The sequence below is a fragment of the Macrotis lagotis genome, chromosome 1, assembly GCF_037893015.1.
Source record: "Macrotis lagotis isolate mMagLag1 chromosome 1, bilby.v1.9.chrom.fasta, whole genome shotgun sequence".
NCBI classification, from domain to species: Eukaryota; Metazoa; Chordata; class Mammalia; order Peramelemorphia; family Peramelidae; genus Macrotis; species Macrotis lagotis.
In genome coordinates this window covers 359,567,573-359,689,468 of record NC_133658.1, presented here as the reverse complement: position 1 = coordinate 359,689,468, position 121,896 = coordinate 359,567,573, and the positions used below count along the sequence as shown (strand labels likewise).

The 121,896-nt window shown below is 38.6% G+C and overlaps 3 protein-coding genes and 1 pseudogene across 4 annotated transcripts; 2 read left to right on the top strand and 2 right to left on the bottom strand.

Moving 5' to 3' along the window:
* Positions 1-2,542: 2,542 nt before the first annotated feature.
* Positions 2,543-64,797, bottom strand: MAML1 (mastermind like transcriptional coactivator 1). The gene is made up of 5 exons (XM_074212176.1): positions 64,429-64,797; positions 14,289-15,692; positions 12,488-12,748; positions 10,916-11,021; positions 2,543-6,985 (listed from the first exon to the last, which is right to left on the bottom strand). The coding sequence occupies exons 1-5, from the start codon at positions 64,780-64,782 to the stop codon at positions 6,009-6,011; spliced, it is 3,102 nt and encodes a 1,033-aa protein (XP_074068277.1). The 5' UTR covers positions 64,783-64,797; the 3' UTR covers positions 2,543-6,008.
* On the top strand, positions 19,402-19,990 carry LOC141505899 (jupiter microtubule associated homolog 2 pseudogene; annotated as a pseudogene).
* Positions 64,798-66,503: 1,706 nt separating the features above from the next.
* CANX (calnexin) lies at positions 66,504-93,080 on the bottom strand. The gene is made up of 15 exons (XM_074212175.1): positions 92,974-93,080; positions 81,920-82,123; positions 81,526-81,599; positions 80,641-80,699; positions 79,943-80,084; positions 79,064-79,145; positions 78,393-78,585; positions 77,090-77,279; positions 75,010-75,123; positions 74,640-74,796; positions 73,174-73,389; positions 72,355-72,474; positions 72,026-72,152; positions 70,613-70,692; positions 66,504-69,645 (listed from the first exon to the last, which is right to left on the bottom strand). Exons 2-15 carry the CDS (start codon positions 82,118-82,120, stop codon positions 69,592-69,594), a joined length of 1,809 nt encoding a protein of 602 aa, XP_074068276.1. The 5' UTR covers positions 82,121-82,123; positions 92,974-93,080; the 3' UTR covers positions 66,504-69,591.
* Positions 93,081-107,032: 13,952 nt separating this feature from the next.
* CBY3 (chibby family member 3) lies at positions 107,033-111,902 on the top strand. 2 transcript variants are annotated; one of them, XM_074229280.1, is made up of 2 exons: positions 107,033-107,116; positions 111,143-111,902. In XM_074229280.1, the coding sequence occupies exon 2, from the start codon at positions 111,329-111,331 to the stop codon at positions 111,881-111,883; it is 555 nt and encodes a 184-aa protein (XP_074085381.1). In that variant the 5' UTR covers positions 107,033-107,116; positions 111,143-111,328; the 3' UTR covers positions 111,884-111,902. The 2 variants fall into 2 exon arrangements, with proteins under 2 accessions (XP_074085381.1, XP_074085374.1); XM_074229273.1 differs by lacking the exon at positions 107,033-107,116 and adding an exon at positions 107,123-107,632.
* Positions 111,903-121,896: the final 9,994 nt, after the last annotated feature.

Sequence of the window (121,896 nt, the reverse complement as noted above, 5' to 3'; positions counted from 1 at the left end):
AAGCTCAGGAAGCACACCAAAACAGGCTCAGGCTGGGAAAATGAGCAAGCAGAGAAACAAGAGGAAGGCCACTGAGAAATATTTGCTTGTCAGCCCAAGAAGGATCAAAACACTCAGTCTGAAGATGAGGAAGCACAAGCTCCTGCATCTAAAGACTCCAAGAAAAACAGAAATTGGGCTCAGGCTATCACAGAGCTCTAAAAAGACTTTGAAAATCAAATGACGGAGTTAGAAGAAAAACTGGAAAAAGAAAGGAGAGAGATGCAGGAAAAACATGAAAATGAAGTCAGCAGCTTAGTCAAGGAAATCCAAAAAAAATGCTGAAGAAAATAGCATGCTAAAAACCAGCTTAGGTCAAATGGATAAAACAGTTCAAAAAGTGATTGAGGAGAAGAATGCTTTAAAAAGCAGAATTGGCCAGATGGAAAGAGATAAGAACTCTCTGAGGAAAACAAATCCTTCAGACAAAGAACAGAACTCAGGGAGATTGATGAATTTACCAGAAATCAGGAAACAATACTTCAAAACCAAAAAAATGAAAAATTAGAAGAAAATGTGAAACAACTCATTGAAAAAATGACTGATATGGAAAACAGATTTAGGAAAGATAATTTAAAAATTATTGGAATACCTGAAAGTCATGATCAGGAAAAGAGCCTTGACATCATTTTCAAAGAATTACTACAGGAAAATTGCCCTGATATCCCAGAAGCAGAGGGCAAGAGATCCCAAAAAGAGACCCCCTAGGAATATTATAGCCAAGTTCCAGAACTCCCAAGTCGAAGAGAAAATATTACAAGCAGCCAGAAGGACACAGTTCAAATATCGTGGAGCTGCAGTCAGGATCACACAGGACTTAGCAGCAACTACATTGGAAGCTCGTAGGGCTTGCATATATATCGGATGGCAAAAGAACTTAGAATGCAACTGAGAATCAACTACCCAGCAAGGCTGAATGTCTTCTTCCAGGGAAAAAGATGGACTTTCAATGAACCAGGGGAATTTCAAATGTTCCTGTTGGAATGGCCAGAGCTGAGAAGGTTTCATCTTCAGATACAGGACTCAGGTGAAGCATAGAGAGTGGAAAAGGGGAAAATATGAGGGACTTAATGATGATGAACTGCATGTATTCCTGTATAGAAAAATGACACTGATAATACTCATATGAACCTTCTCAGTTAATAGAGCAGGTAGAGGGAGCTTTTATAGATGAAGCACAGGAGAAAGCTGAATTTGAAGATAAAATATGGTGTAAAAATGGAGCCAATAGAAAAAAAGGGAAATGGAATGGGAGAAAAGGAGAGGGGGGAATAGGCCAAGATATTTCATATAAGATTTTTCTTTATTACAATGAGCTATTGCAATGATATGGAAGGGGGGGAGGCAAGGGGGAATGAGGGAACCTTTGCTCTCATCAGAGGTTAGGAAACAGCATATATACTCAGTGGGGTATAGACATCTGGAGTAAGGAAGGGGGAGCAGGGGGAAGGGGGGTTGTGAGTGATGGAGGAGAGGATGGACCATAGGGGGAGAGTGGTCAGATATAACACATTTTCTTTTTTACTTCTTGCAAGGGGCTGGGATTGGATGGCCTGCCCAGGACCATAGGGCCAGGTGGATGCTGGGCCTAAGGGGTGGTATGAGGGCTCAGGGCTTCTTGGCCCCAGGACCAGGGATCTGTCTGCTGTGCCCTTCAGCTACCCTACAGCAGAGTCAGAGTGAAAGGAGAGAGAAAATATAGTACATGGTAGTAGAGAAATATGAAAGGAGGGAGTTGCCATCAGCAATGGCAATAGTGGAAAAATATGGAAATAACTTTTGTGATGGACTTATCATAAAGAATGTGATCCACCTGCGACAGAGTTGTTGGTGTTGGAACAAAGACTGAAGCACATTTTTTATTATTATTTTTTGGGGGGGGGTGCAGGGCAAATGGGGCTGGGTGGCCTGCCTGGGGCCGCATAGCAGGGTGATCTTTGGGTGTCTGTGGCTGGATTTGGACCCGGGTGCTCCTGGCTCAAGGGCCAGTGCTCTGTCCGCCCACCCAGCCATCCCTACTATTATTATTTTATTTTATTTTGGGTCTTTTTTCTTTCTTTTTTTGGTTTTTGCAGGGCAGTGCGGTTCAGGTGGCTTGCATGTCACACGGCTGGGTGATTGTTGGGTGTATGGGGCCGGATGTGGGCTCGGGTGCTTGTGGCTCCAGGGCTGGTGCTTCGTCCATTGTGCCACCTGGCCATACCTACAATTATTTTTTTAATTATTTTTTTTTCTCCCCCCTTTGTCACTCAAGCAAGTCTATTATTTATGGGGGAGAGGGGGTATTTTGTTTATTCTTAAACAAGAATATTTTATTAATGTAAAAAAACATTTGTACAAAATGAGAATAAATATTAAAAAAAAAGATTGTAATGGAAAAAAAAATCTCAATCATTAATTCAGTGGGTGTATATGTGGGTCAGCAAACACTCTGCAAATGCAAAATGCTTTGCTTTATAGATTTGCTTCCAGGCACCCTAACTTTGATCTGAAACCTTACCCTTAGAAGATGTACTCTCAAGCATAATAGAAAAACCCAATTCAGTTTGGCCTTGTTCCCAGCAGGCCCCAGGAGTGAGGCTGCACTTTCAGGTAAACATCAGAGTCAGTTTTTGTACTAGTAAAATACTTTTATTATTTCATATAATGATAAAACAGAAAAGTGAAGGTTCTCTTTTTGGTGTGTGCCAGAGTTAAGTGAAGTGGAAGGATCAGGGGATTAATGGGATCTTTATACAAAAACAGGGCATAAAAGGTTAGCATTGATTTCAACGGTTCTCATTTACAAGCATAAAACTTACCATAGTCCCTACCTCCCTCCCCCCACATATATAAAGAATTATACAGTTTTAAAATCTATAAAAAGTAAAAAATATACAGTCAAAAGATCTAACTCTTATTCCATCTTCAATATAAAACTGTAAACATTTATTTACACCAAGGAAATGTGTATAACAAAGTCTAAGCACCGTTTTATTCGAGTCTTGGTTTCTGGCAGGTAAGGAGCTTCCCTCTTCCTACCTGCTCCTGACAAGAGTTCATAAATAAAGCCATGGGCAGTTTCCTGGGAGTCCCAGGAGTTGCATCTTATTGCTATGAAGCTGCAGCAAACGGGAAGTCTGACTGCACATTTAAAAAGCCACGTATCTAAGAGCCAAGGGCAAAGAGCTGACTGGACAGCAGCGCCTCGCCCCTGACAGGGGTCCTTTGGCAAAAGGAGAGAGGGCAGGAGCTGTTCGGTTCTGCTCAATGCCAATACAGTCACAGACACAGACTGCTTTATTTTTGGTAGTAAGGGGGCCAAAGCAGCTAATCTAACCTTTCAGTTTATGGCAATAATAAACTGGGGGGCAGCCACTTGGCTGTTCTGGCTGATTTGGCATTTTGAAAGCCAAATGTACTTTCTGAAAAGCAGGAAGGACCTGGACCTTCCAATTCATTCCCAACTTAGGGCATTTCAAAGGGAAAATGGTGAATATTACCCCATGAAGGGTCATGGCTATTGCTGAATTTCTGAGGTCCCAAGCATCCCTAATGACAAAGGCACTGCTGGTGTGAAACCATTTCCACCACAATTTACATGCTACAATCTTTTCTTCCAAATCCTGTCCTGCAAAGTGACAGATAATTTTTTATGTGAAATTTTTCCTTTGAATGTGACCTTCAACCACATCTATTGGAGTTAACAACAACCACCATAAAAGATAATAATGCTAAGAGAGCCCAGAGAAACAAAGATTAGGCTTATATTTAGGATGACCTTTATAAATGTCGCCTTCCCTGGCTCCTTATTTTATAATCAACATTCCACTGCTGTTCCCTAATCCAATGGATGGGGGCACCCGGAACAGTTAACAGCTGGATGTGGTGGGAGGTGAGCATTCACTTTAATTTTATAAGGATAGCCCCCATCAGGCAACCACCAAAAAATCTGTTGAACAGGACCTGAAATCACAGAAATCTACCCAATGCATGTTTGTGGGACTTAAAAAGAAGAATTCATATGCATATATAGAAAGGATTAAAGAAAATATTAGTGTTAAAAAAGCAGGTTTTTTTTTTAAAGTGCAAGTTGTCTGATAAAAGAAACTGTAGATACAGCAATAAAATACAATTGGATTATCATGTCTGTGCCATTCCTTCCCCATAAACAGTTCCCAAACCAGCCTTTATTTGTATTTTCCCCTAGTCCCATGTCTTTGAGATATCTCTCCTCTACTTAATAGTTGTGTAGTTGGGTCAGGGCATTTTCAGGAGTTTTTATTTTAATTTGAATATTTATTCAAAGTTTTTTTTGCTTTTAGAGGGTGAGAGTTTATAGGTCTTATGATATCTAAAATAATTATACATTAAATTAAAAATATTTTCAAGGGGATTATTAAAGGAAGGAGGTTTTGAGAACACACGAGAACTTAGGAATCCCAGACACCCAATACTATCATTGTTTCTTTTACCCTGAATGAACCAAACCCTCACAGATCACTTTGGTGATTTCTGCTATGCTCAGGCCACTATGCTGGCAGCATATGTTACAAAGGAATTTAGACTTCTTGGGGACAGGTAAGTCCTCAGTCATTCCAGCCAAGAAATATTTAAGGGGAGACTTTTAAAGCCAAGAGAGGAGCAAAAAACAGACCCAAAAATCTATTTCTGAAGCACAGGCAGACACTATTCAGACTTTGCTTTGCTTTCATTACACTAGGTAAAGAGTTTTCTGGCTATCTCTTCTTGGGTCCAAAGCTTCCTTTCTTGAGTAGTCAAAAGAATAGGACCTAAACACGTCAACTAGTGAAGCACAGGAGCTCCTTTTGAGGAAGGTGACAACAATGGACTGAGGAGGCACAAATCTTAAAAAATAATGGGGGCGGCTAGGTGGCGCAGTGGGTAAAGCACCGGCCCTGGAGTCAGGAGTACCTGGGTTCAAATCCGGTCTCAGACACTTAATAATTACCTAGCTGTGTGGCCTTGGGCAAGCCACTTAACCCCATTTGCCTTGCAAAAAAACCTTAAAAAAAAAGACTAAAAAAAAAAAATAATGGCAACAACCAAAAAACCTCTCTCTCTCTCTCTCTCTCTCTCTCTCTCTCTCTCTCTCTCTCTCTCTCTCTCAACAAGAGGGAGAAAAGGCTCAGCATCCTTCAAGAGTGGTCCTTGACAACAACATGGAACTCCTGAAGCTGAGAGTCACAAGGAAGTCCAATGGTAACCAAGTAGTGGGTCGATGTTAACCCTTCCTTTTCATCTCAACAATGAGCAGAAACCTTCTCCTGTCAGTTAATCCAATGCATCATTCTTAGCTAAAAAAGAGGTGAATTCGGGGAGGCTGGTGGACTAAGGTAAAATGTTGCTTTTCTCTTATGTGCACCAATTCCCACTCCTTTTTAAAAATTAAAATAAAAGTTTGCCATAAATGACAGGATGACCTTGTCTCCGGATTTGCTAATATCACAAATGACTTAACCTAGAAATTTGACAAAATGTGTTTTGTCACCTTTATGAAACAAATTGCATAAAATCTGGCTACAAAACCATTTTTAAAAAAGCTTCTAAAAATATGGAAAATGAAGGGGGAAATTGGGTTTAGTCAATAAAATGGCACTGATTTTTTTCTCTAGTTCAATACTACATTTTTGGTCTTTCAATATAAATGTACATTTAAAAACCTTCTGTTTTTCTCCCCACCATGTAATATTCTCCCCCAATGCAATGGGCCCCACCTGTCTAAATGTGCAACCTAGCCCCACAGTGTCCCCATGATTTGTGGACTCCAGGTGCCATCAGAACAGGGCATTCAAGCTCAGTGGGAAGCAACAAGGGTCTATTTCCTGGCCATTTCCAATATATTTTAAAATATATTTGAAATATACAAAAATATAGCTCCTCAATGCCACAAATTTTTGGTCCAATAGTTCTTGATGTTAAGAACCAAAATGTGGTGCTAACAAAACCAGGATACCCTGAACTCCATGTTAATGTGTTCCTAACAACTCATCCAAGTCATTTATCCACTCTTCTGAAGTCCTGTTTTTCAGCAGAGAGTCTATCAGGTCGGTGTCACCGGTTATATTTGGCAGCCCACTGTTGCCTGGGGGAGCACTGTAGGTAAAAGGCAGCTCCTGATTTGCTGTCCTCACCTGGTAGCCCTGACCACAGTGCAGACCGGCTCGACTGGCCAGCTGCTGGTTTGGATTTTGGCTGAATGCAGTCAGGTCTGGCACAGTTGAGCTCATCCCAGGCAGGACTTGCTGAGAGGGTACTTGCTGCTGGGCAGATGCACTCGTCCTCTGCTGGGTGCTCATGGACGACATCATCTGCCCAGGGACAGCAGAGCTGATGGACGTCATAGGGCGGCTGCTGCCGAGGTTCACCTGAGGCCCTCCCTGGGGAAACTGCTGGCTGGTCATCTTAAGGTGAGGCTGCTGCATGTGGAAAGAGGAGGTGGCAGGAAAAGGGGTCCCGCCACTGCTTCCCTGCGGCTGGCTGTTCATGTTGGGCACGCCTTGGTGCTGCCATGAGGGATTCTGGGCTCCCACAGCAGCTGGCACTCTGGGCAATGAGGGCTTAGACAAAGAGGGATTCAGGGCCCCCTTACTGTGCTGGGGAGGAAGCCCTGTGTTCCCCAGAGCATTCTGACCGTAGTTGGCAGACACTGTGCTGCTTTGGCCAACACTGGGTTGCCGGGGCATGTGGGCATGCCCATTGGAGGCTTGAGGCGCGTGTTGAGAGACCATCTGAGTCATGCCAGGGGCCACGCTGTAAAGGCTTCCTCTCTGGAGGCTCTGTGCACCAGCATACTGAGCCACACCTCGATCCTGCTGGTTTGGATTTGAAGAAATGGAGGAAACAGAACCATGTCCGGGTCCAATTTGAATCTGAGGAAACATCCGTGGACTCCCAGAGTTGGATGGACCCAAGCTATTCACTCCAGCCATGGCAGCTGATGATCCTGAAAGGCAAAATTGATGATTTTCTTCATAACTTTTTTTTTTTTTAGTTTTTGCAAGGCAATGGGTTTAGGTGGCTTGCCCAAGGCCACACAGCTAGGTAATTATTAAGTGTCTGAGGCTGGACTTGAACTCAGGCACTCCTGACTCCAGGGCTATTGCTCTATTCACTGTGCCACCTAGCCACCCCATTCATAACTCTTTCAATCAAGAAACAAATCACTTGTTTGTCTAATATATGGCCTCTGCATTTTAAGGACTTCCTTTTTTTAAAAAATTAAAATATTTTCCCCACTTATATGTAAAGATAATTTTTAACATTCACTTTTTTTGTAGGTTTTTTGCAAGGCAATGAGGTTAAGTGACTTGCCCAAGGCCACACAGCTAGATAATTATTAAGTGTCTGAGGCTGGATTTGAACCCATGTACTCCTGATTCCAGGGCTGGTGCTCTATACACTACACCACCTAGCCGCCCAAAATTCACTTTTGTGAAGTTTTTTCCTCCTCCCTTTACCTCCCTGATCTCTAAGATAGCAAGTAATCTGACATATAGGTTATTCACGTATAATCATGTGTTTGATAAATTTCCACATTAGTCATGCTATTAAAGAAGAATCAGAATAAAAGGGCAAAAGAATTTTAAAAAGTGAAAACAGAATGCTTTGATCTGCATTCAGACTTCATAGTTCTTTCTCTGGATGTGGTGAGTATTTATCATCACAAGCAGAATTGCCTTTGATCACTGTATTGCTGAGAAGAGCTACATCTAAGTCTAATAGTGTTGTTGTTCATGTGCACAATGTTCTCTCAGTTCATATAAGTCTTTCTAGGTTTTTCTGAAATCTGCCTGCTCATCATTTCTTACTGCATCACAGTATTCCATTATATTTACATACCAAAATTTGTTCAGCCATTCCCCAAGTAGGGGCATCACCACAATTTTCAATTTTTTGCCAGCACAAAAAGAGCTGCTATAAATATTTTTGTACATGTGAATCTTTGCCCCTTTTTAATAATCTCCTTATTGCATCAAAGAATATGCATGGTTTTATAGCCATTTGGGCGTAAGAGCTTACTCTTTATTTAGCTGGGGAAAGATGATTAAAAAAACCCACAAAGCAACCTGTATGAGGTAAACATCTTCTCCAGAGGTCAAGGACTCCTAAGTACTTAAAGCAAGAAGAGAATGTTCCATGATTCTTTGGGGACTGATTTTTTACAAATAATTTATATCTTTTTTCCCCTCTCCTCCACATCTGAATCAAATTTCCCCACTAGCTATGTTGCTTCTGGACTTTTCTGGACTATCCCATCATGCCTTCCTTCCCTGGAAACTCATCATTGAGGAAATCTACTGCAAAATTATCCTGCAAGACTGAATCTGCCAGGACTAAGAAAAAAATATATTTTGCATGATTGCACATGTATGACCTACATTAAACTGCTTGTTGAATTAGGAAGGAGACAGAGGAAGAGAATTCTAGAATTCAGTTAAAAACTCTTTATATGTAATTGGAAAAAAATAGAATTCAAAATAAAAAAAGATGGAATCTGCCTAGTACTCATCATCCATTAGTACCCTCTGCCCCTGACAGAAGGGCAGGGCCAGGGGCTTTTCTAAGGAGAAGGTTCAGCATAAGACTTTTCCCCATTTCCCAGAAGTCCCACTTGTGTTTGGACTTTTCTGAACTTCTCTACCATGTGGGGTACTTCCCCCTCTCCTTTTCAGTTTCTATCTTTCCTCATCAGATTGTGAGTTCCTACTGGGCAAGAAATAAACAAATATGAATGAATAAACAAATCAATAACTGTATGTCTGTTCCTTGAGGGAACATAATTGGATTTGTATCCTCAGAACCTAGCACAAGACCTGACCCAGAGTAGGAACTTAATAAGCCTTTCCTGACTGATTGACAGAATATAAAACTAAACTGATTTTGTTGTTTGGCATCTTTGAGAAAAGTTTTAATAAAATTTTAGTAAGAAAATAAAGCTTCAGGGGTGGCTAGAGCACCAGCCCTGGAGTCAGGACAACCTGAGTTCAAATCTGACCTCAGACACTTAATAATTACCTAGCTGTGTGGCCTTGGGCAAGCCACTTAACCCCATTTGCCTTGCAAAAAAAAAAAACTTAAAAAAAAGAAAGTAAAGCTTCAATAGAGGCTTCATAATCATCTGCTGTTTTATGAGGTTCCTTATATACCATTAATATGAATTATATAGGGCTGTTCACATAAATTCCCCAATGGAGCTCTGCAGTAGAGTACATATAGGAAGATAGAAAAAGACTATAAATATCAATATAAACTGTCACCCCATTGTAAAATTTACCAAGTTCAGTACCTTGGATGAGATGAGATGAGAAGCAAATATTTACCCTCTACTAGGTGCAAGAAACCACTAGGTATTAGGAATATATCCTTGCCTTCAAGGAGCTTACACTTTATAGGTGAGACATGTTCCACATGTAAACATATTAAGTATATAGAAATTAAATTCAATAAATATAATTTTCAGGGAGCATCATAAGTGGTTAGAGGAGATCAAGAAAGATTACATCTAGGAGATGCGAATGTGACCTGAGCTTGGAAGAAAATTTTATTCTAAGAGGTCAAAGTAAGAAGGAAAGGCATCCCAGGAATGAGGACAGCTTGTGCAGAGATAGGAGATGGAATGCTGTGTGTGAGGTATAGCAACAATTAAATAACAAGACTACAGGAAGTAATCTGTCAATAATTTCATTATTAACAACATCTTTTATATAAGAAGTTGCCTCTCTGGGGTTGGCTAAATAGAGAGAAAGGATGTAAAGCAAAATTTATTGGGAACATACTTTCCTAAATCTCTTCTCATCTCAGCAACAGAAAAAGACCCAGTTATTAACATGTAGCTAATAGAAGCAAAGCAAATTTTCTCAGATAAATAGAGCAGGGGGCTAGAAAAGCAGAATGCAGACCGTAAGATGGGGTCATGACTTCCATAGGGAAGGCTTTATAGAGATCAGCTATGAACAGAGCCTTGAAGGGAAGGAGGGACTTAAGCAGATGGAAAATAAGGGTATGGGAGGCTGGACATTGCTTTTCTTAGGTTCCTTCTGGATCTCAACTTATCTTCTTAGGGTCCTCTAAACCCCAAGCCAAAACATGTTGGGATGGCAATTTTTGTTTAGTTGTTTGATGTCTGAGTTAAATATAAAGGAATAGAATAAAGGAAAGTTAGGTTAGGCCCTTAATACCTGATCTAGTTAGCTGTGGCACTGAAAGTTTTTGTCAGGTGAAATGAACCTAGTGGTGTCCTAGGTGGTGTCCACAGAAAGTTCTGACAAAGGAAATGTGCTGGCTTGGGGTTTAGAGGACCCTAAGAAGATAAGCTGAGATCCAGAAGGAACCTAAGAAGCCATCTAGTCCAATTTTCTCATTTTATAGATGAAGAAACTGAGGCTCACAAAGCTGAAGTGACTTGTCCAGGGTCACATCTGGACCTAGGAGCTCCAACTCCAGTCAGTGCTCCTTCCACTGTGCCATGGCACAAACTGGGGTCTGGGTTCAAACGCTACATCCGACACTTCCTATTTATGTGATTTTAACCAAGTCACTTAATATCCTTGGGTCTCAATTTCCTCATCTGTAAATAAACTAAATATAACCCTCTTGAGATTTCTGCCAGCTCTAGATTAATGATCCTATGAAAAAATGAATATATTGGGGCAGCTTGGTAACACAGTGGATAGTGCAACTGGTCTTGGAGTTAGGAGGACCTGAGTTCAAATCTGGCCTCAGACATTTGATACCTACTTAGCTGTGTGACCTTGGGCAAATCACTTAATCTCATTGCAAAAAACGAAAGAAATGAACATATCTGGAAAATTCTAGTTTATACTACATCCAACAGCACAACTATGTTTTGTTAACAATATTAAGTCTCTTTTACCTGCAAATTGTCCAACCTGCTGGTAAGTAGTCTGGTTTTGCTCTTGATACTGAGGTGGTGGTCGAGTCAGGTGTCTTTGAAACTGCTGTTCCTGACGCTGCTTTTCCTAGGAAAAGAAAAACAACAATTAGCAGAATTAGGCAGGGAAAAACCAATAAAAAGGAAATATCCCCGTGTTCTTCCAGCCTATATGCAGTAGTTATATGCAACAGCTTCTAGCCTATGCAATAGCTTCCTTTTAAAAGTAGAAAGGGGAAAAATTGTAAAACTCAAAATAAGTAACATCTTTAAAACTAGAAAGGAAGGAATAGTTGGGGAGCTGTGAGCTGCAGGACAGCCAGACAGAGCTCTAAAAATAAAAGCAAACTAAAGCAGTTAAAATCTTGGAAAACCCAGTCTGGAATTGCTGCAGTCTCTCTAGGTTCCTAAATCACTGCTATAGGACTATGTAATGTCGATATTTAATTAACTCCAGTCTACCTATCACTTCTAGGTTAAAAAATAAATTCTCTCCAACCTGATGCCAACCTCACTTTCTTGCCTCATCAGACATTGTCACCCATCCAGAATTCTTTGACTCAATTCAACTGGTCTTTTCTAGGATCATTCCATTCAATCTTCCATCTCTTGCTCTATTCTATGCCTTTTCAATGGCTCCCTCTCATATTTGGGATTCACTGTCTCCTCCCTTCCATATCATAAGGTCCCTCTCTTCCCTTAAGACACCTTTCCACATTAAACTGTTCCTGGTCCCACCCAATGCCCTCCCCTTCTCAAACTGCCCTGTATTTAATTACTTTGCATATATTTGTATTTATGCACTTTATATTTGTGATATGTACTTGTGGCTCCTCACCTAAGGATTATTTCATTCTTTAGTTTTCGTTTTGTTTTGTTTTTTTGGCAAGATAAGGGGTTAAGTGACTTGCCCAAGGTCACACAGCTAGTGTCTGAGGCTACATTTGAACTCAGGTCCTCCTGACTCCAGGGCCGGTGCTCTATCCCACTGCACTGTATTTCTCCACCCCTACCCCCATCCCCAGGCACAATGCTTTGTGGCTGAATGACTGAATAATTAGAAAAGTTGAACTCTTCTAAATCAAGAACATTTAACTCCACTTAAATATCTCAGTGATATAGAAGGAACCTTGAAAAACATCCTTTTTACACAACATGAATATAGCAGATTGAACTATAAGGACTATCAAAATAGCTGGGGTGGGAAGTGGAAGGACACTTAACCTCAGGTTCAAATGGCTTGTTTTTACTCCATTCTGAGTGTCAAGGACTAACAAAACTATTAAAAGATCTATTGTACCAGGTGACCGATTGTGTATAGTGCTACACAAGCCACCACTTCCATAAAGAGTCCACGTGGTGCACCTTGAGAATAAGGGCAGGAAATTCAATTAAGGAAATGACAGATTTGACCACCACAAAATATAATTTCTCAGCAATACAAAGCTGCCCAAGTCTACCAAACTTATCTTGGATGATAACTATTTGGGCCTGGCTCTGAAAGTGAATCCGGGAGACCTAAATCAGACAGTTTGAATATAATCTCTCATTTACCTGCTCGGCCAGAAGCTGCTGCTGTCTTTGCCCTATCAGAAAATGCTGCTGCTGTTGTTGCAACTGCTTCTGTTGCTGTTCCCTCTGCTTCTGCTGGTCCAGCAACAGCTGGTGCTGCTTCATTGCTGCTGCTTGTTGCTGGGTGTTGAGATAGGCAGCAGTGCCATGGGTACTTGCCATGGATACAGCTGGTGGCTGGGTGCCAACATTTGATGCTGGCACTGATACTGGGACACGAGGAACATTAGAAGGGTTCTGGTCCTGCCAAACAGATGTCACTTACAAGTTAGATACCGCAGAATTTAGAAATTGTGTTCCCAAGAGACTGAAGGAAAAACTGGTTCCCAAGTTGCTCAATAACTAAGTTTAAAGACTTTTTAAAAGGCTAAAAAATTAGTGAGCAATGCACTAGAGAGATGCAATACAGTGTGGCAGCAGGTGAGGTTCAATGGGGAAGCTCAATTTTTAAAAAGTCAACTCTCCTAGTCTGTTTGCTTTTTAAGGTCTTTCAATTGCCAGGGAGAAGGGGAAAGGGAAAAAGCGTTTACACAGTGCCTACTAGGGGCTAGGTATAGTTATACCAAGTGCTATTTACAAATATTATCTTATTTGATCCTCAAATCCTTACAACACTGCTAGGTAAATGCTGTTATTATCTTCATTTAAGAGTTAAGCAAAGAAAGGTTAAGGTAACTTGCTCAGAGAAGTATCTCAGACTATTCCTGACTCCTAGCTCAGATTGTGCTTCAATTGTCTAATCAAGTTATGGCTATTGATCTAATTAATTAAATTTTATCAATTCATTAATTTAATTTTATTTTCTTGTAAAATACCCCATTTACAAGTTTCTAAATGCTGAATAATATTACATTCTTTTTTTCCCCTTAGAATCTTATATTTAGGCTAAGGCATACTGGAAAAAATAATTTAAAAATTAAAACCAGTGAACAGAAAGGGAAATAAAACATAAGTTTATTAAAAATGAATGTGTTAGTATGTTCACTTTTTAAAAACTTCTCTTTATGTCTTTCTTCCTTTCTCATGTTTTTTTCCCCTTAGTTCTAATACCTCTTTTACAAAATGACTAATATATAAATATCTTAAACATGAAGGTACATGTACAATTTTGGATTGTTTGCCACCATGGAGAGGGAGGAAAGAAGGGAGGGTAGTAGAAAAATGTAGACTGCTAAATTTGCAAATGGATGGATGTTGAAAAACTACCATTGCATGTAACTGGTAAATAAAATAAAATTTCAACTATAAAAAAATGAACACAAACATCTTAGTGTCTGAGACACTAGGACAAGTCATGGATGGTACAAATGAACACATTTCACATGTGCCAGAGAAAAGGCTCCTCAGGGAGAAAAAAGATGAAATTGTTTGCGGTTACTAAAAAAGTCAGGGATTGTCTGCCTAGAGACACAGAACTGCTAGATAAAAATTGCGGCATTGAAGAAGTTGTGTTAACATTTTTCTCATAATGACTTAGGTAAAAACCACAGAACACGTGAAACACCAATGATGTAGCACAACAGTTATTCTAAGCTTTCTATTTAAAGAAGTTGTAACTTTAAAAGCTCAGGTACCATTCCCTAATTTGTCTGTTTGGCAAGTTGGAATTTTCACATACTGCATTTTCTTTAAGTCAGACATGCTTTTCAGTGTGTAATACACTAACAGCAATTGCTCCCCCCCACCTTTTTAAATTCCCACTTCCTTAGAAGCCCTCATTTTCCCACTATTCACTTCAACAGTTTATCCTATTACAAAGGAACAGAAATCCAAATCTGTTTACCTGGCTGTGGGGAACCAGTGGTCTGTAGGGAATATTTCCAGGCTTCGGTTTCAACATATACAATGCATTTTGTTCTTCATTCATATGAGGCAGTTGCTGTGGCAGATAAGCTAACATGGGTGCCTTATTCTGGCCAGATACTTGTCCACAATCAGCTTTGTAATGGGAAAGAGGTTTGGTGTTGCCATAGTCAAGCATGGACCCTTGGCCAGCCACAGAGTTCTGGTTTAAGGTGTTTGGCTGGTGAGTCAGCAGGCCTACGTGGCTTGGTTGGAGGTAATTACCTCCGGTTCTAGGAGAATTCTTATTGGTCATGCTGGACATCATGAGTTTCTGGTTATTGAAATCTTGTTGGTAAACCGAAGGGCTAGTTGGGTTCTCCACAGAGTAGGGGACAGCTAATGGACTATGAGAAGGACCAGATGGAGGCCAGTTGCTCATTTGTCCAGGCTGGTGAACTTGCTGAGTCTGCTGTTGGCTTTGAAGCATTTGATCTCTCTTCTGCTTGGCAGCTATCTGCTGAAGCTGGTGTGCAGAGGACATTTCTTTGCTCCCTCCAGAGCCTTGACCAGACAATAACACATTGGCTAGAGGCCTCTGTACATTCTGAGACTGGTTTGATGCCTGCATCATGGTCTGGTTGGGATTTTCAGCCCCTGACTGACTAGCAGCCTGGAACCCAGTCTGAGAGCCACCTATACCTGGTGAGGCTGTACTCACAGCTATGGAGGATGATCCGATAAAGGGCTGCCCTGAAGTTGTGGATCTTACTTGTGGAGAGCCTAATTGCTCCTGTTCAAAAGTTGCTGGCGAAAATTCAGTCTTAATATTGATATCTTGTGGCAATGGGGTTTGAGTAGTTGAACTTGAAGTCTCTGTATCCTTTTTCTCCTCAAAATCTTCATTAAATAGATCCTTCATGTCTTCATCAGGCACTGATCTATTAAGTTCATCAATAAGCTCCTTCCACTCCTGCTCATTAAGGTTTAGGTCAGGCATTAAGTTATTTTGAGACATAGAACCACCTGTTCCAGAGATCATACAGGGAAGGTCATCTACAGGCTCTTGTTTCAGTTCTTTATTCAAACTTATTTGAAATGAATCATTTGCATTACTGCTTCCATTTGAATGGAGGTTAGAATCTGGAAGACATTTTTTGTTGATGGCATCTAGTCCCAGTGAATGTTTTCCATTGGGCTGTAAAGCGTCTCCTCCAGATGACTTGTCCAGAGAATGCAGTGGGGACAATGGGGGCATCCCATTAGAAGAGACATTAACCCCAAGAGGATCTTCATGGCGTGGTTTCTTGTGCACAGAAAACATTTCTCCATACCCATTCTGTTGATCTCCATTCTGAGGGGAGCCAGCACTATCTCGATTCCTCTTCACCGATTCATGGAGTTGCTGAAAGAGATTTTAAATGTTTAACAACTTGTACTAAAGTCCCTCCTGTTTTTGTAGGTAATTCAAAAGAGTGACTACATTTTTTTTCTCATTAATGAACATCAATATTAATATGACTGATTACCTAGGGTGCTGATCTTAAGTTTCAACTCAAAACATTTACATTTTTGCACTGCTCTAATCTCCTTTCTTTCCTCTGGCTGGGGCCTTTGCACTCCATTTAGGCTAATCTGTTCACTATCCCTCTTCTCCTACATTACATTTATTCCTTCTCTTGTTCAAATTCTACTGTCATCTTTTATAGCCTAGATCAAGTCCTAAATATTTTCTTTTAATCATCCTCACTGCCAAAACCTCAGCTCATTAGGATCTTTCTTTCCTTTAAAATACCACATCTGTCCAACAAATATAATACTTTGTCACATTGTCCTGTCAACTGCTTTTTTCTTTTTAGGTTTTTGCAAGGCAATGGGGTTAAATGGCTTGCCCAAGGCCACACAGCTAGGTAGTTAAATGTCTGAGGCTGGATTTGAACTCAGGCACTCCTGACTCCAGGGCTAGTGCTCTCTCCACTGTGCCACCTAGCCACCCCTACTCAATTGCTTCTTAAGTAGATATGCTGTTTTCCCAATTGGCTGTTCTCACAATAATTCTTTTTTTTTTCGCAAGGCAAATGGGGTTAAGTGGCTTGCCCAAGGCCACATAACTAGGTAATTATTAAGTGTCTGAGACCGGATTTGAACCCAGGTACTCCTGACTCCAGGGCCGGTGCTTTATCCACTACGCCACCTAGCTGCCCCTTCCTCACAATAATTCTTTATGGAGTTCCTACTATCAAGGTGGAGAGAAAGCTATCCCACTCAAGTTGAGGCAATTTCCACTAGAGGAAACAGCAGTAGAGATCTGAATAAGGGTTACAGTGAACATAGACTATTGGAGAACCCAGAATAAAGTCCAATGTCATCTAAATACAAAGGATTTATAAGGAAGCAGGAAGTCATATTAGAAATAGAAATTCAAGGGTAAAGTTGCTATCAGATCAAGAGGCAAGATACAATGAGTATGGTGTAAATATTTGTCTTACTCAAACAAATGCTGAAGTTTCAGCCTATTATGAAAGTGGGGTAGATAAATTTCTTTCTCTGTGTCAAGGTACTTACATGGTCATGGGGCAGTCAATCTGTTGTTATCACCTCATGACTCAGCTATGCCATAGGAAGTTATGGGTTTTATTAACAAGTTCAGGTTAAATGCCATGTGAGTGAGTACTAATATAAGCTAAGTACTATTTAGGAAAAGGATGGGAGAAAAAAATTGGTAAAGAGATATACTGAAAATGGAAATAATAATCCTTGTCTTCAATCTGACTACCTCACCCCTATCAGACTGGCCAATATAAGAAAAAAGGAAAATGATCAATTTTGGAGGGGATGTGGGAAAATTGGGACACCAATGTGCTGCTAGTGGAGTTATGAACTGGTCCAACCTTTCTGGAAAATAAATTTGGAACTATGCTCAAAGGGCAATAAAACTGGGCATACCCTTTGATTCAGTCATACCACTACTGGGTGATTTCCCAAAGAGATCATGAAAAAAGGGTAAAAAACTCACATATACAAAAATATTTAAAGCAGCTTTTTTTTTGTAGTGGCAAAGAATTAAAAAGTGAGGGGATGCTCATTAATTGGGGAATGGCTGAACATTTGTTTGTGGCATATGAATGTGATAGAGTATTATTGTTCCATAAGAAATCATGAGGGACAGGACTTCAGAAAAACCTGGAAAGACTTGTATGAACTGATGCAGAGTGAAGTAAGCAGAATCAGAAGAACATTGTACATATTAACAGCAACATCATGTGATGGTCAATTATGATGGTCTTGCTATCTAAGCAGTTACAAAAATCAAAGACAATTCTAAAGGACCTATAAGGGAAAATATTATCCACACTCAGAGAAGGAATTATGGAGTCTGAATGCAGACCAAAACTTAATCTTTTCAATTTTTAAACTTTGTTTTATGTATTATGACTTTTTTCCCCTCTCTCATGTTTCCTCCCCCTTTTTGATTCTTCTTTCACAGTAAGATTAATATGGATATATGCTTAACATAGACATACATCCATAACCTATATTAGATTACTTTCTATCAAGGGAAGGGGGGAGAGAGAAGGGAGAAAAATGTGAAAATCAAAAATTTATAAAAAAAGATTATTGAAAACTATCTTTGCATATAATTAGAAAAATAAAATATTTAAGATTAAATGATGTGAAGATTGAGAGAGGCAGATACAAAAGACCTTGAAAATCCCTATTAAAATGTATGAGGGGGTGGCTAGGTGGCGCAGTGGATAGAGCACCCGCCCTGAAGTCAGGAGTACATGGATTCAAATCCGGTCTCAGACACTTAATAATTACCCAGCTGTGTGGCCTTGGGCAAGCCACTTAACCCCACTGCCTTGCAAAAAAAAAAGCCCTTGATATAAGGAATATGCCACAACCCACAGATGGTAAGAGAGAGGTAGGGCAACTGGTCAGAAGAGACTCTTTGATGACTCTGGGTACAGGACTCTGTTGCCCTGCCTATACTTGGCTCTGGGTGGCAATCTCAGGATGAGGAGGAGCACCAACATAGCAGAACTTGTGCAGGGGCAAGGAATCCTGGTCACCATTCTTACCACAGTGCTTATCACTCACAAACCAGAGCACAGGGTAGGAAAGTAGTAACCAAACCTCTCCTTAGAGCATCTTACCTTGGAAGAAATGAAAGCTTACAGATCCTTGGAACTAGCTATGAAAATAGTTGCACAAAAAACCTGAAGCCCTGTACTTCCACCACGAAGAAACAAAGTTCAATTTCAACATAAAGTTAAAAGTCAAGAAATAGGCTGAGCAAATGAACAAACACTAAAAACAGAACATGGACATAGTGATAGGGAAGCTCAAAACAAAAACTCAGAAGACAACTAAGTCAAAACATGTAGATGGAAAGCCTCAAAGAAAAATGTAAATTGGCCTCAGGTTTCTCCCCCTAAGTCCCCAAAAAGAATTCCTGGAAGAGTTCCAAAGGGATTTTTTTAAAATCAAAAAAGAGCTCAGCAGAGGAAAAATTGGGAAGAGAAAAGAGTGATGCAATAAAAGTATGAAAATGGTCAATAGGTAAACGAGGCACAAAAATACTGAAGAAAATAATACCTCAAAAAACAGAATAGGTCAAATGGTTAAAAGAGACACAAAAACCTTTTGTAAAAAGGTAGAACCGAACAAATGAAAAAATATATACAAAAGTTCACTGAAGAGAAAAATTCTGCTTTTTAATTTTTTTTTTAGATTTTTTTTGCAAGGCAATGGAGTTAAGTGGCTTGCCCAAGGCCACACAGCTAGGCAATTATTAAGGGTTTGAGGCTGGATTTGAACTCAGGTCTTCCTGACTCCAGGGCCAGTGCTCTATCCACTGTGCCACCTAGCTGCCCCAGAAGAGAAAAATTCTGAAATAGAATTGGGGGGGTGGGGTGGCTAGGTGGTGCAGTGGATAGAGCAATGGCTCTGGATTCAGGAGGACCTGAGTTCAAATCCAGTCTCAGACACTTAATAATTGCCTAGCTGTGTGGCCTTGGGCAAGCCACTTAACTCCATTGCCTTGCAAAAAAACAAACTAAAAAAAGTAGTATTGGTGAGAAGGATGCTGCCGCTGCTCTGGCCACTCCAGCTGCAGCCGCTGCCAGCATGTTCCAGGAGCGGGAGACCGAGGGTGGCAAGCCAAGCTCCAGGGTAATGAAACCCCCTGGAGGAAACTCAAGCAATCTCTTTGGAACTCCAGAAGAAGTTACTCCTTCAAATAGACCAAATAGAATGGCATCTAATATCTTTGGAGCACCTGAGGAACCTCAGAATACACCCAAAAGGTCAAATCCTCCAGGAGGCAAAGGAAGTGGTATCTTTGAAGAACCTACTCCTGTACAGGCTTGATCTCATTTGAATCCCCCTGGTGGGAAGACCAGTGATATCTTTGGGTCTCCAGTCACCATTACTGCACCCTTAGCACACCCAAACAAGCTCAAGGATCATATTGTTTTACGTGAAGGTGAAGACACAAAATTGCAACTTAGAGCTACAGAGAATACACCATCTTCCAAAGACCATGATGAGAAATGTGACAAAGGAAAGGAGGACCAAGCCAAGGAAACTGAATCTAAACTCATGATTGACAACCATGAGCCCAGGTTGTGCCCCAGGCCTCGTTCTCACAACAAAGTCCTCAACCCACCAGGTGGCAAATCCAGTATCTCTTTCTACTAAAGGAAGCTAATACCATCATCTTCAGACTAGAAACTCTTAGGGTGTCAAGATTTATAGTTTCTAATTAGTACAACTTGGGATGGGGTGGGGAGGGAAGGAATTGATGATTTATGTGAAGACTTTCATGTAGCTCGCTGCTCAAACTTGTCTTTTAGAAACATCAAGGGCTACATAGGACCAGGGGTCACAGAGCCTTTCAGGAAATAGAGAAAACAAATGTTGTCGGAGCAAGGAATTCTCTGGGTTTGCAACCAAGAATTAGTTTCAGATATGAGAAAATCTTTAATGAAAGAAAATGGGGAAAGAGTAAAATCTTCATAGGTACCAGGAACATCTGTGTTTTGGTGGGCAAATGTTCATCTAGGGATGGTCCTGTAGCAGAAATCATTGACAGTGTCACTGGGGAACTAAAAACCCATGTGAATGATGTGTTGAATAGCTGCCTGAGGGAATGCTCCCCTCCTTTGTCTGGTAAAAGGGATACAACTTGTGTTTCAGAAGGGTAATTAATCATTTACCTCAGAATCCTTAAATTATAGTGCTACAGGACCATTACCTTTTATGGGAACACTACTAATATTTGAGAAAACGGGTGTTAAATCTATTTGTGTCCTTTTAAGTTTGCCTTCATGATGCATTGTTCTTCAGACATCCTATGAGGTTTTTTGATCTCTTTCCCACAACAGTCTGGGAAAGACTCACTAAGATGCATCTTGAAATGTTATTGCACTTGATTTGACCTCTGCAAGTGCTTATTAGTTAATTTTCGTTTTCTCTTGTTTATGGATCTATTCTCCATGGCAGATTTTTGCTACCAGATCATCCGGGGCATCTGTAGCTTGTCATTTGGAAAGCTCTTGGCCTGATTTTAAATCCAAAGGTCTGTCATATATATGAGAGAAAGTTGGATCCGTTATTAACTGATTTTTAAAGTGAATAATATCTCCCTGCCATTCTCTCATAAGCCTTAAATGCCTTTGACTGCCTCTGAAGTTCACTAATTGTGAACAAACTACTTTCACAAACCACAATTCTTTCCTAACCGAGAGGAATGGGGCCTTATAGTCTTTTTTTAAAGGCCTTATTAACCTATTTCTTTTTGATAATTTGATTATTCATATTTTTCATTTTTTTAGATTTTTTATTTTTTTATTCATATTTTTCTAAGACTTTTTTTTTTACTGTAAACAGTTGATGGGGAGACCAAATCACTGAGAACCTTTAATTTTTTGAAATAAACATTTTGGACAATATTTAAAAAAGTCAATTTTAATACTGTTCAAATACCAGCTTGATGAACTGCTGATGATTTTGAAACCATATGTGAAACCTTAGTTATAGAGGTACACTGAAGAATAAATGGAGTCACAAATCTCTACAATATTCTGTCTAGTGAAACTGGAATCATTAGATCTAGAAATTAACTAGATTGGCAGCATAATATCAAGTGGATAAATAGGAGTTTTTCAAGTGGAAATAATGGCCTACAATTTTCTTGAAATTTTTTTCAGTCTGACTAAATAACAATAAAATTTATAATTCCATACAAAAAAAAAGTAGTATTGGCCACATGGAAAATGAGTTACAAAAGCACTGAAGAAAATAATTCCTTAAAAATTAGAATTGGACATGCAAAAAGTAATGACTTCATGAAACATCAAAAAGCAATCAAACAAAATCAAAAGAACTTTTTAAAATGTTAAATATTTCTTTGGAAAAAATTATCTGGAAAATAGATGGAAAGATACATTAAGAATTATGTACCACTAAGAGATCTTATCCCAAAGAAATCATAAAAAAAAGTAAAAGGACACGTACAAAACTATAACAATTCTTTTTGTGGTGGCAAAGTTGGAAATTGAGGAATGTCTGGACAAATTGTGGTATATAACTGTAATACACTTAATAACCTAGCTGAGGGGTGGCTGGTGGAGCAGTGGATAGGGTACCGGCCCTGGAGTCAGGAGGACCTAAGTTCAAATCTGGCCTCAGACACTTAATAATTACCCAGCTATGTGGCCTTGGGCAAGTCACTAAACCCCACTGCCTTTCAAAAAAAATAATAATAATTACTTAGCTGTGTGACCTTGGGCATGTCACTTAATCCCATTGCCTTGCCAAAAACCAAAAAAGAAAAAAAAAAAGGGAAAAGAGAGAAATGATAGACAGAATTCAGAAAAACCTGGAAAGGCTTGTACACATTAACAGCAATACTGTGTAAAAATCAACTATAAGAAACTTAGCTCTTCTAAGCAGTACAGTGATTAAAGACAATGCCAAGATTTGTGATAGAAAATACCATCCACATCCAAAGAAAGAACTATAGAATTGGGATGCAGACCAAAACATGCTATTTTCACTTTTTTAAAAAAAATTTGGTTTTTGAGGGGAGGACCCAAGATGGCGGCATGAGAACAGCCTTTCCTAGATATTCCAAAAACCTTAAAATTATGGCTCTAACTAAATTTTTGAGAGACAGAACCCACAGAAAGATTCAGTGAGGCAATTCTCCATCCCAAGGTGACCTGGAAGATCTTGGGAAAGCTCTGTTCCATGGGGGTGGGGGCAGCAGCACAATCAGGAGTATCATACTTGTGCAAAGGAGCTCCATTCTTCCAGGAAAAGCCCCAGGGTGCCTGGGTCTCAGGCAGTACCAGCTCTTAGCAGCAGAACCAGTTTCCTGACCTGCAACCCAGGTAACACCAAATGCAACTTGGAAGATCAGTCGGGAAACCTCTGCCAGAGCAAGCATGAAGCCCAGGCCAGCGTGGCCCTCCTCAGCCAGCCACAACCATTAGCGCTGCCCAGATTCCAGGAAATAGAAGCAGGTACACAGAGTCGCCCAGCAGCTGCTTCCAGAGCACTCAGGTCACGGAAGGTAAGGGGTAGCAGTCTCTCCTCTGGCCCTGGGACAGGACTGCTGTGCTTTGTCCATATTCAGACCCTGCTCATAGTCTGGTACCCCCATTGCCATAGAGCAGGGACCCTCTTCACAGCTCCACGACAGGGGGTGCACTTGTGGCTATCCACAGAACAAAGCACAGGCCAGGAGAGTGGTCAGAGCCTCAAATAGGACCTCGAAGGAAGTGAGGTCCTTGCGGGGGTGACCCAACAATACTCAAAAGCTCAGGAACTCCCCAAACCAGGGCACAGGTTGGGGAAATGAGTAAACAGAAAAAAAAAAAGTAACCTGACCACAGACAATTACTTTGGTCCTATGGACAACCAATACACACACTCAGAAGATGTAAAAGCTTCCGCATCTAAAGACTCCAAGAAATATAGAAGTTGGGCTCAGGCTATTTCAGAGCTCAATAAAGATTTTGAAAATCAAGTTAGGAAGAGAGAAGAAAAATTGAGAAGAGATGAGAGATATGCAGGAAAAACATGAAAACCAAGTCAACAGCTTAATTAAGGAGATCCAAAAAAATACTTAAGAAAATAACATACTAAATACAAGTTTAGGTCAAATGGAAAAAATAGTTTGTAAAGTTAATGAGGAGAAAAATACCTTAAACAGCAGAATTGGCCAAATGGAAAAGGAGATAAGAAAGCGCTCTGAAGAAAACAAATCCTTCAAATGTAGAATGGAGCTAAAGGAAGTTGATGACTTTGCAAGGAATCAAGACACAATAAAACTATCAAAAGAATGAAAAACTTTATGAAAATGTGAAACATCTTATTGAAAAACAATGGATTTGGAAACCAGAACAAGGAGAGACAGTTTAAAAATTATTGGGCTGCCTGAAAGTCATTATCAGGAAGAGACTTGACCTCATTTTTAAAGAATTTCTAGAACTATGGGGGGGGGGGGGGTGGAGCCAAGATGGGGACAAGAGAGGATCCTCTCATAAAACTTCTAAACTAAGGACTCTAACTAAATGTTCGAGACACAGAACCCACAGAGGGACCCAGTGCAGCAGTTCTCCTACTCAAGGTAACCTGGAAAGGAGCAGAAAGGCTCTGCTCCCCGGGTTGGAGGGGCGGCCAGCCAGAGCAAAAGAACTTCAGCCTCCTGGAGGCAGCCCCAGGGCTCTGGGAGCCCCAGCTCACAGCAGCTGGGGAGTCTCCTGAGCTATACCCCGGGGAACACCAGGCACAAAGTGGGGGAACAGCGTGGGACCTCTGCCAGAGCGAGCACATGGAGCCCAGCCCTCAGGGTACACAGCAGGAAACAGAAGCAGGCAGAGCCCATAAGCAGGAGCCCCCAGGGCATGAGTCCATTGAACTTAGGGAGGGGAGTGAAGAGAGAGAGAGAGAGAGAGAGAGAGAGAGAGACTGTCGAGCTCTGTCCTCTGCCCCTGGAACAGGAATCTGGGGTTCTGACCACATTCAGATCCTGATTGCAGTCTATGCCCCCCCCATAGAACAGCAGGGCCCCCCCCCACCTCAGCCCCATGGCAGAGGGGGGCACATATGGTCATTCACAGACCAGGAGGGAGGACAGAGCCTCACACACTGAGACCCTTGTGGGAGTGTCCCAAAAGCTCAGGAAGCACCTCAAAACAGGATAAGTCTGGGAAAATGACCAAGCAGAGAAACAAGAGGCACACCATTGAGAAATATTTTGTCTGTGAGCCCAAGAAGGATCAAAACACTCAGTCTGAAGATGAGGAAGCACAAGCTACTTCATCTAAAGACTCCAAGAAAAACAGAAATTGGGCTCAGGCTATGACAGAGCTCAAAAAAGACTTTGAAAATCAAATGAGGGAGTTAGAAGAAAAACTGGGAAAGAAAGGAGAGAGATGCAGGAAAAACATGAAAATGAAGTCAGCAGCCTAGTCAAGGAAATCCAAAAAAATGCTGAAGAAAATAGCATGCTAAAAACCAGCTTAGGTCAAATGGATAAAAAAGTTCAAAAAGTTATTGAGGAGAAGAATGTTTTAAAAAGCAGAATTGGCCAGATGGAAAAAGAGATAAGAAAACTCTCTGAGGAAAACAAATCCTTCAGACAAAGAATAGAACTTAGGGAGATTGATGAAATTACCAGAAATCAGGAATCAATACTTCAAAACCAAAAAAATGAAAAATTAGAAGAAAATGTGAAACATCTCATTGAAAAAACAACTGATATGGAAAACAGATTTAGTAAAGATAATTTAAAAATTATTGGAATACCTGTAAGTCATGATCAGGAAAAGAGCCTTGACATCATTTTCAAAGAATTACTACAGGAAAATTGTCCTGATGTCCTAGAAGCAGAGGGCAAAAATAGAAATGGAGAGAATCTACAGGTCCCCTGGAGAAAGAGGTCCCAAAAAAACAACCCCCAGGAATATTATAGCCAAGTTCCAGAACTCCCAAGTCAAAGAGAAAATATTACAAGCAGCCAGAAGGACACAATTCAAATACTGTGGAGCTGCAGTCAGGATCACACAGCACTTAGCAGCAACTACATTGGAAACCTGTAGGGCTTGGAATATAATATACCAGAAGGCAAAAGAGCTTAGAATGCAGCCAAGAATCAACTACCCAGCAAGGCTGAATGTCCTCTTCCAGGAAAAAAGATGGACTTTCAATGAACCAGGGGAATTTCAAATGTTCCTGTTGGAATGGCCAGAGCTGAACAGAAGGTTTGATCTTCAGATACAGGACTCAGGTGAAGCATGGAGATTGGAGGAGAGGGGGAAAATATGAAGGACTTAACGAGAATGAACTGCATGTATTCCTGTATAGAAAAATGACACTGATAATACTCATATGGACCTTCTTAATTAACAGAGTAGGTAGAAAGAGCTTTTATAGTTGAAGCACAGGAGAAAGCTGAATTTGAAGATAAAATATGGTGTAAAAATGGAGTCAATAGAAAAAAGGGAAATGTGATGAGAGAAAGAAAAAGGAGAGGGGGCATAGACCAAGATATTTCATATAATAAGATTTTTCTTTATTACAATGAGCTATTGCAATGATATGGAAGGAGGGGGAAGGCAAAGGGGAATGAGGGAATCTTCACTCTCATCAGAGGTGGCTAGGAGAGGAAACAGCATATATACTCAATGGGGTATAGACATCTGGAGTAAGAAGGAGAGGAGGGGGGACAGGGGGAAGGGGAGGTGATGTGAATGATAGAGGAGAGGATGGACCATGGGGGGAGAGTGGTCAGATATAACACATTTTTTTTTTTACGTCTTACAAGGGGCTGGGATTGGATGGACTGTCGGAGACCATAGGGCCAGGTGGATGCTGGGCTTAAGGGGTGGTATGGGGGCTCGGGGCATCTTGGCCCCAGGGCCAGGGATCTGTCTGCTGCCCTACTTGGTTACCCTACAGCAAGTTAGTGAAAGGAGGGAGTTGCAATCAGCAATGGCAACGGTAGAAAAATATGGAAGTAACTTTTGTGATGGACTTATCATAAAGAATGTGATAGGAGTGGCTAGGTGGTGTAGTGGATAAAGCACCAGCCCTGGAGTCAGAAGTACCTGGGTTCAAATCCGGTCTCAGACACTTAATAATTACCTAGCTGTGTGGCCTTGAGCAAACCACTTAACCCCATTTGCCCTGCAAAAATACCTTAAAAAAAAAAAAAGAATGTGATCCACCCGTGACAGAGTTGGTGGCATTGGAACACAAACTGAAGCACATTTTTTATTATTATTATTATTTTTTGGGGGGTGCAGGGTAAATGGGGCTGGGTGGCCTGCCTGGGGCTGCATAGCAGGGTGATCGTTGGGTGTCTGAGGCCAGATTTGGACCCAGGTACTCCCGGCTCAAGGGCCAGTCCTCTGTCCGCCACCCAGCCACCCTTACTGTTATTACTATTTTATTTTATTTTATGTTGGGTCTTTTTTTCTTCTTTTTTTGGTTTTTGCAGGGTAGTCGGGTTGGAGTGGCTTGCATGTCACACAGCTGCGTGATTGTTGGGTGTATGGGGCTGGATATGGGCTTGTGTGTCCTGGCTCCAGGGCTGGTGCTCCATCCACTGCGCCGCCTGGCCATACCTACAATTATTGCTATTATTTACTTTTTAATTTTAACTTTTTTCTCTCCCCTTTACTTTATCGCTCAAGTGAGGCTATATTTTTTTTGGGGAGGGGGTATTTTGTTTACTCTTAAACAAGAATATTTTATTAATGTATAAAAAAACATTTGTACAAAATGAGAATGAATAAATATTAAATTAAAAAAAAATTTCTACAGGAAAATTGCCCTGAAATCCTAGAAGCAGAGGGTAAAATAGAAATTGAGAGAATCCACTGAACTCCTACTGAAAGAGATTAAAAAAAAACTATATAATAACCCCTAGGAATATTATAGCCAAGTTCCAGAACTCCAAAGTCAAAGAGAAAATACTACAAGCAGTCAGAACAAAACAATCCAAATATTATAGTGCTGCAGTCAGGATCACATTGGATTTAGCAGCATCTACAATAAGGGCTCACAGGGATTGGAATATAATATTTCAGAAGGCAAAAGAGCTTGGGATGCAACCAAGAATCAACTACTCAGAAAAACTGAATATCCTCTTCCAGAGGAAAAGATAGACTTTCAATGAAACAGGACTTTTTGCAAGGTGGTGAGATTGGATGGCCTGTCTAGGACCATGGGGCCAGGTAGCTGCTGGGTCTCTGGGGTGGGATGTAGGATTGGGACCTCTTGGCCCCAGGGCTGGTACTCTGTTCACTGTGCCACTAGGCTGTCCCACAATACACTTTGAAGAGGGACAGAGTGAAAGGAAAGAGAAAATATAATAGCTGGTAGTAGGGAGAAATGGATGGCGCGAATTACAGGTAGCAAGGGCAAAAATATGTGGAAAAGTATGGAAGTATGGAATTATGATAAAGAATGTGATCCACCCCAGCGACAGCTGATGGTATTTGAACACAGAATGAAGCACATTTTTTATCCTGTTTCACTTTATTTCTCATAAGACTTTTTATTTTTGTGGGGGAGATTCTGTTTATTCTTACAAGACTATTTTAGTAATGTGTAAATAAAAAAAGAATGGAAAAAATTGGTTTTTGTTTTTTCTTTATGGATATTTATGTATATAAATATGTATAGCAGCTCTCTTTGTGGTAGCACCAAACTGGAAACAGAGTGGTTTCACACACTCCACTGCACCCTCCCTCCCCCCACCCCCAATTGTTCTGATTCTTCTTTGTAGTTATTGTTTTTTTTGCAAGGGTTAAGTGGCTTGCCCAAGGCCACACTGCTAAGTAATTATTAAGTGTCTGAGGCTGAATTTGAACCTGAGTACTCTTGACTCCAGGGCTGGTGCTCTGTCCACTGTGCCACCTTAGCCACCTCCTGATTCTTCTTTCACAACATAACTAATATGGAAATATGTTTAATTTGTACCCTGTATAATCTATATCAGATTACCTGGGGAGGAAAGGAGAAAAATTTGTAACTCAAATTCTTATCAAAATGGGGGCAGCTAGGTGGTGTAGAGGACAGAGCACCGGCCCTGGAGTCAGGAGGACCTAAATTCAAATCCAGCCTCAGACACTTAATAATTGCCTAGCTGTGTGACCTTGAGCAAGTCACTCTTAACCCTTAAATAACAAAAAAACCTTAAAAAAAATCTTATCAAAATGAATGTTGAAAATTACATGTAATTGAAAAGACTAGCAGCTCTTGACCTTGGGCAAGTCACTCTTAACCTTTAAATTTAAAAAAAGATTTTTAAATTTTATTCAAAAATACTACTACTGGACCACCAGAATGACAATATCAAAAAAGAGCCTAGAAATCATCAAGAAAACTGTCCTAATATTCTAATCCTGAAGGTAAAATATAAATGAAAAGTAGGAGAAGAAAAAAAAACAAGGTGGAGAGCTAAGAGAAGGGAGGGTTGGGGGAAAATAGAAATCAGAAGCAAAAGAAATTTAAGGGGGCATCCAGGTAGCAGTGGATACAGCACTGGTCCTGGAGTCAGGAAGACCTGAGTTCGAATTCAGTATCAGATATCTACTAGCTGTATGACCTTGGGCAAATCACTTAACCCCATGGCCTTGCAAAAAAAACAAAACAAAAATACATTTAAGAACTGGCAGGGTAAAAGTACATGATAGACAAACAAGACAGGAAAAAATAGGATGGGGGAATATATAATATTCATTCATTTTTAAAAATCATCTAAATTTTTAGAACAAGTCTTCATTTCTCAAATATATAGAGAACTGAGTCAAATTTATAAGCACATATGTCATTTCCCAATTGATAAATGGTAAAAATATGAAAAAGCAGTTTTCAGAGGAAGAAATAAAAGCTATCTATAGTCATATTAAAAATGTTTTATTGATTAGAGAAATGAAAATTAAAGCAACTCTGAGGTACCACCTCATACCTATCAGATGGGTTAATATGACAGAAAAGGAAAGGGATCAATGTTGGAAAGGATATAGGAAAACTGGGAAACTAATACAAAGTTGTGAAATGACCCAACCATTCTGGAGAATAATCTGGAACTATGCCCAAAGGGCTATAAAATTGTTCCATAGCCTTTGACCCAGCAATACCACTACCAGATCTGTACCTGAAAGAAATCAAAGAAAAAGAAAAAGGATCTTTATGTATATAAATATATATAGTAGCTCTCTTTGTGGGAGCACCAAACTGGAAACGGAGGGAGATGCCCACCAATTGGGGAATGTAATAGAATACTATTGTGCTATATGAAATGACAACAGGTTGATTTGAGAAAAACTTGGAAAGAATTACATGAACTGATGCAAAGAGCAATGAGCAGAACCAGAAAACACTGCCCACAGTAACAGCAATATTATATGATCAACTATGAATAACCCAACTATCATCAGTAATACAGTGACCTAAAATAATTCTGAAGGATTTATGATGAGAAATGCTATCCATTTCCAGATAAATAAGTGATGGGATCTAAATAAATATTGAAGCACAGTATTTTCACTTTTATGTGTGGGTGGGGTGGGGTGGAGGTTGGTCAATGGATTTTTTTTTTTAATAACATGACTAATGTAGAAATGTTTTATGACTGCACATATATAATCTAAATCAAATTGTCTTCTTAAAGAGGAAATAGGGAAGGCAAGGAGGTAGAGAATTTGGAATTCAAAACGTTAAAAAGTGAATGTTAAGAAATAATTTTTATGTGTAAATGTGAAATAATAAAATATTTTTAAAAATATACTATAAAGGGGGTGGCAGCAAGATGACTGTGTGAAGGCAGGAATTCTAAGAAACTCATTCACCCAAAAAACTCCCAAAGCCACCAAATTATGACTCTAGTCAAAATTTAGAGGGGCAGAACCCACAGAAAGACTGAGTGATGCAATTTCCCAGTCCAAGATAACTTAGAAGTTCTACAGGAAAGGTCTGTTTCACCAAGGACTAGGGATTGAAAAGAGCTGCAGAACAACTGCAGTGCAGCACAGTTGGGCTGGAGAAAACTAACTCCAGCCTTCCAGGAACAGCCTGTGGGACATCTAGGTCCCTGGAGGTGCCCGGGTACATGGTAGATGGGGTGTTTTCCAGATCTTTTGGCCCAGGGATCACTGGGGACAGATTGAAGGGGTGGTGAGAGAACTCTGCCATACCAGAGTGAGTTCAGAGCAGCCCTGCAAGTGAGTATCTGCAGCAGGAATCAGTGGAGCCACCTAGCACTTCCAGACCTCCCAGCCCACAGATGGTAAAGGAGGTTAGGGGAGATTGCAGAGGTCTTCATGTTCTTCCTGGGGCAGGATTCTGCTGTATGCCCACACTCAGCCCCAGGTTGCGGCCTGAGTCCCCACCACAGCTGAACAGGGACTCCCCTTACAGCTCCAGGGAAGAGGGGAGTGCTTGTGGTCACAGACCAGAGCAGAGGCAAGAGAGCAGTCAGAGCCTCTCATAAGACCATGGAGGAATTTAGGTCCCTGTAGATTGTTTCCAAAACCTCCAAAGCCTTGGAAGTGCAATAAATCAGTTACAGGCTGAGGAAATAAGAAATCAACAGAAAAAGAAGAATGTGACCATAGAAAATTACTTTGGTCCTATGGAGGACCAAAATATATACTCAGATGATGACAAAATTGAAGCTTCTGTATATAAAACCTACAAGAGAAATAGAAAATGGATTCAGGCTATGGATGAGCTCAAAAAAGACTTTGAAAAGCAATTAAGGGAAGTAGAGGAAAAATTGAGGAGAAATGAAAGCAATGCAGATAAATCACAAAACCAAATCAGCAGCTTGATGAAGGAAATACAGGAAAATAATGAAGAAAGTAACATGTTAAAAACCAGTTTAGGCCAAATAGGAAGAGTAGCCCAAAAGGCAAATGAGTAAAGAATGCCTTAAAAAGTAGAACTGGCCAGCTGGAAAAGGAGATAAAAAAGCTCTCTGAAGAAAATAACTCCTTCAAATATAGAGTGGAACTAAAGGAAGCCAATGACTTTGTGAGAAATCAGGAAGAAATAAAACAATACCAAAAGAACCAAAAATGTTAAATATCTCATTGGAAAAACAACAAACCCCGAAAAACAGATTCAGGAGAGATAATTTAAAAATTACTGGGCTACCTGAAAAGTTACAACCAGGAAAAGAACCTAGACTTCATTTTTTCAAGAAATTATACAGCAAAATTGCCTGAGACCCTAGAAGCAGAAAGTAAAACAGAAATTGAGGGAATTCACTGATCACCTCCCAAAAGAGATCCCAAAAGAAAAACTCCCAGGAATATTATAGCCAAATTCCCAAACTCCCAAAGTCAAAGAGAAAATACTAAAAGCTGCCAGAAAAAAAACAACACAACAATTCAACTATCATGGCTCTATAGTCAGGATTCACAGGATCCGGCAGCATCTACATTAAGGGCTCATAGGGCTTGGAATATGATAGTCCGGAAGGTAAAAAACTTTGGTTTACAGCTGAGAATCAACTACCCAGCAAACATCCTCTTTCAAGGGAAAAGATGGACTTTCAATGAAACGGGACTTTCAAACTTTCCTACTGAAACAACTAGAGCTGAACAGAAAGTTTGATCTCCAAGTGCAGGACTCAGGTGAAGCATAGAGGAGGTAAAGGAAAAGGACTAATTATGAGGAACTTAATGATATTCAACTGTTTGTATTCCTGCATGGGAAGAAGATACTGATAACTCATATGAACCTTCTCATTTATAACAGCAGTTAGAAGGAGCATATATAGACAAGGCCAGGAGGGAGCTGAATATAATGGTATAATATAGTAAAAAGATAAGAGTCAGTGGGTAATAAAGGAAAAGCACTTGGAGGAAGGGAAAGGAGAGGGAGAAGGGGCTAAGATATTTCACTTAAGAATCAAGAAAAAGCTTTTGCAATGGAGTAGAATGGAGGAAAGTGAGGGGGAATGAATGAGCCTTCATTCTCATCAGAAACGACTCAGTGAGGAAATAACATATACACTTAGTAAGGTATAGAAATCTATCTTACCCTAGAGACAAATGAGAGGAAAGGGATGGGATAAGGGGGAATGGGGAGAAGGGGGGAGTAGATGATAGAAGAGAGGGAAGATCATGGGAGAGGGTACTCAGATTCTGAACAGGGACAGGGTGAAAAGAGAGAGAGAGAGAGAGAGAGAGAGAGAATAGAATAAATGGGAGAGGGGAGGAATAGAGTGAAGGGAAATACAATTAGTAATAGCAACTATGGGGAAAAATATTGAAGCAATTTCTCTGGTGGACTTATGATAAAGAAGGCAACGCATCCCAGAGACAGATCCATTGGAATCTTATCTCTCAGTATTCTTGAGGTTTCTCTATCTTTTTTGAGGTGGAGGAGGTTTACTCTCAAAGATTATTGTAATAATATAAAATAAATAAACCAAGAAAGTGAAAAAAAAATTATTAAAAACGAAAACATGATGGCTGGTTTCCCAACTTTAAAAGTCAATTTTCGTTTCAGTTTCCTTCCTTCAGTCACTTGTGTTACAAAATACCAAAAAATCTACACCACTAGAGGGATTTCCCTGTCCTTATAAAATCACGTATCTGGACTAAAAAATAAAATCCCAAGAAAAATTCAAACTTATTTGCCTGGTATAATCTAGTACCTTTTTATCTCATATTCTCCTATGTAAAGTGTAGAGTTAAATTGGATGACTCAAAACTCTGACTCTGCTTAATGGGTTCTGTACTTGGTTCACTCAGTCTTTCTTTCTTCCACAACTCCTATCCTCATATCAGAGAACTTCAGGACACATCTTGATTATTTCCTTAAATATTTTAATGACACAGTCCCTCAACTTCCCATGGCCTACTCTTCCATCCTACTCAGTCAGACACAGAGAAGTCATACCCTTGATCTTATTATCTATCTCACTTTCATATTTGTAAATTTTGAAATTCTGATCACAATCTCTTGTCATTCTACTTCTATCTTTGCTTTGCAGCTCCAAATCCTTCTTAGTTCATATCACACATATCATCCCTGAACTAATGACCCTTCCCTTTCTACATCCCTTTTTACCTGCTATTAAGGATAAAATGAGGTAATATTTTTAAAGTGCCTAGAGTAGTAGATGGTATACAGTAGGTGTTTAATTAAGGTTGCATTCCTCCTCATCCTCTTCCCCATTTTGACCCTCAACTAATTCTTTTGAGTCTTGAACCCCCTCATCTTATAATGAATTTGCCTTGAAAAAGAAAGCCTCAATGTTGGATCGCTCCCACAATTCACTAATTCCCATAATATTGAACAAAATGGAGAAAATCACAATTACAAAATCAAAATCATAAAACTGTCCTGGCTAGGTCTTCCTCAAATTTAATGTATTTGTAAACTCAAGTGAGTCCTTAATGCTGCAAGGAGATCCTCTTATACTTTTCTCATTAACTCACATCCTACTCATCACAGCTCTTCCAAACCTTATCTATCCTTATTTAATTTCCCCTGGCTTTCCTCACCCCCCCCCAATCTTAGCTGAGAACTTTGCCTTTATATTTTATTGGACAAAGTGAGGCCATTCACCAAGAACTCCCTCTTTTCATCTCCTCCTTCATCCTGCCTTGCTTAATGAAGTGGCCCTTCTCCTGGCCAAGGCAAATCCCTCTATATAGACAAATGATCCTATTCTATCTTGTCTTTTCTCCTCCCCCTCCTAGTGGCTCCTATCACCCTCCTGAGCTGAAGAGCTAGTGTTCACATCCACGCCTAAATTAAGGAGAAAAGGCTCATACTCTGGAGTCAGCTCACATGGGGATTGCTTTGTTCAATTCAGGGTCACAGTTTTGTAAGAATGTTAATAAACCTAAGAATGTCCCGAGGAAGGCAACCATTCATTTATTCATTCATTCAGTAAATATCGATTAAACACCTGCCTTGTGCCAGTGGTAGTGGTGGTGGTCAGGTGAAGAGTCTCAGTGGATAGACCGCTGGGCCTGAGATTTGGAAGACCTGCGTTCAAATCCAGTCTCAGACACTTCCCTGGGTAAGTCATCTAGTATTACTGTTTGTCTTAATTCACTGGAGAAGGAAATGGTAAACCATTCCAGACTCTGCCTGAGAAAGGCCCATGGATAGTACTGGTCTCCTAGGATCCATGGGTCACAAAAAACTGGACATGACTGAACTGGGGAAGACAAAGAGGATAAACAGGAAAGGATTAAAAGAGGGAAAGCATCAGCATGAAAAGGAATTGAGGAAGGCTTCCTGTAGAAAATGGATTTTAGTTGGAACTTGAAGAGGTAGGCAGAGAATGTGCAGAGCTGAGAAATGGAGGAATGAAGATGAGTAACCTAGAAGGACTGACTGCCTCCTGAAAAAAGATTTGCTCTGCTAGATGTCTCCTACATAGTCCAATCTATACCTGAACAAAGTAGAAGTTACAAGGCAAATTTAATTTCAGTTAAGTTATTAGAGTTATTCATTGATTTTTTCAGTCGTATCTGAGCCTGGGGTTTTCTTGGCAAAAATACTGGAGTGGTTTGCCATTATCTCCTCAAGCTCATTCGACAGATGAGGAAACTGAGGCACATAAGGTTAAGGGACCTACCCAAGGTCAAACAGCTAGCTGGTTAGTGTCTGATTTGAATTCGGAAAAAAATGAATTTTCTTGACTCCAGGCCAGATTCTATGCACTGTGCCACTTAGTTGCCTAAAAATTATCTAGTTAGAATTTTTGGTATTGCATTAGTATCAGTTGTGTCCAATTCTCTGTGACCTAATTTGGGTCAAAGATACTGGTGTGGTTTGCCATTTCCTTCTCTGATTCATTTTACAGATGAGGAAATTAGGGGCAAACACGGTGAAGTGACTAGCCCAGGGTCACAAAATTAGAGCTACCCAAAGGTCAGGTGAGCATTTTCAGGTATATTACTGAGTAGATTTTTATTCAGGGATAGGCTGAACTATTCTGATATGCAATTCCAGAAGACTAAGCAAGTATAGTTCTACTGAACATAGAAAAAAGTTGCATTATTTCAAATTTGGATTCTCTTGGTTACTACTGCCACCTAGTGGAGAGGAGACATATGGGCTAGAATTTTGAATACTGTCACCTTTTCAAGGGTTCCAAAACTGGAAACTTCTTTTTTTTCAACTCATTGTCTAAGAAGTCTAAGGGCAGGCAAAACTTCACCAATTTGATTGGTTATATAGAAATACATGAACATACCTTCTTATTTCTAAATTTTTCTTATTTTGAAGTTCTTTTCCTTTACCTTTTTTTGAAGTAAACATTCACCTAAGAAAACCTGACTTAATAATAACCCTCGCTAATTGTCAACAGTCTATAGCTGTGTATTACAATTTCCAAGAGATGACTGAAACCTAAGGAACATGCCTGGAGTAACATAATGAGTCAGCTGCTAGGTCCAGATTAGTAACAGGATCCTCCTTTGCCCGATCCATTATAAGGCACCACTCCCTCAATAAGCACAAGCAAATGTATTTAGATAGACTTTGGAAAGTTCCAAAGCAAACAACTACCTCCTAAATAGGAATGCTCCCATCCACTCCAATCCCACTTGCCCTGAAAATCTCTATGATATAAATTAAAATGGGTATTTACTGAACCTTAAGTAACATCTTTCAAACAACAAATACTTATGGTGTCTGTTGTAGACAAGGGAGTTTGAGGAAGTACAAAGGACGGGGAAGGATGAAGGGTGGTAATGTCAAAGAACCAAGCTCTCCCATGTCATAATTCAGAAAGGCTACAGTTAAAAGACAAGGGGAGATTAGCTTCTGTGTACAAATAAGGAAGGCACTGGGCAGGACTGGTATTTTTTCTTTTTATTGCCTAAGGCATCTATTATATTCTGAATGATTTCATTTTGAGCTTCTAACTTCAAGATTCTACAACTCAAACGCTGATATTCCTATTTCTGTGCTATCCTATAACCTATTCCCAACAAATATATAGGTAAGACTTCTCAATGGAACACATTTCAAATGTCTTTTACATAGAAAATAGAATTGCAGCTCCGATCCCAGATGGATGTGATCCCAAGCATGGCCCAGGCCAATCTGGGCAAAGTCTGCCAGTGGTGGAGCAAAAGAATCCTGACCCAGGATCATTTTTATTCTCAGAGTTCTGAATTTTACTCCTCACCTCCCTCTAAAACTCATATTTATATATCATTTCAAGATTTGGAGAAAGTTTTTGTAACAATTTGATGGTTTTACAGATAGGAAAACTATGGTTCTAAGAGCTGTGTCTTACTCATGGTCACAATGAGGGAATATTTCTCAAATAAGGTACTTGAGGTAGGATTTGACCTGCCACTCTATGCCAGAATCCCCTAAATCCCTCTACTTTTCTAAGTTATCATTCCATTTTTCTCCAGGTAACTGAAATTGGTACCTAAGAAGCTTGAATGCCCAGAGAACTCTGTGTGGTGTGTTGAAATTTAAACTATTGTCAATGCTATTGGGATTTAGAATAGATTAGAAAGACTGTGGGAGGCTTATTTGGAAATATTAAAAATATTTTTATGAGACAGTACATTCTATGTTTCAAACAAATCACTTACAAACTTTCAGAACAACACAAACTGTAATTGACTATAAGATGTCTGCTGTGTTTGGTACCCTGTGCTAAGGGGGAAGAAGAGAAACAATTGCATGAAGAAAACTCACAAAACTGCAGAGGAAATACTCAAATTTCTAATAGGTCACATGTGCACTTTCTTTATAATTTATAAACTAGCTTAAGAAAAAACTACTTTCAATTTTTTTTCAACATAGCTATCTGGTGGGAGGAATAGCATGGGAAAGGTGAGAAGGCAGATTTTTGCCAATTAAAACAAATAAAAAATTTTTTTTCCTAAACTAATGCTATCCCCCCCCAAAAGAAAATCCAGAAAAAAAATCAATTAATTATCTGTGTGTGTCTAGTACTGACAAATGTGAAGAGACAGAAGAGAATAAAAACAAAAAAATAGTGTCTTTGCTTTCAAAAATTTCATAGTCTAGCTGAGAAGACAAGACTAAAATAAGAAAAAAAAAAAAACCAAAGCAAACTTGAGAAGACTCATATGAACTAGTCCAAATGAGGTGAAGAGAATTAGAAGATCATGGTACAAAGTAAAACAACATCAAAAAAAAAAAAAAACAACCAACCAACTGTGACAGACTTAGTTACTTTGATCAATAATGATCCACCTCCAGAAAGAGAACTGATGGGCTCTGAAAACAGATTAAGTATAGTCTCTTAATTTTTCTTGCTTTTTTTTACACCATGGCTACTATAGAAATGTTTTGCATGACTTCACATGTATAATTTATATCACACTACTTATCCTTTCAATGGGTGGGGGAGAGAATGTGGAACTCAATTTTTCAAAAATGTATGTTAATAAACAATAAATTTATTTCTTTTTATTATTTGTTTTGTTTAGGAGGCAATGAGGTTAAGTGACTTGCCCAAGGTCATACAGTTAGTACCTGTTAAATGTCCGATGCTGGCTTTGAACTTGGGTCCTCCTGACTCCAGGGGCAGTGCTGTGCCACTTGGCTGTCCCAGGAAATTTATTAATTTTTTGAAGTAAAAGAACAATTGTTAAATTGTTGGAGGTGCATACTGGGAATCGGCTAAACAAATTATAATATAATAATGGAATGGAATATTACTGTGTGATAAGAAGTGATGATATATTGAGAAACATGGGAAGGTATTCTAACTGGTAGAAAACTAACAGAAGAAAGTATAATTAGGAAAACAAAATGACTACAACAATGTAAATGAAATAACAAAACAGATAAATGAATTTGTATAAAATTATAGGTAACCAAGCTTGGCCCCCGAAAATAAGTATGAAAAAAATACCTTCTGCATTCCTTTGCATAGATGGAGGCTATCATTATGGAATACTGCATATAAAAATGTCAGATTTATTTGATGTGGTGGTTAGTTGTGCAGAACTCTTTTTTCTCTCTTTTAAAATTCTTTATTACAGAGGATGTTTCTTTGGGAAGGTAAAGGGGGAGGGATACATTGTGAACATAGGTGATGTAAAAACTAAACCTATCAGCACAGGAGGTAGCAGGTTTCTCTCCCTCACCAGAAGTTTTTCAAGTAAAGTCAGGGCTGTTGCAAGAAGAAATATTACATTAAGAACTGGGATACTTGGTGGCATCGGAGGTCCCTTCCAACCAGGAGGAAAAATCCTCCAGGTTTTAAGACTGGGTGAATGTGGTAGTATAGTGAAAACACTGTAAAAGACAGGGAAGTTGGAAAGGGGGGAGCTGTTTCACACAACTTGTCTTTTTTTTTTTAAAGTTTTTGCAAGGCAATGGGGTTAAGTGGCTTGCCCAAGGCCACACATCTAGGTAATTAAGTGTCTGAGGCCAGATTTGAATTCAGATACTTCTGACTCCAGGGCCAGTGCTCTATCCACTATGCCACCATCCCTCACACAACTTGTCTTTGAGACAAAAACAGAACTTCCAAAAGGAAATGTCCAGCTGGTAATCAGCAATAGGAAAATACACGAGTATGATGTATGAGTATGCCAAATATTATTGAAGAACATGATTAAAAACATCAATAACAAAACCCCAGATTGTGTCAGTCTTCAAGAATCCACTAATGCTATACATAGTTTTTAAAATTTTGACCATCTCGTTTATTCCGATCTAATATTTCCTGAATAACTGTAAGATATGAGAGAATAAACTATTTTTTGACCTTTTAGAAAATAAAAAGTAGGATTTTTTGCTTTACTAAACTCAAAAGGATTCTTTATAATTATTAACACAAAAATTCTCATACAGTGGACAAATGAATAATGTAAATTTTTCCTATGCTGACATGTGAGGTTTTAAAAGCAATTACAACATAACTGATACATAGAGAGATCTGTGACATGGATAGTTAAGAGCTGGGTAAAACAGGTTAACTTTCTGGATTCAGCCAAGATGAGAGAAATGCACTAAGGTCACCCACTCAGCTAGGAGAGACCAACCTGTTTCCAGTTGCCCCTGCAAGGAGGCATTTTCTTTTCTTTCTTTTTCTTTTTTATTTAACGTTTTGTTTTCCAATTGTATACGATAGTAGTATCTACCTATCATTTTTTTTTTAGGTTTTTGCAAGGCAAATGGGGTTAAGTGACTTGCCCAAGGCCACATAGCTAGGTAATTATTAAGTGTCTGAGACCAGATTTGAACCCAGGTACTCCTGACTCCAGGGCCGATGCTCTATCCACTGTGCCACCTAGCCGCCCCCAAGGGGGCATTTTCAAGAAGTTATATAGTTCAATCTTTAGTCTCTCCACAGATGACCAAAAAATGTTCCAAAATTAACTGTTCTTCTCAAGTGTGAAGTTAAAAGAAAAGCTCACTTATGAAATCTGTGCAGCTCAAAGTCATGAGTCAGAGTTACAAATTTTGGGAAGAGACAGCCCTTCAACCAAGCACAGACACCCCCCCCCCCAAAGTGGCAGTACAAGAAAAACTGGCTTAGTTAAAATGGCATCTCAAAGTGCATGCTCAGGTTGGGCAGATCTTATTAAAAGATCCAAATGTCTTGAAGCTTGCTCTCTTTCCAATCTGCTAAAACAGCTCTAATATTTAAGAAATTTCCTAAAGTAGCTACTAATGGAATAAAATCTGGGCATACTGATCATATAATTACACTTACTGGAAAGTCTTTTGGATTTTGAGTTAAACACTATTTGTTAAAAGTTTAGCAATGTCTTGTTTATTCAAGTACCTGGGATTCATTAAGGAAGGAAAGAAGGGTCATATGTAAATATATATGTATATCATTTCCCCAAATAACTGAAACTCAATTGCCAAAAATTTGTTTTATTTTAACCACTAGAGATGTAAATGTTTATAAAACATTACATATTGCCGTGACCACTTAAAGAGAAGATACTAGACATAATTGAATCTTGATCATGTTTGTTTCCTACCATGAGTTATTACTGTTCATTGCTGCTCACTGCCTCCCTCTGGCAGACTTCTCATAGTTGGGGATTACTACAGGGATGAGAAGTCTGAACCAATTATATGACAGTTATGTGCTAAATAATAAACATTTTTTAGGTTTTTTTTTTTTTGCAAGGCAAATGGGGTTAAAGTGGCTTGCCCAAGGCCACACAGCTAGGTAATTATTAAATGTCTGAGGCCAGATTTGAACCCAGATACTCCTGACTCCAAGGCTGGTGCTTTATCCACTACGCCACCTAGCTGCCCCTAAATAATAAACTTTTAAGAGAGATCCCTGGACACTCTCCTATGAGTAAAGTGCATTAGGTTTAATGAGTGGACTGTGCCACAAATTTGTCAGCTGAGAGTCCTATTTTAATGTCATCCTAGTTCTTAGCAAGATCTATGGTGATGGGGTTGGTCAGATAAGATATATTCATTTCTTTAGTACTTTAGGAATAAAGAAAACAGGTTCTTCTATTAGAATGGAGGGGTTCTTAATCTTTTTGCTGTCAGGGACCACTCTAGCAAGTCTAATGAAATCAATTAACATCTAATTCTCAAAGTAATATTTTTAAATGGATAAAATAAAAGGCATAAGATTACAAGTGAAATTAATTTTATTGAAATAGTTAGCAAGATATTTTTAAAACAAACTTATTAATTCTCTAGTTAAGAACCCATGATTTAAAGAAAAATAAATCTACTGGTGTAAGTGCCAAAGGCTTTCTGTTCTTTGCTGCTTATAAATGTATCCAGTTCTCCCTCCTCATCTTAAAAAACAAACAAAAAACTTCACTTGATCCTGCCATTCCTTAAAATTATCTTCTTTTTATTTTTACTGCCAAGATCTCAGAAAGACTGGCTTTCACTTCTTCAGTGCTCATATATTAATAACTCATTAGGTTATCCAAGGTCTTAATTATTAAATTCAATTCCTTTTTTCAGTTCTCATCCTTCTAGACCTGTCCGTAAATGAGATAATATACAGTAGGCACTTAATAACTGCTTTTCCATTCAATTTTCTTCACTTCAACAGTTTTTGAAGCTGTTGATCTTTCAGTCTATTCTCCAAGATTTGCTGTGCTGGTTCTCCTACCTGTCTGTTTTCATTTGACTCTTTTTTTGTTGTTTTTGGTACCTAATCTATTTTTCATTACTTAAGTGTGGATCTCTCATTAAGGTACTGTACTTAGTCTTCTTCTGACTTTACATTCTTTGCTTTGGTGATTTTATCAGAAGTGGAAACAAATGGATTAAGTGCTCATCTTTACAGGGATGACTCCCAATCTATATATACTTTCTCTCTTCTGAATTAATTACCATAGTGTCAACTGCTTCTATAATCCCACCTGCAGGTTCCATTGGCATCTCAAACTCATATTCAAAACTCGATTTCATCTTGCTAAAACTGCCCTTTTTCCTTTTAAACTTCAGGTACTTTCTCAAACAAGACACCCCAGTTCCCAACTTCCTACCCATGAGTCTTAACCTTTCTCTCACCACATTTTTTTGTCAAATCTTGTTAGTAACTCATCAATAACATTTTCCACACATATTCCTTTCTCTGCACTCATATGGTCAACAGCCTTCATTATTTCTTCCTAGACCATATAAAAAGACTTTTAAGTAGTCACCTTGTGTTCAGTCTACCAAGCTGCCTAAATAATCTTTCAGAAGCAAAGTCTGACCACATCACTCCATCCGCTCAAAAAGACTTCACTGGCTTGACACTACTTCTAGGACAAAATACAAATTCCTCCGAGGCTGGAGTTTAAGGTCCCTTACAATCAAGCTCCAATTAATTTTGCCACTTTATCTCATACTGTTTCTCCCTAGAAGATTCTACTTTCTAGTTGGGCTGCATTACTAGCTATATACCATAAACTTAGCATTCTACCTCCCATCTCCAACAAGAGCCATCATACAAAGTCTGGAATTTGACTTATTCCTCATACTACATCACCAACCCCTTTTAGAGCTCAGTTCAAATGTCACTTCCTTCATGAAGCCCTTCCTGGTCAACACTCCATTCCCTTCCAAGTTACCTTTTATGGTACATCTCCAGTCTCCCACTCTTTCCCTTCTTTTCTCCAAAAGACTGTTTTGATTTTGGTCTAGTACAGTGCTTCTTCCATTCAAGGCATTTAATAAATAAAACATTTGAACTGATAACAATAAGCTTGAATTCCTGTAGAATGGTATGCTAAGTTGTCTTTGAAAGGTACCGGACAACACTTACCTGTAAATTACCATGTCATTACATTTTTCTGATTTTATTGGTGATCTAAAATAAGTTTAAGAGTACAACAAGGTTGTTAAAAGTAAAAATTAAAGCCAAATCATCATTACCACCACACTCAACTATAAAATGAAATTGATTTTCTTGTGTAGGCAGAACAAAGAGTGAGCAAAACAGGAACACGTTTGAACTTGTGGCAACAGTATTTTCAGGGTTAGCAAGTCAGTCTTACACTAGCTGTTGTGGTGAACAGAAAAGTTCATTTTTGTTTTTCAGAGTAAAGGATATCAAATTTTGTGTGACATTGTTTAACATGGCAAAAGGAATTCATGGAGATGAATTAAGAAGACCAAGTATCTGTGAATGGCACAGAAGGTTAAAAGAAGGTAGCAAAGTATCCTCAAAGATCAACAAAATAGCGGGTCAATGAAAACACCAACTGAATACTGGAGTCACAAGTGAAGATACTGATTTATTTTTGATATAAATGAAATCAACTAGAGGTTATTCAGATTTATTATTTGTATATTCAGAAGTACCTAAGATTCTGTGGGACAAACAGAAATGTTCAATAATTGACTTATTCGCAATGGCAATGCTCTGGTTTACACTGTCAAAGGATATCCCAAATAAAATTATCAGATTGATAACTATAGTGGCAACAAGACCAACTAATCTTCCTTTGAAAAGGAATTCATCAATATCAATCCTTTTAGCTTTGTTATCTGTGCTTGTCTACTGTGAAGCCACATCTTTCACTTCCTTTAATTTGTAAAATGGGAATAAAAGCCACTAATATGTATACAGCATTTTATAGAACACTTTCTTCCTAATAGCCCTATTAGGTGAGAATGAAAATATTACCATCTTCTTTCCAGTTATTTCTCTTTTCTGAGTATTTCTGAAACTGTCTTGAATCATTTTCTGCCTATGACCTTAAATCTCCTTTGCTTGATCATCCTTTCCTCTGTGAGTATACTTCAATGTAATGTCCTGAATTCTCTTTCTACATCTTCTTCTTCAGTGATCCTATCACCCTTGTGTTCAATTATCATTTCTTTACAGAGGACTCCCAGATCTAGGTATTTTAGTCCTAGTTTTTCTTCTGTTTTACCAACATCCCTATACAACATTTCCCACTGGATGCTCAACTGATATACAGTTTAGCTAGGAAAAGCATCCAGCATTTATAAAGAACTTCCTACGTAGCAACAACTATGCATTTCAAACATATCTAAAAATGGAGTTCCAGATCTTTCCTGTCAAAACCCACTCCTTTTCTTAAGGTGTTGATTTCTAATTGGGGCCATCACTATTCCCTCAGTCACCATTCTACTTCCTGGAATTTCAGATATTCTTAACTTTTCACCTCCCTCACCAAGAACAGATTCCCATTATCCAATAATCAGGGGATGGGTCTTGTGATTTCTAATTTCACAACTTCTCCTAAAATTCTTCCCTTTCTATTTATAGTCATCATTTTAGGTCAGGTCATCTATCAATCTTTACCTGGGTTATTACATAGCCTCCTAATCTGTCTTCCTGCTTTCTGGTTCTTCCCTCTGCTATGTATCCTCTACAGCTGTTAAAGTGATATTCCTTTATGCCACTCATCAGGAGAAGATCAAGAAAGACTTCGTGTAGATAGGGTGTTTGAGGTACGTCTTAAAGGAAACTACCAATTTCTAAAGGCAGAATTGAGTTGAGAGCATATTACATAACCAGGTAACAGTCAGTACAAAATTGTGTATGAGAAAAACAAACAAAAACTTCACTTAATCCTGCCATTCCTTAAAACCAGCTTTTCATTTTGGCAAGATTGTAGAATGTGGGAAGTGAAATAAATGTATATTAAGGCTGGAAAGATGAGGTAGAATTGGGTTATGACCTTCATAAATCTAGTTCATTTTTTATTGTTGATACAAAAAAAGTTATTAGAGTATAATTGAGGAGTAAAAATGGTCAAGTGTGTATTTCAGAAAAAGTATTTGTTAAGTTGTACTTTTATTGAGGATGGAGGGGGAAGAGACTTGAAGCAGAAAAATTAATTATTGCAACAGACCAGGTGAGAGGTGATCAGAGTCTAAATTAGGGTTGTGGCTGCAATGAGTAGAGAGAACGGGTTTGGGTATAAGAGATATTTAAGATGTATAAATAATGTGTAGCAAGTGAATGCATATATGAGGTGAAGGAGAGTCCTGGATAATGCCTAGGCTGTGAACCTGGCAGCCTAGAAGAACGGTGGTGATTAGCAACAGAAATAGGGAACTTCATACAAGAAGTAGTTCTTGAGGTTCTGGGTTTGAAATGTCTATGACAGAACAATTTCTTATAAACAATTTTTTTTACTGTTATTTTCTGTTTCTTACATCACCAAAGTATCCCTCCCTTCCATGAACTCCTTCCCCATCGCAGTCATTCCATATGATAAAAATTATTTTTCATAGAGAAAAAGTCAGCATAACTAAGTAATACATTGAAAATGTCCAAAAACATGTGTAATGTATTAGATTTGTGGACTTATCATCTCCACAAAGCTGTGAGTCGGAAGTATCTTTTTATACCATTTCATTTGATGGTAATCTTGCTACATTTACTACTGATTTTTTGAGAATGCTATTCTTTACATTTACAGTGCTATAATTACTGTGCATACTTCCTTCTTGGCTCTGCTTACTTCACTCTGCATCAGATCATAGAATTCTTTCCACGCTTTCCATACTTTTCATATAAACTCTTACAGTATAGTAGTCCTAGAGTATAGTAGTATTCTACTATATTTATGTACTACAATTTGTTTAGCCATTCCCCAACTGATACCCATCTAATGTTTCCAACTCTTAGCTATCACAAAAAAGTGCTATTCCAAGTATTTTGGAACACATGGGAACTTTTTTCTTATCAATGGTTTCCTTGTATAAGTTCAATAACAGGGTCTCTGGTTCAAAGGGAATGGTAATTCCAGTTACTTGTTTTTATTATTTCAAATTGCTTTCCAAAATTGTACCATTTCACAATTCCACCAACAATGTATCAGTACATTTGTACTTCCAAAACTCTGTCAATATTGACTGTTGTCATTTTTGTCAATTTGTAAAATGTGTAATCTCAGTGTCATTTTGATTTGCAGTTCTTTAGAGAACTGTTTGTATCCTTTGACTATATATTGGAAAATGGCTATTGGTTTCATATGTATTTATTGTTTATATATCTTAGATACTAAACCCTTATCAGAGACATTTGTTACAAAAATCACCCCCCCCATTCAATTTCTTCCCTTCTCATCCTAGATACATTAATGTTGTCTGTGTAGACCCTTTCAGTTTCAAGTTCCATTTTCTGGGGGAGGAAAACACAGTATTATGTTCCTTTAGTTATTTTAATTTTCTTTCTTTTCCCACTGGTTCTTTCTCTCTCACCCCTGATTCCCTCTTCTCATTTGATAGTCCCTTTCCTTTCCCATTTTTCAGTTAATCCTGTTCTTTAGTTTTTAAATTTTCATTTTTTTGTATAACTTGCCAAAAAGGGTTTCTCTCACTTTCTTCTCTGATTCATGGCCCCAATAATTACACAAACTCTTTCTTTTTTCTATGTTCTTTAAACAATCAAAGTTTCCAAGGCGTCTATTCTAGTCATTTTCTGCCACTGCTATGTAGGACTTGTCCCTTGGATTCCCCTTTTCTATCTTGTCTCACTTCCAGAAACATGTCAATTATTACAATGGTCACAGGAGTGAGTGTGGTAGAGCCCCTCCCCCACCATAATTCTGATAATATAGCTCACTTCTAAAATCTATATCCTGTCCCATTACCTTTTTATTTTTTTCTACATTTGTCTCAGAATCTTCTCCATATAATTATGTTCTCCCACTCCTCCAGTGCCAGTTGCCTATAGGGGTCCTAACCTCCCCTCCCCTCCCCTCCATTTTCCCTTCTCCTTCTTCCTCCTAGGAAAGTAAGACTTTCCAAGCAATAAATCCTCCAGGTCTCATCCAGTGTAAGATTCTCATCTCCTTTCAATGACCATCTGTAGTCAGAGGAGCATTCATTAGTGGAACTTCTTCCCACCTCTTCTTTTTCAATCTTTCTTCTATCCTCTTCACCCACCTTCTTCTCTTTCTGAGACCATAGATGACACCTTCCCCTCATTGTTAGCCCTTGATTTTATTGACTTATCACTCACTCCTTTCTTTATTTTTTATTTTGGGATTTTTTTTTTTAAGTTTTTGCAAGGCAATGGGGTTAAGTGGCTTGCCCAAGGCCACACAGCTAGGTAGGTAATTATTAAGTGTCTGAGGCCAGATTTGAACTCAGGTACTCCTGACTCCAGGGCTGGTGCTCTATCCACTGCGCCACCTAGCTGCCCCACTCACTCCTTTCTAATCTGTTCCCCTCCTTGACTTTATGTGCACTCCCATGTTGTAAGGTAGTCCCACAAAAATACATTGATTCATCAAAGGTAGGGTGTTGCCAAGATCTATTCATAACACCCACTGCTATCTCTACAGTGGATAGATTTCCACTTTCTCCCCTGCCTCCTTCTTTACATTTCTTTGTCATCACTATTACTGTTACTGTACTTGCCTACTATAGGGCAGTTAGATAGCACAGTGGATAGAGCCCTGGCTTCAGAGTCAGGAGAATGAGAGCTCGAATTCAGCCTCAGACACTTGACTCTCAGTAGCTGTGTGACCCTGGACAAGTCACTTAATCCTGATTGCCTCACATCCAGGGCCATCTCCAGTTGTCCTGTTTCTTATCTGGTCACTGGGCCCAGATAGCTCTGGAGGAGAAAGTGAGACTGGTGACTTAGCACAGCACCACCCCCTCACTCAAATCCAATTCATGTGCTTGCCATGGCATCACCTTCCTGATGACACTATCATACGTCCTGGAATTTGTAGTCTTGGGTTTTTTCCTGGAACTGATGGGTGAATTCTTTCATTTGAAATTTCATTTGATGTTTGGAAGATCTGGGCAGTTTTCTTCTATTATGTCCTTCATTACAGTATTGAGATTTTTGTCCTGTTGTATTCTTCTGGGAGACCTAAGATCTTTAGGCTATCTCTGTATATCCTGCATTCAAGTTCATTATATTTTGTTTGCTAAGTGAGTATATTCTCTTTTTTTGATTTTTGATTCTCTTCTTCCAGAGTGTCCTATACTTTGGTGCATTATATTCCCAATATATTCTCTTTTGATCCTTTAGAGAGAGACATAAGATCTATATCTGGTCACTGGCTCCAGAGAAAATAAGGCTACTGACTTTTGCATAGCTCCCTCATTTAAATCCAAGTCATTTACACACTATGGCATCATCTCCCTGTTGTCATGATCCTCTTCAAGAAGAAAGGACAAGCAACAATAATAACAATTTTGCTATGTAGGATGTAAATCCTAATTTCATAATTGCATTTCTCTTTTAACAATTCAGGAATAATGCATTATGGATCCATGCTCTCAAAATTCCATAGGATTTTCTGTCTCATCAAGCATTGGATCATTTCTTTTATTTCGAAGTTTTAGATTTTTTTTTCAAGGCAATGGGTTTAAGTGGCTTGCCCAAGGCCACATGCCTAGGTAATTATTAAGTGTCTGAGGTCGGAACCCAGGTACTCCTGACTCCAAGGCCGGTACTCTATTCACTGCGCCACCTAGCCGCCCCTATTTTGAAGTTTTTATTCATAAATGCTTTAACTTGTTTACTAGTTTTAGAGGCAATGGTTTCTTCTACTGTCGTTGTCTTTTCTGTTGATTTATCTGTGTTCAAAGATTATGATTTTTTTCCCCTAAAATCTTGGTTATTTTCAGTCTTTTTTTCCCTTATCACTCATTTTCTGACTCTTTCCCCTTTGATTGTGGTTTCACTGAATTTCAAAGAATCTCAAGTCTTCAATATGTAATGTTGTTCCTGGGTTTGCTTTTTCTTTTTTAACCTTTTTGAATTCTAGTATCCTAGATTATAGTGATAATTTAAGTTGCTTTAACTCTGACACATAATTTCCATTTTGGAGAGTGTTAAAAGGTTGGAGGATTTGGTAAAATTATCTAGTTCATGATCATGTTGATCACATGATGACGTTTTATGTTACATAACCTCAACTGGGCCTTCACTGCTTTAAGGCAGAGAAAGAGCATGCCAAAGGAGTCTAAGGACTATAGAAAATAAAGAGCACCAAATGTTAACTCTTTTTTCAGTAAAATATGAGGTGAGGCCCTCAAGTGAGAGAGGAGGGGAGAAGCAATGATTTGATAAGCTTGAGAGAAGAGAAGGTTTGTACAGTTTCTGTGGAGAGTGGAATAGGAAATCAATTTTGGAGAAGTAAAAAAATTGCCTTTCTGTAAGAGTTCGTTTGAGATTATATCACATAAATCTGTACCTGGTTGGTCCAACTGCATGACTTTTTCCAAAGCTGATCAACACCACATATGAACAGAAGTTGGAATAATTCAACCAATTAATTAAATTTCAAGGCTGAAAATGAAGATGTAATTATTCCTCATTCAAATTCATGGCCCCTTCTCAAATCTATCCCAAGTCAAATCCTGAGTTAAAGGAGTTACCCCACTAAAAATTTTCAAGTAGAGATAAGAAATTATTTGTCTAATTGTCCCCTGTTGTCTGGCATGCAATAGGTAATAATGTTTAATAATAATAATAATAATAATGGCTTGCGAATTAGATATTTCCAATTATAGAAGGTGTTCTCTGTTAGGTATAGATTGGTCTACATACATAGCCTTTGAGGTTCTTTTCAGCTATTAAAATTGTGAGCATGGTGTGGCTAGGTGGCTCAGTGGATAGAGCACCGGCCCTGGAGTCAAGAGTACCCGAGTTCAAATCCAGCCTCAGACACTTAATAATCACCTAGTTGTGTGGCCTTGGGCAAGCCACTTAACCCCATTGCCTTGTAAAAAAAAAAAAATGTGAGCAGAGCTCAACAATGAGGAGACAATTTTGTGACTCTTGTATAACATTACTACAAATGGATTATAATGTTGCTCCAGAGTTAGATGGAGCCACCTGATGATGCCCCCCCACACACACACTGGGGAACAAATTGGAATATTTAGTTACTTGTGCTGTTTCCCTTTTGTTACCTCTTCCTCTTCAAAATGCACATAAGGGCAACATTCCTATTTTATATAAAGCACTTTATACTTTTTTAAAGTGCATGTATCTTTTTTTTTGATTTGTGAAACTATTTGCATGCAGAGCTGGTTTTTTAATATATTTCCTAACAATATAATTCTATTCTGCAACATCTTACATATCAAAAAATAAGTAAGAGACTTAATTAGTTAAGAAATATTTATTAAGTGTCTATCTTGTAGTATCTCTCTGGGGAAGGGATGAAGGTAAAGAAAATACATATATATATATGTATATATATATATATATATCAGTATATTTTTTACAATATACATATTAAATGCAAAGGAACTTGGGAGGGGGTAGATCAAGAAGATCCTTTGGAGGAGGCACTTGAATTGAAGCTTTAAGGAAGCTAGAGATTCTAAAACCTGGAGATGAAGTGGGAGTACATTCCAGGCAAGGAGAGGCAAGATCTGGAAAGAGAGTAATGCTATAAAGAAATGTGTAAATCTGGAAAGTTGATGAGGTTACATAAAGCTTTAAATCCCAAACAGAAATGTTTGTATTTGATTCTATAGCCCCTAGAACTCACCTGTCAAAAGGATAATATGGACAGATCTGTGACTCAGGAAGATAATATCGATAGCTGTGCATTAGATGGACTGATGGGTTTCTTAGAAGATCAAGTTGAAGGCTTCTGAAAGGGTCAGCTAAGTAGCACTGTGGATAGAGCACCAGCCCTGGAGTCAGGAAGACCCAAATTCAAATCCAGCCTTACACACTTAATAATTACCTAGCTGTGTAACCTTGGGCAAGTCACTTAATCCCACTGCCTCACAAAAACAAAAACAAACAAAACAAAACTGGAATAGTCCAGGTAAAAGGTGATGAAAGACTGACCTAGGCCCTAGGATTCAGTGAGGAACCTTTACCCAAGGCAAGGAAATCTTTTCATAGATTTTTGTGGTAATATACTTTGTTCTTTCCATCTCGAGATGAAAGAAAAAAAGAACTCTAAGGAAATTGTTTCTAATTAAAACACAAATGGAGAATTTATTAGCTCCACATCTAAATCACTAGCCAAAGCAATCCAAATAACAAAGATTTAAAATCAAGAAAGGAAAGATGAATTCTGTTTGCTCACCTTTTACTTAAAACTGTCATATATGATTTTAAATCAAACTTCCTTTTCAAAAAGCTATGCAGGAGGCTAGAATAGCAAAGAAGATCTGGGATCATTATGTGGGTGAATGAATAAAGGATTCCAGAACTACTTAACTTCCATTTTTTTGTTTTCTCTCCCAAAGATACAGATTTTTAAGCTGGTAACATTAGAGTTATGATTAACAGAGATTGGAAAGCCAAGTGAAGATAGGAGGGCTATCCACCTACCTATCCTCAATGAATCCAAGGTCCCAAAAAACTACATCCTAGGATACTGAAAGAATTGACATATATTATTGTTGAGCCTTTGGTCTTTGGAAAATCATGGAGGAGAAAAATGTTACAGAAATGGAAGTGGCTATCTAATTATCAAAGATAGGAAAAAAGATTCTTCAAACTACAGGGTAGTGATTTCGATTTCAATTCCAGATAAAAACATAAATGTATCAGTAACAGGATGGTTTTCAAGTGTCTAGCACGGGACATGATGATGATGACGACCAAGAAGTAGTGTGATTATCAACAGAAGCAGAAAAAATTGCCCACATAGAACATTCATAAATGTGAAAGATGAAATAAAGAGTAGGCAAAGAAAAGTCATTTATATTATGACAAAAAGAATATAACTAAAAGTTAGTATTACTTTTCTTGCTCCCCTACCACATATTCTTCCATTCCGTGACAATGGTCTCCTGATTCCTGTTCCACAAATGAGACACTTCACCTTTTGTCTCTGGGCACTATCTCTGTTTGTCCCCCATGCCTGAAATAGTCTTCTTCCTTAACTCTACCTACTGGCTTCCTGTAAGTCCCAACCAACTTCCCATCTTCTATAGGAAACCTCTTCTAATTCCTCCTAGTTCTCAATTATTTCCTATTTCTCTTGTATACAAGAAACAAGTTTGTTTGTACATAGCACAGTGCCTTACACAATGCAGACAATTAATAATTGCTTACTGATTGACTGCAGTGGGAAACCATGAAAATTGTTCCCAAGAAATGCAATAGGCATGTCCCCATTCTCGCCATTATTTGGCCCAGTTTTAAAAATGATACCAAAATAATGAGAAAAGAGAAGGAAATGAAAAGAATAAACAGGAGAAGAGAAATCAAAGAATTTCAGATACAAGTGAACTGCAAAGTTACTATACTGCCAAAAGAAGACATAGCGATGAAAAAAGCTAAGAAAAGAAGAAACCAAAGCAAAGAAGTTAGTGCCCTGGCCAAGAATGTGGAATTTGGAAATAGGAAAACCTGAGTGAAAATTCTACCTGGGGGGAACCAGAGTAAGTCACCCAATCTCACTGTCTTGGTGTCCTCATCTGTAATTTAGGGTTATTGTGAAGTTCAAATGAGTTAATAGATGGAAAGTTCTTATAAAACCTGAAGCATTATGCAAATGCTTGCTATTCTATTCATAACAGAATCATAGCTATACATTCTGACAAGACCTCAAAAGGCCATTCTGATCAATTCTCTTCTTTTGATCAATGAAGCCAAGGAAGGTTAAGGGACTTGCCTGAGGTCACAACAGGCAGTAAGCTAACAGAGAAAGGATCAGGGAGGGCACAGTCCACTGGTCTGTATTCTCTTGTCAGAGATTATCTGTGTTGTTTTTTGTTTTTTTGTGAGGCAATGGAGTTGTGACTTGGTCACAACAGTTAGTGTGTTGAGGCCACAATTGAACTCAGGTCCTCTTGTCTCCAGGGCAGGTGCTCTATCCCCTCTACCACCTATCTGGAGTTTTCTGTTCAGCTCTGGGTGATACATTTTTTTTTTTTAGGTTTTTGCAAGGCAAAGGTAGGTAATTATTAAGTGTCTGAGACCGGATTTGAACCCAGGTACTCCTGACTCCAAGGCCGGTGCTTTATCCACTATGCCACCTAGCCACCCCATGGGTGATACATTTTAGGAAGGAGATTAAAAAGCTGGAGTGGAGTCAGAAATGAGTCTAGAATTGTGTCACATGCAGCTTACCTGAAGAAACTAGATATGTTTAGCTTGGAAAATCAAAAACTAAGTGGAAACATGAAAATTGTCTTCAAATATCTGAGGACCCGTGTTACAGAAAAAATCTTAGACTTGTTTTAATTTGGGTGGAAGAGTCGAACTCGGGGTGTTTCAGAGACAGATTTTGTACCAGCATAAGAAAAAACTTTCAAACAATTGAGCTGTTTAGTGGAATAGGTCATTATGACAGGTAGACATGGATGCTCCCTCCTTAATCACTTCATATCATGTTATGAGAGGTTTCAGGCAGGGGCTGGACAGCTGCCTTCCAGCTACACTGGAGAGACGAATCTGGAAATGATTAGAACTAGATGGTCTGTCAACTCTCCTCCAGCTATAAGAATTTGTCTTATTATATTATTAACTGAAATCATCTTTTTGATCATTGGAAGTAATTTAAATATTAAAAACACAGCCGACATGTAATTGATAGATAGCTCTGTAGTACAAAGAATTAAAAATTGAGGAGATACTCATCAATTGGGGAATGACTGAACAACAAATTGTGGTATATAAGTATTATGGAGCACTATTGTTCAATAAGAAGTCATGAGGGACATTGATGTTGAGTGAAATAAGCAGAACTAGAAGAACACTGTATAACACACACCTGTAACAACAACATGGGGTGATGAACAACCTTGATGGACCTGCTCACCCATCACTGCAATAATCAAGGTAAATTTTAAGGGATCTGTGATGGAGAAAACCATCCGTATTCAGAGAAGGAACTGTGGAATTTAAATGAAGAACCAAAGTTTATTATCTTCATTTTTTAAAATTGTCTTACATATTACATAATTTTGTCATCACAAATGTTTTCCTTCTTCCTTCTGGAGCTATTTCTTCTCTCACAGTACATTCAATTTTGATCTATGAATATCATGGATGTAAATGTAAAGACTATATCAGATTGCCTTCTGTTTGGAGGAGGGAAGAATGGAAGGGGGGTTGAAAAAACTGCAAAACTCAAAACCTTGCAGAAGTTAGATGCAAAAAATGATTATAGAAATTACCATTCTATGTAATGGGAAAACAAAATATTTATATAATAAAAAAAACAACAGTTACCACACTGTCCTCAAATGGTAATAGATTTTACTGTACCTGACATTCTTTAAGCCAGGGTTTCTTAACCCTGTGAATTCCTCTGGCAGCATGTTGAACACTATGGAGTCCATTTCAAATTCAAGCTTTTAAATGCGTAAACACATAGGATTACAAAGGAAACCAATCTTACTGAAAAATAAAGATGTAGATTTGTTTTCCCCCCATCCAAGTTGGGTAAATTGAGAGGAAACTGATGCTGGGGAGTGATGCTTTTAGGTAGAGAGACCCTGAGTTGTGTATGGAGAAAGGAGGAAGGTCAGAAGTCTGCAGCAGTTGTGGTGGGCCTCAGATCTCACACTCACAGCATTCTCACTTCCAGCATCTAGTCCATCTGTAGGGAAATAACTAGGGCAGGAATTCTAGGCCTGAGGGAAGCCTATGATGTTCTCAACGACTCAACAGTTTTTCAGCTAGCTAACAGAGGCTAACAGTAGCCTACTTTTGCACAGACCCAAACCTAGATGAGGAAATATATAGGGTTCAAATTGGGGAGCAACAACAGACTTTGCCCTGTATCAGACTTGGGAGAACTGAAAGTTTTCAGGTCCTCAGCCTGTCCCTGAAATTCTGGAATAACACAACATAATACCCAACACTCCAAGAAAGCAAAACTCAACCTTCTGTAAAGAAATGTGATAGAGGCTTATTCTAACATCAAGAAGGAAGCTGAAAAATGGGCAAACAAAAAAAAAAAAGGAATTCCACCATAAAGACCTATTGGGGCAGCAAAGAGACTCAGGACACATAAAAATATCTACAAGCAATGCCTCAGAGAAAAACATAGGTGGGACACAAACGCAAGCAGAATCCTTGGAAAACATTAAGCAAGAGTTAAAAGATGTTTTTTATAAATGGAATAAGAGTATCTGAGGAAAAAAATCTGACAAGAAATGAGTTATGGAAGAAAGAATTGAAAGAGAATGATCAACTTATCACAAGAGATACAATACTTTGCCCAAAGCTCAAACTCCCTGAAAATCTGAACTGATCAATTAGAAGTCAATAATTACAAGAAGCAATAAGAAATATTAAAACAAAATCAAGACTTTAACATTTGAGCACTTAAGAGCACAGTTAGGAACATATATGATTTACTAGCCATTAATATAAAGATGTGGAAAATTTGGAATATGATTATTTCAGAAGACAAAAGATATGGACAATAGGTTTATGAACAAGAATAACTTAGCCAGAAAAACTGAATATAATGCTACAGGGGGAAAAATGGACCTCTGATGAAAGCAAGGACTTTTAAGCATTTCTGATTTAAAGATCAGAGTGGTGAAGAAACTTTGAAATTCAGATGATCAGAAACTTTTATAAAAAGGTAAACAATAATGAAAGACACTAAAGAACCCAACAAAGATAAATTTCTTACATTCAAAAATGAGATGACACAGGTGTTCCTCAGAATCCTATCAGTATCAGAATTCTTAATTCACAGTTCAATTAGATAAGGTCTGGAAGTGGTTCTGTTATGTCTTGATCTTCAAAAAAATGGAAAGAGGAAGAGGAATAAACTGGTGGGAAAGAGAAGGAAAAGAAGTATAAGAAAAATTCTCTCACATAATCAGTTAGACAGATGTCCATACAAATACGGAGGAGTGGGGGAGGGGGGAAACTGTCATTCTAACCTCATTTTCACCTGAACTACGTAAAAGAAGGAACAGATAAGCATAACATATACACATAGGTTTCACTCATCAAGGAAAGAGGAGAAAAGGGGGGGAGCAAAACAAACTCTAAAAATATACAAAAATATTCATAGTTCTTTTGTGAGGCAGCAAAGAATGAGAATTTCAGGATGTCATGAATTAGGGAATAGATGAACAAATTATGGTATATATCGTTGTGCTAAACTCTTATCAGCAAATGACCAATAAGGATTTCAGGGAACTAATAATGAAACATGTTACCTACCTCATGAAAAGTGAAGGAATAAGAAAAATTTTTTTGGGGGGGGGCAGCTAGGTGGCGCAGTAAATAGAGCACCAGCCCTGGAGTCAGGAATACCTGACTTTAAATCTGCCTCAGACAATAATTACTTAGCTGTGTGGCCTTGGGCAAGCCACTTAACCCCATTCTTGCCTTGCAAAAACTAAAACTAAAAAAAAAAAAAAAAAAAAAAAAAAAAAAATTGGGGCTGAGGGAAGAGAACATGGCCAATGTGAAAATTTATTTTCATTAACTAATCAGATAATAGGTTTTGTTTTTCTTGTGTTTTCAATTTAGAGGGTGATGAAAGTGGATCCTGATTGATTAAAACAAATCTTAAAAAAAGAAATTGGGGCTCTGCCCTATTTCAATGATAAATCAGAAAGTAGTACAAGATTTCTACAATCACCAAAGTGATAGTCTTTCTCAAAAATAAAAGACTAATCTGTATTTGATCAACAGTTCTTGGACTGGAATGATATGTATATACATCAAATGTTAATTCTTTTAAAAAAGTATTTCACATATATTCTCTCATTTTTATCTTTACATCTTTACAACAAGATTGAGAGTTGAGAGGTGTCCCATTCAAAAGAAAGGAAATATGTTGTAAGGTTAACTATTTAATGCAAAAGTTCTAAGTGAACCCATGACTAGTGATTACCAATACAGGGCTCATTCCACTAAATCATAGATGGGATTAGTCCTACCACACTAGCTGTACGAGAACAGGGCATAACTAAACTAAAGCTCATCAAGCCCCCCCAAAAAAGATGATTTCTAAATACTGGAATTTCTCATCTGTTCAGTGAGGAAACACTTTGTTTAACCCAATCAATGCAGATATGTCATACAGAAATACCCAGAATAGGTATTAGTCATATCCACAGAAAGTGGATTTTTAAAGTGCTTTTTAAAGTGAATATATTATTTCTCCTAATAAAAGTAATGCTTAAACAGTGAATAAGATAGAAAATCCTCCATTGTGATGCCTCATTGATCTCAAAGCTTATTCCAACAGAATACAAGCTTAGTAGGTCTGCCATCTGAAGACTAGCCTTAAACATGGAGTCACTCAACACAAAACTGGCCATGAAGTGATCCAATGAAACCACAGATCTTTGGTATAAGATAGAATTGTTGCCTTCTGTTGGTTCTGTTACCATGTTAAGTTATCAGAGTATGGAAGAAAGAAACTAGACAAGAACAGATGTAGATAGTTTAATATAGTTCAAATATAGTAAAAATTCTCATAGGAAAAAACTGCAAAAATAGAGCTTAAAAATCTATGGGTTTGCTTTCAGTCAAAAAAACTCAAAAATTAGGGATTAGAATAAAGTACATAGAATATGAGTTAGGAGAGAACCATAGGTTCATAGGAAGTTGGAAGAGACCTCAAGTCATACAATGCAATATCCAAATTTTACAGATAAGGAAAGACCAGAGAAGTTAGAAGCCATGCCCAACATGCCACGGAGAGCAAGGAGCAGAGAGAGAGAGAGAGAGAGAGAGAGAGAGAGAGAGAGCGAGCTAGAATTTGCACTGGGGTCCTCAGACTCTAATTCCTGGGCTCTTTCTACTTCAATAGGATGTCTTTTATTATTAAGGGGAAACAGGCTGATAATCCATGAAGACAGACAAACAGCTTATGGGAGAAAAAGGGAAAGAAATGAAATAGATCCATGGTTCTATACTCTTGGATATTAGGTTCAAAAGAGAACAGAAGGAATTTTCTTTGTTTATTTAACATATAACTGCCATGTATTAATTATTTGTGTAGTTCTCTTCTCTAAGTTCCTAGAATCCAGAAACCAGACCATGCATCTTCATACTAGTTCAATACCTGCTAACTACCTTGCACTTAATGGATAACTCGACAAATATTTATACATTTATTTGTCGACTAATTCCTACCATTGACGTCCTTCACTTGAACTACTGTCAAGCATTAATTTACTTCTCGTTACTTCTTGACTATCACAGATCTGCTGGTAGTTTTCATTGTGAATTTAACTAATAAACAATTTTCCAGTCTTCTGAATATACTGAATCTTTGCCCTTTTTAAGAACAGTATGCGAGTCTGTCTATGAATATCTCTCTACAATTAGCATCCTTTATCTCAACTACAGGTCACCTGATACCTTCAAAAAAAGCATAAACTAAATTTTTAGTTTGTACTCAGGTTTAACAGAGAGAGATTTTTGAGGGGGAAGCCCAGTTTCATATTTAGACCAATATGTGATCCATCTCTCTCTGAAGGTATTTGGAAATGAATTCTAAGTAATGGTGATTTGGATTCTTTGAAGTTCTTTAGTCCATTCCATTTTTACTTAATTCCTGGGATATCACATATTCGAGATTGGGTGAAAGTATCACGGAAAGCAGAAATATACAGTTAGCTCATTTCAGAGTAAATGTTACTAAGGTACTTTGGACCAGAAAACTGAAAATCTGTTGTAAGGCTGAAAATATCCTGGAGTCAAAAGACCTTCAATCTAATTCTGGTTCTATCACTAACTCACTGGATAGCACTGATCAAATGATTGTAAGCTTCAGTTTGCAAAATGATCACCAAGCACTTAATTGTGAAATACTCTTAATTTCTATGACTATTATGTTTTAACAGGAAACGAATTAGAAAAACCTCCACCTACCCCAGTTCATTCATAAAAAGAAGTTCAACACTGAGCAATCAGAATATATCTAGAATTTTTCATTTAAATTTTTAAAGTCCATCTAACTTTAGAATTTCTTCCTTTCATTTCAATGTTTTCACCAGAAGGATGCATGTGGTTCCATGTTGATTTATGGTTTTTTTTAAAAAGATCAAAGTCAAATCACTGAAAGTATGTCATCACTGTGGAAAGGTAAATACTCTGATGCTTCTGAAGGCCAGAACTATTAAAACTATTCCATTTAAAGAAGAAAGGAGAAGAAAGGTCATAACAGAAGCTAAATCATGTAACTTTTAATATAGTAGAAAAGGTTTTTATGGAAAATAAAACTGAATACTGTTTTTATCTTATGTTTTTTAATGTAGAAAAGTAAGTTTTCTCTTGACATAACTCTTTCAAAATATATTTCTAAAGCATTATGGTAAAAAAGAATTTCCCTAACCACCAAATCAAGGATAATCTTTTCCATTGTGGCCTTTTTGGTTAAACTCCAGTTCCAAGAAATAAATAGCAAAAGGCCTTGACATTTGACTTAATAGTTTATAATACTTCTTTAGTAGATGGTTTCATGTGTTGCTGTCAAGTAGGGGTCACATTCTGTGAAGAGCTTCCCCAACACTTAATAGTTTCTTAAATGACTGCTGACTCATTAACAAACATTACTGAAGTCCTACAACCCTCTCATTTTGTTATTTTACATAAAGAAGACTTAATAGTTGTGGAACATTTTAGAATGTTCTTCCCACTGAAGAAACCAAGTAATCTTATTTGCATATTGTTTATTTAAAATGTTTTCCTCCAGTGAGGCTCTTATGAGACATGTGTGAGAGAAAGATGCTGAAATTCATTTTCCTCTTCTATGCATTATCAGGCTTTGTTTCTTTTCTTTTTTTTTTCAAAGGGGAGGGGAAGAAAATGATATTTTCATTAGTTCAAAAATTTTAATTAAAATAATAAAATGTTTCCTCTCCACAGAATCAAATTTTGTAAAATGAAAACTAAGAAATGACACTATCTTCCTAAGAAAATTTCCATCGAATCCCTTTGCCCATTCAGTAAATTCCACAGAATTGCAGTAAGAGTTATTGAAGAAACCATTTCAAGACTTTTTTTTAACATTTTACTAAAAGGAAGTGCTTAAGATATTTTGAATTATTATTTTTTTGTTTACAGAGTGAAGGTTGGTGAACATTCCAGGGCAAAATTCCATAATCTACTAAGACCCACTATAAAAAACTCAACTTTAAATCTCAGTAAGCTACTTCTGACTTTTTTTTCTTTAAGGGAAATATAGACATAATACACTCCAAACACTTTAAAAGAAAAAACAAACAAACCTGAAATGGTACTAACTTAGGATTTGCTAGTAAATTAAGCAAACAGTAGCCTCTATCTCCTCATTTTAGTGATAGAAGGAAGTAAAAGCTCCACAGGGAAAGAATTTTTCATAAGCTAAACTCCTTTTCTGTTTTGTAAAACGGTTTGCTTATTAGAGTTAATATTGAGGGAGTCAGTCCAAAAAAAAAAAACCCACAGTGAGATCCCATTAAACACATGAATTTGCTAAAAAAATAAAAGCAATCAAAAGATACCTTCAGTTTTCAGTCTTAAAGCAGAAACAGGCTGGAAGTGCTAATTACACTTAAATGACTGATGAAAAACAGAAACATCTCTGTGAAATATTCTATCATTAACAACGGTTCACATTTAAAGTGCTTTGATTTTCCAGGAGAGCATTATACACACTAACAACATTGGGTGATGATCAACTATGATGGACGTGTTCATTTCAACAGTACAATAATCAAATAAAATTCTAAAAGACTTTTGATGGAAAATGCTATCAATATCCAGAGCAGAAATTGTAAAAGTTAAATGCAGACCAAAGCTTACTTTCTTCAATTTTTAAAAGCTGTCTTGTGTATTGTCATTTTTTTCTCTGTTTTTCTTCTTCCATTTGGATTTGATTTTTCTTTCACAAAATGATTAATATGGATCTATATTTAGGATAATTACACGTGTAGAATCTACGTTAGATTGCTGTCTTGTCAGGGATAGGAGAAAGAGAAGGGAGAAAAATGTAAAACTCAAAATCTTGCAAAAAAAAGTGACTGGTGAAAACTATTATTGCATGTTATTGGAAAAACAAATATATAAAAATATTTTTAAAAAGTACTTTGATTTTCTTTATAACACTTAAATGAGGTCTATAGTACAAAGTATTATATTTTCCCATTTCTACAAGAGGCAAATGAAGATTAAAGGACATTCTAGTGTCTTCCCAGTTTCAATGTCCTTTAATGATATCCCATCATTCTCCTTTGGGTTTGAAAAACAAGGAATTTTGGAATTTCAGAACCTGAAACCTAATTCATCCTCTCATTACAGATATTTTTAGGGCCTCATCAGAAAGGTTCTTACCTAGGATCCATGGCTCAGGATCCAGGCAAATGAAACAGCCAATGCAACATAGCACAGACCTTCTCAGGTATGACATCTAAATCTAAAATTGAATGACTAGATAATAATTAATAAAAATTCTCCAAATGCATCACCTTCAAAAAACAGCCACATGCTGGCTTCTAAGTTTCCATGGGTTTAACAATCGCCTCTGGGCAGGTAACTCACAGACATGCACACATCTCACTCTAGTACCTTCCTGAGCTTTACTCAACAATGACCTACTGGACATTTCAAACTGGAAATGTCCTGATATCTCAAACTAAACATGTTCAAAACAGAACTCACTATCTTTCCTTTCAAAATTTCACCCTTCCAAATATTCCTATTTTTGTGAAAGGCATTATTTCAGTCTCCCAGGTTTTAACTGCCACATTAATCTTGACTACTAACCCTTTTTTTGTCCATGAATCAAATTAGTTACCAGACTTTGTTGCTTGTACCAATCAGAACTCTTCTCTTTTTCCATACAGTCATTATCTTAGTTTGGGTTCTCATCACCTTTCACCTAGATTACTGCAACCTCCACCTAAATGGTCTCCAGGTCTCTCAAGTCCCTTCCCACTCCAGTCCACCCTACACACTTCAGTTAAAGTAATCTTCCTTAAGCACAGATCGGATCATATAACTCCTCTACTCAATAAACAGCAGGGACTTCCTAATACCACTATGCTAAAATAAAAATTTTTTTGCTTAGTTTTTTAAAGACATACCTATCTTTCTTTGAATCCAGTCAAATTCAGGCCTTCTTTTTTGTTCTCTCATGACATTCCATGTCTCCTTTCTTAATGCCTTTGTACAGCCTGGAATAAATTCCCCACCTTGCCCCCTCCATCCTTGAGCCTACCTCAGAAAGTCTGGCTCTGGCTTTAAGATGTAGTTTTCTACCTGAAACCTTTCCTGATTCTCCCAACAGTTAGTATCCCCCTTCTCATACCATTTTGTATTTTAACTACTTTGTAGATATTTCTATTTATTTACTTTATATCATACACACACACACACACACACACACACTCTTCTTGCACCCCCACCTTCCTTAGAATATAAGCTGTTTGTAGTCTATGAATTCAGACAATAACATTAACAAAAGAATTCTGTATTTAAGAATCTGCTAAATCTATTAAATGCCATTATTGTTTAAATAAAGTCTATAAGGTGTACAAGGTCAAAACCATCTGCTCATAATTAACTAGAGGAAAATATTAATCAATTTTTAATAATAGCACATTAAGTTTGCAAAAGTTCCTTCCTAATAACATTGTGAGGTGGGTGGTATAAATAGCATTATCTCTGTTTTGAGTGCCCAAAATCACACTGAGGGTACTTGACTGTCAGAATTCCTATGCTAGTCTCCTGCCCAGCTTGTTGTCCTACAAGTTTTTGACTGCAGTGTACAATATAAAGGGTCACAAAACATAATACACAGATTTGTTCTTAAAGGTGAGCTACTTAATGAGAAAAATCAATTTCAGAGGGTGGGATAGGGAGCCTTTGTCCAAGAAAGTTTTTCTTGGATAAAAGGAAAATCCTTAATAGCAACAGTTATAAAAGTCAACCAAAATATGGTTCTGTAAAGGGATACAAATGGTTTCTGCCTTCAAAAATGTTTGCAATCTAGCTAGGATGACAAAAGACATTATCAAAAAGATAAAGCAGCTATGTGATTGGTGCCAATAATTAGTGCAGGAGACTTGACAACCACAGGAACAGAAAGGGGGGAGGCTGGATGGTGAGGGGAAGGCTTCAAAGCTGGGTAGGAAGTGAGCTAAACTTTGTAGGAGAGTAAGCTTCAGAGAGGCAGAAATAAGGAGAGGAGAATATGTGCAAAGACTGATGTGGGGAACAGGAAAGGCATGATGGGGGGCGTGTTTCAGTATAGCTGGGGGTGGATTGATAGAGACAAGTGGTAGAAACAAAGACTGGAAAGATAAGATTGTGGCCAGATTACATTTACATTTTGCAGGTTAAGTATTTTGAACATTATCATGTCAGCAAGTTTTCTTGGTTTATGAAGATGATTCTGCCTTTAGTGGAATGTAAGGGAGAAATAACAGTAGGAGAATGATTAAGCAATTCATCAATCAATTTACTAAGTGTCAAATGCTTCCCAGGCACTGTGGTATGTTTTAATCCAGGTGTGAGGTGATGAGAACTTGAATGAGGGTGAACAAATGTCACATTTGGTTAAAATATCCTTATTTTATAAACTGTGAAGTTAATTTTTAACATCAATAAAATTAATTAAACTTATATTACAACTTCCCACATCTAAACAGGTACTTTCATTTTCCTTCCTCGAAATTATTATATTCTTTTTAAAAAAAATCAACCAACCAAAAAAACCCTTTCTGGGCTTTTCTCTTTGTTTTATTTCTTCCTGAGAGGAAATAAAACTCTACATCAACAACAGTCACCAATATGTACTGCTTGCCCAAAGGACATGGCTATAAATTCCCTTTGTACACTAGGCTATAAATGTGACTACAAATTACCTTTCACACTAGGGATTCTAACTGTACTGTACCTATAGATGTTCCATTGTCACTACTGAATCATGGTGGGAATCACATTCTACACAAAGTTTAACACTGACATCCATTCTAAAAAGGTGAATTATTGCTATTGAGGACTTTCCTTGACAACTGCTCTAGAACAATCATACTAATGTACGCACAAACAGCAGAAAAACCAGTTAAGGAAAAGATCGTAGCAGTGGTTCTCTAGGTCGCTGAAACGCTACAACCATATGGAGAATGTCCCCAACGTCCCGGGAGGCCTGTCCTCTAGCTTTTCAGCAGGCCCAGAACCGAGACAAGCGTCACATTCCACCGAGACTCAGAACCCAAGCTTCCTAAGAGGTTTCGGTGCCGCTGCAACAAAGTTACCTTCAGGCAGCAACTTAGTTTCAGGCCGTGCCACACTGTCCCTGTCAGGTGTCCTGGCCCTGCGGCCTTCCCAGGTCTGTCCGGGACGCAGCTCATTCAGGAGTCCCTCACGGGGGCACTCTCTTAGCTAAGTGTTTGGAACTGTTCTCTGAACCTCTCGGCGGCCCCGACTCTCCTTCGGCGCGAGTCTGTGGGGACCACCCTCGAGTCTGGGCTAAAGGTGCCCGGGCCTGGCCCTGGGCCTCGACTCTCCCTCGGTAAGACGGGGCTGACACTTGCACAGCGCCCGGACGCCGCGGTACCTCGGGCTACCAGCTTACCCGCTGCCGGGCCCCGGTGCGGGGAAGGAGGAAGCCGGGGTCAGTGGCTGCGGCCCCGCGGGTGTCACCCCCAGCTTTGGGCAGGGGCCGCCTCGCGGCGTGGCGCTTCCCCGGCCCCGCCGGGCCCCGCTCGCCCGAAGCGGGGGAGGAGGGCAGGCTTGGCCGGGAAGCGGCCGGGGCCCCGCTACGAGGCCGGGTCCACCCTCCCGCGCGCCCCGGCTCACTCACCGCGATCAGGGCGCTGCTGCTGCGGCTCTGCTCCGCCGCGGCGCCGTCCGATCCCTCCACGGCGGCCGCCGGGGCCGGGGCCGGGGGCGCGGCGGCCGGGGCCGGGGCGGGCGGCGCGGGCTGCCGGTGCTTGCCGGCGCGCTTGGCCTTGGCCTGCAGGCAGCGTTGGTGCAGGGCGAACGTGTGCTGCCGCTCCAGCTCCAGGCGCTCGGGCGACACGGCCTCGTAGCGGGCCTCGCAGGTGCTGTGGTGCCGCCGGCACAGCTCGATGCGGCGGCGGAGGCGCTCCATGACCGCGCTGTGCCGCGGGATCGCGAACTCCGCCATGGGGCAGGGGGGCGGCAGCAGCACCATGGGCCGCCGCGGGCGCCGGGCCGCGCCGCCTCCTGCGCCGTCCCACCCGAGCGGCCCGAGCCGGGCCCGGGCCCCTGTGCTCGCTTCCTTCCCCTTCCCTCTCCCGGCGGCGGCGGCGGCGGCGGCTGTGCTTACAGTCGGGCCATCACCCCGAGGCCGGCGGCGCGCAGGGAGGAGGAAGCGGCGGCCCGGCGGGCCCGGGAGCCGAGCGTGTCCCCGGGGGAGGCCGCGATCCCCAGCCTTAGGGCCTGGCCGACCCCCGCGGCCCTATTTCCATTGTTTTCCGCGCCGCCTCCGCCACCGCCATCTTGAAATTGTTCGGGACGCTCTCGGAAGGGGGCGGCCCCTCTGCCGGCGGCGACGGGGCTTACGTTTGACGTCACGGCGTGACAGCCAGCCCGCCGACCAATGGCAGGGAAGCAGGACGACGACGCACAGGGAACTGCGTGCGCGAGGTGGGGCCTCGACTTGGAAAAATAGCATTTAAAAGGAACTGGAGAGAAGGGGAAAAGCGGCCGCCAATGAGAAGGCGAAGATCTGGGACGGAAGTAGCGTTTAAAAGGAACCGAAAAGGGAAGCGGAGGCGGCCAATGAGGTGACGGGGAGCTGCGACGGAAATGGTGTTTAAAAGGAACTGCAGCGAGAAAGCAGTCGGGCCGCCAATGAGGCCAGTGTGGGGCTGGCGGGGCGAGGGCGTCATCGACAGGGCCGCCCGCGCAAGCGCTTGGCTTATCAGAGCCCCGGCGGGCCTTGCCTCCATGTCGGGGCTCCCTTCCGCCCGTGCGAGCGCCAGCCTGCCGCGGCCAAAGGCCCGGGGTCCGCCGGGCCCAGGCGAGCTGTTCGGTCCCGGGGTCCAATCCACTTCCAACCGGGATGTTTGGTTTCCGCCTTTTCCGGGTATGACAGCGTTGGGGATGGGGGTAGAAAGTCCATTTTCACTCCTCTGGAAACCTTAGTTTTTTGCCTTAAACGAGTGACAGTGCCCACGAGGCCAGTACGTACTTGATTTCCCAACTCAAGTCGCAGGTGGCGAGTATTGCTGCTACTTATCAACAGGCAATGGGGATTCTCCTGCCTCTCAGAGCTCCAAACCAGGTATAGAAAAGGGGGACCGTGTAGAGGCATATTCTTAAGACAGAGCAGCCGAAATGAAGACTATATTAGAGTATAAAACAGCTGCTGCTGCTTCTATGTGGAAACGAAAGGAACGTCAATTTACGATAGCTGATTAGTATAAGATTACCTCGCATTAAATTGTTAGACAGTTAATTTATTCCGTAAAACTAAAAACTTGTTCCTCTGTCTACAAGGACGGTGCCCCTCTTGGGGTCATTAGGCACACCTCCATTGCTCAGGTATGGTGCCGATTCGCAATAAAAAGGGAAAAGCTGAACGGATTTTAATTTTCTTTATTAGAGTAAACTGTTACATTATAACTTATCCAATATATTTATATATGCATATTGCATCTATAATTATCCTTCCACAACAGACACAGGAGTGGTTGCTGAGAAGACAGTTCCCGTTTAGCAATACAAGGAAACTGCCCTCAAGGACTTATGGAGGCAATACTGGCTTGAGACTGTGTGGGCCCAAATCAAGTCAAAAGAAAGTCACTGGCTAAGAGCACCCTATTTACTGCCCTGCACGGAGGCTTAAGCATATACATTTGCATGACCATCACCTTTATCAATAACACCATTCCTGTTCACCAACCTTTCTTCCTACATCTCAGGGCAGATTTCCTATTAATTTTTAAGGAAATGTTCTCCATTTCCTTCATTTGAAAAAAATCAAATGAGCCAGTAATGAGAATCATTTTGCTACTTCTATTAAGTACCCTCTCCTCCCCCACCCTCCCTTAGTACAGCAACATAAAAAAACCTTCCATTCATAGAAAAGTTTCCTTTTGGCATAGTTTCCAGATTTACTCCTAACATCAGAAAGTAAAACTGGAGTCTAATATCTGGTTTGAAATAACAATGGTTACTTTTTGAGCAAAACGATAAGTGGCCCCCCCCAAATCCTTACCACCTAACAAATTAACAGCTGAAAAATACTTTGAATGCTATGATCTAACAAGACTAAAACAAGCATATTTTTCTTTGTTTTGCTGCTCAGGCTCCCAGCTTCCTTTCCTGAACCCAAACTTCAATTGTATAAAAATCAAAACTTTACTAAGACAGTTCCTAATACCTTTCTGTTGAGTAAAAAATCTCTATTAACTTTCCCAAAGTGTGTTGGAAATTAAGGGGAAGACTAAATATCCTTTTCCCCTCAAAAATCAAAGTAGTGCACACTAAAGGAGAAAACATGCACAATGAAGATAAAGAAGCTTAGTCAAAAGCAGAAGAGATTAACATGTAGCTTTAATGCAACACCATTTAGTAACTTGACAAATGGAAAAGAAAAGCACTTTTTCTGTGAATGGGAGAAAACTGAGGGCACATCTGTTGGAGACAGGAATTTGCACATTAATGAACCAGACAACTGGAGTGTAAAATAACTAAATTGTTGCCTCTTGGTGAGCTGTGCAAAAGTGTTGCTGGTCATCCATGACAAAGCTGTCAGACACTGAAGCAGGAGGCCTTGCCTTACACTAGGAAAGAGAATGAACCAGGAAGAGTCATTGTTTGTAAAAATACTTGCGATAAGTAATATGGAGTCTATGGAACAATTTCTGAACACTTCCTAGTCGTGTAGAGTGTACAAAGATACCAATTTTAAAGAAATCAAAATAATGCAGGGTCAGCTTAAGTTTCCATAGCCCAGGCAGAAGAAAATTACCAAAACTCAACCAGAGGCACATAATATGTTCTGAAGGTACAGTTGGAAGTGCAGTGGTCCCATACTTTTGCTTCAAGTAGATACCTGTAAACATGCTTTCAGGTCCTTACTAAACAAAGTTTTATTTGCACTGGACTTCATTGCTACATTTATAGCCATTCTGACCTAGCAAGATAACATAAAAGGTGATAGCATTTAAAAGGCAGAAAAATTATTCTATACTCTACCTGTTGTCTCTCAACCTTTAATGAAAGGTGCCAGTCATGAAGTAGTATACAAAATAAACTGACACCACAATTCCTTTTGAGAATTATCTCTAATATCACCTCCTGCTGTTCCCAACAAGAACACTGGAGTGTTTACATATTCAGTGCAAGGACAGTGAATCAGTACATTTCAAGCCATTCTAAACAAATAGAACAAAAATATCAACATCCAGCTTCCAATATATTTCAGTAGAGTCTGATGTCATTATAAAGCACTAACTTTGGAGTAAATAAATGCTCAGATATCCCTCACCTGCATTTTAATTCTCCCCGCCCCAAAAAAAGACTTAAGACCAGCAACACACTAAGTCACTTAGCAAACTTTTTGTTTGAATTGGAACCCCCTACATTCAGTGTACTTTAAGATGCAATTGTTACATGAAGAGCAAATAAAGACTTGAAAAATTCAACATTTATGTATGCCACGTAGCTCATGCTACAAGCCCAACAACCCCATCGTCCAGTCAAATACTTTGAACAATTAACTGCATTCTCTTTGAAATCAGCTTGACTGTGCTAACCTCTATAATCTCTAAAGACAGAAATGGAAAAATGAGGATTGACTATGCTCTACTCTGTATTTGGACATTGAAGACATTTGGGTATTTTTTTTTAAAACACTCTCTCTCTCTCTCTCTCTCTCTCTCTATATATATATATATATATGTATATATATATATATATAACCACTCAAGTTAACACTGTGCTGAGCATATAATCATTTCCAGCATGGAGGGCAAGCTGCACTCTGAAGAAACTGCATAGCAGCAGGGAAAAGCCTGGGACAGGGGAAACATTATCAACAGAGTGGAAGAAGAAATTGTTAAAACGTCACACATACACACTCGCACGCCCCAACAGCCCCAATGAGTAGTGCTCAAAGTCTAGAGAATCCACATAAGATTAGAGCCCAGACAACCAGTCTGGGAAGCCTGAATACCTAAGTACCAATGGTAAGTCTCCCCACCTATTTATTCTTGGAACCAATAATGGAATACTGGGAACTTAGCAATAACCAAAGGCAACACAACACACATATATTGTGGCCTAATCGTGCTCCTTCCAACATGGAGTGGAAAAAGGATGGCCTTTTTTTTAGCTCTGTTTTTAATACAGCTTAATCAAACAAGTATCTATTATGGTTTGGAATTCTCCCCCAATCTGAAATCTCCCAAAGAGGTAGAATGAAAGAGTGGGAGAGAGTAATCAGTGTTATCCACACAAATGACTTCACTTTGAACATGATTATCAATTTTAAGGGACATAGACACTTCAATGTTTTGGAATATCGAAGTTTATAAAAAAAACTACGTTATAAAAACTGCAATTTATCACCTAGCATTTTCTAAACTTTGCTGTTATTTTTCCAAGGATAGATTAATACATTAAATTAAGCCAAGGATCTTGAAGATTGGCAATATTCTAACATTCTATTGTTTAAAAGTGTTTTAAAACCAAAAAACAAAACAAAACCAAAAAACCCAACAGGTTAGTTGCTTCATGTTACATCCAGAATCCATAGCCCATACATTAAATGCTTTCTTTCTATAGGAATGGTGTTCTTTCTATCACAATTGCAATTAATTACTGCTAGATGCTCAAAATTTCATTGGATAGTATTTGACTGGAATCTGTTGATAGTGAAGTCTTGAGGTTTTTCTGGGTTTCAACATATAAGGTGTATCCCAGGTCCTCTCCTAGGATCACATCGAGGGTAGGGGGAAAAGGGAATCACAGATCAAGTTCTTAAATTCTTTCAATCTCTTCGTGGCTTTCTGTTTCTGGGTGATCTGTTCAAAATTTCATCTTCCTGTTGGTTGAAAAAAGTTTCATAAGAAATCCATCATTATCATCAACAAATACTTAGTGAAATGCTTGCTAGAGTACTTATGTGACCAAGATGTATTTGCTAACCTTAAGGGTCATGCAGCAGTCTAGTTAAGAAGACAAAACAAAATGTATTAATCAGAATATAAGACACTGTATTCCTCCTAAGTCCGACTTGAATAAAATCTAACAGGTGAATAACTGTGACCAGATAATGACCAAATTTTTAATGATTAATTGTATTTAAGGGTGATTTACCCTGGAACTAATACTAGGAAACCACTGGGTTCATATTTGAACAAAACCTTTCCAGATTGCAGTCTTATCATCTAGGACTTCAATGGGTATCTGGGACTGATGAAATATAAAATGAAAGAAGCCATAGAAGGGGCTTCATATGCCAAGTGTGTAAGAGACAATGAAAAACTAGAAATTTAAAGGGAAAAAAATCACTGAGGACTAGGGTGATTAGTAAGGATTTCGTGGAAGAGATGAGAATTTGACTGGGTTTTGACATAAAGGTAGAATTTAGACATGTTCAAGGAGGGGTAGTAGTATAAATAAAGGTATAAAGGTAAATTTGTAGGATTGGATTTACTTTGTGTAAGGCTACAGTGATAATGAATAATGAATAGGCTAGAATTTCAGACCAAGGAGTTTAGATGGAAAGAAACATAGTGGAAGGAATTGGACTTTTAGTTTAAAAATTTGTAAATCTTAGGAAAACTTAAGTTATCTTTTATATCATTCCTTATGAAAATTAGTTTTGACATTTGTGCTGTAACTTGCATCTCAAAACAAGTAAAACTTCCCTTCCACTAGTCTAGTTTCTTTATCACCTTTAGAATTCAATAGTTTCTAAGTGCAACTTATGATACAACTGTAATTGTTTTAATATGTATTTAACAGAAATGATAATTACTATTGTTCAAAAACTGATCTTTTCTTACCTCTGCTTTAGGTTTTCTATCTTCATCCTCTTGACTAACAGTACCTGCATCCTCTTCAGCATCACTTTTTTGCTTCTCTTCTATGAAGTTAAAGAAATTAAGAAAATTTTTTAAATAAATCAAATTCAGTAAACATTAAGTTAATGCTTTGCTATTAAGACTGCCCTGTGCCAAGTGCTTGAAACATAAGAAATTAAAATCAGACACAGTCCCTGCCTTCTTGGAGTTTATAGTAAAGAAGATGGTAAAAAAAAAAATAATAATAATGACATCACATGGCAAATGCATTAAAAGGTTGTAGAATAAAGGGGTGGGGTAGAGTGTGTGTATGTATGTGTGTGTGTGAAGAGTATTAGTCAGAAATGGTGACATTTGAGTCTTAGAAGAATAAGACTACAACAGGGAGGGAGAACATAATAAAGGCAAGGAGGCGAGCAATGAGAAGAGGGCAAAAAGGGAGAGTGGTATCAGACTGTATGAGACCAGAAATGCTATCTGGTAGACAAAATAGGCAACTATGGAAGACATTTGAGCAGGAGGGAGATTCATTCATTTAAAAAAAAAATTAAATTTGTGTTGTGTTGACTTTGGTTATTGCTAAGTTCCTAGTATTCCATTACTGGTTCCAAGAATAAATTGTAGTTTCAATGACAGAAAAGAATACCTAATGAGTTCAGGCTAGTAATGAAAACCTCTTAAGAAGTTGGTGGCACATGGAATGCAGAATACAGCTGAGGGCTACTTTGGAAATTTAACTGGATTAAGTAAGAGATAAAAAAAAAAACCCCAAAAGGTTTAATTCTAAGAAATGATAGGCAGGGTGAGTTTAGAAAAATCCTTGAGGACTTATGAGCTGAACTGTAGTAGTAGACAGTAATGGCAATATTGTAAAATGACAAACTGAAAAATGACTTAAGTTATTCTGACCAATACAATGATCCACAATTCCAAAGGACTTGTGAAATGAACTTTTTGAGTGAAAATTGAAACAAACTTTTTTAAACTTTATTTTTTCTTGGTTTTTTTTGGGGGGGGTGTTCTTTGGTAGCATGGCTAATAAATTAATGTTTGCATGACTTCACGTGTAAAATCAATTTGTTATTTGCCTTTTCAAGGGGATGAGAGGGGCAGGAAAGAGAATCTGGGACATTTTGTAAAAGTGAGAATTAAAATAAAAATAAATTTCAAAAAGTTTTTTAAAGGCTTGGTTAATGCCACAGATTAATAGCAGAAGCAGGCACAGCTTTAAAGGGAAATAATGAGTACACTTTAGACCCCTAAGGGGAAATGGACATGGAGTTATGAGCAAAAACTCAGCAAAATCAAATCATTTGGCTTTTATTAGCTCTGAATTCTGAGTTTCAACAGAAACCATTCAGTGCTACAGATTTGAAATACTTAATGTGTCCTCACCCATTTTCTCTTCAGTTTCTTCTTCATCTCTCTTTTCCTTTTCCTCCTCTTTCTCCTCCTCCTCCTCTTCCTTCACATCTGGTTGAGGAGCATCAGTCTTCTTATACTCTGCAGCACTGGGTTGTTTCTGAAACAATAAAATTCTCACAAAATTGACTTAAGGCTTACACATTTCCAATGTGTTACTAGGACAAAATCATTTAAATTAGGAAAGTATTTGTGAACTGCCGAGCCAATTCATGCTATTATTTCTCATAAGTTGTTCAACTTATTTTTAAGTCACCAAATTTAATGTCTTTCCAAGTAATTTTCTCCAAGAAAACCCATACCTTTCCAGAACAGCAGAAGAGGATCACAAGGAATAATGGCAAAGCCACAGTAAGGATATAGACCACCCAAAGCCATGGACGTTCCTCAGCTGCTTCAAGCATTTGCCCCATGACACCAGGCTGAAATATAAGCAAGTCTTAAATTTGAATTTTGGCTATACCACACTCTATAATTTTCATTAGCTTTCCCTTCTTTTTGAATTAAACTGTCCACACTTTTATGTCACAGCATTTATTAGCTCCTTCAAGATATAGTTCAAGCATCATCTTCTTTGGAAGCCTTTTCTAATCCCCAATTCTATGTGTCATCCCACCTTTCCCCAAACTACCTTGGAAATACTTTTTATTTATAAAAAATGTGTTTCTCTAGTCTCCTTGAAAGCAGGGCTTTGTATCCTCATCACTAAGCACAGTGCTTAGTGGTTCTTAACAAATGCTTGTTGACTGAGAAGTAACACTCAATTCCCCTAATCTTACAATGTCTATAGTCTTAAAAACAAAGTCTCTGTTAAAAGGAGCCAATGTACAACTTGAACCACTTTTCAAAGTGTAATTCACAAGATAGCAAAATCAAAAAACTAAGTGTTCCAATCAATTTAGTTAATGGGAAATCTCATATTGATTCTTAAGTTCTAGAAGATCCAGATCAATTCGACTTCATTCACCCCCTCAGCTCCCCCCACCCCCCATCTTGGGAACTTCCGCTTTCTGCAAAAGATAGCAAATTGCAAATTTTCTAGTCCATGTAAATATTTTGGTGAGTCAAGCAAATAACATTTCTGTGAATTCCTCATATCTTCTCAAAACCATATCACCAACCTCAGCAGCCCCATCAGCAGCTTTCTTCAGACCCCAACCATCATTGGCCCAATTGTCTGCAACAACTCTATCAGTGCAAACAATAAAGTTGTCAAAAAAGATATCTGAAGTCATGGACCACAGTTCCAGGCCCACAGCACTGAAAGGAGTCATTTTGAAAGGCTCCAGATCTTCAAAGAAATCTGGATTTGGAATCTTCCTGGGTTTCCAGATTCCCTATAAATAACAAGGGTATCAAATTAAATTAAATCAAAATCCTTTCTTGATATTTCTTGTAAAAATAACCAAGGAGCTGACTATAACTGCAAATTATCTATCATCATGAAAACAAAAATTTTTTTAGTATTTTTTTTAAAAAGGAACAAACAGGTTTAAGATAATTTCTGAAGGAAATTGCATTTAAAGATCACTAGAACAGTAACTATTAAATTAGGAGGTAATGAATTTCAATTAACTTTTAAATTCCTACCCAATTAGATTCAAATAACTCAAAACATATCACAAAAAAGTTAAGTACATTAAAAAGCTTAATATCTAATACTTATATAATCACCCATCTTTCAAAGGAAAATGCCCTTATTCTGTGGTTTAAATTTTAAAAAGTCTTTGTCCCAAAGGAGAAGTCAAGGTTACACTCTTTAAATTCAAATCCTATTCATTAAATCAGAATGTACCTAAAGAGTTGAGATTTTTATTTTCCTTACTCAAAGATTCCTGGCTTTTCAAATATTTCTACTCTCATCCTTCCAAAATCATTCTAAATCTTTCTCTTTATGTATTGCAATGAAACTTTTATTCAAGACAATCTCTCTTGCATAAGGAACAGGACAATTAATCAAAGGTCTTTTAGGTTAATAAAAGACTATGTGAGAATGAATCTGAATAGATATTTGCCTAAAAACTGCTCAAAAGGTATGTATATAATAATCAATCTATTATTTGATGTTTACATTTAGCTATTTTAAAAGAAGTTACTTTGAAATGATTAATTTAAAGCAACTTCATATAGCAGCATCATTTGTTCCTCATATCCTACCCTATGATATATCCTGGGGTAGGTATCTCCCTGATTTTTAAGTAGGAAAGGGAAACAAAGGCTAGGAGATGTCACATGACTTGTCCTGATCAAATGACTAGCTGGCTCAAGCAAACAATGATCTAAGGTTTACTCCAGAGCTCAGACACAGGATTGCAGGATTACTGCCCCCTGGTGGTAGCAATCCTAAACTAGCAGTTAGGGTTTCAAAGGGAAAAGACAGATCTGTAAATTGTCAAAGTGACATGTAATGTTTGCTATTATCCAAGTTAATAACATAAATCTACTCAACTATCTCCACATTAACATGAAATTATGTTTCAATTTGAATACTCTCGAAATCAATGAAAGACATCAGGCAATCACTTCTCAAAATGACCGCCCTCAAAGTCCCCAGAGTCAAGAGATCAAACCAATATTAGTCACCAACCTGGTAGTTAGGATTGTCGATCATAGGGGCTTTCCATTTGCCCTTATAATTGGGATTGTCGATGGTAGGTCTTTGCCAAACACCACAACCGGGGGCTGACTCACATTTTGGGTTGGCAATCTGAGGAGCTTCCCATTCTCCATCCATATCTTCATCCCTAGAAACAAAAACTGGGGATTTAAAATGTACTCTGCTACATAAGAAATAGTCTTTTGCCCAAGATACTGTTTAAAAATCAACTCAGCTTTATAATGCTGCACTGTTTCAAAAACTTAAAATGTTCTGCAAATGACAGATCCTTAATCCTAATGAAATCTAAGAATCCCTTAAAAAACACAAGGGTAGGAGATAGGGAGAGGCTTAGACCTACCAATCCTCTGGCTTCTCTGCATCTGGGTCAGATACGTATTCGGGTTCATCATCCAACCAGCCGTCAGGCTTTGTAGCATCCTCATCTGGAATCTTAGCAGGAGCCGACTCATCCCTTAAGACCAAGAATAAAATAGATATAAGGTTATGTAAAGAACTGTTGGCACCCTTGCTCCACCAAATCTACTGATACCATTTATATAAAGTTTGAAAAGCATCTTCCTCATAAGCCCCTTTTAAATAAGATAATGTAAGTATATTATCATTTTTAAAGATGAGGAAACGAAGACAATGAGAGGTTAAGTGACTGGCCAACAATTACATTAAGTTTTCAAGAGGAGCATTTGAACTCAGCTTTTCTGATTCTAAACTGAGCAATCCTTCCAGGATACCAAGTAGCTTTACAGCTCTATTCAAATTCTTGGAAATATGACAGGAGAGAACCAGGTGTGTTTTGTGTAAGCTATTCTGTTCTGAACCCCTCCCAACTCAAAGTCTTAATCTCCACACAATATATTTGTCTACAGAGCTTTTTATATTTTTTTTAGTTCATCTATTTCATTTGTTTGGTTGACTTCAATAGTTTTCTTCTTGTTTTCAGATTCAATTCTCTTCTTAATCCTTTACATGCCTCCCCAAAGTGACTTTCTTAAAGTGTTCATCTGACCATGTTATTAACTCAACAATTCCATTTACTCCCCCTATTGCTTCTGTTTGATCTTTTAAAGTCTTTCACAAACTGGCCTCAATTTACTTTTTCAGTCTCACTATATGCATTATCCATTTCAAAACTAAACTGCCTTTTTATCTGTTATTCATATACTACTCCACCATACTCTTACAGTTCTGTCTTCAAATCCTTCAGGATTTAATCTAAGCACTACTTTCTTCATAGAAACTTTTATTCTACCCAAAACAAGTATCCTCCCTTTCCTTAACAGCCTGTATTCATATGAACTGTATTTAGCTGTTAATGTGTGTACACACATGCTGGCATATAGAAATCACTCGTAATTTGATATCATATTACTCTTCTGAATATATACTGTTTTAGAGAAGTCAAACTTATCTTTTGCATCTTTCTATCCTCAGGCACCTAGAAGAACCTGAACAACACAAATTAATAATAATGATGATGATGTTTTGTCCTTCATTTTCAAAAAAGACTACAATAACAGGGAAGTGATACCATGACAAACACGTGAAAATTGTATTTGAGTGAGGAGTTGCTGTGCTGAGTCACTGGCCTCACTTTCTCCACCAGGGCCATCTGGGTCCAGTAGCTGAATCAGGACAACTGGAGACAGTTCTACTGTATGTGGGGCAATCAAGGTTGAATGACTTGCCTAAAGTCACACAGCTAATAAATGGCAAGTGTCTGAGGCCAAATTTGAACTCCCATCCTCCTGAATCCAAGGCCAATGCTCTATCCACTGCACCACCAAGCTGCCTTTATCACGAATAAATACATTTGCTAAATGACCCAAGGTACTGAGTATATAATTATGTGACACACACACACACACACACACACACACACACACACACACACACACACACACACACTCTTTATAAAGTTTATCCGTTAAAAAGCTTTACTGCTGTAATCTAGCTTTGCTTAGTTTCTCTAAAATGTAATTCCAAGTCAGTAAGGTATGATTGTGGCCATTTACCAAGAGCTACAAGCTTAAAAAGGAAAGTAATTAAATCAATACTAAAAGCAGTAGGAGGTTTACGATTGTTCCTATATTGCTTTACACTTGAATTATTTAATATAAATATCAATCAGCCCTGGTACAGTAGAAAGAACATTAGATTAGGAGAATTGAAGCCTGGGGTCTCTTCCTACTTTGCTACTGAACCAGCTAAGTGTCCTTAAATAACTCCATCTTTCTGGGAGCCAGTTTCCCAATGCGAAAAATAAAATGGAGATGTTGAAAGATTTCTTAAATTTCAACCATAATTTTTTTAATTCTGAATTTATTTAATAACAGCTCCCATTCTATATTCACGTTATTTACTATAATCAAGACTCTCCTAGGAGAAAACAAAACTCTTAAAGTCACTCAGGCTTCACTTACCAATCATCTGGTTTGACAGCATCAGGATCTGGTATCTTGGGTCTCTCATCCCAGTCCTCAGGCTTCTGGTCATTTGGGTCCTCAATTTCCCGGGGAGGGTTCACAGGAGGAGTCATATCATTCAGCAGGTTCCCACTATTCACAACTGTTTGGTCAACTAATATTTCAAAGCTATTATCTGGATTTAAGACTGAAAAATTACAGGAAAATATTACAGAGTAAGAGAATTTTGTCTTTTCTAATATTGTTCCTTCCACCCACTGCCCAAAAGATGATAATCCTCATTGCTATTGGTTCCCTTCTAGTAAGAAGGGCTTTATCACACAAGCATTTATTAAACATTTATATTCTGTGCAAGACTTGATCAATAGAATACTCATTCAAAAGTGTTCATCCAACATAAAAGCTAAAGGATAATGAGAGATGACATATTCTACCTCACATCTGAGGTGTCACAAAATGTCATTCTCCCTAGCTATATAACTCTAGAGCAGGGATGTCCAACCCATTAGCTGAGTCACATGCCCAACAAAAGAATTACAATACCCATTCATGAATACAATGCAATCGAAATCACCAATGAGTGACCAAAAATGCAATGTGGGCAGCATGCTCAAATTATATATTTTACACTTGCATATTTCTACCACTTAAATATTTACTTCAATTTACCACATTATTTGAACAAAGTAAACAAAACCTAAGAGAAATTAAGGTGAGTTTAAGAAATTAAGAAGTCAGTTCAAATCTGGCCTCAAGACACTTGCTAGCTGTGTGACCCTGGGCAGGTCATTTAGCCCTGTTTGCCTCAGTTTCCTCATCTACAAAGTAAGTTGAAGAAGAAAAGGGCAAACCACTTCAATACTTTTGTCAAGAAAGCCCGGTGTAGGATTACAAAAGAGTCAAATCCAATTGAAAAAACAACTGAAGGACAATAAAGGATTTAAGAAAGGTTACAGAGTGCTCTCTTTTCGGAAAACATTTCTCTTTAAAACATTTGTTTACTAGTTGCGTGGCCTTGGGCAAGCCACTTAACCCCATTGCCTTGCAAAAAAAAAAAAAAAAACCCAAAAAACCCCATCCTAAAACATTTGTTTGGGACAAAAGTTTTCTCTTAAAATATTCAAAACACTTGTCTGAACTTGCCATTTTGAACTTTCAATGCTGTTGCTTTTAACTAAAAAAATTGTCAATGTAGACTTCTTTTACTAAACTTAAATTCCCTATCTTATTTCTTATTCTTATTATCCAATTAAGAGAGAAATTCTGATACTCCCACCAGATTCAGCCTCATGGCTGTTACCTAATGTATACAGATGTGTTTTTTTATCAGTAAAATAGGTCTTCAGATCCGTGTCTGGTCTCTTAGCATGTTTCTCCTCATAGATGCCTGTCTTTGGATTTTTATGCCGGAAGATGAAATGCAGCTTATAGTCCTCTCCACATTTGTCTGGACCAAACATAATCGTGTAAGGGGTCTTGTCATGGAACTGATCCTTTGGAGTCAAAAATAAATTAATTAAGATTTACATTGGGATTCAAGGGTCTATCCCTATCTTTCTTCTTAACTTTTATTTAATTCTTTAAATTCTAATTTCTAATGAGTTAAAGATATAAACAAAGGGAGCTGAGGACAAGCCCCAAAGATCAGTGAGTGAGTCTTTGAACACATTTCCAAAGTCACCTCCAAATCAAAGATGAAAAGTAATCAGCACTGATTGTACCAGGAATTGTATGACAGCAACATATTATCAAGCTGTTTTAACTGGAAAGGGAGAGAGAAAAACCCTTTAGGTATTTGTATCAGAGGGTCACCATCTCTTTACTCCTAATTCTTAAAACACTAGCTTCACTCAAAGAGGGCAAGAAGCTCTACAAGTTTTTTAAAAAATATTTATGAAATATTCATTCTCATATGACTTAAATACTTCCTAACCCTAGAGATTCTAGTTACAGGAAATGAAAAATACCTACCAGATTCAATTCCGGGGTTCTTGAAAGCAATTTCACATAGGCACCACCACACTCTATTCCATTCTGGAAATTCACCTCATACCTAATTTTAAGCAGAAAGTCAGAAGGCATAAAAAACATTCAATTTTTTTTTAAATGGGGGAAGGAAATAAATGGACTTTTTTCCCCTCCATAATGTTAGCATTCTACAAAAACTCCTTTTGCTGACAATGAATCAAAAACAAATCACACAAAATATATGCTGCTGGTTATGGGATATATGTCAAACAGCACAATCCTAGCCCCATACTGAGAGGAAAATCTCAAAAGTTCATAGGGACAAATTTTAAACACATAGTACCCCAAAGCAGAAAACTCACTCAAACTTTAGTACTACTAAAATAATTTTGGAAAGGCATGTAGGAAGGAGAATAGAGAGTCAGCTATAGTGTAATCAAGACTTGGGAGTTCAAGTCTAGTCCCCAATATCTTCAGTTGTTTAACTGCTCAGTGGCCCAGAAAGCCAAAATTAGGTCAGAGACCAGATAATCATCTGTTATCAGTAGAAGGAATTTCTTACATTAATAGGTACCCCTCAAAATAAAAAGCAATCCATTACTATTCAATGTATCAATCTTATTTTTATCTCTTTCCAGCACTTATTTTAGTGCTCTTTATCAGATAATGAAATGATTAAAAAGTTCACATATTCACTCATCTTTGGGAGGAAGAGTATTCCCTTTTATTTTTATGGGAAAGGCCAATTAAAGTTGAAATATGAAAGCCCAGAATCATAGAATGAGTATTTCTAGAATTGACAAAACTTTTCAACAAAAATGTTAAAAATATCTCCCTTCCCACTATGCACTTGTAACGTCAATCAAGCTAATTTTTACTTACTGAACGATGAGGGGTTTAGAGGCAAATATAAAGGGCTTGTTCAACCTTGAAGATATGGCATGGTGTTTGGCTCGTGACAATAACACAAGCCCTTTATCTCCTGGAAGTTTAGATTCCTTCATTTCTTCTACTTCCCATTTACCTGCATGACAACACATATACTTCCTTGAATTTGAGGGCTCATATATCATTTGTACTAAACATCAGAATCTCAAATACAAGAAAATTTTGGAAGATCATCTAGCCCAATTTAGTTTAGGGGATAGGCATGAAGCAGTACAAAGAGTCACGGGGGTCTGGATTCAAATGTCTCCTCAACTACTTTTCTGTGACAGACAAGTCATGTGACTTGGGCCTCAGTTTCCTCATCTGTAAAATAGACAACTGGACTAGATGCCTCATAAGATCCCTTTCCAATTCTTAAATCCTTGAACCTTCTCATTTTATACTCTACTGGGAGATCATAGATGTTTGACAAACCATATATGTAGACATCACATGTAAGCTTTGAATTTTATGTTTTTAAACTAACAAAGGCTTATACTAATAATTCATATAAAAGACAGGAACTATTGCCTAAGAGGATCAACTTCTTTGTCCATACCACTTGTCCTGCAAATGGCAGTTAAGCAAAGGCAAGGAGTTATTTTTTTCTAAGTTATAAATTTCTAATCTGTTAAGTTAGATGGAATTCTCACCATCATATTTGGCAATCTCATCATCAGTATCATCCTTCTTGGCTTTGGATAAAACCCATCTGCAAAAAACCAAACCCAAACAGAAGATATAGCTAAAAGTTAATCTTTGAAGATAATTTTTGTAACATTTGCCAACAACATTACTGGTAAAGTGCAGAAATTCACATTTCTGCTATTGCCATTCTTAGAAATATTTTCTGACTCCGTAATCTCTCTACTAGAAATGTATTCTAAGAAGTTTAAAAGAAACTCCAGAAGTCCAGTTTTGGTCCCTCATCAACCAAAATAATTTAAAGTAGAAATTTTACATGATAGCAAATATATAATATAGATTCCCATAAATTGGGAAATGGAAACAAATTGTGGTACAGGTAATTGTAGAAACAATAAATATTAAGAATTCAGAGTCCCTTAGGGGAGATATATCAACTGACACTTGAAGAGGTGGGGAGTTACACATGTGGAATATTTTATATATTATTGTCCAAATCAATTGATATGTTATAGTTGGTTTTACTGAAATTTTCCTTTTTTTATGTAGCAAAGATAGTGTGTTGGGAAGGCTGAAATCTATCTTATATACCCACATACACTGTATAAATTAATACCTACATTTTCTCAACCACATAATTCTAAAGTGAAAAGGTACAACAATCCTCACATATCTTCATGAGCAGAGTTCACTATTATTTATTCACTATTATAATAAAAAGACCCAGGACAAAAATCACTTCAAAAACAAAAAAATATTAAAAGGCATTTTATTTTCAGGTTATTTTGCAAAATTCTGGATATATAAAAGGTTCAAGTCCCACATCATACCATTCTTACTTAAATTTATAGGAAATTTGTTTCTTCAAAATATTTCCCCCCAGTCATGCTTACCCAGCCAGCATTCCCTTGTCGAAGGCCTCAACAAAGTAAACTTCCCCTGTTGGAATTGGGGCTTTGTAGGTAACCTGAATTTAACAATAACAAAATAAAATCAATACTCCATTCTCAGTGATCTACTTGCTTGGCAAATGGCACTTTTTTTGCTTGTTTCTAACCAACTCAAAACTTTTTTTCCCCAAAGAATATAGGTATTTAAAAATAGGCCTCTAATCTATTCTCTTTTGGAAGGGCAAAGAGACTAAGTGTTTTTTTTTTTAAATCTAAGCTTGCTTTCTTGCAGGATTGTTTTTGTAGATGCTCAATACAGATTCTTGACTTTGAAATATAAACATCCAATTTTATCTTAAGAAAAGAAAGATATGTGTGGTGTTAAATATTTTCCAACCTTTGGTGATGGAGGTGGAAGAGTGGCACCTTCTCCAGGTTTTGAGTCTTCTACTTCCTCAATACCATCTTCCAGGTCTTCTTCTACATCAATCACATCATCATCATCATCATCTTCATCTTCATCATCATGTCCCTCATGTGCCTGAATCACTGTTCCAAGGAGCAGTAAAACCATAAACAGCCACCACTTTGGTTCCATGGTCTGTAGAGGCAAATCAGAGAGCTTTAGAATATGACTTTAAACTTCTCTTACATTTTATTTTCATGCAGTATCTTTGGGAAAGTAGAGGCTCAGAACTTGTTTAAGGTCACAGTCACAAAAACCAAGGTAGAAAATGTACTAATAAAACACATGAAACAATTTTGCATACACACCACAGATACACATGTCTGTACACACACAGAAAACAAGAGATCATAAAAACTTGGGAAATGATCAAAATAATAAGTAGCCTAGTTCTTTCACAAGACTTCCATTATAATGTGTAAATCATATTTAACCCAAAACTTAACTAGTCATTTTCTAAGAGATAGTTAAAGTGACCTCCCATTCCAATTGACATAATAAAATGATTTCCCAATGGTACTTAGCCACACCAGATTCACACTAAGTCTTCAGAGTTCACTAAAATCTGATAGTTTTTATGAATCAAGTTTTGGCTTGTTTATATTCTCTTTTATTGCAGAAAATTTTAAGAGGATTTTAACTTTTTATAAAGTTAAATAATTATTTTATATTTATTTCTATTAATCTGTCTTTTGGCTCTGACACAATAATGTATTACTAGTTATTCTTGCTGTTACTTGAAAAATCTGATAAAACTATTCCTTTCCATTCTATTTAAAAATAACATTAAAATTTTATTTGTTACACCTGAGTTCTAACCCTAATTTCCCTCCCTCCCAAACTTCACATTAAGAGAAAAATCAACATTTGATACAGATATATATGTGACACTATACCAAGTCCCACATATTAGCTCTTTTAGAGATGTATTGTATCTTCCTTCACAGGTCCTTTGTACTTTTGAATATTTACGTAACTTAGAAAAGCTGTCATTCACATTTACTCTTCAAACAAAATTGCTGCTACTGTTTATGATACTCTTGTTCTGCTTATTTCACTCTATTATTTCATGCAAGTCTTTCCATGTCTTCCTAAAATCAACCTGCTCATCTTTTCTTATAGAACAGTATTCCATCACAACTTATCCAGTCATTCCCCAATCAAAGGATATCTTCTCAATTTTCAGCTCCTTGCCACCTCACAATGAGAGTGGATTTCTTTATTTCTATCTTTCAAAAAACATAAAGGTTCTTTTCCTTTTTCCTTGATCAGGAAATGTACTGCTGGGTCATATATACAGTTTTGTAACTCTGAACACGATTCCCAGTTACTCTAAAATGACTGGATGAGTTCATGGTTCCATCTACAGAGTATTAGTATCCCAATTCTTCTACTTCCCTCCCTCCAACATATTTCTCCCTTCTATCATTTTAACAACCTGATAGATGTGACATGGTTACTTCAACATATTAATGATTTAGAGCATTTTTCAAATGACTATATGTGTAGCATTAGTTTCTTCCTCCAGCAATTGCCTGACTCTATCCTCTGACTACTTTTTCATTTTACCTCTCACAGTGCTCTCAATTCCTAGTTTATTAAAAAAATTCTCCTATGAATAAATCTAACAGGATATATAATATATAATAATAGTAATAATAATATATATAATATATAATGTAATATATTCCATGTTCTTCTAATTTATTTCTGTTCTCTATGTCCAGGTCATATATCCATTTTGATCATATCTTGGTAAATGGTATAAGATACTGGTCTATACCTAGTTTCTGCCAATCTGCTTTCCAGTTTTCTCAACAAGTTTTTACCAGTTAATTCTTAACCTGAAAGCTTAAATTTTTGCAGTTATCAAATACAAGTTTACCAAAATCATTTGTACTGTCTACTGTATATCTATTCCACTGAACCAACTTTCTACTCCTTAGACCAGAAAGTTTCAATAATTACTGCCTTATAATGTAGTTTAAGATCTGGCATCACTAATTTTTTTTCTTCATTACCTAACCTATTCTTGAAAGCCCAGCACTAATACCCTTAAAAAGCCTTCCCTAATCTCTTTCCAAATAGATTATGTCCTCTCTTTCAATAGTTAGAATATTAAAAAAAAAGCACTCAAGTCAATTAACCATGGTCAAACTATGCCACTTAATTTTGGTTTCCATGGCTAAGTGCAGCATTTTTCTAAAGCCAGTTTTCCAGACAATCCTCAATTCTAACTGCTAATGGTATAAACATAAGGATAGGGAATTCAAAAGTTGAAAAATATTAAACCAACACAGTATAGTTTGCAGTTCATAAACCTAAATGTTTAGCCTGATTGGTTTAACTATACTTTTAAATTTACCACTCTAAAGTGACCCTAGACTCTTGAATGGCAATCTTATCTGTGTTAATTAGGTTTGAATACTGATCTCAATACTAGGTTTATGGCATAGAAAATCTTAAAAGACCACCTAAATAAATCTTCAAGGAGGTTGCAATCACAGGTACAAGAGATACTCCTATCTCTTTATTGAGAAGAGAACAAGGTCTTTATTTACACATGACAGTGGACCAAAGGAACAAACTCCTTGCTTCAATATGATAAATGGTTATTAAGAAGTCTGTGTAAATCTCAGATAATTCAAAAGATCCATGATTTTAAAAGTTTGGGTGTTCTCTCTCCAACCATGCAGATTATTGCTTCTCTATAATCAAACAGACAGTCCATGTGTTTCTATGGCCTAACCTTCTGGTGATAAAAACTCTATACTTAGCCAGGCTAGAAAACAAGTAATATATTGCCTAGTGTTAGGCCCATTATCTTGTGCTCATTCATCCTCCCAACATTCCTTTATCTCTTACTTCTCAGAGCAAGAGGCAACTAGGACTGTATTCAAAGTTGTATAAATCAGAATTCAGAAAGCTGTTGAATCTATGATTATACTACAAAGAATTCTCCTTAAAGCACATAAGAATTCTTTTCCAAGTGTTTGCTTTCCAACTAGACATTTACATAAAGCTGATTTAAGGCTGGATGCACTTTTACTAGGCTACCTTGGGTCCTTAGGACAGCTTGAATTAGTCAATTTAGTTATCCAAAACTGATTCCAAATCTAAAGCTGTATTCACCAATTATTACCCCAATATGGTAATGAGTCCACATTATTATATCTCCATATGGCTTACAAAAATTTCTTAAACAAATGATAAACATTTTCTACGTTTAAAAATAATTCTAAAAATAGCCAACCATTTAATCCTGACAACAGCCTTGTCCTAAAAGGTAGTATTATCCCCCAATGAAAAGGAGTATCCCTCTGTTGACCATGATCACATGGTATCAGAGGAAGAATTTGAACTTAGGTCCCCTTTGATTCCAAATCCAAGTAGTTCCAGAATACCCAGCTGCTTTCCACTTTGTTTATATGCATTATTTAGACTACAATAAACCACTAATTAGTGAAGTTTACATTTATTCACCAGGGATATTCTACCACTGTCTACATGGTGAAAATAATTACTATGGCTTGTTAAACCTGCTTTGTGTAGGCTACATGTTCAGTCATACATGTTCAAAAATTTTGTCAGTTGTTTGAAACCCAGTATATAATTTCCAAAAAGGAAATATTATATTGGGTAATTGTTTCCCAGGTCTGCACACAAAAACCTATTTAGCTTACAATGAAAATGCAAGAACATATAATGCTGATATTAGCAGTTAAGCAAAACAGAAAAACAGTAAAAGTGATTTAAACTGAATACTGATTTATCAAAGACTTCAAATCATTCTAAATTCATCCTGAAACATCCAACCCAAGGAGGTATTCTAATTAATAACCTAAAACAACAAATTTCCAACTACCTAGAAAACCCTTCAAAAAAGGGCTGTTTACTAACTCTGACTGAACTTCACTGCACCCATTTTTGATTAAACAAATATTTATTTACTATGCACCTACTTAAAAGCAAGAAAAGGGGTACATAGGAAAAGGCAGAGGACAAAATGATAAAACATTACTCCTTTGTTCTCAAGGAGTTTAGAACCAGAGAAACAACATTTTTGCTTTTAGTGGGAAAGGTTCAGGAAAAAAAATAAGAGATAACTCAGGACTTGTAGACTGTACAGAAAACCCTCAGTCTCCCATATGACATCATCTTCAAGAAGATAATTGGTAGGCACTGGACATAGTGAGTACCAAATAATACCACATAGAGCAAAATAGATTATATATTAACGGATAGGAAAAGACTTGATAATTATGTGGGAGTTATTCCTGAGGTAGCTATATACAGTCAGTCCAGTGGCTTAGTCAGAGCTAAAATCAGAATTAAAAACAAAAACAAAAGACAAATGAGAGGAGCAAAGTCATGTAAGACAACTTAACCTTGAACTATTTAAAAAAAATGAAAATTAAAAATTAAAAAGAACAAAAATGACATTAATGCTGACTATAATGCTTTGATCAAGAAATTTAACTGCCACAAGGTCACCAAAATAGCCAAGAAAGTGCCTTAGTCAGCAAACATCTGAAAAAACGTGTCAAATGGAGAAAGATGGCTGACCAAGTTCAAATAAAAGTGTATTCTGAGTGTGCATGGAGGGCAATTAATGCAAAAACAGAGAGGTGGGGTGGGTGAGGGAGTGCCTTGCAAACAGCAAAGCAGATAGGGTACTGTGTAGAAGTGAGAAAGGTTCAATAAAGTTGTATAGGTGGGTTTAAGGCCACAAATTGAAGGGCTTTCAATGCCTAACAGGAATTTACTTTTGATCCCTGAGGTTCAAGGACAGACACTTAAGTTTACTTAATATGGAGATATTTACTTTGTAAAATCTTACAAATGCTGATAGAAGATTAATAGCAGAGTTGTCTTCATCAAGCAGAAAAGCAGTTGAAGGTTTAAAGAAAGCTTGACAAAATAGCCCAAGCAACACCCCAGGGATAAAAATGGAAGAAAAATGGCAAAGAATTGCAAAAACAAAACAAATTGTTTCATTTATCAAAGAAGGTAGAGACACTACACTTTGCCCCTAACTTAACCATTCTGGGCTAGAGGAGACAGAAATGGCACTAAACATGGCAGTATAAAAATAACAAAACTGAGAAAAGCAGCCAGATTGAACCAAGTATATAAAAAGTGTCTCTGTGCTAGAGACAACTAAACTGGTGAAGCAATATACAAGCTATCTAAATGAGGGAAAGATTGAAAGATATGGGGAAAACATGGCTTATAATCCAAGGCCATTTTAAACCATCACATAAAAATTTTAGACTTGTAGGTTTGGGAAGATGGTCCAGTGTGGATGTGTAAGTATCTGGGCATTTTAATTTCTAAACTGGAAAGTACTTTTGTCTTACAAGCCTTCTTCCACTTCCTAATCAGGAAATTGTTCACCTAGTAGAACAAGATTAGATAAGCATTTGTTAGATGGTGATATTCTTGCAAGGAAATGTTCAAACCTAGAAAATAATGCCAAAGGCATTTCAAATAGCACTGATGACACACCAATCTTCTCTTTTCCCTATGGAAAATAAAGGTCAAGTTCTTAAAAATACTAATATAATTTATACTACTAAAGAGTACAGCCCCTCCCCTCTGTATCCTCTAAAAAGATACTTTGAAAGCTCATAAATGACTTGGTGATCTGGTGAAGGTGACTTTTTAAAAATATAAAGCTACCAACAAACCATTGAAAAAAAATCTTGGTCCTCTAAACCATAAATATCAAACACAAGGTCCTCAACAATTCAGAATATACTTAGGAACCAGATCAAAATGCAACTGGGAAAAGCTAATAAACATAATGAGCTTTTTCTTTTCTTTCTTTTTTAAAAAGGTTTTTGCAAGGCAAATAAGTGGCTTGCCCAAAGCCAAACAGTTAGGTAATTAATTATTAAGTGTCTGAGGCAGAATTTGAACTCAGGTACTCCTGATTTCAGGGTCAGAGTTCTATCCGCTGCCACCTAGCTGCCCCTAATGTGCCTTTGTATAGGGTTTACCTCTGTCAATTTGTATTTGAGCTTGACACCATAGCTTTAAACAATGGTGAGGAAATTTGATCTAGATAGAATACAATGTCTTTTCTACCCAGAAGCAAGATTTTTTTCTCCCCACTGACTAATCAAACATAATTAGGTACTCAATCACTGTCCTCTGGAAGCTTAAAGTTTAAAATAACAAAGATGAAAAATAAATTATTTGCAGGAATAATAACTATAGCTCCTTATATATTACTAGTTCACTGCTTGTAGGAGGGTTCAGTACCTGGCACTTAAGAAACATCCTTGTTTAGTAAACAGAAGACAGTTTGGTTCAGATAGGGGTTATCTGACAACTACTAACCCTGTGACCATGGGCTAGTTCACTGAACTCTGAACCTCAATTTCCTCATTTATCAAATGAGAATAATCTATCAGAATGAATTTTGTGAAGCAAAATATAAGCAATTTTCAAATTCTGAAACATTGCATAACTGTCAATTATTATTAAATGGCAGTTTTCCAAGGGCAACTAGGTAGCATAGTGGATAGAGCATTAACCCTGGAGTAGAAAGATCTGAGTTCAAATGTGACCTCAGACACTTAAATACTGAGCTGTGTGACTATGGGAAGGTCAGTTAACCGCAAATGCCTTGCAAAAAAAGAAGGAAGGGGCAAATTACCTAATTTTTAAGGATTTGATTTTCACCAAAAGGAAAATGTATTCTTCAGGAATTTTTACATTTAATTTTGGTCCTTAGATTATTCTAGAAAATATAGAATTAAATATTATAACTAGAAAGCTAACCTACTCATTTTAGAAATGAAAAAATTGAAGTGCACAGAATGGCAATGTCCTGTACTCAAGGTTACAGACAAAATAACTAGCTAGCTCTAGAAACCTGGTCTTCTGTCTCCAAGTCTTGTTGTTTTTTCCATTAGACTAGAACTTCCTCATAAATTCCAAAATTATAAACAAAATTTTCAAAGTCCACATCATCTTTTGGTAATGGGTGAAAGGATAAATAGGATAATATAATAGTAAACCCATCTTTCTTTGTTTAAGTAAAGAATTGGGTACAAAATGAAAACATTTCTCAAAAACTTAATCTTTCTTCATGGCTCCAATAGAAAGCACTTAACGAAGGAAAAAAACCAGAAGTTAAGAAGTATTACATGTACCCCAAAATGGTTATAGCATCATGTTTTGTGATAGCGAAGTTGCTAATAAAGTAGATGATTTATCAACTAGGGAATGGCTAAATAAACTGTTACATGAATGTAAATTGAATATTACTGTGCTGTAAGAAATGATGACTATGATGATGCAGAAACATAAAAAGATTGACATAATGTGATTGAAGAGTGGGCAAAAAGTTACAAAAATATAAATGGAAAGAACCCCAAAATCCTAATCACAAAAAAAATCAAGTGAATGTTGCAAAATTATAAAAAATAAGTTCCAAAAATAAAGGTAAGAAATATTCCAATATAAAAAAACAAGGGTTCAAAACAAAGATAAGAACTACCCCCAAACCTTTGTAGAAGGGGAGATACTTCAGACTTTTTTGCTGTATTTATCAATTTTGTTGACACTATCCCCCCACCCCCAAAAAATTATATGGAATGACTTGCTGGAGGATCTGGGATCTTTTGGTAATGTAAAAATAAAACTCAGAAAATATCAATAACATTTTACTTTTAGAATGGAGGGGACATAAAAAGTGATTCATAAAAAACAGTGAGATTTAGAGTCAAAAGATATAGACAGGAATCTTCATTCTGACATTTGGACAAGCCATTTCCTCTTCTCTGGGTTTCTTGCCACCCCAGGAGGAGAAAAATTGAATTTCAACTTCACTTGGGCCCTTTCTACTCAGATTCTGTGACATCTTTCCAGTCGTTCCTACCATTCAGCAAATGCATCAATAATTTTCCCTACTGACTTATTTCCCTCTCATTCTATTCTTTATGACTCTATTTGTGTAACAATAATGCTAACTATCCAAGTTCCTCAATTTCTTAAAAAAAAACCCAACTCTTCACAAATATAAAATTTAATCTTACTTTAAGAAATAACTGATTTGTCATTCAAGGTATTTTATTATTTCAACCAGGTATTTACATTCAGTTTTCAATAAGCATACTATACTGGCTCATACACATGCTCAAGCATTTTTATTCTTTTCTGCCACATCTTGCAGTGATTTTAGTTTATATCTGAGTAGCATTTGATTCTTTTCAAAAATTTTTGGAACTATCATCTGGTTTGAATTTCACATTCTCTCTCCAAACTGCAGAGAAACTGAGACCTAGATAAATCGCATAAGCTTGGAGACATAAAACCCTAAAATTTGAAAGTACATACAGGTACCATTCATTATTCAACTCTAGTGTTAGCTATCATTTTCCAATCAAAACTGCATCATTGTTTTAGGGTTATTTAACAAAGTAACAGTTAAACATTTTTTTCCAGAACCATTTAACTCAGTGGGCCTAGTAAGATTATCACTCAGAAATTTAACACTAGTTATCAAAAACAAAAGTCTGGCCTCCAAATTCTGACACCAAGGCTCTGTTTACTGTGATAAGGCACTTACAATTGCTACAACTTGTGTATTAATAAAATAAAAAGAAAAAAAAGTCCTGTCCACTAGTCTCAAATTTAAATTGTATCATTTGTAGGTGCTAATGAATTACACAACTCACTTTAAATCTAACTTAAAAAATTTTTTTGAAACCCAAGCTTCTTTATAATTCATTTACCTATTACATTAGACTGTGCAAGGTAATGCCAGGCAATTTAGAATTGCTCTTAATCTTAAGACTAAAGTCAAAGAAATCACAAGAAAGTTGCCTCAATCCATGTCTCAGGAAAGATCCACTTTTTTTTTTGCCAACACATCACCACTAATAGTGCTCCATTAAAAGAAACCAAAAACTTGATTCCAGAGCAAATTCAAAGTCACACAAAAATGTAATTCAAAATCCAAGTTTGGCATTTCTCTCATAGCATAGTTCTTTCTTTGCCATGCTGCAGACACATGACAAAGTGTTTCCTTCCAATTTCCCTAAGTGACAGGAGTGAAATCTAATCCTATTCCAAATTTATTCTTCTTTCACCAACATAAATCCCTTTGCTTATGGTAAACAGTCGAACTCCCATCTCTTCTACCCAGCACCTCAAATGAGATAGCTGTCAAAAGCTCAGCAAAACACCTGACACATAGTGGGCATTCAATAAATGCTAATTCCCCTTCCCTACTAATACAGAACTACTAACACACCCTTCCCTCCTAATACACCTACTAATACAGAACAATGGTGTGTGGTTAAGTTATAAAATATATAAGATACAGAACCCATCCTCTAAAAACCTATTAGAAAATACAAAACCGACATAGTTTTTGCAAAACAATTATATCACCTTGAAAAATTAGAAAACAAATCCCTCTTGAGGTCTGAGGATAATGTAATTTATGGAGGAAGACTTCCAAGAGGAGATAATATTAAATTCGGTTTTAAAAGATGGGTAGGATGAGAGAGATGACAAGGGACAACTTCTACAAAGGCATCAAGCTGAATGCACTGTGTGTGCTCAGACACATAATGCTGTCCACTTTGGCTGATCAGAACATGATAGAGACTTAGCTAAATCTAAGTAAAGTACAGGGGATGACTCCAGGCTTGGAGTCCTGGATACCACAAAAGATTTGCTGAAGTTAGGCAATAGTGAGACACTTATCAGATCTTCTGGTTACAAATGTGATCAGAACCATTTTCGAAGATTATTTTAGCATTGGAATCAAGGACTGAAAAGGGCTGAGAGTTCAAGAATGGATTCCAGAGAACTAGTCACTGATTGACTAGAAAAATCTGAATCAATTCAACCAACATTTATTCAACACCTGCCAGTGCAGAAGACTGCTGCCCTCAAGGGACTTTTAGAGTTACAAACATAGCAGAGTAGGTAAACGGTGGTGATACAAACCAGTAGCCAGGAGATTGTTTTGACAAAAATATAATTAATTTGCTTTAGGACATGTTGAGTTCTAGGTCTTTGGAGGATATCCAGGGGAAGATATTCCTTACGTATTTGGAAATGTGTCCGGAGTTATAAATTTAGGAATTATCTGCGCAGGGTTAGAGGCCTGGACAGTGGCATTGCCAAGGGAGAGCTTGTGGAGAGGAAGTCTGAGGACTCAAAGTCCCACGGGGAGCCCCCACATGGTAAGAGAACTAGAAGACAGGATTTAAATGAGAGAATCAGAGAATATTATTTCTAGAATTGTGTCAGAGGTCAATGGACCTGGACAATGGTTGGGCTTTAAGAGTTGCAGCTTTGCAAACTGCCCGGCTGTGTGACCTTGGGCAAGTTGCTTCCCCCTCTGGGCCATTCCACAAACTTTGTGAGCCACTCGAGGTCCTTGCAAGGCGCAGGGGTTCTTGTAGGGAAGGACCCGCGTGCCCACAACCCGCCCGCGAGCCGGGCCCTCCTTCCCGCCCGCCCGTCTCCGGAGCGTCGGTTTGCCGTGCCCCGGCCGCCTCGTGCCGGGGCCTGGCGGCTCCATCCGGCGTGTTCCCCGAGGTCCTGCTGGCGAGGGGGAAGATGGCTCCTGTGTCCCCGGAGGCCGGCCCACTCAGGCCGGGCCTGGCCGCCGCCGCGGCCCCGCGGGCGGGCAGGGGGCACGCGGGCCTCCCCAGCGCCAAGGCCGCCGCCCGCCGCGGCGAGCCCGGGCCGGAGGTCACGCCCCCCTCGGGGCCCGGCCCCACTCACCTCCGAGGGCCGCTCGCTGCCCGCCAGCCCCCGGCCGGGCTCGGCTCCCGGTGTTTTCGGGCTCCTCGGCCGGGCCGGGCTCCGGGCCGCGTCACTCCCGCTCGTCCCCGGGGCCCCAGGGCCTCGCCCCCCCACCGCTCAGCCCGGCCCTCCGTCACCCCGGACGTGAAGCCGCCCTCCCGGCTGTCCCCGGCCCCAGCACCGGGGCGGCTGCGCCCGGCTCTCACCTCGTGCTTCGCGGCCGGCGCCGGCGCCACTTCCCACCCCCTCGCCCCACGCCCAGCACCGCGGAGGCTGCGGCGGATCGGTCCGGGGCGAACGTCACGTGCCTCGAAGCTAGGAGGACGCCGAGCGAACCCCACCGCGCGCGGCTCCCGGCCCGGGCCCCACCCCCAAGTCCTGATTGGGCGATTGGGGGCCTCAACACCGCCTCCCTCTCCTCGTGCTAACATTCCGTTGGTCGCTGTGACCATCCCTCCAGATACCTTCTCACACGCCCCCTAGGGCTACTCTTCGTGGAGGATGCGAATTGGCTAGAAGAGAGGACAGGAAGTGTCTGCTGATTGGATCGGAGGCAGCGGGTGGGGGAGGGGAGCCAAGAGCAAAGATGGAAAAGACCCTCCCGACTGACTGTTGGCCAGGAATAGACTGGATTGGGCGGGGACGGCCTTTGGAGCGTAGCCGCGGACTCCACCCGTCGGGGCCCCCTGTGGAGGCCTGGGATTGGGAGATTAGTTGGGGGTCGGTTGCCCCGGCCTGCGCGTGGCGCGAGTGCAGATTTCCCAGGATTTTCCCTCTTTCCTTCCCCGACTCCCCCTCCCCCCGCTTCGGTTTCCCGCGCGCGCGCGCCGGAGTCCGCGCTCATTATTGGCTGGGGGCCGAGAGAGGCCGCGGCGGCTCGTTTCCTGCTTCGGGCGGGGGGTGCCTTGTCCCCGAGTGAAAAATAGACCCCCTCCCCCGGCACCCTCCCTGAGGCCTACCCCGGGCCAGCCATTGCTTCCCAATAAGCGGGCTTTGGAGCCCGACTGCGGCCCCATCCTCCCACTATTCTCTTATTAACTCGTTTAGGACATTAGAAAACAGGCTTGGAGGCGCTGAGGTATCGCCTGCCTTCGTGGTACCTGGGTTGGGACCTTCATTTGAACTCTATATAATGTAAATCACACAAAGATTGGAGAAGACGACTCATACTACTTTCTGGCTCTGTCTCGGCCAAATGTTTTGAAACATTTCTAAAACCTTGTTGAGGTTTATTTTTTGCCTGAATATCTTGGATTATATTATTTTAATTGAGCAGATTCAACTCTTGGATGTAGGTGGTTCAGATAATAAACGGGGTTAATAGTCCCATTTTACAAATGAGCAAGTCCAGGGAGACCAAAGTTTTGATACACATTAAGAGATGTGCGTTTAATAAGGTGTTTTTCAGAGGCAGCGCATCAGACATTACCTTTGGACAGGAATCTTCCTCACCAACCTTTTGATTCCTCTTTCCTTCAGAGCGGGTGCTACCTTCTACAATGGATCGTGGTTGTGTTGAAATAACTGGACAAAACTCTAAGACCTTTGAGTAAGTTGATTCAACACATTTCTTTTTTTGTTTTTGCTGAGGTTCCTAATATGATCTCCCAGCATTTTGAGATTGAGACCAGATTAGAAGGTTTTTCCCATCTCCACAATTCTAGTTTCATGGTAGCTTTTGGCCTTTTCCAAAAGTGACAAATCCTTTATAAAATCACTTTGAATGTAGAATTTTTTTAAATTCCAGGGTCAGTGTTCTTAGGTCAGGTTGAGATAGTTTACCTTGAAATACATTCCTTTACTGAACTACATTATAATATGCAGCAACACTATCAACCCTTGTCCTCTGCTACATCCCTTTCTTGGCTTAAACTAACACTTTTGGTTACCCCAAGATTACTCTCTCTGTTATGGAAAAAACTACCCTTGTTGCTTGAGGACTATTGTTGGAGTTGGAAATGGGGTATAATGGTTCTTTAGGGATGCCTCCCAATTTCTTTGCCTTTCATTTAGTGCACTCTTATTAAAGAAGCCTATGGAATGCCTTCACTTAAATGTCCTACAATACCAAATTTAATTTATCTGAATTGGAACTCATCACTTTTTCCCCAAAACCAACCCTTTTGGCATCTTAGAATGTGTCAATGGCAGGGCCTTTCTCTCTGTAATCCAAGATTAAAACCAGGGTGTTACCTTTGACTCCTCTCCCCTCCCCCACCTGCATTTAGTCAAATATTTCACTTCTGTAAACTCCATTTCTGCTACTTCTCCATTTTAGGCCCTTATTCTTGGCTGTTTCAGTAGCTTTCTAATTGCTCTCCATGTCTCAAATTTCTACCAATCCATTCTGCACACTTGTGTATTCTTCTAAAGCAATTTCCCTAATGCACAGCTCTGATCATGTGGCTAAATCAACAGTATGACATAGCAACCAAAACAGTGCAAACTTGGACTGCATTAATAGAGCTCTAGTGTCCAGAATAGCTGGCAGTACCTGCACTGGTCAGATCACATTTTAAGTATTATGTACAATTCTGGGTGCTATATTTTTGGAACCCTATATGAAAGCTGAAATAAATAAAATCTGGCAAATAGAACAGTAAAGGGAGTTGAAAATGATCAAATGAAGGAACTATGTGTATTTAGTTTACAATAAGAGAAAACTTGGGGGAGATTTTTTTTGACCTATGATTTCATCAGTATAGGAACTCTCCAGTGAAAATTGCCTCATTAGAGTTATCAGAGACAGAGAGACAAAGTGGTCTTGTTGGTGGTCACATGAGAAGCAGAATTCGAATTGCTAGTCCAATAATTAGTCAAAGAAGTTTTGCTTTATTATCCACACCAGAAATGCTCTATTCAAATTACCACAAAGTTTTGTATGGACGACCTGTAGAACTTGCCCATCAATATGTATCTCTGAGACAGAGTACAGATGGGAAGTGATTTGGGCTTACAGAGGAGCAGGCAGAAAACATAACTGACTTGCCTTCTGAAAATGGCAAAACTTTTCTAATGACCCAAGCTTACCATGAAAGCAAAAGTTATTTTTTAAAAATATCATCATTCTAGCAAAGGAATGCAACAGTCTTTGAAGAATTTAAAATGACTATCCCTACTAGCCTAATAACCTAAACCCAAAGACTTCAGTTATTGGGGAAAGGACTCAGTATTTGACAAAAACTTCTGGGAATATTGTACAAATGTCTGACAAAAATTATGTTTTAAATCAACATCTCACTTTATATCAAGATAAGTTGCAAATATATAAATGACTTGGATATAAAAGGTCATAACAAACAAATTTGAACAAGAAATAAATTAATTTTTGTAATTACAAAAGAGTTCATGATAACAAGATAAAAAGTATCCTAGATGATAAAATGGACAATTTTGATTATATAAAATTGTTTATATTCAAATAAGCCCATTGCAGCAAATTTTAGAAGGGAAATTGTTAACTGAGGAAAAAATCTGTAGCAAGTTTCTCTAATAAAGGTCTCATTTCTAAGATAAATAAAGAACTGATTCAAATTTAGAAGAAGGGCTAGTCCCCCCAATTGATAAAAATTCAAAGGATTTGAACAGGTAGTTTTCAAGGGAAGAACATCCAGCCATATTAAAAAATATGAAAAATTCAAAATATTGATAGCCATATGAAAAAAATTACCCATAGAGAGATACAAATGAAAGCAAGTTTGAAGTTTCATCTTGGAACCATCAGACTTGCAAAGTCAACAAAAAAAGGGAAAATGACAAAGTTTGCAGGCTGTAGAAAAATAGGCAAACCAAAGCAGTGTTGATGGAATTATGATTGGTACAGTCTTTCTGGAAGAAAATTTGAAACACTGATCTTCTAAAAGTTACTAAACTGCTTATCCTTTGACTCAGTGAGGTTCTCTATTAAAAAAAATACTTATAGCAAGTTTCTTTATAGTAGCAAAGAACTGGAAACTTAAGGTATACTCATCAACTGGGAAATGACTGAATGTATTATGATATAGGAATGAAATGAAATATTATTATGCTGTAAGAAAGGAAGAGACAATTTTGGAGAGAGACTTGTTAGGCCTGAAACAGATAAAGTAAGAAGCAGAAAAATGATTTTTATTATAACACCAGTATTGTAAAAACTAACAGTTCTGAAAGACTAAGAATTTCAGTTAACTAGGTGGCACAATGGGTGGAACACAGGCCCTAGAGTTAGGAGGATCTGAGTTCAAATTCATCCTCAGACCTTTAACACTAGCTCTTGTGACCCTGGGCAAGTCACTTAATCCCCATTGCTTCACCTAAAAAAGAATCCTGAACAACTCAGTGATCAAAAATTATTTCAGAGGACCACTGGAGAAGAATGCTACCTATCTCATTGCAGGTGATAGACATGCACAGAATGAGACATCTTTGGATATATTCAGCATATGAATTTATTTGACTATGCTTATCTTTTATAAGAATTTTTTCTCACTTTTAGTTGGGAAGAATAGGGAGTAAAAAGTTTGATTACTGAAAAATAACACAAAGAGAGAAATCACATAGCTAATATGGGAATTTTTTTGCATGACTTCACCTGTGTAATCAATATATGGCTTGCTTTTTTGAAGGGAGGGGCAGCTAGGTGGCATAATGGATAAAGCACAGCACTGGCCTTGGAGTCAGGAGTACCTGGGTTCAAATCAGGCCTCAGACACTTAATAATTACCTAGCTATGTGGCCTTGGGCAAGCCACTTAACCCTATTTGCCTTGCAAAAACCTAAAAAAAGGGGGGGGGCAGGAGAGGAGAGAGAATTTAAAACAAATTTTTTTTTAATGAATTTTAAAAAAAATTACATATAATTGGGAAATATTTAACAAAATAAAAAAGAGCAACCAAAGACATGGTTGGTGTGAATAGACTATATATATAATTGATGAGAAATTTGAATAGTAGTGAAATATATTATTTAAGGAGTTGGATAATTAGATGTTAACCTATTTTGATGAAGGGTTGACAATTGGACAACTATTAGAGTCATGATTTCAGGAGAATTAAGGTTTCCAGCTTGTTGGGCAGACCCCTGTGGTAAACTTAGAAGAGGACATGTACAAGTCTGACCCAGGATGTGCAGGCAAAGACAGAGGTTGATTTGAATTTCCAGACTGATGATTACTGATCCATTTGAGTTTAACTTTTGTTATTTGGGTGCTTCAGTCAAACTATGCTAATCACTATGCCTTATGTACATCTCCAAAAGGAATTTCCACTCCTGCTGATCCATACACCTCAATCCTTTATTTCCTTTCAATATTTGTCCTCATGTTGCAATTCTAAGCTTCATTGCTTGCTTTCTGAGGGGAAGTCTTTCCCTTCTTCCTTAAGGAAGTCTACCATTGTAGAGTTCCATTTGGGAATAAATAGTATAAGAGATTAGGGAGTTCCCAGATTCATATATTCATTTTTGATAATGACAGTAATAGCTGGTATTTATATGGGGTAAGAGTTTACAATTTGTTCACACACATTATCTTAATTGTATCCTTACAAGAATCTTATGATAGTATTAGTATTATTAGCCCTATTTTACAGAGAGAAAACTGAGTTTCATTCACACAGTAGAAATAACTTTGCCTTAGGTCATACAATGAGTTTTTTGTGGAGCCAGACCTTGTATGCATGTCATCTGATTCCCAGACCAGTATTCTTTCCATGGCCACATCTAATGTCATCTAGAACCCTCTCAGGAGTTACCTTCTCAAGAATGTTCACTAAAAGCTCTCTTATATAGAAGTAGCCCCTATGTTAGAAAATACAACAACATTGGTTGTTCAGCATAAATATCATGGCTAGTTTGAGGTCTACTGAATTAAAATATATACATATACAGGTATATTATATTTATATAGTATATCTGTAAAACCAGAGATAAAAATGAATATATCAGTTGCTGGTCAAAGTAATTTTAATATTATACCCAGAATTAGGATTTCTTTTTTTTAATATTTAATATTTATTCTCATTTTGTACAAATAATGATTTTTTATACATTAATAAAAATATCCTTGTGTAATAGTAAACTAAATACCCCCTCCCCCAAAAAAATATAGACTCACTTGAGTGATAAAGTAAAGGGGAGAGAAAAAAATTGAAATTAAAAAGAAAATAAAAGTAATAATTGTAGGTATGGCCAGGTGGCGAAATGGACGGAGCACCAGTCCTGGAGCCAGGCGCACCTGAGCCCATATCTAGCCCTGTACACCCAACAATCACCCAGCTGTGTGACATGCAAGCCACCCCAACCCCACTGCCCTGCAACCCCCCCCAAAAAAAAGACCCAAAATATAATAAAATAGTAATAATAGTAGGGGTGGCTGGGTGGCGGACAGAGCATTGGCCCTTGAGCTAGGAGCACCCAGGTCCAAATCCAGCCTCAGACACCCAAGAAATCACCCTGCTATGCGGCCCCAGGCAGGCCACCCAGCCCCATTTGCTCTGTACCCTCCCAAAATAATAATAATAATAATAATAATGAAAAATGTGCTTCAGTCTTTGTTCCAACACCAACAATTCTGTTGCAGGTGGATCACATTCTTTATAAGTCCATCACAAAAGTTACTTGCATGTTTTTTCCACCATTGCCATTGCTGATTGCAATTCCCTCCTTTCGTATTTCTCAACTACCATGTTTTATATTTTCTCTCTCCTTTCACTCTGACTCTGCTGTAGGGTAGCTGAGTGGCGCAGCAGACAGATCACTGGCCCTGGGGCCATGAGGCCCGAGCCCCCATACCATACATTAAGCCTAGCATCCACCTGGCCCTATGGTCCCAGACAGGCTATCCACTCCCAGCCCCTTGCAGGAAGTAAAAAAGAAAATGTGTTATATCTGACCACTCTCCCCCCATGGTCCATCCTCTCCTCCATGTCCCCTGCCTTACTCCAGATGTCTATACCCCATTGAGTATATATGCTGTTTCCTCTCCTAGCCACCTCTGATGAGAGCGAAGATTCCCTCATTCCCCCTTGCCTTCCCCCTTCCATATCATTGCAATAGCTCATTGTAATAAAGAAAAATCTTATGTGAAATATCTTGCCTATTCCCCCTCTCCTTTTTCTTTCTCCCATTACATTTCCCTTTTTTCTATTGACTCCATTTTTACACCATATTTTATCTTCAAATTCAGCTTTCTCCTGTGCTTCAACTATAAAAGCTCCTTTATTAACTGAGAAGGTTCGTATGAGTATTATCAGTGTCATTTTTCTATGCCAGGAATACATGCAGTTCATCATCATTAAGTCCCTCATATTTTCCCCCTCTCCTCCACTCTCTATGCTTCTCCTGAGTCCTGTATTTGAAGATTAAACCTTCTGTTCAGCTCTGGCCATTCCAACAGGAACATTTGAAATTCCCCTGGTTCATTGAAAGTCCATCTTTTTCCCTGGAAGAGGACATTCAGTGTTGTGGGTAGTTGATTCTTGGCTGCATTCTAAGCTCTTTTGCCTTCCAGTATATTATATTCCAAGCCCTATGAGCTTTTAATGTAGTTGCTGCTAAGTCCTGTGTGATCCTGACTGCAGCTCCACAATTTTTGAATTGTGTCCTTCTGGCTGCTTGTAATATTTTCTCTTTGACTTGGGAGTTCTGGAACTTGGCTATAATATTCCTAGGGGTTGGTTTTTTGGGATCTCTTTCTCAGAGGGATCGGTGGATTCTCTCCATTTCCATTTTGCCCTCTGCTTCTAGGATATCAGGGCAATTTTCCTGTAGTAATTCTTTGAAAATGATATCAAGGCTCTTTTCCTGATCATGACTTTCAGGTATTACAATAATTTTTAAATTATCTTTCCGAAATCTGTTTTCCATATCAGTTGTTTTTTCAATGAGATGTTTCACATTTTCTTCTAATTTTTCATTCTTTTGGTTTTGAAGTATTGATTCCTGATTTCTCTTTAATTCATCAATCTCCCTGAGTTCTATTCTTTGTCTGAAGGATTTGTTTTCCTCAGAGAGTTTTCTTATCTCTTTTTCCATCTGGCCAATTCTGCTTTTTTAAAGCATTCTTCTCCTCAATAACTCCTCAATAACTTTTTGAACTGTTTTATCCATTTGACCTAAGCATGCTATTTTCTTCAGCATTTTTTTGGATTTCCTTGACTAAGCTGCTGACTTCATTTTCATGTTTTTCCTGCATCTCTCTCCTTTCTTTTCCCAGTTTTTCTTCTAACTCCCTCATTTGATTTTCAAAGTCTTTTTTGAGCTCTGTCATAGCCTGAGCCCAATTTCTGTTTTTCTTGGAGTCTTTAGATGCAGGAGCTTGTGCTTCCTCTCTCCAGACTGAGTGTTTTGATCCTTCTTGGGCTCATATGCAAAATATTTCTCAATGGTGTTCCTCTTGTTTCTCTGCTTGGCTAATTTTCCCAGCCTTATCCTGTTTTGGGGGTGCTTTCTGAGCTTTGGGGATACTCCCATAAGGATCTCAGTGTGTGAGGCTCTGTCCTCCCTCTTGGTCTGTGAATGACCATATGCAGCCCCCCCCTGCCATGGGGCTGAGGTGGGGGGGCCCTGCTGTTTTATGGGGGGGCCTAGACTGCAATCAGGATCTGAATCTGGTCAGAGCCCCAGATTCCTGTTCCAGGGGCAGAGCTCTGCAGTCTCTCTCTTCACTCTCCTCCCTGGGTTTGATGGGCTCATGCCCTGGGGGCTCCTGCTTACCACCCAGCCTGTTTCTTTTTCCTGGATCTGCCCTGCTGAGGCCAAGCTGCTTGCTGTGTGCCCTGAGGGCTGGGCTTCACGTGCTTGTTCTGGCAGAGGTCCCCCGCTGTTCCCCCAATCTGTGCCTGGTTCTCCCTGGGTGTAGGTCAGGAAACTCCCCTGCTGTTGTGAGGGTGGCTCCCAGAGCACTTGGGCACACATCTGGTGGGCCGCCCCTCCAACCCCGGGGAGCAGAGCCTTTCTGCTCTTTTCCAGGTTACCTCGAGTAGGAGAACTGCCTCACTGGGTCCCTCTGTGGGTTTTTGTCTCTCGAAAATTTAGTTAGAGTCCTTAGTTTATAGTTTTTATGAAACAGTGCCTAGGAGAGTTCCTCTCTTGTCATCTTGGCTCTGCCCCCCAGAATTAGGATTTCTCTGAAATAGTAATATAAGTGCTTCATCCATCACAAATCTAAGCTGTCTAAGCTCATCAGAGCCCTCACTACTACTGAGGCAATCTTTTTATTCATCTGTTATTTACTTACTATCTTGTGTCCCCCCCCCCAAGATTTATCCTAGCTCAAAAATCTCCAGTGCTATAAGTATGTCATATTCTGATTGATTTGAATTACATCTAGAAAATTCCAATTGGTAGACATTTTAAGAGGAGGTGAGTTAAGAGTTATCTCAGTTCCTTTCCATTTCTTCCTGTTTGGGAGATAAGTAATTCTCAAATAATAGCTTTAGTTTGCAGATAAGAGTGGAAACTGCATATATTTGATTGAGAAAACTTGAGTTTGAATTGTTTGTCCTTGTTTTCTAAGAGGGCCAATGACTTGAACTTCCGGTAAAATGGATTTAAGTGAAATAAAATTGTGTAAAGTCAATCAACCTCACTCTCTCTTCCTGAATCATCATGATGCAGTACCAAGAAAAAATTCAGGACAACTGTCCATGGTTCGCAATGCAGTGGATTACTTTGGCATCTTTGACTAAGCTTTAAGTGCTCCATTTTAAATGTCTGCTTCAGCCACCTTCATAGTTGAATAAATTGTTCTCATTTGCCTATTTAACTGAGGAAATCTTTACAAGTATAAGTAGCAACTCACCCACAGATCTGAGGAATCTTTTGAGGAATCTCTTGGTGTTCTAGATAACTCTCTGAAATTATAAATTTCAGAACAATTGCTGATCTGCATTGACAGCAAGGATTTTCTCCCTGGGATTTACTTATACTGATGAAATCCCAAGTGTCTACCAAAAAAAAATCATAATTTGAATGCTTCTATAGAAAAGATAACAATGGGGGTAGCGCCAAGATGGCAGCATGGAGACAAGAATTTTCAGAAGCTCTTCCCCAGAACACTCCAAATGCAGTACAATTATGGTAAATAACTAAATTCTAGAATGATAGAACACACAGAAAGACCAAATGAAACAATTTTTCAACCCAAGACAATTTGGAAGATCTACAGAAAAGATCTATTCCACCAGGACTGGGGTTGGAAAGAACCTCAGCGCAGCCTAGGTTGCATCCATGCTTGCTGGGAACAAACCAGTATCAGCTTTCTAGGAACAACCAGAAAGGCACCTGGGTCCCTGGGGGTGCCTGGGTGAAGCAGCAGGAATGGTTTTAGGCCTCTCAACCCAAGGATTTCGAAGGACAACTTGGAAGGTCAGCCGGAAAACTCTGCCACATAAGAGTGAGTGTGGAGCCTAGGCCAATGTAGACCTCAGGGCAGCCCCGTCCCAGAAACCTGTGGAGCTACCAGCAGTTGTTTCCAGAGTGCTCAGCCCACAAGATGGTAAGGGGGGGATGGGAGACTTCAGGGGTTTTTCTGCTATCCCTGGGGCAGGACTCTTCTGCTTTGCCCATAGGCAGATCTAAATCTCAGTCTGGGATCTCATACAGCCAGAGTGGAGTAGGGATCCTTCTCACAGTTCTAGGGTAGATGGGAGTGCTTGTGGTCATCCACACCAGAGCACAGGACAGGAGAGCAGTCAGAGCCTCTCATAAGATCTTGAAGATATTAAGGTCCTGGGTTGGGGGGACATCCCAAAACCCCCCAAGGTTTTGGAAGTACAATAAATCATAGGCTGGGGAAATGAACAGCAACAGAAGAAAAAAAAATCCAACCATAGACAAATATTTTGGTCCTATGAAGGATCAAAATATACACTCAGAAGATGACAAAGTCAAAGTTTTTGTATCCAAAGCCTCCAAGAAAAATAGGAATTGGTCTCAGGCTATGGAAGAGCTCAAAAAGATTTTGAAAAACAAGTAAGGGAAAGGAGAGGTAGAATGCACTGATATTTCACATAAAAGAGTCAAAGCTTTTGCAATGGAGTAGAAGGGGGAGAAGGTATGGGGAATGAGTAAGCCTTCATTCTCATCAGAAGTGACTCAGGGGCAGCTAGGTGGCACAGTGGATAAAGCACTGGCCCCGGAGTCAGGAGTACCTGGGTTCAAATCCAGTCTCAGACACTTAATAATTACTTAGCTGTGTGGCCTTGGGCAAGTCATTTAAACCCGTTTGCCTTGCAAAAACCAAAAAAAAAGTGACTGAGAGAGGAAATAACATACACATCATCCTACCCTAGAGGAAAAAGGAGAAGAGAGGGACGGAAGAAAGGGGACGAGTGGGTAGGGAGGGATGTGGATAATAGAAGCGAGGGAAGATCTTGGGAGAAGGTTGTCAGATCCAACACATTTTGAGGAGGGACAGGGTTAAAGGAGAGAATAGAATTAGTGGAGTGGGGAGGAATAGAATGAAGGAAAATAGTTAACAATAACAACTATGGTAAAAAAATATTGAAGTAACTTCTCTGATGAACTTATGATAAAGAATACAACCCATCATAGAGACAGAGCTTATGGTATCTGAACACAGACTGAATTTCACTTTTTTTTTCTTTAATTTTATTTTTCTTGAGGTTTCTCTATTTTTGTGGGAGGAAGGAGGATGATGTTTACTTTCACAACAAGATTATTGTAGCAATGTGAAAATAAATCATTAAAGTTTAAAAAGATTTCCCACTCAGGAAAAAAAGGCAAGATTAACTTTCTTTTCTTTTTTTTCAAGGCAATGGAGTTAAGTGACTTGCCCAAGGTCAGACAGCTAGGTAATTATTAAGTGTCCCAGGCCGGATTTGAACTCAGGTGCTCCTGACTCCAGGGTCGGTGCTCTATCCACTATGCCACCTAGCTGCCCTTAAGATTAACTTTCCAAGTGGGGAAGTGAGGTGGTACAGTAGATAAGAGTGCCAGACCTGGAGTCAGGAAGATTTATCCTGAGTTCAAATGTGACCTCAGAAACTGTGTGACAATAGACAATATATTTTGATTTGCCATTTTAGTGAGAGTCCTTAGATAATTCAGTTTTGTTTACTGAAACATTTAGTAAACCCACGGGGGCTGCACAAAATCACATTGTGGGGGCCGCTAGGTGGCATAGTGGATAGAGCACCGGCCCTGGGGTCAAGAGCACTGGCCCTGGGGTCAAGAGCACCTGGGTTCTAATCCCGTCTCGGACACTTAATAATTACCTAGCTGTGTGGCCTTGGGCAAGCCACTTAACCCCATTTGCCTTGCAAAATCTAAAAAAAAAATCACATTGTGGGTGCAGGCTGGTAGACCACATTTTAGACAATCCTGGTCTAGGCCATAAAACTGTAGGATTGTCAAGTATGGGATTGGAGCTAAGTGGGAAGAGTGACAGAAAAGTAAGATGAAAAACAGGGAGAGGGAAGAAAATTCAAATACATTTGTGGCTACTCTCAGGTTAAGTATCTCAGACTTGAAAATTAAGGCAAAAAAATTTAGGATGAGATTAAAATAAAATACAGCCTAATTGAGATAAGCATGTCTGTGTACTTGTGAGATAAAGTGATTCGTATGCAGGAGCTAGGAACCCATCTTTGAAAGGTAGCATTTATGGGAACCTATAGCCAATAACTAATATTATCTGAGGAAACTATAAATTCCATTTTCTTAGTATAAAATAGGTCAAACAGGATTTTTTTTTGTTTTAAAGACTGGAAATATTTTTGTGCATTGAATTAAAGTATAATCAGCATATAGATCATAAAAAATAAATGGGAAAACAGGTAAGGCAAATTTTAGGTATAGATGAATTATTTTTCTACAGACATCAGAATCCAACCCCCTCATTTTACAAATAAGTATAATTCTACTCACTGGATGTATTCCTTTATCTAAGATTGTTGAAGTCATAGATTTAGAGTTGAAAGTTGAAACCTTAGAAGTTATCTAGTCCAAACCCTTAAATTTTATTTGAAGTGAAGGTCGTCTCTCACATGAAGGATAGGGTATCATTGTGTGTGACTAAAAGGGAGGCAGAATAGACATCTCTAGCCCACCTCCCTTTCTTCAAGGGAGAAATTGAAGCCAAAAGCTTGGCTACTCAGGGAGAGGAGGTAACTGGCTAGAATTATAGCCATCTGCTCCCTTAAATAGTATTAGTCAAGGATTTTTAGATTTAAGCTAAACTTGTGATCACTATTTATAGTGAAGAATGAATAGGACCCCAAGGTTTATATCCACAATTTTCTCATCAAATATCGGTTCTATAATGAACATACATATATAGCAAAAAGCAAAGAAACCCATATACCCAAGTCAGTTGTAAAACAGAAATTAGAGAAGTATATATGTATAATAGGAGACTATATGCTACAGAATAGAGTTAAGGAGCTCTTCCCATTAGGATTGAGATTAATTCAGTTCAACCAAGAGAATCTCAGATTTCATCCAAAGGGAAATTTCCTGAATTTTCTAATGTAGCATGGTAGAGATAGGGACATGATGAAAACTGCCAGTTAATCTCATGTTGACATCTTCCCAGAGTCTTATATTCCATTCAGCAACTTGTGATGAGGATGGTCTCATCGATCTTTCTCAAAGCTGGAAATCAGAAGCACCCAAAGAAATTCAAAAGGGTAGAAGAGACTGGAGTGCCCTTCTCCTGAGGTCATACCAACTTTACCTTGCCCCTAACACAAGTGCCAGGCATTGAACTACATGGATGAGGAGACGGTGCCATGCCAATTGGCTTTGAAACCGGAGTTCCATTCCAACAAACAAAACCCTGACAGTGAAATGATGTGTCCAAAACCATAAAGGTAGTGAGCAGAAATACTGGGAATTCTGGTAGTCTAGGATTAACTTAGTACATTTGAAATATATTGTAGCTCCCTCCATATCCTCCAGAGTATAAAACAGTGTCTAACTCTAATTGTTAGAAATACTTAGTTTGTTATTCTGGAGAATACTAATTACTCTGCAATTAACTGTTACTTCATTTCTAAGTAGCTAGATTGGTCTGGTCAGCACACTTGACCTTTTTTGTCTCTAGTTTTGAAGGCTGTGTTCCCATTCCTTTAGATCTAGAACTAGAATAAATTAGAGTGGGGATTGCTCCAGTAGCTTAAGATAGAAAGGGTATAAGTCAAATAATTAACATCATTTTTAGAGGCTAAAATAGTAGCAGCAGTGATTTCACCAACCTCACTAATCTTAAATACCCTGATATGACAAACTCCATAAGTCATATTGCCCCTATTTTGACTGCACTGAGTCCACCAACAGATGTAACCATATCCTCTCATCAGTGACCAGAGACCCCACCATCTCCACCAGCTCCATAAATGACCTGACTTGGTGAGTATGGAGCAGAGAACATAATAGGAAGTCTGAAACCAGTGGCATCCCAGTGGTAGCCCTGAGACTCTTGTGCCCAGGGATCTGAGAGGCTATGCGAGGCCATGCCTCATTATTGAACATCCTCTGTGATTTCATACTCATTCCCAGTTGTCATGACAGCAGCCTGTATAGTACCAGAGAACTCAGGGCTAGTGATTGTCTTCAGGGCTACCCACCTAAAGATACCAATAAGCTCTCTGCCTGTTAATGGGTCAGTAAGGAAAGCAAATGAAGGGGAGGAAGAACAGAAAATGAAGGTCAAAGCTTTGAAAAATCAGTCTCTTCAGAAGCAAACTTCATAGTCACTTTGTGATTTAATTTCTATATTGGAAATGACTTCTATCAGTCTCAACCCCCTCAATGATGGCAAAGGAAGGGATTTGGGGATACACCTTAACTTCCCCTTTCCAACTATCAATTCAAGATCTGTTAAACCAAGTGGATGGTATTCTTCTGTGCTACCTGAGTAAACAGGTATTTTATGAGGATTTTCAATTATCTGAACTTTGAGGAATTTCTTTAGCTCTGGGCAAACATGCAATTCTAAAGTGACTTCTACAAATCACGAATATCATTCTCAAGAGTAACCCCTAATGACATGCATGACAAGCATTTCCTACAAATAATATTATTTTGTTGTTGTCCAGTCGTGTCTGACTCTTCATGAGTGCATTTGGGGTTTTCTTGACAAAGATACTACAGTGTTTTGCCATTTCCTTCTCCCGCTCATTTTATAGGTGAAGAAATTGAGGCAAGCAGGGTTAAATGACTTACCCAGAATCACACAGCTAGTGAGTGTCTGAGGCCATATTTAAACTCAGGAAGAGGAGTGTTTCTGCCTGCAGGCCCAGTCCTCTTTATCTATTGTACCACTCGTTGCAGTTCTTCTAGATCTCATCAGAGAAATATGAGAGCTGCATTTGTGCTCATTTCTACCTGTCAGACAGGGGAGTCCCTGTGTCTTAATGGCTACCAGAGAGAAAGCAAAAACCCATGGGGAGATGATGTGGACCCAGGTGAAGTCAGGTCATTATGTGTAATTAATTATTCACTTTTCCTTTTTACTACACATCAGCTGCTCTAACTCCTCAGGAACTCCTGAAGCCTGCAGGCCAAACTTGTACCTTAGGCTCTAGAGGAGTTAGATTTGGAAAGGATTTTAGACATATCCATTAGAATGAGTCTAGGAATTCTGAATGTGGAGTGTCCTTGAACTTGGTTATTTTGATAATTGTATTTTCATGGAATTGATCTTTGTGATTTTTTATATTTTATTTTATAGATTTTTAAACCATATTAGGAAATGGTTTATAGACTTCACCAGACTGCTTGGAAGGGTATATGACACAAAAAAGATTAAGAACCTGTGATCCGATCCAAACTCTTTATTTTTCAGATAAAGAACTGATGCCCAGAGAGGCTGTGATTTACCTAGGTATACACACTTAATAAATAACAGGGTTGAGATCTGAACCCAGATTCCTAAAGACCCAATGTAATACTTATTCTACTCTCCCAGGGATAATATATCATTCTAGGTGTGCTACCTCTTTTTTAAGGGGAGAGTCAAGATTGAATCAAAGGAAGTCCTATAATGTTTTAGTTTTTTTTCCTTTTTTTTTTGCAAGGCAAATGGGGTTAAGTGGTTTGCCCAAGGCCACACAGGTAGGTAATTATTAAATATCTAAGGTAGGATTTGAACTCAGGTCCTCCTGACTCCAGGGCCTGTGCTCTATCCACTGTGCCACCTAGCCACCCCAACTACATTTTACCAAAAGGTACAAGCTATCTTGACTTCAGCCTAGTCCCATGACCTATTTATTGTTACTGCCCTGTTTTCTACCTGCATTGCTGAGACTGTTTTGGGGAGGGACACATACAATATTTGAACAGTCAGGAATACTACAATATTGCTAAAGCTTAGTAAACTGTAGAAGATTTCCTCTCCTCCTTCAGTGTCCCAGGCCTGTCCTTATGAGAGCTGACTGGAGTTTTATCAGTTAAAAAGAAAAGTAGCTTCCTGTTTCTCTGTCCAATATTTATTTTCCAGATCCCCAAGAAACCCAGAGCATTAGCTATCTTGCTTTTAGAGAAAGAGGAGAATATACAACTTTCCCTGATACTATAAGAATAGATTGATAGAAGGTGGAAGACAGGGGTGAGTGTTGGGAAATGATTTACATCCTACCAGGGATCCTGGGGGGAGAGTATATGTATATACTTTTAAAGTTAATCTGCATTATTAATACTTCCTTAAGGCTAGAAAACCAATAAAATAATAAAAATGATCATATTGAAAATTTAACAATAGATTAGCAACAGGAAACCCCTGGATGAGGGTTTTCCAGTCAGACTCTAAAAGTCACTCTTGTTTTTATACCTTAGGTCATCAGTTTAAATTTATAGTCAAATATTTGCTTCTCACCTACATATTTGCTGCTCTGGGAAATAGGCAGCATAGTTTTATAGAAAGATCAAGATATCAGAAATTAAGATACTTGAGTTTCTAGTCCCCACTCTGGCTCTAAACTTGGTGTGTGATTTGGATAAGTTTCTTCCCCATTTCTGGGCTTCTATAAAATGGGTTGGATATCATTAGATAAAATGATACCTAAGGTTCCAAATTTTAGATTCCAATAGCAATTCCACTAGACTTGGATTGGGAGAAACCATGAATGCTATAGGTCTATGAGAGAAGGTGTGTGTTGAAGTAGTTGGAAAGACTTTTTGAAGCGAGTTCTGGGAGGAGAGTTTTTATTTCATGTGGGTTAATCTTCCTTTTCCAATTCCACTGAAGTTTCAAGACTACATCTTGTTTTATGATCCTCTTCCCCATTCCCATCTTCCCTTTTTCAACATATCTCAAGGACCTTGAACAGAGGTCCATCATAGGATGGAAGTATGTTTTGGAAGGATGACTCCAGGGTTATAGTTAGGAAGAGTAAAAAGCTCCTGTGTTATCACCTGAAATGTAGGGAAGGAGAGAGGCTTGGGCTTCCCAGTGTGACTGGCCCCAAGCTACTCTGTAGCTCAAGTAGATTCCACAAAGCCATGGATAAAGATGTCACATGTCAGCAGAACCAGAGTCTCTGTGGACTTGAATAAAAGAGGGGTTTCTTTAAATGAATCTGGCTCAGTAGGATGTATCCCTAGAAGTGGTGATAATCAAGTGAGACCAGCATCATTTATTGAAAGTTCAATCCCAGTCTAGCTCTTTTCAGTCAGTCATAGTGAGAATAGGGAGTAAAAAATTAAGTCTGTGCCTACATGGAGACCTGGCAGCATCAGTAGCATTAGGTTTTCCATGGAGTAGTCTGTCCACCAGAGAATCTGCGTGATTCCTGAGTTTTAAACAGCATGAATATAATAGACTTCCTAAGGGCAGGAATGATATTCTGTACAGGTTGTAAATTCCAGCTTCATGTTATATCTTCTACCTTGCAGAAACTAGTGGGAGTGCACAGGAAAGGTCAAGAGGATGATGATGGTATCTGGTGGAAGAAAGCCTACGGGGGCCAGTTCAACCTTGTTTGAACAGTCAGGAAAGAATCCAAAACCTCCTTAGCCCCACTAGGCTACCCCACCCCCAGGACTAAACTGTGCTCTAGATCCAAGACTTATAAAAGTCAGGGATCAAAAGATCACACAGATTTAGAGTTGGAAGGGCTCCAAGAAGCCAGTGAGTCCCCTCCTCTCATTTTATAGGAATGAGGAAAGACACAAAGGTTAGATGACCTTTCTAAGTTCATACAGATAATATCTGCAGTAAGATTTGAACCTAGGTTTTTCCTGATTTCTAATACATTCAATCCTATTCATAAGAAAGATGAAGGAAAGGAGGAAGGAATTAAAGGGAGCAGAAGAAAATGACAGTGATGTGCAGGCAATGGAACAGGAGTTACTACTGGTGGCCACAGGAAGGTTCCCATCTCTGGGAACTACAGGGCAGGGGAAATTACTCATCCTGATGCTATCTCCCCACAGAAACCTTTGGTGCTTATCCAGGACCCAGCTGCTTGACCATTAGAGTGACCTCCATCCTGGGGCTCCCTTCCAGACAGCTTCCCATTGAGCAGTCAAGGCCTGTGTGGGGTGGGCCTCCAATCTTTCCTCTTCTCTAATGGTCCATCAGTCCCTGGCAGTCTGGATTCCTATCCCCTAACTCCAAACATGAACTCATTCTCCCTGATGCTAGATCAGCTACGGCAGTTTTGGGCTGACCACTTCTCCCAACGATTCACACCCCGGCGACCCCCACTGCGCCATGTCAACTCCATGACCACCTTCTACCGGCTAGACCATCACACTCGCCAGTCTGAGTTGGGTCTCAATTATGGTCCTCCTCGCATTCAGCTCAGTGACCAGGCCTTTATCTTCCAGGCTGGGAAGTGGGTGATGGAAGGAGAGTGCACAGGTAACTTGGAACCCTTGAATCTCGCCACCTACTGGGATCATTCTGTTCACCTGGGCAAGAACAAGGCATTGCTGGAAGAAAACAACTATTTGAAGCTCCAGCAAGAACTGCTCATGGATATGCTGATAGACACCACAGCCCGGCTGCAATTTCTGGAAAAGAAGCTAGATGTGGATACAAGCTCTTTGGCTGCTTTTGTCTTGCAGAAGAAGATGAGAAAGAGGACTGGAGTGCGGTTTAATAGAACCTATGACCCTTTTTCCCAGGTGATGGGGAGGAGAACCCCTTCCTCCCAACTTTTAGATAACTGAATAAAGAAAATGTACCAGAGGGCCACTCCAGTCACTGCTCACCTCTGTTTTCCCTCCTGGTCCTGTCCCTGGATTCCTTCCTGGACATTCCTTCCTGATGTGCCTTCTCCCCCAGCCTTCATTCTCTTTATCCAGCCTGTCTTCCATATGAATTGGTTCTATAAATTCCCCTAATCCTCTTCCCAAATGCCCTAGGATGCAGACCAAATCAAAGCAAGGAAAGTTTATCTCTGACCTGATTCCAATCTCCCTATTATTTCCTATTCCCTTATATGCTTTCTACTCTCATACTACTTCCATTCCCCCAAGTGTTTATGATAGGCTACCTTCTTGGCAACTACTTATCAATGTGAAGAAATTAGTTTTAAGAATATAGTTTCCAGGGCAGCTAGGTGGCGCAGTGGATAAAGCACTGGCCTTGGAGTCAGGAGTACCTGGGTTCAAATCCAATCTCAGACACTTAATAATTACCTAGCTGTGTGGCCTTGGGCAAACCACTTAACCCCGTTTGCCTTGCAAAAACCTAAAAAAAAAAAAGAATATAGTTTTCATTCCTCACTATTATTCTCACAGTGGTTTGAAGAAGAAAGAGAGAAGATAGAAATAGATTCAAAGAAGGATGGTGTGATAAAGCTGAGGGGCAGTCCCAGAAACTTCTTCTGTTTTGTCAATCTTGTTTTTCAGTCATATACAATTCTACATGAATCCATTTGGAGATTTCTTGGCAAAGATACTGTAGTGGTTAGCCACTTCCTTCTTCCATTCATTTTACAGATGAGGAAACTGAGGAAAATAGTTAACCTGAGTGTCCCATAGTGTCTGAGGTTGAATTTGAAGTTAGGAAACTCAGATCTTCCTGATTAGGCCTGACTCTACCACTATGCCACTTAGCTGACTTTATCACCACAGCTTTGTACTTAATATAGAATTTGCCTATGTAACTTTGCCATTCTACAAGGGGACTTTTGGCTGTATGGTTTAGATATTATCTTCCTGAAGTCTATAGACTAAGTCTGTGCTAAGTCAACAGCCACTGTTCATTACCCAGACAGACAATATAGGTGTCATCCTGGTTTCCTCACACTCTTTCATCTCTCATAGCCAATCTGTTGCTATGTCTGGTTGGTTCTACCTTCATAAGATCTCTAGTATATGCCCCTACTCTTCTTTGATGCTGCTACCTCCTTAGGGCATCAGTCTTCACTCTTGGTCAGTCTCTTCAAGTCTCTCCCTACTCTAGTCTGTCTTCCAATCAACAATCAAAATGCTCTTCTTAAGAAACAGGTCTAACCTTTTTACACCTGCCTCAGTCCATTGAATCCACTTTATTTTTTGGCTTCCTATTGCCTCCAGGATCAAATACAAAGATCTTTGCTTTTTTTTAAAAGCACTCCATAATCTAGCCCCCTACTCACCTACCTGATCAGCTAGGTGGTGCAGTGGATAAAGCATCAGCTCTGGAATCTAGAGGGCTTGAGTTCAAATGTGACCTCAGACACTTGACACTAGCTGTGTGACCTTTGGCACTTAACCCTGATTGCCTCTTGTCCAGGGCCATCTCTCTAGCTCTCCTGATTCATATCTGGCCACTGGATTCAGATGACTCTGGAGGAGAAAGTGAGGCTGTTGACTTAGCACAGTATCCTCTCACTCAAATCCAATTCATGTACTTGTCATGGCATCACCTCCCTGATTGTCAGGGTCTTCTTTGTGAAGGAAAAATAAACATTACCGACCTGACTTCCCATATATATGATGCAATGACACTGCTTTTCTTGTTCTTTGCACACAATACTTCATCTCTCAACTCTGAAATTTTAATTGGCTATTCTCTATCCCTAGAATTACCTCCTTCCTCATTACTGCTTTCTGGATTCCCTGGTTTTCCTTCAAGTCTCAGATAAAATCCCACTTTCTGTAAGAAAACTTTCTGGATGCTCTTTAATGCCAGGATCTTCCTTCTGTTGTTTATTTCCAATTTATCTTGTACATATCTTTTACATTTTTTTGCATGTTTTTCCCCCATTGGAGTGTGAGCTCCTTGAGAGTAGGGGCTGTCTTTTATTTTCTATCTCATACTTAATAGTGTTTGGTCCATAATAGGATGGACCAAGTGAGAATTTTTGGAGGATGAGGGAGACCTGAGTCTTTGGAGGCAATAAGGAAGTAACCAATAGATTGGGATAGATGAAAGATTAGTGATTTAGTTGGAGGTAATAGAAGGAATCCACTAGAGTAGGAAGGATTGAATGTAATCAACCCTGCAAGTACAGGGCTTCTCCTTGGTAAAGAGAAGGACCAACTCTTCATTTGAGACATTTGAGAACTTTTCATTTAAAGGAGGAGATAGTGGAAAGGCATCTGAGTGAAATGAGAGTGTGGGAGGAGCATTCTCTTGGTGAATGGTCTCTTTTTTTCAGTGAAATAGCAGACAAGGTTCACATGAGATGAGAGGGAATGTTTGAGAAGGAATGAAAAAGTTTGGAAAAGATGCTGTAGTGAATAGGATAGTGAATCACTTAAAGAGCTTTAAAAGAATTTCCTTGTTCTAATGAGAGCCCAACTAAGATTATACAACATAAATTTCTAGTGAACTCAATCATCATGGTTTTGTGATTTTCTCTAGCCTGGTTTAGAAGCATGTGAGTGGGAGCAAAGGCAGCAGATGATGGTAGTAATCTGTTGTTCACAAGAACCCCCTAAATCTGAAATAGTTTTAGAAATATAGAGGAGAATGAGCTAAGACTCTCAGGCTTTGGAAGGTTGACATTAGGGAAGATTTTGACAGAAGTGTTGTTCTTGACTCTTTGTGACCCCATGAACCATACTATCTGTGGGATCTTCTTGGCAAAGATACTGGAGTAGTTTGTTATTCCTTTCTCTGATGGATTGAAGGAAACTGAAGTACAGTGACTTGCCCAGAATCACAAAGCTAGTGTTTGAGGCTGGATTTGAATTCAACTCTTCCTGACTCCAGGTCCAGCATTCTGTTCATAAATACCACACAAATCACAGTTTGAAGTTCCATAATCTTGTAGATGAGTTTGGTTGATATGAATCATCAGTAAATATAAACATTTGATAAAATTGGGGCAGAAACCAAAACACAAGAGGGGTTCAAAATGCAATCTTGGGTATATTTACCCCAAACAAGTGGACCCTAAACAAGACCTACATGTGGTAGTTAATGGGTAGATACAGGACCTGAAGGAATCCAAAATTCATCTAAATTCAATCCAAAAATTATCTTTTGCATTCCTAGAATTACTGAGGTCAGGATGACATTCTGGGTTCAGACACTCTTTAATCATCATATAAAGTTAAATTTAAACAGTATAATGATTAATAAATGTTCCAAAAACACAAAACATTTTTCACAATATTCAAGGTTGAGATTTTCTTTGTAGGGCATGATCAGTGATAGTGAGTTAAATTAATGTTATTTTATATCATTTAATAAAATTGCTTTGTAATCCATCCTAGTCCCCATTTTGTCAAACATTTCTTGGTCTTAATTCAAATCACAGGACTCCTCTAACCTATCTTTTCCTTGTCAAAGTTAGGGGTCATTTGGTGATCTTCAAGGGGAAGGCTAAGGGAAGAGAGAATCCTGCTTGGGATAGTTCTGACTTTTCTGGCCAGTATTATGAGTAGCAGGGTCTTATGGGAGGGTGGTAGTTCCAGGGAGAACTAGCACCTCTGGTATGAGGGCTAATTGAGCCCTTCCCAGGGTTGGATGGATACTTTGGTATCAGCCTCCATCCATTTCTCAATTGTGACTCCAAGAAGCTGTAGCATGCGACACCTGGCATATGGGCTAAACCAGGTTGGGAGTGAATGAGGGATATCAAATTCATGAATGAGTTAGAAGGGTATCTACTCTGAGCATGTGAATGGTTAGATGGGAACAATTTGCTTTAATGCCCCTGAAAAACAACTGAAGCAGTGGCATGCCTAGAGTTTGGTCAGATATTGAAGAGTAAAAGTCATCCACTGCATCTAGGACCATTGCCAGTCATCTTGACTTTTGTCTGGCCACTGAACTATGAGGATTTTGGAAGAGAGAGTGAGGCTGATATCTGCAAAATCTGGTTGTAATTGAATTCAATTGCAAATTAGGCCATTACCTACAATGTGATGGGTCCTCCTTGAAAAGGAAAGGATGAACAACACTAGAAACAGCTAAGGCTCATAAAACAATTAGTATTATCTATTTTTAAGAGAGGGACTGTGTTTGGAGGAAGATGAGCAGAACCAGAAGAACACTGTACACCCTAACCACAACATGGGGGTGATGATCAACTTTAATGGACTTACTCATTCCATCAGTGCAACAATCAGGGACAATTCTAGGATATCTGAGACAGAGAATACCATCTGTATTCAGAGAAAGAACTATGGAAATTAAACAAAGCCTAAAGACTATTTTTTTTTGCAAGGCAAATGGGGTTAAGTGGCTTGCCCAAGGCCACACAGCTAAGTAATTATTAAGTGTCTGAGACTAGATTTGAACCCAGGTACTCCTGACTCCAGGGCAGGTGCTTTATCCACTGCTCCACCTAGCCGCCCCAAGGCTATTTCAATTAAAAAAAAAACTTGTCTTATGTACTACGTAATTTTGCTATCTCTAATATTTTATTTTTTCTTCAAGGATATGATTTTTCTCTCAACACATTCAGTTTTGATCAGTGTAAAGCATGGAAACAATGTAAAGATTATCAGACTGCCTTCTGTGTGTGGGGGGGTAGGGGAAAAACTGTAAAATTCAAAACCTTACAAAAATGATAAGTAGAAACTACTATTGTATATAATTGGAAAACAAAATATTTATATAAAAAGGAAGACTGTGATCAGCCTCACTTGAAGGCCTATTCACTTTCCCCAGCTATAATCTAATCTATTTCTTGAGACTTCTCATTTTTCCAACGCCGAAGTATTAGGGAGGAACTGAGGTAACTTAACTCACTTCCTAAGGTCTACCACATGGGATTGTCTTAACTTTGATAAGAGAGGTCCAAATGATGTACTGTCAGGCACTTGAAGGGAAGAGACATCTAGGTTTAAAAGGTCTTCACTGAGGTCTATTAGAGAGGCCATTGGCTAAATTTATTAATCATTGCTAATTAATAAATTGATCATGCTCAAGTCCTTGACTTTGCTTTAATGGTCAGAGTGACTCATTTTATTAATAGTTATGTATTGTCACTGTTGTACTCTTGCCCTAAAGAAAATTGTGCCTCAGTTAGCCTCAGTGTTATTTTACTCACCACAATAGAATAAAGGCAGAGGAGATTTGAAAGAAGAGGAAAGTGTAGAATTGAACTGGTTCACCAATGGGTCAAGATGGGGAAAGGAGGCTAGCATAGCCAATGCAGATGCAATGCCTGGGAAAGAACTGAAGCTTGGAGGGTTAGCGATTATGGGAAATAGGAAGAACATAGTTTGAGCTCATAAGGCAGAGGGGCAGATGGCATGTCAGCAGATAAGGAAATTTCAGAGCTCCTGAAGAGGGAAGTTGGACTGGGAAAAAGAGCTTGCTAGTAGATGAATGAATGAAAAAAACTTTTATGTGCTAAGCTCTGGTGACCCAAATATAAAAAGCAAAGATAGTTCCTTTCATTAAGGATCTCATATTCTAATACAGGAGAGAAAGATAACACTTAAAGGAGTCATGACCAATGTGGGACACTGCTCCAGAAAATTACTGGGAATAAGGAATGAGATTGTAGAGAAAAGTTTGGTTAGATATTGGTTTGTACCCCTTCTGAGTACAAAAGGGCAGAATTTATTTATTTAGGTTCTAGAAGTGAGTGGGATGGGAAAAGGGATATCTACAGAATCAAATCAGAATAGGCTCATAGTAGTGACAACAGACCCAGCAAGAAATGATCTTTCAAATCTGGTGGGGAGCATCACAAGTTCAGAGGTTCATAGAGCCCCAACATTCCCACCAAGATAGAGCAGAAAATGTCCCTGCTACTGCCATTTGGGTGCAGTTAGGCAGCACAGTGGATAGAGGAAGACCTGAGTTCAAATCTATCCTCAGACACCTGAGGCAAGTCACTTTAACATTGTTTGCCTTTGTTTTTTCACCTACAAAATAAGTTGGAGAAGGAAATGGCAAACCACTCTAATATCTTTGCCAGGAAAACCTCACATGATGACACAAAAAGTTGGATATGATTAAAATGATAGAAAAACAAAATTTTTATCTTCACTAAAGGAAAGTTCTGTTTTTAATAGAAGTATTTTCTTCAGATTAAAAAAAGTTTATTCATTTTGAACTTAAATACAAAAAACCCCACCCATTTCCATATACACAGTATAATATAAAATGATACAATATAAAACCATAAATTTCTATTTGACACTTTATTTTTTTTTTTTGGAAAACTAATAAATACATGTCATTTTTCAAATCCTGATTTTTTTGTACTTCTAATTTTTCTTTTATTCTCTGCTGTGCACTTTTTATTTCTTCTTCTCTATCCTAGAAAAGGCTATTTATTAGACACAATCACAGTCACACCATTTATTTTTCTGGATGTGGATAGCATCCTTCCTTCATAGATCCTTTATAGATGATTTTTAGCTGATCTTTTAATGTTTGATAGATTTCACTCGTAAATCCATCTGATCTTGATATTTTTTTCTTTAGAAGTTCATTTATGGGGGCAGCTAGGTGGCTCAGTGGATAAAGCACCAGCCCTGGAGTCAGGAGTACCTGGGTTCAAATCCGGTCTCAGCCACTTAATTGCCTAGCTGTGTGGCCTTGGGCAAGCCATTTAACCCCATTTGCCTTGCAAAAAAAAAAGAAGGAAGTACTGGGAGAGGAAGAGGGGATGGGAAGCACCTCAGTCTCTTCCTATCCCTTGTTGGAGAAGGTCCAGTTCTGTGGCTAATATTTCAGAATAACTGAACAATAAAGTCATCATGCCATTACTTCCCCTCCCTCCCCTCAAGAAGTCAATAGGACGCTTGAATTAAAACAAAGGGAGTTTCTCCTTTCCATCAATATTTTCTCAATGGAGAAGAGTAGGTCCATCATTTTCTTGAAGAACCTGTATATTATGAGAATGTGACCTATGATTCCACAATTAATGTAAATTAATTGAATGAATATAAATAGCAAAAGAAGTTCTAACTATCCCATGGGAAAACTTACATGTGACCCTGGGCCATCCCTGACACTATGCCTTCTTTTTTCTGTTTCTATAAATTAACTTGACCTAAGGGTATCCTACAAATTTATTACTCTGTTCTTCTGCCACCAAGGATCAATCTTTGAGTAAACTCCTTAAAGTCTCCCAATTAACCTAAATCTACACTTATAATCCCTGAATTGTCCTTTCTTTGGTATCTCTGTATTCTCTTGGAGGGTTGATCATGCTACAACTGGCAAAATCAAGGTTTAACAGATCTTGCATCTGTACAATTGAAGTACTTGGCAAGATACTAAAGAAGTGGGTTGAGGAGAGAGGACTCTTCCAGGGGCAAGTAAGAAGTTGATCTTTCCATATGATAAGAGGTAGGGATGGCCTGCATGTCTAACCTGGGTCCCAGGAGACAGGCTTCCAAGGGAAATATCCCCATGTCCACGTGTAGAGGAGTGGCATATCAGCTAGTGGCAATGTTGGATACAGCTGACTACAAGAGTTTAGGGAAGAGTATTTACAAAACTATAAACTGCCTAAATTAACAGAACAGGAAATAGAATATCTAAGTAAATTAATTTAACAAAAAAGAAATTGAGCAAGCCATAAATGAACTTTTTTTTTTTTTGCAGGGCAAACAGGGTTAAGTGGCTTGCCCAAGGCCACACAGCTAGGTAATTATTAAGTGTCTGAGACCAGACTTGAACCCAGGTACTCCTGACTCCAGGGACAGTGCTTTATCCACTACGCCTAATTGCCCCCATAAATGAGCTTCTAAAGAAAAAAATATCAAGATCAGATGGATTTACGAGTGAAATCTATTCCTTCTTAGGAGCTTAGCCAGACTAGCCTCAATCATTAGGCTGCTTGATGTTTGAATGTCTAAATACAAATTAGCTTGCTAGATTTATACAAGCCCACAGAGCATGATCAAATTTCTTCAATCAGAGTATACCTCCTGTTACACCTTATTCTTTTAATGGATTAATTAGATTGTCTATGTCTTGCTCATACTTTTAATTGACCCAATGAGAAAGAGATGTTTCATTGATTCAATTGACTTTAACCCTTACAGTAGTATAGTCTTTAATAAATCCAAGGATTTTACCTCCTGGGTTAAAAACAGACAATTTAACAAAATTTAAATAAAAGGTCAGTGGACTTTTTCTCTAAAGAGCTAGATTTGTAAGCCAAGGGACAAAAGTAAGGATATTATATAGGTACCTACATATGAAAGAGAACAAATTACTACAGAATGTTTATTGCTGAAACTAAAAATATATTAAAATAATGATTGAGTATAATTTTTTTTGTTGTCATTTTTCAGTTACAGCTGACTTTTTATGACCCTATTTGCAATTTTCTTGGCAAAGGTATTGGAGTGGTTTGCCATTTCCTTTTTTAGCTTATTTTACAGATAAGGTAGTTGAAATAAACAGGGTTAAATGACTTGCCCAGGGACACACAGCTAGTATATATCTGAGGCCAGGGGGCAGCTAGGGGGTGCAGGAGTCAGAAGGACCTGATCAAATCAGATGTCAAGCACTTAATACTTAGCTGAGTGAACTTGGGCAAGACACTTAACACCATCGCCTTGTAAAAAAAAACAACAAAAAAAATGTCTGAGGTCATATTTCAATTCACAAAGAGTAGTCTATTTAATAAAATAAATTAAATCCTTGTTTTTTGGATAATATTTTGCTTTTGGTGTTCCCTATCATCAAAACCTATTACAGATATTCATCTGTTAATACTAATCTAAAAGGAGATTACATTTATTTAATCCTTTGGAATATCTTTTTTACATATGTGAGAAATGTAGGGTGTTGGTCTTCACAGGGTGTGGAGGGGAGCCCTTAGGGAATACATTACAAAGGGGGAATGGCCCAGCCAATCACAAGACTGGAAGAGTTTCCTAATCCTATTCCAGGGATACCAAACCCCAAAGGTCAAGAGTGACCTAGAGATCTTGACCTAATGCTACTGAATTTGCGCAATTAGGTAATTGAATATTAACCCACACACCCTCTGTGATGATTGGGGTTCTTTAACCTATCATGCATTGGATGATGTGGGGGGGATCATATTAGGGGCATATCATGGAATGGGAGGAACTTTTAGATTGTAACTCAAACTCTGAGAGCCTATGAACATCCAAGAGGGAGGGGAAAGAGTTTCTGAGGACAATAAATTACCTGAGTCCTGAGACTAAGGTGTGCCCCACACCTAGGTGTGAGGTATCCATATCTTGTAAGGTGTATCTTGCAAGGTTCTTAAATAAAATGTACAATTTTCTCTCACACTAGCAAGTTTTTCTTTTCATTCATTTATAACACATAGATATAGCCAAATACTGGTATGCCAAGGAAAATACTTCATTTTTTATTATCTATAATATTGTTTGAACCTAGCTTTATTTGACTAGAAAATTGTCAAACTGGAAACTCTATATCATGGTAACCTCAGAGACCCTCCAGGGAATCCAGGGTGCTTGATTTGAGTCCATTTAAGTCTTGGGGGTAAAATAGTTTTTGTTTTGCCCCAATTTCATTTAATGTTTGTACTTAATCTATTGATATGCATTTAAGCAAACTGCCTATGTGTGTTGGAACCTTCATTTGAACTCTGTATAATGTAAATCACTTAAAAGATTTGAGAAGAGGAGTCATACCACTTTCTGGCCTTCTCTTGGCCAAATGTTTTGAAAAAATTCTTTCTAAAACCTTTTCAGATGTTGAGGTTTATTTTTGACTTAATATCTTGGATTATATTATTTTCATTGAGCAGGTTCAACTCTTGGAAGACATTTGTAGAATTGTATAACATTCATCTCAATATTTGCCTTTTAGCACATTATTA

Excerpts from the sequence above, each read along its gene's own strand:
- MAML1 (XM_074212176.1), bottom strand. The coding sequence starts at position 64,782 with ATGGTGCTGCTGCCGCCCCCCTGCCCCATGGCGGAGTTCGCGATCCCG. Across the intron at positions 12,749-14,288 it reads CACTGGTTCCCCACAGCCAG|GACCAGAACCCTTCTAATGT; the intron begins GTAAACAGATTT and ends TCTGTTTGGCAG. Across the intron at positions 11,022-12,487 it reads AGCAGCTTCTGGCCGAGCAG|GAAAAGCAGCGTCAGGAACA; the intron begins GTAAATGAGAGA and ends TTCTTTTCCTAG.
- CANX (XM_074212175.1), bottom strand. The coding sequence starts at position 82,120 with ATGGAACCAAAGTGGTGGCTGTTTATGGTTTTACTGCTCCTTGGAACA. Across the intron at positions 80,700-81,525 it reads GACAAGGGAATGCTGGCTGG|ATGGGTTTTATCCAAAGCCA; the intron begins GTAAGCATGACT and ends GGTTTTTTGCAG. Across the intron at positions 72,475-73,173 it reads CTGCTGATGGGGCTGCTGAG|CCTGGTGTCATGGGGCAAAT; the intron begins GTTGGTGATATG and ends CTTATATTTCAG.
- CBY3 (XM_074229280.1), top strand. The coding sequence starts at position 111,329 with ATGAACTCATTCTCCCTGATGCTAGATCAGCTACGGCAGTTTTGGGCT.